Raw genomic sequence first — 136,178 nt, forward strand, 5'->3', positions numbered from 1 at the left:
GCTGGGGGTGCTCCCCGGTCACCCCAACCGCTGCTGCCGGCTCCGAGGGTGACACCCCTGGGGCGGGGTTCGTGTCCCCCTGCAGCATCCCCGGCTGCGGAGGCTCCGGCCCCGGCCCCGCTCCCCCCGCCGCTCCCGGGCGGCCCCCGAGGGGCTCCCGCGGCCGCCGGCCCCGCCCGCCCCCGCCCTTCCGCCGGCCCGGGAGGCGGAGCCGGGGCAGGAGCGGCGGCGGCGGCGAGGAGCAGGTGGGGCCGGAGCCGCGCGGGGCCCCTGGCCGCGCAGGTGAGCGGGGCCGGGCCGGGGGAGCGGGGCCGGGGCTCGGGACCGCCCGGGGACCCGCATGGCGCTGGGGCTGAGCAGGGCCGGCACTTTCCCCCCTGCCCGCCCGGGGATGAGTCCGGAGGGTGAACCCCGACCCGCGACCACCCCCCAACCCGGGAGGTTCCATGTTCACCCGGGGGTGTTGAGCTGCACATCGGCCCGGCTGCGGCTGCGGGGCGTGTTGGGGTCAGGCACCCCAGCTCTGCCAGCCCCTCCGTTCGCGGGGGTGCGGATGCAGGTGGCGAGCGGGGCTGGAGGGGTCTCGGCCGGCAGGGTTGGTGCCAACAGGCCTGTTGTCCCCACAGAGCGGTATCATGTCATCGGCCCGCGGCGACCTCTCGGGGACCCTTTAGCCTCCGAAACAGGTGGATCCAGGGAGCGGGGCTGCACCAAGCAGCATGAGCCCTCTGAGCAGGACCCGTGGTTTGGGATGTGGGGAGGCACGTATCCTGGCGTGGGCAGGGGGGTGGCTGGAAGGGGAGATCATCCCCGAAATCCCAGACTGCCTCATGGATCAGCTGTGAGGCGGCACCTGCAGGTCCCCAGGGCTGCGTCCTCCCGCTGTCCTGGTGACAGGTGCCAGCCAGGGCTGGTCCCCGGGCACTGGGTGTGTTTCCTGACCTGGCCAGGGATGTCCACGTCCTCGCTGGAGCTGCTCTGCGCTTCCTGCTGCACAGCTCAGCGCTGCACCTGGGCTTTCCCTGGGGACGCAGTGAGGTGCTGAGTGTGGGGAGACGCTGCATCTGGCAGCACGATGGGAGAGGGTCAGGTAGATGTTGAATAAGATGGAGGGGAAGCAGCACAGACACCTCCAGCAGGGCCAGAGCAGCCTGGTTTGGGCTTTAATGCTGCTCTGTTTTAAGAAGACAAGCCTGGGAGATGCTGCCCTGGGGGTCCTGTGGTTTCCCGTCCCACTTGGTGTACGACCTGTGCTCGGTGTCTGGTGTCCTGTGCCACCGCCCTGGGACAGGGACGTGCTCCGGTGCTGAGCCCCACACTGGCTGAGGAGTGGGAGACACCTTGAATGTGCCCTGGTGGCTTTCCACCCTGTCCTCGCCACCAGCCACCTCCCTGCAGGAGGGGCCGCTCACCCCTCCCTGCTCTCCGCAGGTCTCGGGCAGGGGTCACCGCTGCGGAGCCCCCGCGCTGCCCAGGGCAGGGCCTGCTGCTGCAGGATGGCGAGATGGCTGCCTCGCTCTGCCGACCTGACCCGCTTCTGCCAGAAACTCAACCGCGTGAAGACTTTGGAGGATGACATGATGGAGACATCCTTCAACAGATGCCTTTCCACCATCGACTTGACACTGCTGGGCATCGGGGGCATGGTGGGCTCCGGGCTGTATGTCCTCACAGGCACCGTGGCCAAGGAGATCGCTGGCCCCGCTGTCATCGTCTCCTTCATCATTGCCGGCTTTGCCTCGCTCCTGGCTGCTCTCTGCTATGCTGAGTTTGGAGCCCGGGTACCCAAGACAGGCTCTGCCTACATGTTCACCTACGTGTCCGTGGGTGAGATCTGGGCCTTCCTCATCGGCTGGAACGTGCTGCTGGAGTACATGATCGGGGGAGCCGCGGTGGCCAGGGCCTGGAGTGGCTACCTGGACTCCATCTTCAACCACAAGATAAAGAACTTCACCGAGACCCACGTGGGCACCTGGCAGGTGCCGTTCCTGGCCCGCTACCCCGACTTTCTGGCAGCCGCCATCCTGCTGGTAGCCACTGCCTTCATCTCCTTCGGCGCCAAAGTGTCCTCCTGGCTCAACCACGTCTTCTCAGCCATCAGCATGGGTGTCATCCTCTTCATTCTCATCATGGGCTTCGTCCTCGCGCAGCCCAAGAACTGGAGCTCCCAGGAGGGTGGCTTTGCCCCGTACGGGCTGTCAGGCATCATGGCCGGCACAGCCACCTGCTTCTACGCCTTCGTGGGCTTCGACGTCATCGCGGCCTCCAGTGAAGAGGCCAGGAACCCGCAGCAGGCTGTCCCCAGGGCCATCGCTTTCTCCCTGGGGCTGGCCACCGGGGCCTACATCCTGGTGTCGGTGGTGCTGACGCTGATGGTGCCCTGGCACACGCTGGACCCCGACTCCGCCCTGGCAGATGCATTTTACAGGAGGGGCTACGCCTGGGCAGGGTTCCTGGTGGCCGCTGGCTCCATCTGCGGTGAGTACAGGCAGCAGCGGTGGGAGCTGCCCACCTTGCTTGTGATGGGGGCTGGGAACAGGGGTGGTTTGGGTCTGACATGGTCCACCTTCTTCTGCTCGTCCCCCAGCGATGAACACCGTCCTGCTGAGCAACCTCTTCTCCCTGCCGCGCATCGTCTACGCCATGGCTGAGGACGGGCTCTTCTTCCAAGTCTTCTCCCGAGTGCATCCTCGCACGCAGGTGCCCGTTGTTGGCATCGTGGTCTTCGGGCTGCTCATGGCCCTGTTGGCTCTTGTCTTTGACCTGGAGGCCCTAGTGCAGTTCCTGTCCATTGGCACGCTGCTGGCCTACACCTTTGTGGCTGCCAGCATCATCGTCCTGCGCTTCCAGCAGCAGAAGGCGGATGCCCCTGCGCCAGCGGCCGGTGGCCGTCCCAGCCCCGAGCCCCGCGAGGGTCCGTCTGCTGGTGAGCTGAAGGAGTACGAGTCCTTCTCCGACAAGCTGCAGCTGGTGGACAGGGACAAGAGCAAGGAGCACCGGGAGCCAGGGCAGCTGAAGGCAGCTTTCGAGCCCTACCTGGAGTTCCTCAGTGACTTCTACCCAGGCGAGGTGGTCACGGTGGCCGTGGTGACCCTGATGGTATCTGCCATCTGCCTCTGCTCCATCTTGGTGTTTGGCAACACGCACCTCCACCTGCCTACCTGGAGCTACTCCCTGCTGTTGGTCCTTTTCAGCCTGGGCTTCCTGCTCAGCCTCCTGCTCATCTGGGCGCACGAGCAGCAGCGTGGCACACGGACCTTCCAGGTATGCTGGGGGGCCCAGGCAGGATCAGTCCCTCTGTGGGATCGGTGGGGTGGGAGCAGCTGCGATGGACCCATGGGAGGTCCCGATCACCCTGCTCTGGTGAAGGCACCGCATCTGCTGAAGGAGGAGGAGGATGGTGTCAGCAAGCACGGGGTGCAGGGAGGCGTTGGCGCCTGTGGTGTCACTCTGCACCATCACTAGTCCCTGGGAGGGGACATGGCCAGCAGCTCCGTGTCCATCCCATGGGATTGCTCGGGCCCATCTTGGGCTCCCTCCTCTGCATCCCCACAGCCCCCGCTCCCCTCCTGCCTTCAGTCCCCCCTCGAGCTGTGCAGGGGAGCTCTTTTCTTCAGCCTCCAAATCACTTTGGTGCATCTCGTGCTCCCCCTCTCCAGTTTCCAGCCTGTCTGCCCAGTGCAGTGCAGGCACGTGGACACTGACACCAGCGGTGACACCACCTCCCCTCTGCCCCACTTCTCCAGCAAGGACTCCGGATTGCACTGGGGGCTTGTTTGGTCCTTGTGACGGTGCCTCTGGGCTGTTTCCGGCGCCTGTGCCCACCCCACCAGCCCAGCACGCAGCCTGGTTCCCAACTCCTGCTTCCCCATCCAGCCCTTGTTCCTTTTCACTGCCTTCTTCCTGGAAAAAAAAAATCATTTTCAGAAAGCCCGGAGTGAAAATCACTTTGTCCCGCACGTTTACCAGTTCTGGCTTTTGTCCGTGCGGTTTTAAGGATGGTCTCACCACCCCCGGCTCTCTTTCTCCCGCAGATCCCCCTGGTGCCTCTCTCCCCAGCACTGAGTATCATCCTCAATATCTATCTGATGCTGAAGCTCAGCTACATGACGTGGCTCCGTTTCGCCGTCTGGCTGCTCTTGGGTGAGTGCTCCCGCGGTGGCTGCTTCGGGGCAGAGGGGAGCTGGGCTTGTCTGGGCACCAGCCGGTGGCTTCAGGATGTCTTTTCCCTCAGTGATGGGTTTATAAAGCTCATCGTGCCCCTTTTGGCTTCCAGTTCCCCTTCAGAGGCACAAGCCGAGGTCTCCCAGTGTTTTCCTGACCCTCTCTGGTTCCCATAGTGTTAACAGCTTGTTCTGTTAAGGTTTGGATCCTCCTCCAAGCTCTGGCCCAGAACCACCCCCAGCTCGCTGGGGCTGGGGGAGCCTTTCCCAGCAAGGGGCTGCCCCTCCTGGGGTCTCAACATGCCTCAGAGTCCTTTCCCACCTGCAAGCAGCTGGTTGAACCGCCCCCTGGTGCCGTGGCTTGTACTGCTCCAATGGGGTGCCGACTGCATCCCTGCCAGCCACCAACCTCTGCCCAAACCACCGCTCTCCTGTCCTCCGTTGCAGGTTTGCTCGTCTACTTTGGCTACGGCATCTGGCACAGCAAGGAGAACCTGCGGGAGCCGCAGCCCCAGCGCGTCACCGCCCGGTACGTGGTGTTCCCCAGCGGCAGCCTGGAGGAGAGGGTGCAGGCGGTGCAGCCCAGCCCCCAGCCCCCCGCCGGGCTGCCGGACACCGACACCGAGGACTGCAAGAGATGATACCCAGGGAACGGGGGCGCCTGGTGATGGGAGCATCTGACCCCGCCGCATGGCGAGGCCAGAGACCCCCTCTCCTCCACCCGCTCCTTCAGCAGCAGAGCCACCGGGGCTGCCCTGGGCTTGTGGCTCCATCCAGAGATGTCGAGGGTGCTTGTCCTTCCCACCAGCTCCCCGCAGAGCGCGGGGAAGGCTGGCTTGCCCCCTCCCCATCCCCAGCACTCAGGAACTGAGGCTCAGCCCACTGCCTGCCCTGCTCACCAGGAGCCGCATCCTTCCCCTGTGCACACCCAGGCGCCAGGCAGCAGATCTCTCTGCTGGCCCATCTGCACAGCTGGGGATGCAGAGCTGTGCAGAGGGATGCAGAGGGTACTCTGGGACCGGGGCAGGTAGCCCAGCGCTGCCCATCCTGGGTCTCATCCTGGCTGCAGTGTGGGATCTCATGGAGCCCCCTGCCTCCTGCTGAGCCCTTCCTGCGGGAGGAGGCAGGGGCAAATGCACTTCCCCACCAGGGCCGCTCTCCTAAAATGCTGGGAATGAGGGGGCCGAGGAGCAGCTGGGGACATGATGTGGAGAAAGGACACAGCCAGAGCGAGCGGCTGGGCAGGGACCTCGGGAACACTGGTGTGGCTGGCACAGCAGAAGCCCAACTGCACCTTCCCAGCCGCTGGCGTTGGCTGTTTCAGGGTGGCTGTGGTCCTGCCTGGGCCAGGCTCTTGCCCCAGCCCTGTGCTGGGTGTGGGTGCTCAGGAGCCCAGGTTTGTTGCGTTGTCCCCGAGGTCCCCAGCAGCATCCCTGGGCTGGGTTGCCTGGAGCTGGCTCCCCCTTCCCCAGCAGCACAGCCCGCACTGCCGCCCAGCCATCGTGGGAGCTCGGCCCCCGTGCTGCCCCTCGCAGACTCAGTGGCTCAGGACAGGCTCTGCAGGTGCTTTTCAGTGTTGCTCCCTCCCCAGCAACCATCTCTGGAGCTCGCCCTGGCTGCCGTGCTGTCCTGGGGGTCCCCAGCAGCACTGCTGCAGCCACCCCAGGCTGGTTTGCCGATGAGCAGCCTAAAGTGGAAGGGAAGGGGGTTTTAGCACATTTTGGAAAAAATATGTGAAGGCAAGAGTTGAGCACAAGGTTGCCAAGCTGCGAGGCCTCGCAGCGTGGACACTGTGCTCCCTGCAGCCATCATGGACGTGCAACCTCATCTGCATCCTGCGAGGAGCGAGCTGGTCCCATTGCTTCTCACTGGCCAGTTCCTGGGGGGGCATGGGGGTCTCTGTACAATGTATCGGCTCCCTGGTGAACCCTCGTGTCTGCCCACTCTGCTCCACGTCCCGTCCCCACGCTGCCGCTGCTGCCAGCGGAGCTGCCTGTCCCCACCGTGCTGTGGCCCCGCTTGGCACCTCTGTGTAGTGGCTTCTGAGCAACGGGCTGATGCATTCACCCTCATAAATGCTGGTTCTGTGATGGCTTTGTTTTTTTGTGCTGTGTGTCCCCATACAAGAGCCCACGTGGGGAAACTGCTCGGGAAAGCCCCTGAAAGCTTGGGGACAGTTGTGCCACCCGCTGTCACCTGGGAGCTCTGCACCCCTGGCACAGGTGTCGCAAACACAGGGATGGGCTCCAGCCAAACCCATGGACCCCCAAGGGCTGGGGCAGCCGTGCAAGGACAGCGTGGAACCTGTGATTTACAGATCCATAAATATAACTGTGTTCAACCAGATGGGCCTGAACCCCTTTGTCAGCAGCGAGGCTGATGCTGAGCAGCATGGGGATGGGATCGCTGGAGCTGCCAAGGGTTACAAGGTGAGTGGGTGGGAGAACTTGTGAACCAGTGCAAGTGATGGGAATTACAGTGTGAGTCACTGGAGATAACCCACAGACACCCCGTCCTCACTGCTGGCGCTCACCAGGGGAGTTTCCTTCCTGTGACAATAAAGTCTTTATTAAAAAAATAAAGTATTCAGCAGGTATCCAGGGAGGCACATAGACTTAACTCTCGTTATCAATTGTTGACTTTTAATCTCTGCTATGAATCCATTGTCAGCAGGATAAAGGCAAGTAGTAAGAACTGTAGTGATGAACCGGGAGCAAAGGAGCCCAGGGCAGGGTTGGGAGGAGCAGTGAAGTCCGAACAGAGAGAGCAGGCTGAGGTTCACACCGCTCTTCTGTTCTCTTTTGGAGGAAAGGCCATGGGAGCCCCATTGCAGAACGGTGTCGGCTGTCAGCAGGGCCGGGCTCACCCGGAACAGCGCGGCTCTCTGTTGGCCTTTAAACTGGCCAAGATCGCAGGGTTGTCAAATGAGCCTCCTGACCATTGATAACCTATTTTAAAAGGCTCATTTGTAAAAATGCAGAGAAATTACTGCTAGGCTGCACCATAAAGAGCACACATGGATTCAGGGTACCCCCTGCACAGCCTGGAGAGGGAATTAAAGGATTGAGACATAATTAAGGGCAGCCTGGGAGGCAAGCATGCCCTCCCGAGAACGCTTGTGGGGGTTTTTTAAATGGGATTACAAAACTGTTTGGTTCATCTGTGCCATACACTATGTTATTGCAGTAATGTGCCCCGCACAGGCGTATAACGTTGATTTTAAATTGTTTACCTGTTAATGTCCATAAAAAAAAGGGGGGTTGTCAGCATCTATTGCCCCCAAGGGAGCCCTCCTACAATGGAAATTGTCTCAGCGGGATAAAAACAAAGTCCAAACAGCGCGCTGTGAGCAGTGCTGTAAGATGGCAGCCTGTCACTGTAGGAGGAAGAACGCCCGTTCCCCCGCCTGTACCCCGTGTGTGTGATCCAGCCGCATTTGGAAGCAAACCACCCCCGTGCAGCTCACAAACCCCGTTCCACAGCGCACGAGGGGACAGCCGGGCTGTTCCACTGCGGCTCGTTTCACACCGATTTGCCACAGGGGTATCTGTCTGTCTCCAAATTAGTTTTGACAAAATCGTATTTCCTGGGCCTCGTGGAAATGGCCTCATCGGCCTAGCTGGTCTGGACAGAAATCGATGTGATTGAAAAGCACCAGTGCAGGATGTGGGTCAGCAGTGTCATGGCTGATGCTGCGGCTCTGAGGACCTGGGGGGGCTCTGGGAACTGGGGGGGGGCTCTAGGGACTGAGTGGGGTCTGGGGACCAGGGGGGTCTGTCGACCTGGGGTGGGCTCTGGGGACCGCGGGCAGGAGCAGCCCCAGCACACGAGCTGGGTAAGAGGGTTATCGTGATCCTGGGCTGATAATCCCTGCATGGCGTGGGAGAGCTGGTGGAGGAGCAGCTGGTTTGCCGGCTCCTCACAAAGCGGGTGCAAGGGGACAAGAGCAACAAAAATTCAGAGGGGGAATAATGTGGGGGTTGTACTAGGGAGAAAATGGATGCCGGGGATGCTGCCCACCAGCGTTTAAATGTCAGTGACACTGACCCAGCCTGTCCCTGCTCCCCCAGCCCTGAACTGCAGCTTGGGGGGGTGTCCTCAGCCCAGCTCCAGAGGGGATAGAGCTGGTGATGCCCTCGGGGCCGCAGGGGTCTGGGGGTCCCACGGGGTCACCGGGCTTTGATTTGACAGGGGGTGACAGCTGCAGGTGCACCCAGCGCTGGTTCGGGGACAGTTTAACCACAGAGGCTCTGCTGAAACCAGCAGGAACCGACCCGGCCGAGCCCTGTCCGTGGTTAAAAGAGGACAAGGGCAGCCCTGAGCACTGGAAGAGGCTGCTGGGCTGGTACCCGGGAGAGAGCAGCTCAGTGTCCTAATTAAATCCCTCCCCAGCCTTGTGTTTCTGGATTATCCCTCCCCCCCGGCCCAGCTCTGAAAGCAGCGCAGCCGGGCTGGGAAAGCTGTAAGTAATCCTCTCCTTATCCCCCTCCTCCCTCCTCCTCCTGCGGATCCAGCCAGGGATGAGGTAACACCCGCGTCAGCCGAGATGCCACAGCGGCAGATCTACTCCTAACGCCGGTGCGGAGCGGAGGGGCCTTAAAAGATGCCACAGCCCCTTGTCCCTTTGTGCCGCCGGGGTGGGGAGCTCGGGGTCCCTGAGCATTCCGAGAGCGTTTGTGCTGGTGTTCCCGCGGCTTCTCAGCCCCGTTGGGCCACAGCTCTGCCCTGGCTCGCCACACGGCGCTGACGTTCTCTAAGGAGCCGTGTGAGCGGATGCACAAAGGACGTGGTCTCACCCCCGCAGCAAAAGCCTCTTGCTGACGGCAGACACGGCCATCTCCAACCACAGCGCCGCGGAAGGAAGGCGAGCAAGCGTTCACCGCATGCACCGCAGACAAGGCAAGGAGCAATGGACTTAAACTGTGTCACGGAGGCACCCAAAGTCAGTTTTAGGCAGATAAGTTCCAGAACAGACTTTATTCTAGCTGGGAAAGTGTAGCAAATAAACCGACTAGAAACAGGGTTTATACAATTATTTAGCACTCCAACAACAGAAAATACAGGTTCAGTTATCAGTTGAGGAGATTATTGGGGTACAACAACATATGTATGAGGGTCCACAATGTGCATGCACACACAAAAAACAAAACCAAAGCCCTCTGACTCCAGCGTACCCACAAGAAATAATCACTCGCCTGAGCTAGACAAGGACTCATTAAAGGATATACCCAGTAAATAACCACTCACCCAAACGAGGAGGTGAGGCGCTCTCAATCCTGGGAGGTCTCCTTAGACAGCATCCCAGTCCCAGAGGAGGGCTCTGGTTCACAGACCCGCTGCTCCAAAAAGACCACTCCAAGCAGGCCTTCGGCAGGGGCCCCGTTTTGTAGTCTGGTCAGATCTGGCTGTGGACATTACAACACGGCCCAGAAGCTTTGCAGCTACTCTGGGCACCTTCTCTGCTAATGACCCTGTCAACTGACTGAGGGTCCCACCCCTCCTGCCCCCCCAGCTGGCGGAGGTGAAGTCACCCTGCCCGGGGTAGGGGAGGATGTGACTGTCAGCACCTTGGTGCCACCCTGGGTGTGTCTGCCGAGACAGGCACAGTGGGGCACAAAAGGTGCTACAGAGCCATCAGCTGCCCCATTGAAGGCTTCACATCTCAGGGGGCAGTGCAACTGCCACAAGTTGTCACCAGGGAGATTTAGGCTGGGGCTCTGGATCTGGAGGAGACTGAGGGGTGACTCATTCATGAGAATCAATAGGGAAAGGGGGAGTGTCAGGAGGATGGAGCCAGGCTCTTCTGGGTGACAACCAGTGACAGGACAAGGGGCAATGGGTGCAAACTGGAACACAGGAGGTTCCACTTAAATATGAGCAGAAACTTGTTCGGGGTGAGGGTGTCAGAGCCTGGCCCAGGCTGCCCAGGGAGGCTGTGGAGTCTCCTTCTCTGCAGACATTCAAACCCGCCTGGACACCTTCCTGTGGAACCTCAGCTGGGTGTTCCTGCTCCATGGGGGATTGCACTGCATGAGCTTTGCAGGGCCCTTCAACCCCTCACATTCTCTGAAATGGCTTTGTTCACCACTGCGGGATGGGAGGGAACAAGCAGCAGGACCAGGGTCCGGCTCACCTGGCACTGAGCTCTTCCTTTGTTGGCTTTAAAAGCTTCGCCCAGGGCAGCTGCTCCTCTGCTGCCAAAGCCACCGCAGGAAACGTCCAGCACTTTGAGGAACACACTTGTGACACAAACACACAACTGAAATCTCCCTGCCACTTGATGCAGCCCTGGAGAAATATCCTGTGCACTACCAGCCATTCTGCTGCCCAAAAAGCACTTGGAGCCTTGCTCCACCACACCTTGGATGGCACGTGTGAGTTGCATGATGCGAGAGGTCAAACTAAATTACTTCAGCGGCCCCTTTCAGCCCAAGAGGCTGGGAGAACTGTTTCTTATTTTAATGAGAGGCTGTTTCTCTTATAGTAGATTATAAACTGTATATAAACGACAAAACAGTTTGGGTATTGATTTATGAATCACAAGTGAAATGAAACAATTAAAATTATTCATTATAGTCATTTTTACTCTAAAAAGGGAAAGAACTAGAAATAAAGAAAATAAAGCATATGCAGTGTGTCAACAGACAATGGATGATTTCACTCTCTTAGTTCCAAGGTCTACATGATCTCAGCGATCTCAGATGGCTGTGGGACAAGCAAGGGCACAAGGCAAGCAGCACAGCACGGCATTCACGCTTGTTTAAACAGATAAAGTTTCATGTGAGTTCTCAGAATTTAAAAACAGGAGTGAAAACATTTCCTACCCTGAAGCCTTTGGCCAAGGCAGCTGCCCCTTCGCTATGGAAATGACTCCAGCTGATTTTAAATTCCTTTAATTCGATGTTTTCTGCTATTGCCATTCCAAGAATTTCAACTAAGAAAAAAATCCACAAAGCCAAACAGCTTAAGAGTTAAAAGGACTAAGTTTAAGAGTTAAAAGGAAGCTCATGGTAGTTCAGGTATTTCTCTGCAACCATCTGTATTACCTCTAGGTTGGCAATTAAAAATACAACATATTATTTTCTTTTATACCTTGTTTAACATAAACACAAAGCAGAAGCTGCCAGGCAATAGATCAGGTTGCAAATGCAACAAAGAGGGAGAGAGAACCCAGTCTCCGTACCACAAAGCGGGGGTCTGCTGCTCAGGCGTGAGACCCGACCGCCCAGCCCATCCTCCGGCCTGGCTGAGACCCGACCGCCCGGCTCAACCCCGGCCTGGTGTGAGACCCGACCGCCCGGCTCAACCCCGGCCTGGCTGAGACCCGACCGCCCGGCTCAACCCCGGCCTGGCTGAGACCCGACCGCCCGGCTCAACCCCGGCCTGGCTGAGACCCGACTGCCCGGGTCAACCCCGGCCTGGCTGAGACCCGACCGCCCGGCTCAACCCCGGCCTGGTGTGAGACCCGACCGCCCGGCTCAACCCCGGCCTGGCTGAGACCCGACCGCCCGGCTCAACCCCGGCCTGGCTGAGACCCGACCGCCTGGCTCAACCCCGGCCTGGTGTGAGACCCGACCGCCCGGCTCAACCCCGGCCTGGCTGAGACCCGACCGCCCGGTTCAACCCCGGCCTGGTGTGAGACCCGACCGCCCGGCTCAACCCCGGCCTGGTGTGAGACCCGACCGCCCGGCTCAACCCCGGCCTGGCTGAGACCCGACCGCCCGGCTCACCCCCCAGCCTGGCTGAGACCCGACCGCCCGGCTCAACCCCGGCCTGGTGTGAGACCCGACCGCCCGGCTCAACCCCGGCCTGGCTGAGACCCGACCGCCCGGCTCAACCCCGGCCTGGTGTGAGACCCGACCGCCCGGCTCAACCCCGGCCTGGCTGAGACCCGACCGCCCGGTTCAACCCCGGCCTGGTGTGAGACCCGACCGCCCGGCTCAACCCCGGCCTGGTGTGAGACCCGACCGCCCGGCTCAACCCCGGCCTGGCTGAGACCCGACCGCCCGGCTCACCCCCCAGCCTGGCTGAGACCCGACCGCCCGGCTCAACCCCGGCCTGGTGTGAGACCCGACCGCCCGGCTCAACCCCGGCCTGGTGTGAGCCTGGGAGCCGAGCCCGAGCCAGCGTGTCCCTTCCACCGCTCTGCTGCAGAGAACAACCCCTCCCAAGCTCCTGGGCCGTTATAAAACCTGAACGGGTTTCCTCAGCAGGTGTTCTGCGAGTTTCCAGCGGGGCAGGAAGGAAACGAGGCTGTCGATGGGCACAGAAGAAAAGGAAGGCATTGCCATGGCTGGAGACCAGAAGACAGGAGAGCTGTTGGGCTGTGAGCAGGACACGGTGGAGAGAAAAGCAGCCATCACAGCCTTCTGAAGTAAAAACGAGGGAAAATGCAGAACGGAACTGGGAAGGAACCACGTGCATGGCTGGCGTGTTCCTGGTGCCAGGAGAGAGGAGGATTACGGTTGTTTGCTCTCATGTGAGCCAGAGAAGCCCAGTGAAGAGGTCCTCAAGGAGGGGGCCACAGCAGGTGAGGTGTGTGATGATTTAGTATTGTAAAGCAGGGGATAGACAGAAGATGGTGAATTTTTCATGGCAGACACAACCCAGGGAGAATGTGGATCTGACAGATGGCATGGGAGAGAAAAAATGCAGTGTGTCCCTTTCTGAGTGTGCACCTGTCACAGAGTGCGGGGGCAGAGCGGTTTGGAGCACCGCTGTGGGGAGACCGGGAGCGGGGAGATTTGTGACTCTTCCTCCTGCAGAAGGCAGCAGGACACATGGCGGGGTTACCGAGGACAGACGGACAGAGAAGACAAAGCATCTGCCAGTAAGGTGCAAAAAGGAGATGAGCATAAAGTCAGGGATTAGCAACGGCATCACAAGAGTGTAGGGATTGTGAGGATTAAATAACAGTGCACTTAAAAACCAGGGGCCAAAGGAAAAGAGCGATATGTGTTAACAAGGTGCAGACCAGCATGAAAAGAAGTGGCCAATGTCACCAGCAAAGGAAGACCCCAAACCACAGGCTGTCAGGTGTGGCCGGGTATCAGGGAAGCACAAGTGCCAGTTTGTTCCACCCTCACCCCCCCGGCCCCTGCGGTCACCCCCCGGGGACGCGGAGACAGACAGGAGGACTGGTGGCAAACACCGTTCTGCTGGGCTTTTTCTGCTCTCATTTAGCATTTTACACACCTGTGAAAACTGAAATTATGATTGAGAAAAAAGCCAATGATGTTCTGTGAAAGAAAGACCATCAGAACTTGGGAAATAGGAAGAACAGGGGAAGAAACAGAAGAGGTAAAGCTCACAAAGCTGTAAGAAAAGGCAGAGATGAAGATGCACGAATGATGATAGCTTGGCACTGGTTGTGCCAACAAACAGCCCAAAATACTTTTCAGGAAACTGAAAATATTAACCAGCCCTGCTCCCCAAAGGGGTGAGGCAGGCGAGTTCACGGAGCCGCGCTGTACCTGCCACAGCACCTCCTGCTCCGTCACCAAACGTGTGGTGACTCAGACCCAGAACGTCCGCTTGGCTGGGATGGCATCAGCAAAATACATCACTGCACGATCCCCAAATTCATTTCCTGAGAGCTGCGGGGACGCAACTGTAGTATTTTCTAGAAACACAGCGGAAAAGGCCTTAGCTCCTTCAACTCCTAATATAGATCAACAGCTGGGGAGAGACAAAACATCATCAGATCACCAAACCATGTCGATATCAGGGAGGTGCCTGACCTCTGCAACGGCAGAAGCAGTGCCACGCTTGCCAAATATGATTGCTGAACCTGTTCTAACACAATATTTTAGTCAGGACAGCAGAATTTCACTTTTGAATTCACAGCCTGACCCTAAGATGGGCTCATTCCAGTTTTTCCACACAACTATGGGCCATGAGACACGAGTGCTTCTCGTACATCTGTGCTTCCCATACGTCTGTGCTTCCCACTCCACGCTCAGCCTGCACTCAGCAAACTTCTAGTGCGTTTTCTGGTTCCTCATCATGGCTTGGCAAAAATAATGTAGGCTGGGAGAGACAGCGAAGCTAAAGAAGAACAGCAACGGGTGTGAAGACAGGCACTGAGACCCAAATATGAAAGCCTGAACTTCTCCACCTACCCACACACAGAATGAATTTTCTATGCACAGAAGAGAAGCCTGACCCTCTAACACTGAATGCAACCACCAGAAAACAAAACTAAGGAAATGCCACGTTAACAGGGATTTTCACAGCACAGAGCCTGTCCCCTTCATCCACGCTGACCTCCTGACAAAGCAGATCAGCATTGCCTTAGTTATAGGAGAGGTGTGTTCTCAGCTGTCTAAACCGCCCTTCTTTGCAAATAAAATATATCCCCCGGTGCAGCAACCAGCATGACTTATTGTGAAGTTCTGCCTGCACCATGGCAGGGGCCTGGAGATTCAGACACTGAAACAAGATATTCAGTTAAGTGCTGAAAGATGTGACACGGAGACACGGCGGGGGCTCCACACGGACCCCTCCTGGGTTGGTCACACAGCCCAGCACGGGGACCCTGGACTGGCTCTGCACGGCACAGCCTCGGGTTTGGTAGCGGCTTCTGGGTACACGCGGCACAACCACCCGCATCCCCTGAGCTGCCGTCGCTGCCCCTCGGCCACGTGTCGCCCACAGCACCCGTCACTGGCATGTGTGAACGGGACTCGCTTCTTAAATAATGAAGGGCAGGAATATCGATGCTGGAAAAGCAGAGGCTAAAACCACGATCTCTAGACACACACTGCCTGGCTGAGACCTGAATCCAGAAAGCGCCGCTGCGCTGCTGCTCCCCGGACCTGCAGTGTCTGTAATCTAATACTGCAGAGGTGTCAGACACATGAAACGTCCCTGGGCAGAGCAGACATGGGCTGCTGGCAGATGCGCTTTAGATGGGCTTCTTTTCCACCTCTCGCTGCTTAGAAGCCCCGTTTTCTTAGATGCCGCTTGTGCAAATTCAATTTACAAAGCCTTAACAATTATTAAGCACATCATCTGAATAATCTGAGTTTCAGGTGGATGTTTCTGATCCACAGTTAAAACAGAAATGGCTCTTTCTCTTGGCTTTCCAGCAGCTTCGCAGGAATAACAGCACAGGGCTGACTCCAGTTAGCAGCATCCTAACCTCACAAAAGTAACTGCTGTGAAAACAGGTGGGGAAAGGTGACACAGCAGCACTCAAACAGCACCCAGTTCTGGTGTCCTTGTCACACACACAGGGTCACTGCCAGCAGGACTGGTTAAATCCACAAAGATGCCAGCACCATTTCCTCCTCCGCAGCAACGTGTCTGCTGGAGAACGGCAGATCAGCGAACACAAACCCGAAATGCAGCGGTTTTCTTCCAGTGTCTCCGCAATTGCAGCCACCGCACCTCCCTGCAGCCGACTGTCACCCAGGTCTGACGTGAGAACTAGAGCCTTGGCACCCTGCAGCAACAACAAAAGAAACCCCCCAAAAACAAAAGCAAAAAAACCCTACAACGGGTCATTTGCTGTTTCACTGGGTTCACAAAGCTCTCCTGGATGTTTCTGTTTCAGCTCCCCTTGGCCTTTGCAGAATCATGCAAAAAGATTCCCCTTCCAACATCATTTAAAGCCAGGCCAGGAAAGCAAACACTGAAGATGGTTGAAGTTCAAAATATTTCATTTTGCTTATGTTATTAAAAAACAAGTTATCCTTCCGTAAAAACAATGAAAAATATTTCTGCTGTCAATACTGACGACGTAGAGGAGAAGGTTCTGGCCCACTGTGCCTGATGATGGGCCTCTCCAGACACCGCTCCTACCTGGCACCTGTGAGTAGGGCCACAGTAAGCGCCCTTTAGTTTTCTTACGGCTGCCCTGAACATACTTTGACATTTAAGACACTTCTATTGTGCCAGGGTCCTGCTCTGTCTCACTGGGAATTCTGAATTCCAAAACTATTTAGAATTAAACAGAAGTATGGCAATGACCTTGTGATTGCCCAACAGATGCTGCAAAATCAAATCATTTTCCTCAGCCTTGGACACCAGACACGGGAAACCGAACTGAAACAGATCTCAGAGAACTATTCCAGATAAGATAAACTTAACAGAACAAAAAGGTTTAGCACCAAAAATTAGTATCAAAGGCTGCACTCTTTTCGTGGTCCAAACTATACCTTTCCACAACGCCATGCCCAATGGTAACAGCTTTCATGGTGGGACTACCTGACACAAACCAATGTGTGAACATACAAAAGGTTTATGATTTATTAATAAAAATATGAATTAAAAAATGCGGAGTACCCCAGGGTAGACAACAGACTCGGGCAAAACTCTCACCCCGAGGGGAAGGGAGCAATGGCACAGCTGCACCTCCCACCCCGCATTCCCCAGCTCCACAGGACCCACTGGCACATCCCAAACACCAAATCTTGCTGGCCCTGAGCTGCCAGGCAGGAAAGACGCGTCCTCGACATGTTCTTAATGTGAAATTTGGGTTTCTCTGACACCCAGAGGAGTCACAACAGGATTTGCCTTCGTGGGAAGAACAGAACGGGCAGTCCTGGGCTCGGGGTGTTCGCACTGAGGGGATTCACTGGGACTGAGAACCCCCTCACCTTCTCCCTGATACTGAATGAGTGCTCAGAACCAAGGCCACGGCAGCTACTGAGAAACCTCGTGATATTGGGGCAATCCCCAAAGACCGAGTGTATATGAAGTTTGTTCCAATGGCATCTTTCCTTACACAACTATCAGTGACAGATTTCACTAACTGAAATGTGCTGATGACTACTCTCATCTACCCATTTGAAGCTGAACTTGGAGACATGAGTGCATCCAGGTAATGTCTCCTTGCTGAGGTCTGGGAAACTTCTGATGCAGAAAAACTGCTGAGTGCTCACTTTGATTAGGCTTCCATGTAAATCTGATGAAGACGACCAGGGAAATCTGGGCGCTGATGCTGTCCTGTACTCTCCACAATACCTACTGGAGGTGTATTTCAGCCAGGAAGGCCAATGGTACCTGGGGTGGGTTAGAAGGGGGTGGTCAGTAGGTCAGAGAGGTTCTCCTGCCCCTCTGCTCTGCCCTGGGGAGACCACACCTGGAATGTTGTGTCCAGTTGTGGCCCCTCAGCTCCAGAAGGACAGGGAACTGCTGGAGAGAGTCCAGCGCAGCCACCAAGATGCTGAAGGGAGTGGAGCATCTCCCGTGTGAGGAAAGGCTGAGGGAGCTGGGGCTCTGGAGCTGGAGAAGAGGAGACTGAGGGGGGACTCATTCATGGGGATCAATATGGAAAGGGGCAGTGTCAGGAGGATGGAGCCAGGCTCTTCTCGGTGACAACCAGTGACAGGACAAGGGGCAATGGGTGCAAACTGAAACACAGGAGGTTCCACTTAAATTAGAGCAGAAACTTGTTCCTGGTGAGGGTGTCAGAGCCTGGCCCAGGCTGCCCAGGGAGGCTGTGGAGTCTCCTTCTCTGCAGACATTCAAACCCGCCTGGACACCTTCCTGTGGAACCTCAGCTGGGTGTTCCTGCTCCATGGGGGGATTGCACTGGATGAGCTTTCCAGGGCCCTTCCAACCCTTCACATTCTGGGATACTGTGACTGTCACCTGTTTGTCATCAATGAGCCATGAGAATGCACATTAAAGCACGGGTTCTGGTGCGGATCGCAGCTCGGCTCGGCAGGTGACAGGGTTTGCAGCCCCTGTCGCCCCAGGGCCCCGTGTCCCTCTCTGGGGTGACGGGGCTGCCCATCGCGCCGCAGGGGCTGGAGCTCAGGGCCGCGCTGCAGACCGGCACACGGCCCGGTACCGGCTCCGTGCTGCGGGGAGGGGGCGTTGGCGAAGGTTTCGCCGAGCGCTGCCACGAAGCCCCAGCGCCCACTGCGCCCCGGCTGCTCCCGCACCAGCCCCGCGGGGGCGCGGCCCAGGCCCGGGACCAAGCCAGGCCACTGCCTCCCGGGGCTGGCGGGACAAGCCCGGCGTTCCCCTGCACCCACCCGGGGACACCGGAACCAACCCCAGCCTGGGGTCCCCGAACGGCCGCCATACCCGACCCGGCCCCGCCGCGCTGCTGCCATGGCGACGGGGCGGGGCGGGGCCGAGGGGGGCGCGGCGGTGCCGTGGAGGGGCGGAGCTCTGAGGGGCGGGGCTGGGCTGCGAGGGGCGGGGCTGCGAGAAGGCGGGGCGGGGCGCGCGCGGTCACGCCATGGCGGGCGCGGGGCCGGGGTTGGCGGTCGGCGGGCTGCTGGACTACAAGACGGCGAAGTTCGCGCTGACGCGGAACCGGCGGGTCGGGCTGCTGCACCGCCTGCTCCAGCTGGGCGTGCTGGGCTACCTGCTCGGGTAGGGAGGTCCCCTCCTGCCTCGGCGCCCCCAGGGCCCGACGCTCCCGTAGGTGGCGGGTGTCCCTGGGGTCCCCTCAGCGCCTTCGCCCGTGCCCCTCCGCAGGTGGGTGCTGCTGGTGCGGAAGGGCTACCAGGACACCGACCGCGCCCCCCACGCTGCCGTGGTCACCAAGCTGAAGGGGGCGGCGGTGGCGGGCACGTCTCGGCGGCTGTGGGACGCGGCAGACTATGCCCGGCCCCCGCAGGTACGGCCGGGACCCCGGGCAGGGCGGGGTGGCAAAAGCTTCGGGAAAACCCTTTGGGAAAAGAACAGGCGATGTTAACGCTGTACGTTACAAAGCCAAAAAAAGGACGTTTGTAGTTCATGCTGCTGAGTGTGAGGGTGTGAGTCCCCCGCTGAAGCTGCTTCCTTGCCTCCTAGGGAGAAGATGTGATTTTTCTGGTGACCAATTTCATTGCCACAGCACAGCAAGCCCAGGGCACCTGTCCCGAGGTACGTGAGCTGTGCTGGTCCTTACCCAGTGCTGCGGGGCTGGATCTACTGCTCTGCAGCTGGACCTGAGCTCAGCAAAACCCAGGGCAAGGCCAGACAGAAGTGAAACATGGATTTTCATTGTAAACAGCTGATTTCCATAATTCTCATTGTTCCTGTAGGTCTTGCTCGCTCTTTCACGCTTGCTCTGTCATACCTGCATGAAGCATGATGTGTACCTAACAGGTCTGGCCAGGGTCACTTGTGCTGACCAGCAGGACAAGGGACACGGTCCGTGGGGTCCTTGCCAGCTCTCTGTGCTGCTCGGGGGCTGGTGGCACTGGGTGATCTGTGCAGGGTTTCTGCCCCAGGGACACCGAGCCATGTCGCCCCATTGCTGTTCCGTCTGCAGCTGGCATTGGCAGCTGACCCCGACAAAGACCTCTCTTACCTGCACTCCTTCTGGAGTCTCACATGTGTTGTGGTTTCTTGGCTTGCTGCTCTGTTCTCTCACCTCTGCTCTGCTGTTTTTCATGGTACTTTTACATGTGTGCACTCCATGGACACCTGTTTCTCGTTTCTTTTGTAACCCCCTGCTGCAGGACCAGCATCCTTCCCATCCCATCGCAGGGTCGTGTTTTTAGGAGGAGCAGAGCACAAGGTTTCCCAGGCAGCCCACACTTAATGGAATATGTTCTCAGAGACAAACCTTCCCTTCAAGGCTGGACTTGGCCAGCTCCTCTGCTGAACTCCAGAGCTGAACCCTGCTTGGCAGACGGGAGCAAGTGGCTTTTAAGCTGAGCCGCTGCTGGCACCTTGTGCCTGAGCCAAGCACTGTTTGTCCTGCTTGGTCCCTTTGTCTTTTGCTGTGTCTGCTGTGCTGTGCCCGGCCCGATCCTGCCTCCCAGCTCACCCCGTGCTGCCAGGCTGGGCTGCTCTGCAAATGCTGCAGAAGAGGAGTAACAACCTGGGTTTTTGGGTCAGGGCCAATGGTACTAATGATCCCTCTTTAAAACGCTGAGAGCTCCTGAAGCATTGGGAGCTGCAGGAGTGTCCCCAGGGGAAGACGTGTGCCAGAGAGCGTTGCAGGGCTCTCTCGCAGGCAGTCACTGGTGTCTCTGGATGCCTGGTTTGCGGTGTGCAAGCCAAGGCTGCAGAGAGCAGAACATCTCATCCCGTTGCAGTGCCGCAGTGTGTCTGGGTGCCTGTTGCAGCCTTCACCTCGTGCTGTTCTCCCGGAGTTTCCTGTAGCTGACATTCATGTTTGGAGAGCTGTGAAAATGTAGCAGTGACAGCATTTGACTTTGCAGGAGTTTCTGAATGTTTTCAATTACCAAAGTATTCTGTGCAGGGGAAAGTCTGGCTGGAGCCCGGGCAGCACCTGAGTACAGGACGAGCTGTTTCAGTGGCTGATGTCTGTGTTGTGCCTGAGCTCTGACAGAGCTACTGGGGAGACCTTTCAATATTGATCTCCAATACTTTGAGTGGTTGGAAACCTTCTACCTCTATTTGCAAGGCACTATGAAGGTTAATGAAGATGATTCAAATAGACTCAGAGCCAGAAGGTGTCAGTCAGCACATCCGCTCTGTCCAGGTGCCAGCTCTGGGGCTAAGGGACCATTTCACATCCAGCTGTGCTCAGCTCTTACCGCTCCAGATGCTGCTGATGGATGTGCATGTGAGTGGCGCTGGTCCCAGCCCCAAGTGTCCTAAGGGCATGAGGCGAACGTTAGATTTTGGGAGAAGCTTCATCCTTCTTTGCTCACCCCTGGTGCTACTGGTGGTTTGCTCGCCAAGATTTGCTTTGCGTCCTGGCCACCAGTACGTTGCTGCATAGCTGTGCAGGGCTGGGAATCAGCAATCGTTTCTGATAAGATCAAGGATAAATAATACATATTTGTAACTAGGGAAAGTCAATAGAAACCTTTCAGCTCTGAGGTTCCAAGAGCTGATGCACAGATTTCTGCTGTCAACACAAGCGTGTCTCTGCTGCTCCTGTCCTGGCAACACAAATGCAATGAATTCTGAGGAGCATCTGAGCTCCTAAGTGTCTGGGACGTGCTTGGAGAAGCAGGAGCAGCAGCACAAGCCGTGGGGGGTGACCTGGGGCCTGGGGTGGCCGCGCGGTCACCGCGGCTCTCTCTGTCTCCCGCAGAGCGCCGCCGTCCTCGATGCTGTGTGCACAGAAGATGCAGACTGTCCCATGGGAAACCCAGTGGCTCGTGGCAATGGTATTGGGTGTTTTGCTAGAACAAACATACAGTCATTTAATTCATCATGCTTAGTAACAAACAGGTCCACAGAGGTGCCTGATTGCCCAAGTTCAGTGCTTTTTGTGTGGGGAAGTGCTCTCCAGGCATTTATTCTTGGCAAAGCCTTACAGCGACCTGTTGTGGCTGGAGGAGATGGTGCCGCGGGCACAGGACGCTGTCACAGCGAGTACAGGGCTGCTCGGTTCTGATGTTCACTGCTGGAACTGAAGCCACTATGCCATGTGATTGGCAGGTTTTCCTTCTGTAATAAAGCCTGGCTTTTAATCCACGCTGATTAATATTAGCAGCCCGTGTGAGTTCCGCTGGAAAGGATGTTTCGGCTCTAGGAGGTCGGTGTGCAGAATTGCCCCGGGTTGTTGTGTTCCCGCGGGGCAGGAGAGGCGGCAGCAAGCGGCTGCTGGCCCTGGTCAAACAGCCAACGCGGTTCAACCTCAGGGGAGGGTTCACAGGGAGGCTGTTGTGTGGGGAAAACACTGAGGGGTCAGCTTTGAGGTTCAGATTGTGAGAACAAAGTGGCCAGGACATCACCCCGGGAGGGGAGCTGCACAGAAAACGTTTCAAAATGGAATAGTCAATTATATATGTTTTCTCATTTCTAGGGATAAAAACTGGGAAATGCGTGATGTTCAACACCACCCATTCCACCTGTGAGATCTACGGCTGGTGTCCTGTGGAAAACAGCACCCTGCCCAGGTATGGCACAGGGGCAGGGGACAGGCAGCGAGAGCTTTGGTTGCCTCTCTGTGTAACCAGGGCCCTGAACACGCTTGCCTGGGGGCAGCCAGGCCCCCGAGGCCTTTGCCATTCACCTACCAGTCAGTTAAGCCCAGAGAACTTCACACAAGAGCATTTCTTGCAATATTCTGTTGTAGCCGAAGTCCTAGGGTCTGTGGGGGAGGCGGCAGAGCGAGGGAAATGGGGACATGCCAGGGCCACTGTGCAAAATCTGAGCGTGGTGGTGGCTGTTTTCCAGGAAACCTCTTCTGGCTGAGGCGGAGAATTTCACTCTTTTTATAAAGAATACCGTCCACTTCACCAAATTTAATTTCTCCAAGTAAGTTCAATGCTCCTTGGCCACCCCGCGTGTGCAGCTCGGTGCGGCCTCTGCTGAGCGCGCTGCCGTGGGGCCGAGCAGCCCTGTGCGGTGCGGGGCAGGCGAGGCTCGGGCGGTTACGGTTGCGGATGGTGCGTTCAGGAGAACGCCGGTGGCTTTGGCAGCACATGTTTGCACGTGTAAGAGTGATGGGATGGGGTAGGGGCACGGCTGTGCTCCCAGCCCTCCAGAGCACCGCGGGCAGAGCAGGACAAGGCCGGTTGTTCCCAAGGTCTTGTCTGAGCTCATACTTTTGCAAAGGGCTGCCCTGGGCTCACAGCCCCGGCAGGCTGGTGGCCGCCTGGCTCCGCTGGGACACGTGGGCTGGGGCAGCGGAACGGCCCTGCCAGCCCCCGGCACACAGGGTTTCCTATGGCAGTGGCGGGAGCGAGTGCCATGGGGGGAAGGAGCAGCAGAGGTGGGGAGGGGCTGGGAGGGGAAGGATATGGCAGGTGCTGTGAAGGGTGGTAACTCCACGTGTGATCCCGCAGGGTCGGTTTCCCTCCAGCGGAGGCTTTAGAGAGGCGATGACTGTGTCACTGCTGCAGGGGCGCTGGGGTCCCGCTGCAGGGGAGGGTCTCCCTTTGTGTCCTGCTGCAGGGCTCCCTGTCCTCCCACATCCCCTGCACCCGGGACATCTCCCTCTCTCTCCTCTCACAGGTGCAATACTTTGCAAACCAATGACCCCACCTATTTCAAGACCTGCTTGTACGATTCGTTCTTCAGCCCCTCCTGCCCTGTCTTCCGTGTCCGTGACATGGTGGAGGCAGCAGGAGAGACCTTTGGGGACCTCGCACTGCTGGTATTTGCCTTTCCTTTTAAAGTATGGACCGTGACTGCAAATTCCCCAAGGGTGTGGGCATGAGCAGAGGAAACAGGACTGATGCCTGAAGTGCTAAAGGAATGATGTGATCTCTGTGTGATTCAGAACAACTGGACAGTAAAGAACTCAGCAAATCTCTCATCCTGTGCCACTCCTGGAGTAAAATGTGTTTTGCAGGGGGGGAGCATCGGAGTTCGCATTGAGTGGGACTGCGACCTGGACCAGCCCGCGGCCCGGTGCCAGCCGCAGTACTCCTTCAGCCTGCAGGACAGGAGCTACAACTTCAGGTGGGGATGCTGGGGCTGTGGGACGAGCACACGGCCGTTGTTCTACACCTGCATTTCCCTGAGTGATGCTCGGAAAGGAGCAGCAGGGACAAGGGGACGTGGTAGCCCAGCGCCGGGCCTGTCAGTACTGGGGTGCTGTGATAGTTCCCACTCATTGGAGCTGTGGAGGGCAACACCTGCCTGGGCGCAGGGACGTGTGGCTGTCAGCACCAGTGCTGACCCTGAGCTGTGCGCACTGGGAGCTGCGTGGTCCTGGTGACCCGGGCTGGGTGCCGGGCAGATGCTGATGCGCCACTGCTGAAGCCAAGCAAGTGACAGCAGCACTTGCATTGCCCACGTCCCAGCCTGCCAGGGGACACGAGGTGTGCACCGGCACATGGCAGCCCCCAGAGTTGCGTTACACAGGCAGCCCTCCCCTCTGCTGCTGTTGCTTTCTCAGCCGCATCCAGTGTCTCCCACAGAACTGCCTCCTACTACTGGGACTCCCAGCGACAGCTCCACCGAAACCTGCTGAAGCTCTATGGCATCCGCTTCGACATCTCCGTGCACGGCCAGGTACCGTCTCCTCTGCAGACCCTGCAAGCACGGTCCCGGCTGCTTTGTCACTGCGCCTTGCTGCTCTCTGCTGCCGCCAGCCCCACGGCTTCCTGCTGGCATCGCTCCTCCTCACCCTGGTGAGCTCTTCACCTCTTTCTGGTTTTCCAAGCAGAGCAGGGAAAATCAGTCCCTCCCATTAGGAGAGAACCTTCTTGGTAATGGCTTGAGCAGGGAGGCTTCTCTTGTTGAGGATCTGACGTGGGTGTTGTGAGATGTTGGGCCCTGTAGGCGAGGTGGGTCTGGTCAAAGGGGCTGTTGGCATCTCTGAGGGTCCCGTGGTGGGAACACCCTGGCAAAGAACTCTTCTGAACCTGGACAATTAATCTTTTCTTGATTAACTGTCCCCTTGTGGAGAAAGGCACAGGCATGGTCATGGCTGATGCTTCTCTGTGTGCACTATCACTGACAAACTCTGTACTCACCTGTGCAAGATGAAGCCTGCACTGAGAGGACTGGTCACCCCAGGTGACATCCACAGCTGATCGGTTGTTCTTGGCACTGGCTTTTCCACCTGAAAAGGGCCAAGCATGCAGTGCAGGACAGGTTGCACCACTTTGGGGTGGTGAGATCAGGTCTGGGAGGTGTGGAGCAAGAGAGAATAGCCAGGAGAGAGGTGGGAACCCAAAAATCTCTTTCCTCAGCGATGCCACACTCCTTTGAGCGGGGGGACACGTCACATCAGGGCCCTGTTTGCTGGGATGTCATTGGTGGGTGCAGCTCCTGCTGTGCCTGCAGCAGGTCCGTCACAGTGACCTCTGCTGCCACCAAGTCACGAGCTGCCTCAGTCCTGTCTTTGAAAGTCAAAGGGGTTTTGGGTCCAGGTAACAGCAGCCCGGTTCCTGCAGCTGGGCACGGAGAAATGACCGAGGTTTCCCCCAGCACCTCCCTGGCTTTAAGCTCACTGTCCAGGGGCTCATCCTGCAGCCCTCACCCCTATGCCTGCTGTCTTCCCCCTCCATTTCTCACCAGGCTGGGAAGTTCAGCATCGTTCCTGCTGCTGTGAGCATCGGCACCGGCATCGCGTTCTTTGGAGCTGTGAGTACTCAACGCCCAGTCTTTTCCTCTGATCCATGGGTTGGGATTTGACACTTGTCTGTTGTTTCCCCTGCCTGTGGCGTGGAGCTTCTGGGTGCTGGCAGCCCGGGAGCAGAGCTCGCCTGGTGGGGTGTGAGCTCCTGTTGTCCTGTTCGTCACTGTTCGCAGTAATGACGCTGCTGGGTCGAGGTCCTGAGCACTGTCAGGGGCACGTCTCATGGCGCTGGGTGTCTGTTGACCCTGGAAGGTGCATTGCTGGGGCACCGCTCGCTGCCCCGCGCCGGCTGTGAGAGCAGCAGCTCCGCTTGGTGCTCGTGTGACAGGAGCCGCTGTCCCACTGCAGCACGGATGGGGAGTGGTGGTCTTTGTGATGGGGCAGCCCCTTGTAGAGCACCCCTGTGGCTTTTCAGCTGAGTGATGGGGGCCCTGGGCTCCCCTGCCAGCCCTCTCGTTCCTACCCAATATTCTCATCCCGGTCCCTTTTGTGGCAGTGGCAGCGGCTCCCTGCCGGACCGGCCCCCGCCCTCGGTCCACACGGTGCAGCTCAGATGATCCTGTCTGACCCGCGCGGCTCCGGGCAGCGGGTGGGGGCGGAGGGACCTGCTGGAGCTGCCTGGGTGGCCTGGGCTCCCGCAGGAACCATCACTGCCGACCCTGCTGCGGTTGTGTCCCTGCAGGCCACGGTGCTCTGTGACCTGGTTCTACTCTACCTGGATGCAAAGGCCGAGTTCTATTGGAAAGAGAAGTTCGAGGAGGTAAGGACAGGGCTGCTTGGGAGAGCTAAGGCTGGAGTTTGAGTGGGCAGATTTGGGGGCACTCAAATCTGGGACTCACTGAAGTCTGAATGAGCAGATTTGGGGGGCCTTCCCTGTACAAACCTTACCCAGCCCCACATTTATTCACCCTCATCTGGACTGAATCTTGCCAAGCTCCACGTGTGAGGGTCTGAGCGCAGCCTGGCGCTGTGTCGGTGCGGACACTGTGGGTCAGTGGCAGGTTCTGCCACGTGTGTTTCCCGCTCTGGCGCTGCCCAGCAGGAATGTTCCTTTGGAACTGTCCCGGGCTGCCCGGTCCTGTTGGAGGAAAAAACGTTGTTCTAGTGCCTGATCTCAAACTGCAAGTGGGGTGGGGATCTCAAACAATGAACGGGGTCGCGTGGAGCTGAGCAGAGCAGCACAGGACAGACCTGCCTGAGCTGGCCCCTTGTTTCTGGTACACTAAGATGTCCCTGTTCATTTTTCAGGCAAAACCCCCTAAATGTAAGACTGAGGCTGCAGCTTAGGGATGTCGGGACTGCTCCGTCCCAAGCATCGTTCACTCCAGAGTGACCCCCGCGTAGGTGTGATGGGGCATGGCTGTGGCTTGGGTGGAGGTGGCCCAGTTCTCCTAGTCCATTGTGTGCTGCTGGGGTTAGGATCTGCCTTTCCTGGAGAAACATTTGCATCAGCAGAAGCTCTTGGTGACCGAGCAGAGCCATACTGCAGAGCTGCTGCAGGGGCTAGAGCTTGCTGGGAAGAAACTGGCCCATGATCAGCACAAGAGGCTTAAAGTATTTTGTGTTTTTCACATTACAGATGGCCGTGGGCCTTGATTTCCCATGGAAAACAGGGATGCAATGCAATAAAGCTCTTCAGAAAGCGGGTGGTGGCTGAGCTCTGTCTGTAGCCCAGGGGGGCTGGAAGGTGTTGGGCTGCTGCTCCTGCCCCTTGTGGTGCCCTGTGTGCTTCCCGCTGCGATGGCCCCGCTGAGCCCCCACACCCTGGAGGGCTGCCCCCTCCCAGCTCAGCTGTGCTCAGGGAGGGGTGGCAGCACTGGCTGGTACTGGCTTGCAGACGGGTGCGGTGGCTCCTGTGTCCACCAGTTCCTGCCAGGGTTGATGCTCACTGAAGCCAAGCGCAGCCCTGGGGGGAACCTCAGCATCTTGGGCACTGAGCCCCCTTTCCCACTTGCCCTGGGCTCAAAAACACTGTGTGGAGGCACAGTGGGGTCTGAACAGCGTTTATTGGAGGGATCCCGCAGCATTACCCCTGCCCCAGCCTCCCCTGTGCTCCTCGAACTGCCGCAGGTGGAACTGTGCCGCCAGCTGCCTGGTCATGGTCCTCAGCGCCAGGAACGCGGCTGCGATCTCGGCGAGGAGGAAGGCCAGGAGCAGGCTGTGCACAGCCGTCTCCAGCGGCAGGCGGAGGACATGGCCGTCCGTCAGCAGGAAGAGCAGGAGGGGGAGCTGGATCAGGAAGGAGAGGAGGAGGAATCCGGCCAGCTCGGGCACCTGTGGGAGCAGAGGCCACCGGTGGGGTGGGGAGGACCCTCTCTGCCCCAGGGCTTCCCTGCGTTGGCCACTGCTGCCATCGGCACTTGGATACCGGGGATGTCGCTCCTGTGCCTGGATGTGGTCAGATGCTGTCGAGCTCAGTGCTGGAGCATCATACCCACAGCGCAGGGACACAGCAGGACAGCGAGTGACTTCCCCTTGTCCTCTGCCCCCAAGTTCTACCTTGCACCTGTGATTTCCCCCTCCCTGGCAGGGCTTCATGAACAGGGTGACAGGCACTCAGGCCCTGGGCAAGGGGACATCCGGCACAGCCACCGCTCCCCCGCAGGGCCGTCCCACACTGAGCCCTGGGGACTTGAGGCCGTGGCAGAGAGATGGTGCTTACCTTCTCCTGCAGGTTCCCCACGTAGCCCAGGTAGAGGCGGGAACCTTCAGCCAGCGAGAGGATGAGGAAGGCAGCGACCACCAGGAACTGGTAGTGCCAGGGCAGCAGGTGGTACTGTGACAGGGGCACAGCCTTGTCCCAGCACCCTGTGCCCCGGGCCCTGTGCCCTCCTCCCCATGCTCTGCCAGCTCCTGCCCAGCTCTGCCCGCCTCGTTTAACCTGCCCTGTTTGGAAAGTTCCATTTCTGGGAGCTGGAGATGAGCCCTCTTGTAGGGGATGGGGCATTTTGCTTGTGTGTGTGTGGGCCCGTTAATTTTGAAGAGGCTCGCCTCTCCCCTGCTCTGTGGCCTCTGCATGCCCATGGACGCTGGGCAGGAGCCGGTTTTCCCCACCACCTGCCCCACGGGACGGTACCTTCAGCTGCAGCATCAGCCCCTCGGCCAGGCACCACGCCGGGAAGTAGCAGGCGTTGAAGTAGAGCATCATCTGGAGGGGCAGGCTGGCCAGCGCCGCGGGGGCTGCGCAGGGCAGGCAGGGCTGGGCCGGGCTGCACACAGGGACCCCCGGCCTCGCGCAGAGGGGACAGCGGTGGCCCTGCCGTGCCTGGGGGCACAGCTCCGCTGTTTGCAGCTAATGCCTTTATTTTTGTCCCCTCTCGGTGGGCGAGTGCAGGGACCCTTTGGGTGTTCCCACCTCAGACGTGCCCAGTTGCATCGGTGCTGTGCCGAGCAGCAACCCCCTTCCCCGAGCCCCCCGGCTGCACTGCCCGTACCTGGGGGGTAGGTGGGGGCAGCGCCGCTGTCCCGGGTCTTGTTGTTGATGAAGAGGGAGCCGCTGAAGGCCGCCAAGCCCCGGCGGAGGTTGGGGGGCAGAGGGGTGTGCGCAGCCATGGCCGAGCTCTGATCGCCCGGCTCAGCTGGGATTAGCCAGAAGGTCGTTAACGACAGGCTCGGCTAATGTGCAGGACACCCGGCCATTGGCTCCCTGGGGACGGGGCTGCGGAGCCAGGAGGTGGATGTGGGAGAGGGGAATTCCCCTGAGACACCAACCCTACATGGGACCCACAAGGACACAGAGCATCTCCTCTCTGTGGAAGTTGGAGGGGGGGGGGGCAGCAAGTTGCCTCTATCACCATGTCGGGGATGGGCTGGTGTCCCCAGCACCAGCTGTGGGCAGCACTCAGCCCTGCTGCACCTTCTCCCAGCTGTGTCCTATGAGCACAATTATCGCTCAGAGCTCCCTGGCAGGCCAGGATGCCCAGGGAGGGGATGCTGCTCTTCGCCAGAAATGCTTCTCCAAAGCCTCCAGACTCACAGAGCATTTTACCCCTCCCTGTGAGCTTCCCTGCTAACATGCCACCTCCGTGGGTCTCTGCGCTGCTCAGTGTCCCCAGACGCCTTTTGGGACCTAAAATGAGACTTGCAAGTTCATGTCCCTTAGTGGATCCAGCAGACACATAACGACTCAGGAAGGGGACCCTGTTCATGGCTGTGTGCCGGAGCATGCATGTCACTGTCTATTGTCCCCTCTGGTCATGCTGCCTGGGAAAAGCCTTGCAGTGAAACCAGAAGAGCCCACCTGGGATGAGACAGGTACCTGGTGGTGTTACTACCTAGCAAAGATCAGAAAATATGGAAAAAATAGAGGTGAGCTAGACACAGGTGGGAAGCCGCTACGAAATAGGCGCTTGCACCACCACACAGCCAGCCTGCAGAGGTGACCCAGCGCCCCGGAAGGAATCAGAGATGATCCAGATCCCAAGAATAGTATTGGTTTAATTCATATGGGGTGAATCAAATGAAAAATATAAATCCTCTTGCTTTGGGCTCAGGGTAAAACAGTGACTGCTGGGGAAAAACCTCGCTCAGGACAGAGCACTGGGGGCTCTCCAAAGGGGTTCTCGCCCCAGCTCTGCTGAGCTGATAGAGAGGGGGCTGTGGGCTGGCCAGGGCCACTCCGGAGCTGGGGACAAGGCTCTTCTTCCAGCAAGGGGCAGAAAACATGACAGCAGAGCACCGACATGGAAAGCTGAGATGAGAAACGCAGCCTTGTCACTAGGTGACAGGAGGAATGAGTGATGAAGGCTGGAAGACAGCCAGAAATACTCCTCCAGCTACTTTTCCTTGAGTGACATCTCAGCAGCAGCGCTAATCCGGCGGGCTGGCTGTCACAGCCCTGCAGGGTCACCCCCGAGGGGCGATCGAGAGCTGCCAGTGCTCAAGCCCAAACCAAGCCCCCAGAGACAGGGAGCAGCACTCCAGCCTTTGTCTGCTCCAGGATGCGGAGATGCTGTGGGTGCTGGGACCGAGGAGCTCCAGGGCGCTCGGCTTGTGCCAGGGCTCACCTCTGCCGGGGCGCTGGGGAGGGCGGCCAGCCTGGAGAAGGGAGGACATGAAACACAAACACAGGCTGTCTAGAGACCACCCAGCGTGACCCCACGTCCCCGGCCCCCTCAGGTGCTCCCCGGGGTGGGTGGGCACAGGAGAGCCGTGGCAAGCGCTGCAGCCATGCGGACAAGGAGCGATGTTGGGCTCTGCGGGGTTGTGCATCGGAGCTCAGCTGGGAGCGAAGGGGATTTGTGAAGGGGCAACGTGCTCGAGAGCACAGGGAGCGACGAAAGGCACTCGCACTGTCCATGGGGGCAAGGGCTGTGCTTGGGGCAGAGCCGCCTGGGGACCCCACAGCCCATCTGCAGCCCCTGTGCCCCGCTCCCCCGGGGCCGTTCTCCCAGCGTCCCCAGGGAACTGCAGGCACAGAGCCCCAGCCCAGCTGGAACCGGGGCAAAGGAGCCATGGCTGAGCAGGTAAGTCTGCAGTGACAGGTGTCGGGCTCATCCAGGTCTCAGAGGGAAATGACTCAGCTGCAGTGTTCCCGCGTGTCGCGGTGCTGCCATCCGCGCTCCCCACGGAGCACAGGGTCAGGAGGGTGCAGACGTGGCCAGCGTTAGGAGCCTTTCCCTGTTAGCCAGGACATATCTCCAGTTCTGACAAAAAGAGAAAAAAACAGCAGTGCTACGAGGTGTTTCCCAGCATGTGTGAGCAAATCCGCGCGGGGTGCCTGGGCGCAGAGGCACAGCCAGCCTGTCCTCACACACCTGTCGCTACAACTCTCCACAAAAATCACATGCAGAGCCTCAATTCCGTGTAAAACTGAGTTCAAACAGTACTTTTCTAAGTTAAGACGAGCCCCTCTGGCGTTCAGATGAAAACTCTCGGAAAGGCACCGAATGGCAGGCATCTCCCTGGCTGAGCAGGGTCCCGCTGAAAGGCAGCTGCCTGTTCTGTTCCTGGCAGATCTGTGCACAGCACCCTGCGCAGGGGACACAGCTCCTGCCACCCCCAGCCCCCCCCAGCACACCGTCACCACCCCGGGGGCGTGGGGGCTGCAAAACCAGTGCACAGGTGTGACCAGTGTCCCCATGCAGGGATTGGGGACATGGCCCAAGCAGGGGTCCAGCTGTCCCTCCCACCAGCCCTTCACACCCAGCACACCCGGGACCACAAACTGAACGTACTTGCCGTGACGGACAAACAGCCTAAAAGGTGTGAAAGCAGCAGGAGACAGAGAGAGAAAAGACACTTGGGGTTAGGTGGTTTGGCTTCCTTTGGGTTCACCGAGCCCTGCCGTGTGGCCAGCAGCTCCCCACACTGCTGGGCTGCCCATGAGATGCCACCTCCCTCCCAGCTGCAAACTGGGAGCCCAGCAACCATTTCCCAATGCGCTGGAGGCGACGGGTGCAGCCCAGCCCCAGTCACTGGTGACCACGTGGACCCTCAATGTGCTCCCCGTCCCAGGGGAGCCCGGGGGCTGGGAGTGCTCCTCTCCCCCAGCTCTTGAAAACATCTGCTTCTAGTCCAGATGTGAAACAGAAATATTTGTGACTCGTGGAAACATCGCAGGGACAGGGACCCACATTCTCCCCTCAGCTCTGATTCCCACTCTAAAGGCTCCTTCCGATCTGTTACAACCTCCTGGTGTGTGTCTTCCAGCAGGACACATTCAGCACCCACCCTCTGCACGCAGGGCTGCGCTCTTTCCTGTGCAAATACTTAAAACCCAGGTGGAGAAAAAAGCACTTTTGCTATGAGCTACACCCCAATGAACCAGAGGCTGAGACACCAAGGGCCGGTGCCCTGGCACTGAGAGCTCTCTGTGTTTTGCTGTTTCAGAGGTTTGTGCACAGGCAGCACAGCCAGCCGCTCGCTGCAGTCCCCTCTCTGTGGTCCCCTCTCTGCGGTCCCTTCTCTGCAGTCCCCTCTCTGCGAATCCCTCTCTGCGCTCCCATCTCTGCGGTCCCTTTCTGCAGTCCCCTCTCTGCGGTCCCTTCTCTGCAGTCCCTCTCTGCGGTTCCCTCTCTGTGGTCCCTTCTTTGCAGTCCCCTCTCTGCGGGTCCCTTTCTGCGGTCCCGTCTCTGCGGTCCCTTCTCTGCGGGTCCCTCTCTGCGGTCCCGTCTCTGCGGTCCCCTCTCTGCAGGTCCCCCTGCTGGCTGCTGCCCAGGGTCACCCCAGCATCAGGCAGCGCTGCCTTGGTGATGTGCTAGTGCAGGGTGGCAGTGAGCACCGCTGTGCCATTGACTCTGTTCAAGGATTTGCATCCTAGTGTTCAAGACAAATCCCCTGCGTGTGGGACACCAGACCTGGAGGTGTCTGGGAGGCAGTGCCTGGGGGGATGGAGTGAGCGGGGCGGGAGGGGAATGCAAGAAGGGTACAGAGTGGGGAGCAGTGGGAAGGAGCTGCCCGTTGGGTCTGGCTTTGGGATTCTCAGCCCTGCCCTGCTCCCCGTGTCTCTGCTTGGCCCCTGCCCCCGAATCGCCGTCTCCTGCAGGGCATCTACTTACTCCACATCGCGCTTTCGGATGGTCCTGCCGGCAGCCAGGACCTCAGCCACCTTGGACACAATAGGGTCGTAGTTCATGCTGGCCACAGCCACCACCTCGTCACTCCTAGGGCCGGGCAGAGCAGAGCGGTTAGGGCAGCCCCGGGTGGCCACGGCTCCATCACCCAAAAAGCAACATGCTGGAGAGAAGCAGGAAGCAAAGAGAAACACCTGCTGCTCCAGGGCCAGGACCCATCCCCAGTGTGAGCACTGTGGGGACTGTGCTGGTGGTGTGGGACAAGGGACAGGCGAGGGCTCAGAGCTGGTGCTCCAGGGTGGCCGCGCTGTGGTGTCACCGACACTCACACGCTGCTGTGGTGACCATCACCAGAGAGCCCAGGAGATCCAGACAGCTCTGGACACCCCGGCACCTGTTTGAAAATGCCACCAAAGGTGGCTTTCATGGTGAATAAAACCCAAGACATCAGCAAGGATGCCAGTGTTGCTGCCATCTGGGCAGGTGATCCCTGGTCTGCTGCCCTGTGCCGAGGAAGCGGAGAAGAGGGTGGTCAGGATTTCCCTGTGGGACGGTTGTGCTGCTCCACATCCCCATCCTGCTCCCCACCTCCCCGTGGGCAGAGCGGCCCCTCTGAGCTGCACCACAGGCACGTTCCTCCCAGAGCCCTGCGACAGCCGGGGCGGCCAGCAGCAGGGTCTAAACCCCTGCCAGCAGCAGGGTCTAAACCCCTGCCAGCAGCATGTCCCAGCCCAGGGGACCAGCATCCACCAGGATGCCTGTGCTGACAGCACGACACAGCCTCAGGGGCTGAATGGGAAACAAATGAAGCCAAAGGGAAGAGATGTAAAAAAGCTGAAGGAACTCTGGCTAAAGGTCAGAAGGCAAACAAGAAGGACTTTTCTGCTTTGAGGTTTGCAGAGGTCAACCTGAGCATAAATCTCCAAAGACTGAATTCAGGAGATGACTCATAAATAGATAACTTAATAAACAAACAAGGTAAAGATCAGAGAAGGTGTGTGGGTAAGACATGAAACACTGGTGATATACTCGAGTAAGCTGAAGAATGGAAGCACCCAACAAATTAAGATCTGCTCTTCAATCTGCTACCAAAGAGCTCTGTAACAAACAGAGCAAAGAGCAGCTGGGGGGAAACATGTGCCTGCTTGCCAGGAGGAGGAGAGCAGAAGGGATGCTACGGAGGAAACTTCACCTTCACGGAGCCATGGCAGTTGAAATCACCTCTCACAGCTGCCCCACAAAGCCATGGGGTAGCTCCATCACAGACAACTATCTATCACAGAATGCTGTGATTCCTAAGCTCGCTCACTGCTAATACGTGAAAGCAAGACAGAAACAGAGCAGCAGTCTGGCTTCCCCATCCATGGGTGAGCACAGGAGGGCAGAGCGGACCAGGAGCCCAGAATCTTCTCCAGAACCACTGGAGCTTGTCCTCAGCTTAGTCCACACCACCTAGACCCAGAGATGGACCGACACTGGCCAGGCCGGCATGGGTTGCTGCTCCACAGGAATGGCAGCAGGAAGGGGCAGCCACAAGGCTGCAAGGAGCTCTACAGCAGGACTTGGATGTCATTGCAAATCCCATCCTGAGCCTCCTCCGCTCCGTGCAGACGTGCGTACTTACAACAGAGGGCATTTCTGATAGCCTGCAGATCTTCCACCCAGAAGGCAATGTGAGAAAAAGGAGTCGTGGACAGACATTGACGAGGAATAAATTCACACCAGAAAACAGGCATCTGTGGCAGGCAGCATGGATAATTAACCATCCGAGAAGATTACAACGGTGCATGTGTCCAGCTGAACTGCCTGCTGGGCTGTCACATTCAAAGGCTGCTGCTGTGATTTACAAGAGCTCTTTGCTTCCTGAGCCTGCCTCTGCTGTGGTGCTTGATGTCCTGCCGGATGTAAATGGGGACCTGCGCCCTCCCCAGGACAGGACAGCCTTTCCCAGGATGTAACTCCAATGATATGTGTAGGGACTGAAGAGTTTTCTTCACAGGAGACAGACAGTCTGCTTCCAAGACACTTACAGCAGTACCTGATGGTACTGCAGTGCAGATTTTGTCTTCTCCTGTTGGTCTAAGTTCAGAAATGCAAACTGCCCCATGCCACTACGAACCACAGCCTGGGGAGACCCTACAGGCAGTTCTTGACGTCACACAGCGCCTTGGCCTTGGATACTTCATCATTGCCTGATGCCGCTGGTGCTCAGCACACAACGGGGACTGGGGCTGCAGGACTCCTGGGAGGTTCTGCAACCCCTTCACAACACACGGACTTGAAGCTTCAGTGGTTTCCTGTCAGTTCCCAGCCAGGAAACACAAAGCGGTTGGGGACCTATCCATCAAAACCAGGGGAACGTGTGCCATTCAAAGGGAAGAAATAACCAAGGTGTGCAAGGGAAGTAAAAGGAATATGTAATCCCATCAGACACCCACTGACTGAGCCTCAAGCCCAACCACCGCCTGACATAACCAGCCAGGAAGGAGATGCAGCCCAGCCATTTCCATCAGCAAGACACGGGGCAGCTGGTCCTTGTGTGAAATAACTCACAGGGTGCTGGTGAGCTGGAGCATCCCACATCAGCAGTAGGTTTTAAACATCTTGTCCCACAGATGAGGGATCCTTCTTTTTCAAAAGCTCTTCAGGGGCAACAAAAGTGCCCTTCCTAAACATGGGATCTGAAGCAATCAGAAGTCTTGGCATACGGGCTGGGGGAAGATGGAGCACTGTGGATGAGCACTGTGTCTGCATGGTCTTCCCTTCTTCTGCAGGGTTCAGTGCAACAGAAGTGGGGAACCGTGAAGAAGACAACCACAGCAATTCCCTGGATATCCCAAGATCCCCAAGGGTTGGGATGACATTGGGCTGTTCCGGCTGAGGTGCTCCAGGGAGCACAGTGTCCCATGGGGACACCTGCAGGTCACTGTCCCACACACTTCCTGGCACAGGGCCTCACGCCGAGTCCTCCACAGCTCACACAGCTCTGGACAGGGATAAGCGAAAAGCTTTAATCTTCACATTCTGGGGACAAAAAGAGCCTTATTGTGACAGTCAGTGCTAAGGACAGGCCCAGGAGTAAGAACCACCATTCGCGCAGCAACCAAGACAGCACGTGACAGGAGAAGAGTCCAAACCTTTGGGTGGGCACAGCAGAAGGAAGCAGGAGGGAATGGCTGAGTTGGGACAGTTTCCTCAGTCCAAAAGCATTAGCACCAACCAGCAGAACTATCACCAAACAAGAAAAAGAGGAAGAAACACTCCCGGTGGCCTCTCACAGAAGCGGAGACGGGAACCTGATTAGAGCCGAGCAAAGCAGCGGGAGCTGCTCCCCGCCAGCCCGCACTGCCCAGTACCTCCAGCTCTCGGCGCAGGATGCTGTCCTGGTGCCCAAAAGCCACCTCCAGGAGCTCCTCCTGGGTGGCAGAACAACACAGAGCTTAGCGGGGACCCCCACGGAGCCCGGCGCTCCCGCAGCTCTGCCCCGGCACCGCCGGCCCCACGCTGAGCGCCGGATGCACCGAGCAGGGATTGTGCACCCTGCTCAGGGCTTTCCTTTTGAAGAGGCCCTACAGATGTTTAATTAAAGCAATCTGACATTTCCTTTCTAATTAGGATTGGGACAAAAAGCTAAATGCTATGATATGGAAAGGAGGAATAGACATTTCAAAGATTATATGCTGTAAATAAATGTGTGCCAGTGCGGCTCATGGATGCCTGACCCCATACAGCTGCATTTGCTGCGGGCGGGGGACTGCCAGTGAGGCCAGGGGACCCGAGACGGGACAACACGACGGCTGTGGAGTGGCTTTACAGGGGATGCAGCACCAAAAGTACCACCCAACTCTGCAAACCACTGCAGCAAAACTGCCAAAAAGGGGTTTTAACGTTCCCCTAGCTTACACTCACTGAGCAGACTGTGTTTTAAAATGCTGCGTTAGCAGTTATGTGATTTCAATGCATGTCAGAATGTCGGGGGTGGAGGCTGACAGCCCCGTGGCTGTGGCTGTGCAATGTCCCCTTGGCAGAAACCTGCCCTTTTAGGCAATCCAGCCAGAGAGCTCAGAGGTGTCTGTCTGCCGAAGGCCCCTGGGTGCTGGTGTGTGCTGGAGCCCACCGTGTCCAGCAGCTTTTCATCCGAGGTCCACAGGCACCAGAAGAAGGAGGGTGCGTGCTGGGGACCTGGTGGCTCATGCCATGGGGTGACAAGGTGAGCCCTGTGCCCCTGCAAGCCCCATGGACACATCCAAGTGCCAGGCTTCACCCGCAGTGATGGGGGCAAGCGGCCACCCCTGGGGAGGGGGAGGTGGAGCAGGGACGGTGAGGGACATCAGGCGGGGGACAGAGCCCCGGTGACATGATCTCTGCAAAGCACCTGAAGAAATCCCCTCCATCTCCATGGCCATTGAGTTCATATCGGGATAGGACAAAGGCAACAAAAGAATAAACAGCAGCAAATATTTTGGGGATAAATTAATGATGCACAGTCTTGCCAGTCTAAACAGCCAGCAGGGCTGAAGAACAGCCAAGGCAACACATGCTGACTGTCAGTGCATCTCAGGAAAGTGCTCCCAGACAGGCTCCTAGCCTGGGGAGAGCTGGGCTTCACTACGGGTGTAACAAAGGCTCCTGAGCTCTTACTAATCTTCGCAGTTTCTAATAGACGGAGAGTTTTTTGAGCTTAATTTGTTAAACCAGAAGCAGAAACAGTGATGCTTGAGCTTCCAATCCAGCCCTGGTCACAGATCATTAACACAGTGATAAGACGGGAAGGAAATCCTTGATAGGAATTGCCAGCAACAAATTGATCGAAGCCATTATCTACTCCCAGATATTCTGTGAACAGATAAAGTGCTTACACCTGGCAGAGACATTAGGTCTAAAGACCAGGTTAACTTACTTTATGCTTAGCACATTCTTTCTCTAGGGCCTTTCATTAATGTCCTTCAGCCTTTGTGTCCAGAGAGGAACAAAACTAACTGGTAGAAACTCTGGCAAAAATATTTTACAGCCTAGAAGAACATGCTTAGACAAATGCCTATGTAGGGATGTGGAGAAGAAAAACTTACTTGGTATAAAATGCCACAAACTTCAGTTCATCTAAATCTCCCTGAATGACAACGTCATCGAACCCTTCCCCATGGCCTGGAATGTAGAGAAGAAGTGGATTCAGCAATAATTTCTCTGGATCCAGCTCTAGCCCCTAAGACAGAGCGTTTCAGTCCAGAACCACACAAAGAGCATCCTGCAGTCACTGAGAGATCAGCACTGGAAGATGGGGTACTGAGAAGCACCCCTTCTTTCAGAGAGGTGCAAGTGCAGAGAGAGCGGTCGTACTGGACCCTCTGGCCCTGCACCCCATGCCCTGAGCAGACGGGTTTCGGAATCGATACCGGACCCCTCAGGAGCCAGGCAGGGCAGCGGGCGGGGGGCAGGGGCTGGTGCGGAGGGTCCGCAGCAAGGGAGGCGGCTGTGCCTTCCCCTCCGCCAGCACAAACTGCAGCAGCCGTGGGGAGCCCCATACCTGCGTATCGGATGCTCTTCCCGAACATAGCAGTCCACAGATAAGGGACTGTGCTGATCTCCACGCCATGGGCCAGCATGTTCAGCGCGGCTACACGGCCTGGAAGAGAGAAGTGGCAGATTAAGTGAGGAAGCTCCACGCCAGAGCAAGCGTTGAGCTTTGCCCTCTGGTCACAGCATGGCATTGACATCGCTCGTCCCAAAGGGAAGCCAAGGCCTCCTGTGCAGGCTGACAAAAAGCCCATACTACAAGAAGCACCAACGAGGCAACGCATCACATCCCCCAAGGCTGGGCTGGGCTGCTCCCAGCAGCGCAGCTCCCGCTGACTCCGTCACCTCCGCTGGCAGGACTGATGTTCCCGCTCAGCTTCTGCGGGGTGACAGGGCTGAGAGTTTGATGAGCTGCCACCTCAAGTGGGGAAGGGATGGATAAATCCCTGAGGGCATGGAGACTGTGACGGCACGGTCCCAGCCACGGGGGCATGGCTGGATCAGAACGATCCAGAGGCTGTCCCCAAAAGTGAATGGGTGTGGGTCCAGAACCTCCCACCCAGGGCACCCACCCACCTGGAGGTCAACCTCCCCACTGGGTTGTGGCCTCAGAAAGCTCCAGAGAAGCTTGTCACACCAGGGTTTCCGGGCTTGCTGGTGTGAAGGGAAGAAAGGTCTCAGCTCTGCAGCACAGTCCTGGGCCAGCCCGGCAGCACGGGCAGCCCAGCCGGGGACGTGAGCCGGAGCCGACATCAGGAGGTGAGCTCCTCAGAGCCCAGGGCAAGGAGACGATCAGGCTCCTGCAGCGACTGCAGGTGCCTGGGAGCACATGGTGTTTGGGAAAGCCCATCCCTGGGCACCTGGTTTTGTAATGAGGCATCATTAGGCAATGCACATGGAGAATGCTGATGAATAAAAGCATGTCAGACAGGGTAAAATACACGTGCATCAAAAGGTTTAGCACAACTGCCCAGTTTCCCTATTGGCTGTTGTCTCATTCTCTCACTAGAGGTTTGGAAATTTCCCAGGAATTTGGAAAAAGATTAAGCAATTTGCTGTTGCAAAGTGAAGCACCTACCATGCATATGGGCCATCTGCCAGTGAGGGACGTTCACCTTCTTATTATTCCTCAAGGCCAGTGGGAACGTGACAGCATCACCAGCTGCGAACACTCCAGGGATGTTGGTTTGCATCATCTGCAGGGGGGAAGCAGAAGTGCGCGTGGATGGGGTTTGCACCCTACAGCAAACAGGGACCTGCCTGAGAGCCGTCACGGTCCCTAGGGCACGGGGACAACCTCTGCTCGGCTGTGGGACCCCCAGGCGGATGTGATATAACATTCTTCACTTTCAAAGTGGACCATGCAGGCGGGGACCTGGAGCATCCTTCTGACAGTGGGTTACCCAGTAAAGCAAGACACAGACCAGTGTGCTGGAGACCCCCTTAGAAGCTGGCATCTGCTGGTGTTTGCAAACAGAGCCTGGCTCATTGCACACATGAGCAATAAGCACAGCGGCAGGTGGGAATGAGCCCCCAGAGCAGAGGCAGCCCCCCAACACGCTCCTTGTTCATGGCACACACCACCCAGCAGCACCAGCACTGCGCCCACCCGAGTCACTGGTGGTGGAAGGGAAAACTGAGATCTTTTGTGATCCTTGAAAAGATGGATCTTTCTCCATTTCTTTCCCCCCAGATATCCCCACCATTCTGGGATGGATCTGAGACGGACCCAAGCCCCAGCACCCAGGGCTGCGATTTGCAAACCCTTCACTTGCAGGCAGCCCCAGGCACCCCACCGCGGGGCTCCCAGCGTCCCGGCAGATGAACCGTCCCTGCCACAGCAGTTCGGAGCCCTGGGGAAACTTGGCTTGGCGGAGCCCCTGGAACAGCCCCAGCTCCTCCTGCTCTCCCGCTGGCAGGGGCTGCCCCACGCTCACCTTGTTGACCACGATGAAACCTTTGGAGTCGATGTTGATGCCGCTCTGCTTGAGAAAGCCTGTCGCCGGGACCGCGCCTGTGGGAGAAGGCAAGGGCTGCTGGCACGGTAGTCAGTAGTCGGGCGTCCTCGCAGCCCTGGGGCCAGCAGGTCCCCCCACAGCCAGGACAACCCATCTGCCCCACGGCAAAGGCAGCGGCCGCTCCGGGAGCCCCCAGTCCTCCCACCCCCTCGCCCTCCTCAGCCCTGGGGTCCCTCCCGCTGTCCCAGCCACCAGTGCACTGCTGGAATCTGCCCATGCCCTTTTCTAGCGCTTGAAGATAATTTTCAATCCACTTCTCTTTTACAGATATTTGGAAAGAATATATTTAAAAGGGAGTCCCCAGGCTTCCAAAGGCAGAGCTCCTCTGCCTCCCTTACAGCGTGTACTTTTCCTTCAGCCTTCTTTTTCCTTTCTTTATCTTTTTTTTCTCTCTAGCCTTTGCAAATCAGAGTACTCCGCAACTTTTGAAAAGCTACAGTGTGAGAAAGTGTTTGTTTTTCCTTCCTAAAGTGTAAAGGAGACAAATAGCCCCTTCTATGGCAGGGACAGGAACGAAAAAGCCAGAGGAAAAATAAATCAGTTTGGAGAGGTTTTTAACAAAAAACAACTTCAGAGGATGAAATTGGTTTCAATTTACTAAAACCTTTACTACTTTCCAAATATATTTTCAGTAGCATTTTGGGGCGGAGGCTCTAGAGCTGCCGCGCCCCCACCAGCTCCAGCTCTCCAAGCAAAGCCCGCAGCGCAGCGCCGGCCCCTTACCCACGCCGACCACGCAGACGTCGGCACGCAGGACCTTCCCGCTCTTCAGCACAACCTCCTTCAGCTGCACGGCACACAGGGGGACACCGCAGTTACTTTGGGGACACAAAACCCTGCAGCAATAGCAAGCCAAGCTGGCAGCTCGCTTTATTTTTGACACGTGAGTTGACCATAATTCCCTATAACGGCAACAGGAGGAGGGTGGGAGCAATGAAACTGCCCCACACGCTGTGTCTGGAGTGTGTTTGCTCCTGGGAGCTAAATCCAGGGACAGGAATTTCGGGGGGTAGGAAAGGGTAGAGGGCAAAACCCCAGAGGCGAAGTGAACGTCAGCCTTGGGGGGTTGCTGGGGCCCCTGCCCGCACCCTACCTTGCCCTCCTGCTCCCGCAGCTCCGACACCTCGGTCTGCATGTAGAACTTCACCCTGTTGTTCTCAAACATCTGGAGGGGTGACACAGGACAGAGAAGGGACATCAGGACCCCCAAACCGCCTCCTCTCCTGGTGTCCCCGAGCCCTCAGGGCTCCCCCCAGTCCACCCGGCAAAGGGAGTTGGCACCACCTCCATCCCCCACACATGCCCAGAAGACGGTGCTCTACAGAGTATGGACCATGAGAGGGAAGACACTGCCCATTTGTTCACTCTAGTGACTGCTGTCACCACAGATTCATCAATTAACATCAAACAACAATAAGTGAAATAAGGGAAATGAGCAGAACCCACTCTCCCACCAAAACCAGCACTCCCCAGACAGGAAAGCAAGGTCACCTTCATGACAGCACGGCCAACCCTCTCCCCGAAGAACTTCTTGAAAGGGACTTCCTCCAGCTCCACCACGGACACCGAGTGGGCCCTCTCCGTGAGGTAGGCGGCCACCTCCATCCCTGGGGAGCAGGAGCAGCTTCAAGCAGCCGTGAGACCACCCCAGCGCTGCCCGTGCCCCCTCGTCCGCTCCGGGCTGGGAAGCTTGGAGCCACTCTACTGGGAGATCTGGGGTGCCCCCACGGCTGGCCATCACAAGGGACCACACCTGGGATTCATGATTTATGGTGTTTGGTTCTCAGACACAGGAGGTTTCAAAGACCAACGCACGAACTGGCTGTATCAAAGCCCCACAGTGCCCTGGGAAGCCGCAGCGCCCGGAGGAGCAGACCTCGGATGGGGGAACCTCCCCTCTCGCTGGGACTGTCTCAGCAGGGGCATGAGCTGCAGGCTGGAAACAGCCCTGTGACTTCAGCTCTTCTCTCCAGTAAGAATGGGACAATTTTCATGCTGGCAAATTCATGGGAACTTTCACCAAGACAATTTCTACCTATGGGGTTTTTTTTGGAAACTGATCTTTTTGATGACCTGCAGTTTACAACTGGCACCACAATCTACATTTTTCTGCAGATAGGATTGATTGAAACTTTAAAACAGGATGAAAAACAAATGCCAAACACTTTATAATAAATTCCCTGACTAATAACCATTTATGTTGAAGGCCTGCAGGACCCACAATAATTTTGTTATAACCATATTGAACAAAAAAAAGAGAGCTATCAAAGAAATTATAAGGTTTTTGCAATGTATTTGAAAAATTCACCACCCTGACGAAAAGAGAAACAAACACACAGGTTTTCACCTACCAACACAACTCTCCCGATTGAAGCCAAACCTGCACTGACACATCAGATTTGAAACCACCCAAGCGCCAGTACTGGACTCGCCGTATGCTTTTTGGCCTGAAACAGCAACACCTGTGTCCAGGCAATGCGAACGGCACAGCCTCTGCAGTAAAATCCCGCTCTCCAGGAAGGACACGTCCTTACCACCCCCCTGCAGCTGGAGGCTGGGCAGCCCAAGGTCCAGTTTAGTGGGGGGTTACCTATAACTGGGCAGCAACAAACAGGGAAAGGGGCCGGGACCGTCTGCAGGAGGCCAGGGACAGGTGAGACCGGACACCGCAGGGCGAGCGCTCACCCAGGAAAGATGCTCCCACGACAACCACATTCTTGCTCGTGGCCAGCTTCACCACACGGTTGGCATCTTCGGGCGTCCGGATGTTGAAAACATTTTCCACCTCCTTGCCTTTGCAGCTGAGAGCTTTGGGCCTGAAAAACACACACTGAGGGTGACACAGGCGTGTTCCCTGACTTTGTGGTGGTAACTGGGACTGCAGATTTCCTTTCCCGGCTCCTGCAGCATCTCAGCCTTTCCTTCTTTTATCTTTCTCTGGGCTGGAGATGTAACATGGAAAAAAAACACTGTCGGACAGCATCCGGATCACAACCGCAATCACTGGCATAGCAGGGCCTGCTTTGTGCCCACCCCCGGCCCCATTGCTGGCCGGGGACCAGCTCCCTCCTGGGGTGGGTTCTGCTTTGCAGCTTGTGCTCAGCTGCTGGCACGTGGTAAAATTTTCAGAAGCTTAATAGGACACCGAAAACTCACTCGGTCCTCCAGCAGCCGCTGTGGAGCCAGATATTGACAGTTTCCTAAGCCCCTGCAGATGCAGGTTCCCCTGTCCGCTCCTCGGGGCGCGCTGCTGACACTGCAGCAGTTCATTCTTGTCCTCCCCACGCACTTACGGGAGCCTATGTTTTTTTAAATATCTGGCCCCTGCACGCCTGACTCCCATCTGGAAATGGGACAGACGATCTTAAATAATTTAGATACCTTAAAAACATTTACCAAGTGTACCCAGAGCTTGTGCATAAGGATTTTGAAATTATTGCCAAAGGCTTAATCCTCTTTTGAACCTAATTACTCGGCTGGTGCAGACAGCATTTTGGCTGGGGTGCCGCACACCTGGCACCAGCCGCTGGTGCTCGGTGGGGCTGTGGCTTTATCAGCGCAGGGGGCTGCAGCCCCGCTCCGCGTGCCCTTCTCACACGATAAATTTTGCAAAGGCTGCGTTTCTCCTACTCTATTTTGTCCCTTGGCATTAGGAGCACAAGGACAGGGAGCCAGGAGGCCTCATTTTCATCTTAAAGCGCCCGTTTTGATAAATCCCCTATTGAAAACAAACCAGGGCGCCACTGGCAAGGCGCCGGGGCCGGTGCTGGTCCCAGGCGATGCTCGGCGCCCAGCAGCAGCTGCGCGGAGCAGGGCGGGCGCTGCGCCTCTGCCCTTCCTGCGGCTGGAGCAGGTGCCAGCCTGGAAAACCTCCTCCTGGGGACAAGTCCCACAGAGGGGTCTGTCAGGCTGGGGCAACAGCAGCACCTGTTCGAAGCTGCAACAGAGAAGCATCAAGCTTTCGTTGTCAAGAAAGATCTTAAAGGTGGGCAACAAATGGAAGACAGAAATTCAGATGGATGAACTACCTGATGGACAGGGTTGAGTAGTATTGAGGGGTGACAAGAAGAGCAACATGGCAAAAATTACCTCCCAAAAAAACCAAACTTCAGGATAATTCAATTTCGGAGGTTTTTGTTAAAGAAAATATGTTCAAGGCATTAATTTTAATATTCTAAGATTATTAACTCAGTGGGAATTCCATGAGTCTCTCCTAAACACTTCTTGCTCTTCCCCCAGGGAACAGCACAGCCTTAGGGTGCTGCTGGCAAATTCCTCCACCTTTTCAAGTCTTTGGTTTCTACCAGTTTTTTTAACATAGCCAGTAGGTGCTCCTTCTCTTGCAGACAAATTCAGTGCCTGAATTCAACCACTGTGTTTGACCCCTTATCCCCAGGCACAAGCTCCTCACATTCTCAGATAATACAGTTTTCCCGATCTTTAAAATGTTTGTTCGTAGCTTACGTGTTTCCAGTTGCTATCAGCAGCTTGTTGTATTCCATCTTAAATCCATCCTTGAACACAGCTGTCTTGTTCTTGATATCCATGGCTGCAACCTGAAATCATTCCTAAATACTGTTAAGGGATGAAATCCCAGATGTTCTCTAAGACTCCAGCCCAGCCAACTTCTCTGTCAGATCTTAGTTGCCTGAGCTCCTGTCCACAGCTTAGTCCACCCAGACCTTAAATATGCCTAGCTGCCTTTTCACAAATCCTTAAAGATTTCCCAGGATAAATAAAACAATGGGGAGAAATGCTGAAACCATCATTGTCTGTGCCACTCGCAGGCTGATTATACTGATCAGAGGCCAGCTGGTCATCCCAGATCCACATGAGGATGCTTGCAAATGGCAGCTAAGAAATTCTGGTTACCATGGAGTTTGCACAGGGTGTCCTTCCCACCACGGGAAAACCGCATTAATTGTGGTTTTGAGCAACCACAGGCAACCTGTGCCCTGAGGCATAAAACTGGGCATCTGGGAGAGACACAGCATTGCTGCAACGGCATCCAGCGAGCCGAGAACAGAGACAGCGGCCACATTTCCCAAACACAGCCTTTGTGTCCCAGCACACAGCAGACACCACGCAGGCACACGTAGGACTCTCCTTACCTGCATTTCGGTCAGGACTTCGATGTCATACGTGCGGAAGAACTCCTTGGGGCGCAGGGTGATCTGCTCCGGATGGGAATCCATCGACTGTAAAAAAAGCCATTTTTCTGTCAACTGCTGTGTGTTGAACAGGCAAATGGAGAAATGCCTGTTACCAACAAAAGTCAGCAGTTGTCTGAAGTCAGTCCTCATGGTATGGGCTGAGTTGCTCTATAGGGGCTGGAATCAAAGCCTATTCAAGTAAAAGCTGTCACAGGATGCTGGACTGGGCTCTGGTTCCCTCTCTGCCTGCTCAGCACGGTGGTGGCATCAACAGGACTGCAGTGAGTGCTTCTGGGTGTCTGCAAAGTGGCTCTGAATGCAGCTCCTCGTAACACACAAGTTCAGAGAGGCAAAAGAAAAGTCCCGTTACTTGGAAACCAACCAGCTGCTTCGGGAAATGGAAGAAAAAAGAGCAGTAAGAACTATCAGGATTATCACAGCAAGGGCAACGCTTCCAAAAAGACCTGAGTTAATACAAGCTCCCTCGAAAGCCATAGCAGGGGTGTGTGGCACATATCTGCTTAACTGCCATGTGCAGGTTCGTGCCCTTCTCAGCTTTCCTTGGTCGCTCGCGTGAGACCTACACACAGGGTTGAGCTCACGTTCGAGCCTGAGCTCCTCTGTCCTAACTCTGTGGCCACAAGCCCACACACAGGCTGGGGCCAAGCCGAGGCAAGTGACCCGTGTGCAGGCCTCTCCGTGCTCCAGCGCATCCCTCCTGCCTGCGGCACCGTGGGGACAGGCATGGCCACACACGCCATGGTCAAGCCCTGCAACGTATCACACAGCACCGAGCAGCAGCATTGCCTGCCTGCACCGCACAGGCACAACGTTTGAGCTTGACCTGAGAGGGACAGGGGATGCAGAACCACGGGCTTTACTGTCTGCCCCCAGGGATGGATGTGCAAGGTTCTTCTCCCTGGAGGTGGTTTGGTCAGGGGCTGGGACGAGCCCTGCAGGACACTCCCTCACTGTGACTTCCGATAACCCTGTACTCAGAAGAGACCTGTATCTTAGGACCTGAGGCAGGTGCAGGCTCATACAGGTTTTACTGCAAATTCTTTAAACAGCCAGCGTTTACAGAGAGGAATATCTGAGCCCATGGCTCGGGAGCCGCGGCCCCCATGCCGGTGCACAGGGCGGGCAGCACAGAGCTGTGCACAACCACCACGGGTTTTGCTGCTGCTCAGTGCTCCGGAGACAATAACGAGGACTTTGCAGCACACCAGGGAGCAGGTCATTGTCCAAAGGGGACAAAGAGGAACAGTCCGGTGGGACCTCAGGACAGGTTGATAACGGGTGTTCAGCAAGGCAGAGGAAGGGCAAGGCAGCAGGCTGGGGAGGCAAGAAGTCTGCTGCTTACAGCTCCACGTGTTCCTCCTCTAATGACTCTTTCCAGGGTCAGTCCCACTCACAGTACGATTACAAAAAATCTCCTTTTTTCCTAGTCTGGTCCAGAATATTCTGCCTTGTCTTCCATGGGCTTTGTGCACCTTCCAAAAGCACCTACAGCGAGAGGTGTTCAGTGAAGACTTTAACAAACCAAGCATAACATCTCTGCTGTGTGAGAAGTTCTTGCTATTTAACGGGAAGTGGAAAAGGAGGTTTAAGACTCCATGGTGGGGATCAGTGTTTCTGAGAGCTGCCTGGCTGGGACTGGGAGCTTCTCCAGGCTCCCCAGCATAACCTCTGTGGCTCTTGGATGCAGGTTTCAGCCAGATGCTCCTCAACCAAGCAGGTCTTGTCCAAGCACAGAAATGGCTTGAATGCTCTCAAAAGCCACATGCGTATTTGCCTGCCTTTGAAAATCAGTGTGCCTTGCAGCTGGAAATGGAGTTAAATGCTGTCATTACAGAGTACCAGTTCCCACTGATAAGCATCCCTGACATAAAGGGGAATACATATACTGCCTGTTCTTATGTTAACTCTAAGCTTCAAGACCAAAGGCTGCCATCCAACCTGAGTTGCTGTCTGATAGCAAATAAGGCCCAAGTATCAGTAATAAAAAGTTGGATTAGAAGATCATCCTGTGTCTACAAATTGGAATGCAAATCGGGATGTATGCCAGAAAAAGCGACCTTTGCACTGCGATCAAGTTACCAGGTTGTGATGGTGACTGATAATCATCATAATTACGGCACGGTAAGAACCATGCATCAGTAAAAAAACTGGTAGACAACACAATTTTTTCACATGCCCCGTCTCATTGCCCTAAAGATTTTGGTCCAGAAACGTAATAAGAAGATCCGCCCAGGCATAAGCTGGCCAAGACAGCTACTGCTAGACCCACGAAGAATGCCTTTGTTTCTGTGCTGGAGTATTCTTAGTTCAGAGTTTGTACAACTTTTGTGTTTCACCTTTCAGTCACCAACAGAAAAGAAAATTGAAGGGAAAAGAGAGACAGGATGAATAAGGAAGAAGAAACACACTGCTGCAACAAATAATGGTGGAGAAGGGTCTTAGGGCAAATTTTAAAACTGGGGAGGAATATGACATGCCCAAGGTGATACAAACCTTACTGAGCTTTGGTCTGTCGTAGGGCAAGTGTCTGTCCATCGTGCACATCACAATCCTGTCCGAGAAGCCCTCCTGGCGCAAGGTCTCTGCACAGACCAGTCCAGCGGCCCCTAAGGGAGAAGGAAGATGGGGGCAGCCACGTGTATAAAGCATTTGAAGGTCCAAACCCTTTGCCCCTGAGCCCCATCAGGGCTGACCCCAGAAGCACCATCTCCACTAGCCCTGGCCTTACTGCACAGCCCTTTCCAAGTCCAACAGCAGACGCCACCTGCACGGGCAGCTGGCTGAGGTGGACGCAGCAGGCAGGGGGAGGGACCCTCTGTCTGGAGCATGACATTAATCCTCTGGGGACTTGCCTGTCCCTACACTCTCACACACTCACCAAGAGCACAGGTGAGGAGCGCTGCCAACACCCGCACACCTCTCACAGGCACTGCCCTGCTCAGGGAAGGCTCTTGCAGCTTCTCCCCTGCACATTCAGCTCCTGGGGAATTTACAGCTGAACACGGAGGGCACGGAGCCCTCCCTTCTTCATGGCTGAAGTAGCGGTTTCACGCTCCACTGTAGAGGATGTTGCATGCAATTTCTTTGAGTTTTTTATTTGGTTGTTTTTAAACATAGAAAAAAAACTTAATCAAACGAAAAGCTGCCTTGGAGTGTGCTGTTCCCCTGCAGCCAGGCAGCCTGATGGGCTCGCTCCTTCTTCCCTGGCCAAACTGGCGATACTTGAGAGTTCAAGTAAGTGCTGAATCTCTTCTCAACCAATGAAGCCTCACTCAATGAGCATTGTAAGGACCATGGTTTCTGTAATACCAATGAAAGACGGTTGACCAGGACAGAATCATGGTTTGGTCCATCCGCAAAAGGCTCCTGTTGATGGAGGCAAGGGACAGTGGACAAAGGGACGGGTGGGTGGCCACGCTGTGCATGCTGCCTGGAGCACACTGAGCCAGGACTGATGCCAGGGCGACCCTCACGTGCGCGAGAGGCCGCAGTCTCTTGCCCTCAGCTCTGCCGGGCATGGCTGGATCTCAGTCCTCGATGCAGCTCTGGATGAGTGGTCTCTTCCCAACACTGCTTCCTCACAACCCCAGCTTTGAAATCTCCTTTCCCATCCACCAGAACAGACCTTGGTCTTTAACAGACCTCTAAATTCAGATGTTCAAGCCTGAGAAAGTTCCTTCAGCAATGTCTAACATTGCCTGTTGAGTGACCTTGCTGAGGATTTCGATGACTGCCCAGCCCCGCTGCACCCCAGGACACCCAGCTGACCTCGCGGAGCAGCAGTGTCACAGCCCAGCTTTAGACAACAAACAGCAGGGACACAGGCAAGGGAAAAATGTGGCCCAGCAGTGAGGGAAAAGCCGGCCAGGCTGGTTTTCCCCTCTGCACAGGCTGTGAGCTGCAACTCAGATGGCAGGAGCAGGAGATTGCTGGTGACCTGGGAGCTGTGATCAAGTGAGAACAACCCCTGCTCTCCCCCAGCCTCAGCTCCAACACCGGGCAGCTGGTGTCCTCCTACCACCATCTGTTTCCCCACAACATGGCCCAGGGTAGCATCCAACCCATCACAGAAACAGGCAAACTCAGAAGGTGGGATCCACTCCACGAGGCTTTCTACAAAAACCGCATTATACAATGGGAGCTGGCACAAGAGATAAGAAAAGCTAGCTTGGCAGCTTTGCTATTCCATGCAGGGATCTGATATTTTCTGAGAAGATGGAAGAAGTTATCCTAAGAGAAGCACTTTGAGGTGAGAGCTTTGCAGCTGCAATGGGATGAGACAGAGATGTGCAGGGTCCAAGAGGAAAAGGTGTATCCACATAACGGGAACATCTGAGAGGACTTCACACATATTGGTTGTGGAAATCAGGGACTACTGATGATGTATCTAGGGAGGGTACAGAGGAAAGAGGGTTCAGGGCACCCACTGCAGAGGACCGTGACAGGGAACAGCAAAGCTCTACAGACCAGAAGCACAGGGCACCTTTGGACCATTAGTATGTAGGACAAAAAGGACCATGAAGAACCTCTGGACACAGGAGGGGTGCCAGAAGATGCATGGTACACAGACACCTTGCTCTCTGCACACCCACCCGGGAGAGGACACACATGGCGGTCCCAGCACGTGCCACCCGATACCTGCACCGATGATCAGCACGTTGGTACTGCTCAGGTTATAGTTACTCAAGGAGATGCACTTTGCCATCATCTTTGTCCTCCTCTGTATCTGAAGAGCCTATGCCACCAATGACAAGAAGAAAAGTCATTATCTTTTCTCAGCTTTAACCTGGGTAGCCAGGCAGGAATAGGTTCCTTTCCAAACACAGCGGATGTCTGGGCTCAAGACGGAGCACAGATGACCTCTGTCCTCGCCGTGCCACACTCAGACCCAGCAGACAAGGCCAAAAGGCTGGTGGAAGGGGCCTGTTCCCATGGGCAAATTAAATTAAAAGTTGCTTAAGGAAACAGGACAAGTTCAGACAAACACTTGGTAAGACCTCCTGAATCCATGGACACCCCAGCTGAGGTGTCCGGCAGCTGCAGGAGGCTAGGGGAGCACAGGCAGGATGAGGGAGGGGACACTGCACCTCTGCCCTGCTCCACTCGTGCCTCTGTACAACTTCAGGCTGTGCTTGAGACAGGACTGGGACAGGTGGACCTGTGTTTTACCCATGTTGGATGCTCATGTACCCTGCTGCTCAGGTCCTGCTTCTGCCAGAGAACCCACGGAAAAGCATTCCCCCCACCCCACGCCCACAGAGCAAAAAGCAAAAGCACAGGTGTTGATTTGGGGATGTCAGTGGCTCCTCACCTGCTTGCTTGCTCGGATGTACACCTTCTCCTTCTCGATCTTCACCTGAGGGTGACAGAACAGCAGTGGTTTGCAGGACAGTGAGCACCTCCAGCACGAAGAGAGTGATTACTGCCTCTGTGCAACAACCAGAGAACAGGGCAGCGATCTCACCAGGTCTCCTGCAAGAGCCTCTCACGCCATGGCAGGGCTCATGCCAGCTCACGACTCTGAGATGTCTCCTGCCTCGTGTCAACTACGCACTGGCGGTCAGTGTAAAACCTGATTTCCACCTCAGGCTTACGGCTGGTTTCTCAGTCCCACTGCATTCCTGCCCAAGAGACCTCCCAGAGTGTGCACCTCCACCCCAGGTGACCAGGAGGTGTCTGATGCCCATGGGTGGATGCAATGAGAGCTGCAGAGAGGAAGGAGAGCTGGCTGAGGTGCTGCTCTCCACAGGCCACCCAGTATGTGCATGGAAATTGTTTGCTCCACGCCTTCAAAGAGCATGTTTATCCCCCTGCAAACAGCCATTTTGTGGATGACACCAAGCTGAATGCTGCGGTTGACATGCTTGGGGGACAGGATGCCACCCAGAGGGACCAGGACAGGCCCATGCGAACCTCCTGAAGTTCAACAAGGCCAAGTGCAAGGTCCTGTACCTGGCTCAAGTCAACCCCCAGGATCAACACAGGCTGGGGATGAAGGGATGTAGAGCAGCCCCTTGGAGAAGGACTTGGGGTTCTGGGGGGTGAAAGATGAGACATGAGCCAGAAATGTGTGCTTGCAGCCCAGAAGGACAATTTTATCTTGGGCTGCATCCCCAGCCCCACAGGCAGCAGGTTTGGGGGATCCTGCCCCTCTGCCCTGCTCTGGTGAGACCCCCCTGCAGTGCTGGTCCAGCTCTGGGTCCTCAGCACAGGACACACATGGAGCTGCTGGAGAGGGGCCAGAGGAGCCCCAGGAATGACCCGAGGCTGGAACAGCTCTGCTGGGGGACAGGCTGAGAGAGCTGGGGTGTTCAGCTGGAGAAGAGAAGCTCTGGGGAGACCTCAGTGCGGCCTTTCCGGACTTAAAAGGGGCTGATAATGAAAGATGGGGACAGACTTTTGAGCAGAGTCTGTAGTGACAGGACATGGAACAATGGTTTTGAACTTAAAGAGGTAGATTTAGATGGGACATAAGGAAGAAATTTTTTACAATGAGGGTGCTGAGACACTGACACAGGCTGCCCAGAGAAGCTGTGGATGCCCCATCCCTGGAAGGGCTCAGGTTCAGGTTGGATGGGGCTTTGAGCAACGTGATCTGGTAAAAGATGCCCCAGCCCAGCAGCAGCGTTGGACTAAGTGATACTAAGAGGTCCATTCCAATTCAAACCATTCTGTGATTTCCCCAGCTGCTGCAAGAACGAAGGTCTCACCTGGAACCTGGGTAAGCTGTCCAAGCCAGGAAAGTCCTCTATGTCGCCTGTGCTGATGTTGAAGCAAGCTCCATGCCAGGGACAGCGGACTCTTCCTTTGGACAAAACCCCTGCACAGAACATGGCAGAGCAGAGTTGGTGCTGCCCTGCATCTGCCTCCCCCATCCCTTGCTCGTGGGGATCGAGCTGCCATGACCTGGCCAGGGCAGGGGTGGCAGAGGCCAGGCCTCCCTCCTGCTGTCCCAGGGGTGCTGGATCCCTTGGCTTATCCACAACGTGGACACCACTGCTGAGCGAGGCTGACCTCCTGAAGATCAAGGTTGCTGCCCAGGGTCTCCTACAGAGGCAGGAGCTGTGCTGTTCCACACAGAGCAGCTTCCAAGTCCAGACTCTGCAAGCACACCCCTGTGGTACTCCTTCTTTACCCAGAAGTGTCACCTCTCCTACTGGACCTACAGCAGATGTTGTGGACCTGGACGGTCACCTGCATGTGGGACTGGTCCAGCCATTTGGGACAGAGGGCGAACACAGTTACCAACCGGGATCCAGCATGAGGGATGCCATCTAAAACACCCTCGCTGACAGTGCCCTTGCAGCGCCTGTGAGCGCAGGTCCAAAGCTGCTGGCTCTGGACCAACCTCGCTCTGCAGCAGGGCCTGGGGCTGCAGTCTCCAGGAATCACCTCCGCAAGCCTTGGCAGCACCTGGAGCAGGCAGTGCCCCAAACAGAGCACCACTTACTTGGAACAAGTACATTCAGAACAGATCCTGACACAGCAAGGAGTCTGCGTACCACCAGGAAAGCATGGGGCATGCCCAAAGCCACGAGCAGACTCCTCGCAAGCGCTTGCTCAGAGGCTGTTGCCTTGAACTTTGTCTTTCCCTGCTCCAAAGAGCTGGCTCACAATGCTGGAGCAGAGCAAACGGCTACAATTTGGCCACACCAAACTGGTCCTGAGCTTGCATCTTCGCTTGCCAGGGCACAGCCGTGCCACGTCTCATCACCCACCACCTGTGGGGACACAGAGGCAGCCCCTGCACTTCTGCAGCAAATCCTGTCTTCCCCAAGGAGAGCCCTGTGCAAGCGGCCAGTCCCTGGGAGGCACCCGCAGGTCTCTGGGAGGCTGGCAGGCTCTCACCCCACTGGCCCCTGGAGCAGCGTGGCGGCCCCTGGAGCAGCGTGGCGCTCTTTGCGCTGCCCAGCGAGACACAGGGCCCAGGCGAGGGGCCGAGACCGCGGCTGTGGCTCCCGGCCCTGTGGTGCCTGGCCCTGCAGCTCCCGGCCCTGCGGCTCCCAGGTTGCTGTGGCTGCCCAGCACTGCCCTGAGGGTTCTCCTCAGGATGCTCTGATGTCTTCCCCAGGATCCCACCTCCGGTAAGCTGCCCCTGCCCCAGTCCGGGTGACACATCTCTCCCGCATGCAGCTGGGCCAGCACTGCCTGCTGGGTCACTCAGACCCTGGCTGGGGTCCTGCCTGAAGCCCACGCTGAGAAAAGGACAGGATGTGTATTTTTAAATGACAAGATGGGAGACCACTGTACGTCATCCCACGCCATTCAATAACACCAGCAACATTTCTTTTTGCTACTGAAAGGACCCCATCAGCTTGAAGAGCTTCCCCTTCTCCCACAAACTAAATTTGATTTACAGGGAGCTGTGGTTTTGTGGGGATTTTTAAGGCTGAGTAGCCTGGAAAATTAAAAGGTGATTTTTTTTTTTTTCTCTTTAAGATTTTTTTTTTTAACTCTTCAGTGCCTAGGAGGTGATAAATAGAACTATATGAGAAGCCTTATGCAATTGGGCTTTGTGTGGGGACAGTGCTGCAGCTGTTTCATACCATCCAAGAGATCTTCAGCTCCAGCAAAAGAATGAAGCAAAGCCGAATTTAATGGTACCTGTGCTGGTCTGTTCTTCAGAGTCATGCAAAGAAGCCCCATCCCTGTGACCAGCAGTGACAAGCTGGGGTCACCAGCAAACCAGACCTGCAGCAAAGTGCTCCCAGAAGTTTTGTGCAACCCCAGCTTTCTGCTCATGCCTCCCTCGGTGGGAAGGCACTGAGATGATGCTGAGCGTGTGGTGTGGCAATGCCTCACGCCTGTGCAGCGCAGCTGCATGACCACCGAACTCTCTTTTGCCAACACTATGATGCCCTTGGTTAGTCTCCTAGGATGCGATGCAGACTGACCTTTGACCAATGGGGCCCCATAGTGGGGGCACTTATGTCCCACGGCGTGGAACTCGCCACCCTCCTTGATCAGCAGAGCCTTCCCGCAGCCCAGGTCCACTTCCCGCATCCTGGGGAGGAGCAGCACAGAAAGCACATGGCAGAGCGTCTGCCTGGCAGAGGATGCCACCTCCTCGCCCTGCACCCCAGCCCTGGTCCCACCAGCCTCCCCCCACCTCCAGCTTGCTCACCACCGGCTCCAGGTGACTTAGAATAGGTCACTTCTGTCACCGAGCCAGCTTTGGAGGTGGCTCTGCTGCTTCCAGCCTGGGGCACATCCAAGCTGGGCCATTGAGCAGCAGCTTCTTCATCCATCACTATTCCAAGAGGTGGCCAAAAGCACCTGTCCAGCTGCCCAGGAAGTGCCTGGTGGTCTCCACCCAAGTCCAGGGGTTCAGAATAAAGCTTTTCAGCAGTATGGAAGCAAGAAACAAAACTGCTTTTACTGTGACATCACCTCCCCCCGGCCCCAGTGGTTCAGCAGGTCCCTGCCAGGCTTGTGTTCGTTCCATCAAACACAACATTTCTGAGACTTGAAAATCAGGAGAGGCGATTCGGATCCTTTGGGGTCTGTCTGGCCTTGGGGTCTGTGTCCCTGAACCTCAGGGTTTGTGCTCTGGTCCTGCACACATCCCAGGGTCAACAATGTGGGTCACCTTTTCCTGATCAAACCGCCACGACAGGATACACCTACACGTAACCTCCTTGTTGTTACCCTCAGCTATTTCTGCAGAGTAAAGCTCACACAGCGACCCGCCTGTCTGCTCTGGGCCGCTGGCCCCAGCTCTGTATCACAGAGGGGCTTTGCCTCCCCGCGCTGCTGGCACGCAGCCCCCTGCTCGCACAGGACCAAACCCAGCCCTCGAGCCGCTCCTCCAGAGAGACTCAGGTGCTCTTTGAAACACCATAGTTGCTTGGGTGGCATCCTGGACCAAAGCATGATTAGCACAGCGGGAATCCTTTATACACAAAGCTTTGCAGTTTTTAGGCTCTCTGGGTCACACGTCCCCACCTGCAGAGTTCTGGAGCATCTCCATCTGCTGAATGAGTGATTAATGATGCCATTAGTGCTGAATAGAAGCATTTTAGAAAATTCTTTATAGCTCCTTTGGCTTGATCCAGAGCTGATTTGCAGCAGCCACAGCATCCCCCGGTGCCCAGCATCGCCCAGGCGGTGCCCATTGCTCTGCTCCACAGGCTGCCCAGGCACTGGTTTTGCAATGCAGCTGCAACTTGTGCTCTTATTTGCAAGTTTCCAAGCCCTGCAGACCATATACAGAGCCAGGCTGCATATAGGCAGTTACATTACACTGGGCAGCTACGCTGCCGTTGAAACATGAGTCTTTCACCAGGAGGCCACCCATTGCTCCTCTCTGCAGAGTCCTCTCCAGCACCGAGACCCAACTCCTCCACCTGCTCACATCTTTGCCAAGGGGATGTCTGCAGCTTTCCAGCTACAAGGGCAGCACAGGCTGCCCAAGCATCATTGGGTGAGACCGACATTGCCCCGCATTGAGCAGACATTTACCCTCTGGTTTCTCACTATGTCTCCAACAGACCTTTAATACTAACATGTCCTGTCCTCGCCTCCTTTTCTCACTGCTCAGGTGTTCCCTTTCCAACCACAGCCCTGACATGCCCTGTGCAATCCATGCCCTGTGGGAGGCACTGAACCTCTTCCCAATGCAGTTATCAGCAGCTGCCTCCCTACAGCAGAGCCCTCCAGCTAACCATGGAGGCGAGCAGAGCCCAGAAGCAAACCCTAACTTTGCAGGGAGCTGAGTGCAGAGCTAGCACAGAGCTGCTGTTCCCTGGACACGTGCTCTCTTGCAGCCAGAAACTTGATGTTTATCTAGAAGTCCTGGTTGTTCCCATTGTACTAAGTGGACCATCTCTACAGCAAGTCTGGCACATTCAGGTTGTATTTGGTGTACTTTATACAGCACTTGGTGTGCACAGAGCAAACCCCATGTGCTCAGAAAAGCTACTGGCCATGTGTGATCCACCAATGTGGTGCATCCACGATAGGTCTCAGACAAATGGGAGACATTCTGCATGCTCATTCCTCTTTGGGTAACTTCTCAACTCTATATAGTCACTTGCACCCAGGCTACAGAGACACTTGCCCAATTCTCTGCATCACAGTCATCGTGATGAGACCAGGGTTCAGTCCACCAGCACACCTGTAACACCTTCAGATTCACCTTGGACAAGTCTCCATGCATGAGCCTGCTCCACCTGCATCAACTGTCCCAACAGAGTAACAGCAGATGCTTTATTTCCTTGCCACCTTGGGCAAAACCAGGAGCATAGCTCATCACACCTGCCCTGGGAATCACTCTGTCCCGTTAGACTGGCAGCTCCGCTCGCCAGCGATGCAGCTCTGTTCCCTCCCTGGGTAGGACACTGGGCACTTGCAGGTCCTTTGTCAGCACAAGGGGAACGGAGCAGTGCAAGTCCTGCTGCATTCCTCAGCTGTGCAGGACTTCAGATAAAACCTGCCATTTGTTAAATGACAACCATAACTCTACGGGAAGATAAGATAAGTGAAAGAGTTTACAGCTTACTCAAGGAACTGTGTGATCTGAGAGAGTCAAAAACAAGACCTGGTGTCTTCAAGGCAGCACACAGCCACCTGCAAGGCTTCCAATCCCACACTCACTCCAGAGCAAGCAAGAGGGTGATTTAGGCTGAACTGTTCCCAGCTGAGCTATTTACTCAGTTGGGAATTTGTCCTGTTGCCCCACTCCACCCCCCACTTGGGAAGCACCAGTTAAAACTCAGGTCTCACCTGCAAAGGACCTTTGCTCAGGAGCTGAGGGAGCACTGGGGGCCTGTTTACTGTCTGCAGCTCATTGACCCCTCCCAGTTAACCCGCTAGGAGTTCATCCTCCAGTATCTTTTACTGGTTCTGCTCAGACCATCCTGGTGCCAGAAAGGGTGAGCAGGAGTGCCTTGTGCTTGCAGACTCCACTAACACAACTGAGAGGTGCCCGAACCCCCGTGCCAGTGCCCCGCACTAAGTCTGTGCCCGTGCACACCCTGCCCAGTGTCCCAGAAAATCCCTCCAGATATCAGAGCAGGATGCAGCTCCTTTGGTCTGACCTGTTCCTTACGTGAGCTGCAGAACCTTCTCGCAGCACTTCTCTTTTGAGCTAGACTCAGTTTGCTAGAAAAAGCCCCGTGAATGCGTGTCCACTGCCATGGCTGATAGCGTGTTTCAGTAGCTTCATGCACACACAGTTGAAGTGTGATCCCAGCTTCCAGACCGATGCCAGTTTCTAGGCCTGGCTTTAGCTGAGGAGCTGCCTGCAGCCAGGTGTGTTCTCACAGACTGCAGCCAGCTCCTGTGACCGGCAGAGCTCTTCACATCTTTTCATCTTCCACACTGCATGCTTTCCAGTCAATGTATCTATCAAAGCCCTAATTTTCTAACTTCCTTCTTGCACTGGGGCACCAAAGCTGAGCACACTCCTTTAGTAATGCCCTAGACATTAAGTTAGCAGAAGCTGTCTCCATGAACACTTGCTGTTCAGTCATCAGGCTACGTCTTGACACTGGAACAGGACCCTCCCTGTGCAACCAGTATTTCCTGGGATAGTCTCCCCTTTCTGCTATGCTCCAGCTTCAAGGCAATCCCAGTGCCCACCTGCGCTCTGCCCCAGGTCTCCCATGCCCCAGCCTGGCTGTTGTCCTCACCTGCACGGGGACAGGGGTGTCCCCTCAGCCCCTGGACAGCCAGCGCTGCACCCGCTGTGCCTGCCGTCCGGTCCGGGCATCTCTATTGACTCCTCACCCCCACATCTCAAGGGATATGGCCATTCGCCTCCAGCTCCTGAGGGCCCTCCAGCACTTCCCCGAGCTGCAGCAGAGCTTGCAGCTGCACACCGCACCACACATAGATTTAATCCAACAGAGACCTGTGCATCCCTTTGTAGAACGGTCTAATATGTAAATTCCCATCACAATGAAAAGGTTCCTGGATGAACTTACCTAATGAGAAGAATTTATAGCCTGTGAAGCCCCTTATGTTCAGCACAAAGTAGCTTGTAGTACATGGATTCCTTTAGAACATTATCACAAACAACAGCTCAATTTAAAGCAAATAGTTGCCAGACTCCTGCTGTGTCCCACACACCCGACATCACTCCTTCACTGGAATAAGAGCTATCCTGAACTATGTTTTCTCTCACACAAGGACAGAGCCTGCTGAGATGTTGGTCATCAGACTCACGGAACACGCTGCAGAAAAGAAACACCAGTCACTGTGAGCAGGACCGGCACTCTTCAGACTTGAGAAAGCTCTTAAAATCGGGGGAGTGAAAGTGTACACAGCTGAAGTGTGCTGCCAATAGCGAAAAATTTGGAAAATTGCATCACTGGTGAAACAGCAAATTGAAAGAAAAGAAAGAGCTTGGCTAGAAGAGCAAGGCACTGCAGAAGTGATGGAGCACATGATCTACCCCGTCGGCTCCACCCGTGCACTACTCACGCTGCTCAGTAAAACTACTAAGACTATACATTTATAAAAATTTGTCGGGGTTGTCTAACGCAAGGTGAGCAGAGCCCACTGAGAAATTCCGCTACAAAACAACACATCTTTCTATGACAAGTCCTAGGATGGACTGTGCAGGGAACAGCAGACCTTCTGGTAAAAAACACTTGTCACTTGTACATGGTGTCATTGTTTAAGAAGAGAAGAAATAACTGAGTTAAATTATCATCTCCAGAACCACTAAAGAACAAGATAGAGGGTTTGGTTTGGGTTATAAGGTCTCTCAAGTTTTACCTACAAAACCTTTAGGCACTTACTGTCCATTCTCCAGGTCCTTCACATGGCACACGGATGCTTCCACCACATCCTTTGGGTTGTGGTAGGGATTGCTGGCAATGGGATGCTCCTCAAGGTGGTAATGCCGGGCAGTCCCGTTGACTTTGTAGATCAGGGGGCTGGCTTTCCCATTGGGGGACATCTCCTCCTTGCTTCTCTCCTTCTCAGGTATCACAACTTCGATTTTCACTTCAACTGCAGGAACAAAGGAAATTTTCTGCTGTCATTCTGCCTTGCCTTCCTTCCCTGGACTTCAAAAGGGGCTGACAGACATCAGAACAAACATTTTTGGTTGCCTTGCTTGGCAGGATAAAACATTTAATATAAAACTTGGCTTGATTACCTGAGCCCATCATTCCGCTGTTCTTTCTCCATGCATAAAGCACATATTCTTGCAAGCAGGCATTAGTCATCAGTGCAAAACAACCCCTCAGTCACAGTTCCTGTCCTGTTTAGTGGAAAACAACTTCAGGCAGCTAAACATGAAGCAAGCCAAGGCCTCAAGGGCTCAAACAGGCTTCAAAAAACCCTTCAATTCTTTGTAGGTAACATTAACTGAAAGAGAAAGCCAGCACTGCATGGTGTATAAAACTGCTTTGTCCAGGGGGAGCCCAATTAACAAGGAACTAGAAACATCAAAAATCATTTCTGCACGAGGTTTTCAGCGTACAGCGAATCTTCAGCATCAAGTGAGGAAAGCAAGGATTGTCTGTTTTGCTTAGGTTTATGCCATTGAACAGGTTTGAGAATAGAAGCATCCCCAGCCTGGGGACCAGAGGACCAGGACACGTGGGAGCTGCTTGTGCCAGTGCAGCACATTGCCCCCGGCCACGAGAGGGGACACCAGAGCTGTGGGTCCCCTCGTCCCCACCCTGGGTGCCGGCACAGGGCAGTGATGCAGCACGGCACAACTGCGGAGCTGCCCCTGCGCCCCCCTGCTCCCCAGGCAGGGACAGGGGCTGGAGGGGACTCTCCTCACCCCCTGGGGAATGCAGGCGTCCATCGAGCCCCGCAAAGGGCAGCGCTCCCCCAGCCTCACCACCCAGCCCCAGCCCATCCCCAGGGGGAGAACCAGGGGAAGCTGGTGATGAGATCTTGTACCATAAAGTGAAAAACATCACTTTAGCTCCTAGGGACCTTATAAAACTAAAGCCATTGATATTTATAAGGCCCAGAGGAGTTCTACAGGGAGTCAGAGTGCCAGAGACTGAAGAGGTGTCCCAAGAAAATGGGGGATTGCTGAACTTTCCCCATCTTATAAGTGTCATGAGCAGAAAAAGCTGTGCAGCGGATAAAAGTTAAAGCCCACACATGAAACAGGTTAAGGAAAGGAAAAGAGAGGGTAACAACGTGCCCCAAAAGAGCAACACAAGCCCTGCAGCAAAAAAAAGGGGCAACAAGTCTTCCCAGCTTCATCTGTTGCTCCACATCATTTATTGCAAGTCTGTTGAGAGGGTGATGGGAGAAAAGGTTGGGGAGAAGGTTGTTCATTCGGGAAGGGAGAAAAGCAAGTGGCCATGGCCGTCCAGGCACCGGAATCAGGCGCTGTGTCAGGCGTCGTATGAGTTTCTGCTCCTTGTGCCAGCTCAGCAGGGCAGGGGACGGGGCGGCTTTCCCCAAAGTCAGGGGCAGGATTCAACAGGGCTCTGACAGACAGATCCAGTAAAGCCATTTTCTGCCTATCCACACTGAACCAACAGAAAATATTGATTTCTGTTGCATTATTGCAGCTGCCAGAAGCAGCCCAGCTCCCTGCAGGTACCCAGCAAAGAGCCCACTTTCCATAAGCACTGCTCTCCTATGGCGTTTGGAAAGCAGACATGGATTTTCCAGGACAGAGTTAGGAAATACAGTGAACATCCATTGATGCCAGTTCCTGGAAAATGCGATCAGTCAAAGAAACAGGAGGATCACTTCATGTGATCACAGTCAATCAGTCATTTATCTGGAGGGGTTGCAGTTGCCCATCCCGGTGGCCCAGGCAGCGTGCAGCTGTCAATGAGACCGGGCCAGCGCAGCGAGGCCGGTGGCTCCAAGCCCTGAGGGTGACATTGATGCCGGTGACTTCACCCTGTGGGGAACAACCCCCATCTCTCACTCAGCCCAGCACCCCAAAGCTGACAAACTTGGTTTGTGTGAGGCGAGCACCCGGAGTGCCCACTGACCCACGGGCCTATGAACCTGTGTGCATGAAGACGGAGATTTAACTCTGAGCTCTTCACTTATTTCTCAGCTAGAAAAACAGATGCAAAAAGCAGCAGGTCTTTGGAACCAGCATGTGACAGCGTCCCCAGCTGTCCCTGCTCAGCACTCGCCAACACTGCTGGAAAAACAATCCAAGGAAAAAGATGTTTAAAGCCTCTCTCCCTCCTATTTCAGAGTACACACTCCACTTTCCTCCATGGGCAGTAACTCTCGCTCACCTCTCCCTGACCCTTTATCCCCCTTCTCCTCCTTGTTCTCGGCCTCGTTCCCCCAGCCCCGTGGGGTGTCCTCTGGCTGGAGACCTGCATTCCCGAGGGATGATCCCTCCAGGAATCCGGGCTCGGCAGCACCTGAGCTGATCCAGCAAACTGCTTCAATTTCCACCAGGGAAAATGACATTTACATGAAATATTTATAAACCCAAGTTTAATTCTGAAGTGCGATTGGCACAGCGTGGCTGGGGCCAGCGCACTCCATTCCCTTGACAGTGTTTTTCTGCAAGGTTCCCGACCGTAGAGCAAACTGTCTGGGAAGTCTGAGGCACACACCCACAAACCTGCGCGGTGGCCAACTCCTCAGGGACCAGCCAAGGCCACCATTGTCACACAGCAGGACTGCCATGGCAGCTGGCAACAACGGCAACCGTATGCATCTAGATATACAGATATAGGCAGAGGTATAGATACATAGATATGCTTGCTTGCTCTGTGGCATCAACATCACTTGTGTACATGTATATTTGTGTATATACATGTTTTGTGTGTTCACGTACATATATGTGTATTTTTAATCTGTATATGCACACACAGACATATATATATCTATGAAGGACAATGGTAGCAGGCCAGGGCTTATAAGAACATACAAAAGGCAGATGAAACCATCTGAGCATTAGCAGGGCCTAATACCGCACATCCACATACACCTCAGCACAGCCAGCTCTTAGTATGCAAAAATCCTTAGTCAGTTCTCCAAAAATCATATAATTGCTTAACATATGGACTCTTGTCAAGCCCATATATTTTGACTCCATTTTTTCTTTCGGACAGGTTTTCAGCCTTTACGTGGGAGCACAGCTGGAAGCGCGGTGCACATGCCCAGGAACTGCGCCCCAGCCCCGTTTGTCATGGTTTTGGTTGTGTTTTTCACACTGTGGACGTGATGCTCTTGTGCTTTCCTTTGTCATTAACACCTAACAGTCCGTCATTAATACCCCCACCATTACATCTCCCATAAATGTATTCCTTCTCCATCACTATTCACATCCTCATGGAACAAGTCAAAGCCCCTGACTGCTTTCAGGTAGGTACCTGAGACACGAGGCTGCAAATATTGGCAGGCAAAGGGTGGCTGGGCTGCAGTGCAGGGCCACAGTCATTGTTTTAAAAGATATGGGCAACTAAATGACCCAAGACTTCTTTACCACAGGATTAGCTTTGCAGCATAAGTAAATTTAAACTACGAGTATTAGGCCATTTAAAGTATCCTACTTAAAATGGTAGAAATGAGGAAAATACTAAGTTAATATGGCAGTGCAGGTGAAGAGAGAACTGTCATGAGCCAGGAGTTGTCTTGAGTCTGGGGGTTCTCGGTAAGATGAAGATGCCTGGCCAAAGGGACGGTGGAGCCAGGCTGGTGGAGGGGAGAGCTGTGCGCCCGCCTTCCCCAGCCGCAAAACCCTGTGACGCCTCAGGGTTTGCTGCTCGCGGGCACAGAGTAAAGGAGCACTGAGGGCAGGAAACAGCTTTGCACCGGCTCTATGGTGCTGACAGCTCCGAGAGCCCTGGAAACCAGGAAAACATCGAGGGTGGTGATGGTAGAGGGACCCACAGGGTACAGTGGGCACAGCCAGAAAGCCCAGTTTACCCCAGCAGGGCTTATTTTCCAGCAGCCAGCACAGAGTAAATCCATCACCGCGGGACGTGTCTTGGGTCTCGCTCGGCTGCGCTCATCCCCAGGGCTCACCTGCACTGCCTCTTAACTGCAAACCTCAACAACTGCTTCAGGTGGTCTCCAAAACCATTGGTGCACTCCAAACCACTGGTGGACTCCAAACCATTTCCATTAAAAATGACAGAGCTAACAACAAAACCACCATGTCAAACATCCGTCTCCAGACAGCCTGTTCAGCAAATGCCACGCTCCCAAAAACCAGGAGGTAGGACCTGCCGGCCAAGCCTGGGAGCACGCTGAGAGCCGAGCTCGGAAGGACACGGAGCCCGCGGCACCTCCTCCAGCAGCGTGCAGCACCGCGGCAGTGGGGACGTGTTCCCTGCGCAGAGCTAAGCGCGCCCTCTGTGCAAGGGCAAAGCTGACCCGCAGACACACTGTGCTGTGCCGGCATCGCTGCCCTGCCCCACCATCAAGCACTGAGCAAAGCAGAGAGTGCCAAGAAAAATAACCACAACTTCTTAGGTTTTACAAGCCACTCTCACACGCCTGGTGCAGAGATGGTGCTGCTGCAGCTCACACCGAGCAGTCGCTGGCTCTCGATGGTTCCCGTTACTCGTCATCCTGACCTGGCTGCCTCTCCTAGAGCGGGTGCTGGGATCCCACGCGAGCTGCCAGCTGGCAGCTCATCACGTATGCACCACGCACCCAGAGCGAAAAAATATGCAGAGATCGAGAACTGGGCCTTCAGAAGAGGATCGGGCATCACGGGACTGCAGCACTAGAGATAATGGAAGATTACATTGCTGCTTGAACATAAGCTCTTAATTAAACTCTTAAAAAGCAGGATGGGGTCGGGCACTGCAGCAGCAGTCAGACTTCAGGGCTGGCCTCCAGTACAGCCTGCATAGTTATTTGCTGTTGCAGGACTCCACTGCCCAAAGCTCTCGTACTGGCAGCCCGCTCATCTAAAGGTCTTCCTGGCAAACAGCAACTTGTGTGCAATGTCAAGGTTAACTTGAGAAACCCTGAGGGTGCTCAGGGGGACTGAGGTTCCTGCTTGGATATAAGAAGCTGGAGCAGATAAGAACCTTGCACACATCTTTCAAAAATGTCTAAATAAATTCTGTGGACTTCAGGCTTCATCTGAAATATTCCCTTCATGTCAGAACGGCACTGATTGAGAAAATAGCTCTGTTCTGTCCCTGCATGATTTCCTCCTCATTTTTACACAGGATACACACATTTTTAGAAATAAGAAAGTCCAGCACTTAGCTCTGAGGGTGCTGTAAGAAACAGGAACGACAAAACCACAGAAAAAGCCTGTGAAATCTCTTTGCCAGAACAATCGGTAGCTGCAAATGCATCTGTTTACCTCACTGCTTTTGCAGGTTTTGTAACCACTGAGATGAAGAACCAGGGGCTTGTCAAAACCCTTTGAAGACTGCTAATCAAAACCAGAGTTGCAGAGACCATTACATCACAGACAGCATTTTCAGTCATTTGGCCCTGCTATGCAAATACAGTGCTACACGAAAATCTGCAGTTCAGGAAATACACCTGCAGAGCTCTTTCTGTCCTGCGCCGGTCCAAGATTAAACACAATTTTGCTGATGGTATAAAATAAAGTGGAACTGCCAGCAGAGTTTGTTACAAGTTTAGTCAACGAAGCCATTTATTCCTGGATGCATTTACACCCCTTAAACATTTCAAGGAAGGATACAGTGTGGGTTTCCATTAAAGAAAACTTACAGTTTGCAGTGTCCAATGCCATGTTACCTTGGCACTGCAATGACCTGTAAAATAATCACAGTACAGGTCAAGGGCAGAAAAACCACCCTTATTCTTTCCTTGTGCCTTGCAAAGCAAAGGCAGAGGACCTCACTCAGTGGATCCTCAGTGGGTCACAAGCAGTTTGTATTGCCCCTCTGTTGGAGTCCTTCAACCTGAAGTCCTCACTGCCCGAGGCAATGGAGACACACTGCCAACAGAAGGTGTCCAAATGATATTTTTCCACCCACAAAGGCTACCTGTGGATGCCACTGATCTGATAGATCAGTGCAACTATCTGATTCCCCTTGCCCTTGGGCAGAAGCAGGTAACAAAGACAGGGTCATTCTTCAGCTCTCTCTTAGGTGGCCAAAACAAGTTGCAGGACGGGAGCTCCCCTTGACGGCAGCTTTGGACACGCCAGCTGCACCAGCCCCCACGCACCAGCACTGCTCCTCGGGGACCCGCGCTGCGGCGACGCGGGTGCTGCCACGTATGATGAGCCCGGGTGACCACGCGGTGCCTGCTTGCGCCCACGGTGCTGGCAGGGGCTCGGGACAAGGCTTCACGTTGACACTTCCACACCAGACCTCCCCCCACCCGCCAGTTTCCCCCCACGGGCTGCACCGCAGTCCCTTCCCCTCCTCTGTACGCCACCTTCGACGAACCACCAAGACCGGGGAGCCCATTCGGCACAGGTATGGCAGGAACACGCAGAGCAAGGGGAACATCCTCCTTGTCCAGGTGCCTACAGCTGCTTTCCCCACTGGAGGCAGCACACACTGACAAGCTTCATCAAGAAAATCCAGAAAGCAGAGCAGCCCCAGCACCTGCCGTGGGTGGTGGGACTGAGAAAGCACGGAGAACTCGAGCGGTAGGTGGTCTTGCTCCTTCCCTGATCGTTCCCTTCCAGCACGGACAACACAAGGTTTGGTCAGCGAGTGGCAAAGCGGTGGCAGCAAGGAAAGTGCTGGAGCCACACGAACCAGCTGGGGCTGCAGGGGCAGCTCCGCCCAGGCACTGCGGGGGGTACGGGAGGTGTTGGGGTGGGATTGCGGGGTGTGGGCTGAGCTCAGCCCCTGCCCCTGCAGCGCCACAGCCCCCGCACGGCCCCCTGCCTGGGAGAGAGAGTGCCCAGGAATTTGGGGGGATTAATGAGCCGGTAATCCTCCCTGCGGGAGCCGAGAATTAACATTCCCCCAGCCACCGCTGACCTACTTCTCCCACCAGGGACACTGTGACAGGGCATGGAGCTGGAGGGCGGTCACCTGGTTTGGGCTTTGAGAAGCATCCTCCCATGGCGGCGGGCGGGTCAGCGAGGGCATGGGCACATCCTCACCGACCAACCGCCGGCTCCACCGTCCGGGTCCGGGGCTCCAGGTGTCGTTCACAACCTGCGTTGGGTAGAAAAGCGCGGTGAGAAGCGGTGCCGGCGGGGAGGGGAAGGCGGGGAGCGCTGCTGCCCGCACGGACAGCCCGGACGGGACCGAGCACCGGGCTGCACGGAGCACGGGGACAAGTCACACCGAGCCCCACACACCCCCAGTGACCTGAGTGACACGGGGAAAGTGTGACACTGGGGTCACCGGCCTGGGAGGTGACAGTAAATTCAGTTATGAAGTTTATAAATTCAGTCATCCTTTCCAAGTTTAAAATTACGAAAGCCCTTGTATCATTTATGTTCAGACTTTAATAACTTTCCAAGACCTATGTTTGGTAATTAAATCTCTAAGCACATAGGTCACCGCCCAAATACAGTAATTTTACCATAAATACATTTCAGTCAGGTTTTTTTGCTTTTATTATTTGGTGATGGAAAAAAGAAATCTACTTCATTGCTGGTCCTGCAAGGTTCCCCTTCCCAGTAACGCTCATTCCTGCAGAAACCCCATTCACTTTGGAACAATTATTTATTTGAGACAGAGTTTTCAATATCAGGCCATTCTGCACCAACCCCCCTCTATTTTTTTTTATACTATCAAGACAACATTTTTCACATATAAATGGGCCTGGCAAGCAGTCTACTTCAAGTTGTGTTTATCTCATTAGCCTTGACTGATAGTGCTCTCAGATTTGGTACAGACTAAGAATTAGGATAAATCTTTTTGGTTATATGCCTTGACTGAAACCCGGAAAGATTCATACAACACAACTGGCAATAAATAGAACATTTAATTAATTTTACCCATTTGTACCTCTACTTGAACAGCTTTACCATGGTTTTGCCATTTTTCACAAAAACTCCCGATGTGGGTAGGAAGTTAAAAGTGTTTCCAAAGGATATTTTAACACAGGCAAAGCAGTCTTTGTGCAGCTTAGAAAGTGCCTCCAGATCTTTCCGATGAAAAGAAAATACACAAGTGCCAGGAAACAGATGCCAAGCACTGAAATTTCTCCCCTTAAACACCAACTCATAATATCTGGACGTATCCCCCTGTTTTCAGCTATGCTCCTCCGAAACACACACACTCCTTCCCGCACACCTTCCAGCTCCCACTCTGCTGTGCGTGGCGTGACCTCCGCCAAGTCCCAGGTGCGTTGCAGGAGCACCTTCAAAGCCTGGAGCATGTTCACAGTATCACAGTATGTTTGGGATTGGAAGGGACCTCAAAAGCTCCTCCAGTCCAATCCCCCTGCTGGAGCAGGAACCCCTAGGTGAGGTCGCACAGGAAGGGGTCCAGGCGGGTTTGAATGTCTGCAGGGAAGGAGACTCCACAACCTCCCTGGGCAGCCTGGGCCAGTGCTCTGACACCCTCACTGAGAAGAAGTTCTTTCTCAAATTTAAGTGGAACCTCTTGTGTTCCAGCTTGATCCCATTACCCCTTGTCCTATCATTGTCTGCCACTGAGAAGAGCCTGGCTCCATCCTCGTGGCACTCACCCTTTATATATTTATAAACATTAATAAGGTCACCCCTCAGTCTCCTCTTCTCCAAACTAAAGAGACTCAGCTCCCGCAGCCTTTCCTCATAAGGGAGTTGAATGAGTAAGCCAGACCATAGAGGAACAAGAGACCAGTGCAAAGTGAACACATGCCATTTGATAATGGCTACTGAGGGGTACCCATTTGGGACAGACTATGAACAGGACAAAAACCACACAAGCTTGCCTGCAGACTGCAAAGAGTGATGAGATACATGGGGAGCTGCCGAACAAGCTCATTTGCAAAGGGGAACCTCAAATGGAGCAGGAAGAGCAAGGAGCTCTCTCACAAGAGCATTCAAAGAAATCAGCAAGCCAATATTTATGCAAGAGCAAATGCAAAAAAAAAGCCATGCAAGATGGTGCACAGAGAGGAAGATTTGGGAGCACTGGGGAAAAACGCAGCAGAGAAGCCACACACAGTAACTGCTGTGTGACCCTTTGCCGAAACTGGCAGGAAGAAAGGGAAAAGGGATTTGTATCAAAGAAACAGAGTCTCAAGACATCAATATATCAGTGATACAGGACAATAATTTAGTGTAAAACACATAATAAAATACCACGCAAAAGGAGGCAAGAGGTGAGTGATGAGGAGGAGCAGGCGATGGAGGACGAGCTGGGAGGAACATCCAGGACATCCTCAGCATCAAACCAGAAGGGAAATACAACTGCACATAAGTGGGTTCATACCAAAACGAGGTGCTGTGGTGAGCAGAACATGCCAATGAGACAATGTGAGCCACGCAAAGGAGAGCGAGGAGAAAGCTGGAACAAAGATACTGCCACCTACACAGAGGCTGGGCTGTGTTCTGGAAGGCACCCAGCCTGCTCGGGGTCCGCCACCACGACTGCCACAGCCGACTCAGGAGCAAACCAAAGCCCTGCTAACCCGGAGCAGCCATGAGCCGTGGCGGGTTTCCTGCGGCTGAACGCGGCCGCGGCGCCGGCAGGGGCTGCGCTCCAGGCAGGCAGGGAGGCCTTGGGGTGCTGCACCCCTGGGGGAGCACAGCGGGACCCCCGGCCAGCAGACGGATGGCAGAAGGGTGGCTCCCAAATGTGCCGCACCAGAGGACACCTCCAGCTTCTCCAAGCCCCCAAAGATGCTGAGGCACAGTCCAAAGGACTGGTTTCTAGCTGGTCTGTCTGGTTTTACCAGGGACTTTGGGGGGTTGTCAGAGCTCCTGTCCCTGAGTATCAACCATTTGTCTGAGATGTCTTGGCTTTGTTTGGACCTTAACGACGGCAATTGGAAGCCATCCCCTCAGGTCTGCTTCCCGTCTCCTAATTTCCCCACTGATATCCCCTTGGGACTTTGGGAGGCACAGGCTGTGCTAGGCTGACCAAGCCACCCAAAATCTCCAGGCTGTGCGGGTCGGAGCAGAGGACAGTGCACATTTCTGGGTGTCCTTCCTGCATTCCTGGAGTTAACCAGGTAGAAGCAAAATGGTTCTTGGTACAATTTCAGCTGACACTACAGGAGAAGAAACCATCTGGCTGCCCACGGCCTCATTCCCAGCAAGCCCATAGAGGTGTTTCAAAAAGTCACCTGAGACCCAGCTGGTTACAGAAAGGCACAGAAAGTTACAGAAAGTTACAGAAACACACCCAGGCCAGCTCCTGAGACACAAAGGGACCGTGTCACTGCCAGCAGCATCCAGAGGTACCGATCTGGAGCTGGATCCTGCAGGAGTCATGGCCAAAATCTCCGCTCTGTTAGGAAAGTGAAATAAGCTCATGTACAAAACAGTGTAACTGAACCCAGGATTACCCATAAAACCTTGCTGGCTGTTGAGGTGCAATGCACTGACCTATATGAGGTCAGGCAGCTGACATCCATCTCTCAGTAAACCAGTTCATAATCAGTTCCCTGAACAAAACAACACTCGGTGCTCCACAACTGTACAGGAACACCTCCACCATCTGCTCAAAGACAGCAACAAGGAGTGCACTATCAAAATATGAGGCAACTGTCGTGGCGCTGAGGAACACACTACCCCATCGCTAAGAATGCAGTGTGAATGGGGAATCAGCCCTGCAACAGACAGACTGTCTGCAAAAGAGGACTCCAGCACCACCCAAAGAGAGCACTGCCCAGGAGCACACCCCCCGAGAAACCACCCTGCTCCCACACAGAAGAAACATGGAAAATAATGTAGAAAATAATCCAGTGCTACTAACCCCCAGAACTTCCACTGTACAGCCGCACAACTGCAATAGTGCAACATCACGATGTCACTGCAGGCAAGGGATCTAAAACCAGAAGGATCATGCAGCTCAGCCCAGACGTCTACGTCTCTACGTCTCTGACAGCGCCCACCAGCGCTTGCGTGTCCTGAGCAGGCAAGAACAAGGCAGGCATACGGTGACACTTCAGCCCACGTCTCCTGCCGGGTTCAGGCAACCCATGCACAGATCAGGATCCAGAGCTTGCACCATTTCTGAGATGTGGCGCAGTATGATGGAGCTATTATTAGCACTGTATTTCCCTCTCACTGCTGAGCCCCAGGCTCCTACGTTAAGTGAATGCTCTGCTGTGACTTCAAATTATTTTCCAAGTGGTAATGCGGTAAGTATATAAGTATATATTATGTTGCAGGTACAGTTAGTATTTTCCCCCTGACCATTATTTTGTGTTTATTGAAATAGTGTCATTTTATCACCTACCCACCAAGGTCCATCATATCCAGCTGCAATATTTCACATTCAGCATCTGTTTTGCTGCTGTGAATAATTCTGTATTGCCTGCCTAGAAATCTGGCATGTCTGAACACTGAGCCATGCCCCGTGACATGGGCATCTCCCAGACGCACCAGTGTGCAGACCAAGCTAGCTCCAGATGGGGATGTCAGCTGGAGACATCTCCATGTGGAGCACTTTGCACAGACAACTCATGACACAGTTTACGGGGTCCTCTCAGCCATGATTCAGCTGCTGTGGAAGGAGGTCCTGGTGCACATGGACACCAGTTGCCCCTGTGGTCTCCCCTGGCTCCTCCAGATCCCCTTGCTGAGCTTCTGGCTCTGCCCTCACCTTTTTACAGACATCATCCTGACCCAAGTTGCCCCTTGCCTGCTGACCTGGCCAAGTGCCACCAAAGGGAGAAGCGGGGAGAGAGGGCTGCTTTTCATCCCCTTCCCATTTGTCCAGAACAAGTCCCCACCCCTGGCCCATTGATGTCCACCAGACAGACTCCCAGGGTGGCTCTGTCCCCTTCCCACCCCACTGAACGCCTCCTCTCAGGCCCTGGCTGCACGTCTTGCCTCCCCTCCCCACATCTTCTCCCATCTCAGTGATGTGGGGGTTCCCAGTGTCAGCAAGTAGAAGTGATCTTCTCACACCAGGAGCTGGTGGGTATGAGGCCAGAGAAGGCAGGGGCTGTGGTGCTGACCCACCACTTGCTCCCAGAGAAGGGAGCCTGCATGGGGGGCTGGACCATGGGCCCACAGGGCCTTTGAACGGAGGGGCCAAACATGCTGGAGAAGCTGCCAACTCCTGAGGATCCTGGTTGTGGCTACCAGAACAAGAAATGTCTCAGTCTCTGGGTCTTACGACCCCAGATCCTCAAGGCTTTGCAGGGACATGGCCCTGGTCCTCCCATAGCTGCACCTCCTCCACTGCCCTGTCCTCCTCCTGGGCCAGACTCAAGTCAGCCCTGGGGCTGCCTGGGGACACAGTTCAGTTTCCCAAGGTGTAAGGGCTCAAGAATATGACCATCAGTCCAAGGTAACCAGACAACAATGACACCACCAGCAACCACCCTCCAGTCTCCCCAGCAGTTCAGCATCATGCACTCAGCCAGTCTTCATCCTCTCTTGATTTCCACTGGGGACAGGTTCACCAGGCAGGGGGCTCGCTCCCTCCCACAGCTGGAAATCCCTGCATGATCTCTGCCATAGGTCCAGCAAACCAGGCCGCAGGTCCTGCATGTTGGCAGGGACCAGCAGGCTTGTCCTCTCCACACAGATCTCCACCACAGCTGAACTCTCTTTGTAGTGCTCTGGAGGAGGCTCTGGAGGAAACCTGGGAGAGCACCTGGAAGATCTTTGAAGAGGTTTCTGAGGAGCCACTGGAATTCAAAGTGACCAAATGGGACATCTGGGACCTGCTCTGTTCCCAAGGAGATTACTTCTGTCTCTTCATTGACAGCACCAGTCTGAAGGAAAAGGGCTGCACGCTCACGGAAAGCCATGTCCACGTGAGTGAAGATGAGGAAGATCTCTTCTAGGACAAACACCAGGATCTCAGAGCAGAGATCAGCAGGAGATACCTCCTAAGGAAGCCATTCCTTCAGGATGAAGAAGAGATCTTTCCCAAGGTGGAGAAAGAACTTTTCCATTTGGAAGACGGAAGAAAACCGCAATAGAGAAGGCGGACAGCATGGGTCCCCGAGATACCTGTTTCCCAAGAGCAGGATAAAGGACATACCAAAGAGACGTGTCACCACTCAGCAGCTTTTAGCACAGGGTGGGCAACATGTTAGCCCCAATGCACTTGTGGTCATTACCATGCTGGTCTTCATTTCCCGTCAGGATGGCACCTCTTTCTATGCAGTTTCTGCCCTGTCGGCTCATTGTCACTCCTCTGCCATTGAAAGGTCTCCTCCTCGTCGTGGATGCTGCATGTCCAGCATTCACCCCAAGGGCACCAAGGCTCTTGGGAGGGGTTGGGAAATCGACTGGCAGCCTCACACGCCTGTGGCAGGAGATCCTGCAGCTGTTAACAGGCATCACAGGCTGAATCCCACTTCTGGGAGCGCTGCACTGAAGAGCTGTTGTGTAGCCACAGGATCATGGAATAATGTAGCCTGGAAGAGGTCTCTAGTGTCATCTGATCCAATTCCATCTCTGAGCAGGGTGAGATACAAGCCTGGACCTAACCTTAATCCTGCTTTAAGCTTTAGAAAATGGACCCAAAGCCTTTTCAGATGAGTAGCAGTGGAAAAGGTTGAGACTCACTGGTCTACAAGGAACAAGAAAATCCACTCTTGGCTGTTGGAAACCACTCCACAGCTCCCCATCCACACCTGTTCCACTGCAGGATGCAGCACCCATTAGAAATGCAAAGTAGAGATGTTCAAAGATGTTCACTCTCTCAACACTTTGGAGCACCTAAAGGTTTCCTGGGAATGACGTATTTTCTCCCAGGCCCAGCACTCTGGAGTGCTTTGCCATGAGCCCCTGAGGTGTCCCCAGCGGAGGAGGGGAAGGGATGGGCACTGCTGGTGTGCACTGGAGCCATGGCAGCCCAAGGGGGCCAGGCAGCAGGTCTTGCTCACATGCTCAGGGAACAGCCGATCGCCACTTCTGGGGTCGGGAAGGAATTTTTTTCCCCTGGGCAGATTGGCACTGGTCCCCGGGGGTTTTTCGCCTTCCTCTGCAGCACTGAGCACGGCCCCATGCCAGGGCTCCTCGGGGCCATTTCTGGCCAGAGATCCCCTGCTGCTGCAGAACCAGGAGTCCAGCTGTGCCCTCCCTCCCTCCGCCTCTCTTCCCTGTGGCAGCTTTGTTTTCCCAGTTTTCAGTCATTTGTATCATAGGTCTTCTAAGGCCATGTCCTGCAGTTCCATGCTCAACAGGAGTTGCTGGTTTTTAACTGCCCCTGCATACAATAATTTTTTCTTTTTATTGTATCTCAGTTCTGTTGTCTGCAAACATAAGCCCATTTCTGCCTCAAGAACTTTGTCCTTCAGAAGCATTATCAGTTACTGCAGATAACTTTTGGACTCACAGCAATATCATCACCATTTCAAGAACTCAGCACTCTCGGGACATCCCTGGATGTCTCTGAAGAGTCCGTATCAGATCATGCCGGAGTCATTTCTTTCCTGTTTAGTATAAGGACATTTTAAATGTCTCTCAGCAACAAGCTTATGCCTTGCGTACTTAGATCTTACCAGCTGCCACAAAGCACCTAGATCTGAAAGAAGGTCCTATGGCCAGAAGAAGAAAGTCTGTGGAGGCACCTGTACTCAGGGATAGCATCCAGACACCTGGAATTTTAGGAAGGACCCTGATCTCTATCAATAATGGTTTTTTCCTACCATACTTACTGCTCAGGGGAGAGATTCTGTCTGGTTGTGTTACGTGGCTGGTTTTCTATCTGAACCCTTAATTGTGGTCAAAATCAATCTTCAAAACAAGAAAGCAAAACTTTCCTACCTATCAGCTTGGACACACGCTGCCCTGTGCTCCTCAGCTCCTCACCTACCAGCAGGCAACACCACGGGCTGGGCACGCCAGGGAACAGAGGACACACGACAGCTCCACATCTCCTGGAAGACTTGTGTGTCTGCAAACAGCCTCGCCGGCTCTGCAGAGCACACAGGAACAGGTGTCTTTCCTAGCCAGCCAGATGTGGCTCCGCAGCTGCGCCCCCGAGCAGGGGCACAAGAGGAGGGGCGGCTGGAGGTACCTGCCACACTTGCAGGGAAAAGCTGGCTCTGACTCTGGTCCCTGCTGTGGAAAAAAACAACCCTTGAACTCAAACCATACCCTATCTACCACAGAGCTGCCTCCTTGCCAATTCTCCGTACACGGAAAATATTATCTTTATCACAAGGCCCAGCAGGAACCGTGGAGCAGAACCAGCAGCAGACCCCTTTCAGACACACCCTACAAACAAAGCGAAGCACAGACCCCACCACAGCCTCTCCAGCACATCCCATAAGGCGCAGCCTGTCCTGCAGAACAGCCTGGGCTCTGGTCCTTGAGCTCGAGGCACCTCCACTGCCCACTGAGTCCTGAACGTCACTGTGACCCAGAGCCCCTGTTCCCCAGCCACCTCCTCACCCCATGCGATGGTAGCCAGCAGCGGACCCTGTGTCCCAGCCCCACCACTGCACCACACATCACCCTGTGTGGCTCCACCCCAACCAGGTACTTGCCCACCCTGACCCACCACATGCCCATCACCACAACACCAGCCCCCACACACCAGACTCACACTGCTGGTGTCCTCCTAAGACAAGGGCTTCCCATTTCTCTTACCTTTCTGGGGATTTGCTGTAGTTCAACTCCCACTGTGTTTGCCGGAACTATGAGGTGGGTCACCACCCTTCACCAGGTCCTTCCATGTCTGGCACAGGAATGTTAGAAAGATTTAAGAGTGGTGACTCTACGTCCCCCTGTCCCTGAAGAGTAAATCCAACCTGTCCTCCTTTGTCATCACATGAAGGTCAGCTCCTGTTTCACTCCTGGTCTCCCTGTGCACAGCCTCATGCCCAACTTCTCCTCCATCTCTGCTCAGTGGTGCAACTCCAGCCACTGGCAATGCTTCTCACCTCTGCCTCCTCAGCGTGTTTCAGCAGCATCTGCTGCCTTGTGGGCAGAGACCATTGATAAAAATACACAAGGTGGATCCCAAGAGTCCCAGCACACCTGCCTCTGCCCTAGTACCCTCCTAGCCCCCAGCACCCCTGCCATGACCCCCAGCACCCCTGCCATGCCTCTCCAGCCCTGCCAGGGACAGGTTTCAGCCCAGAGGGCCAACAGCACCCTCCTGCAGCTGACATCCTTCCCTCCCCAAATGCAGCCAGTCTCCACAGGCCACCAGTTTGGAGCAGTCCCGGTCTGACCCAGCACAGCCTGGCAGAGCGGGAGCTGGCACAGACCCGCGGTGCACAGACCGCGCTCCCCACGGCGCAGAGTGGGCGGTGGGGAGACAGCACTTGGGCTGCGGTTGTTGTCTGACCACAGCTGCGCCTGCAGTGTCACACAGCCCACAAACACCTTGCTGCTGCCTTCACTGCCCTGAAGAGAGCGACTCCACCAAAAACCAAGGCAGCTGCTGGCACAAAGTCCTGCTGACACCCCGAGCTGCCCGCAGCCTCCCTCTCTGCCCACGCGGGGTTCCATCCTGCACCCACTGCACCACCCCAGGCACAGCCAAGCTGCCACAGCCCACCAGCACACGGAGAAACCTCCCAGTTTAGTATCAGGAACTCCAGTTCCCTGCAAGGTCTGGCTCAGCAAACTGCCCCATCTCCAGGACGAGCTGGGCTCTGCTGCCAAGGAAAGCAGGTCTTTCCTCTGGACGTGGGACTCTGAGCACAGCTCAGGCATGGCCAGAGCATCAGGGGTCCCAAGGCTCTTCCCCACACCCCCCGAACCACGCCGTGTGCTCTGTGTTATCAAGGCAACCGCGGGCAGCCCTGCTCTGACCCTGGGGAGGGGCACAGGGTTCATCCGCCACAAGAAAATTGTGGAAAGACACAGTGGGAGGTCAACCAAGTCACACAAAAGAGAGCATGACAGAAGACCATGTTTTTAAGGCAGGGAGACTTGCATTTTTAAAATAATTCTGGGGTGAAAATAAATAGCCGGGTCTCCATCCTGAAGTTATCACTTTTTTCAGGAATTGTACTACAGAGGATGAACACAGGCGTCCTGCAGCCTTCCTCCCCACAGCCCCCAGCACTTGCACAGACCAGCCTCCCAGCATGGGGTGCTCGACTGGAGGAAAAACACTCATTAGTGTAACCAAAACCTGTCCCTCCACCTCCAGGATGCTGCACCCATGACACCCTCACAGCCGTGACGCCACCCCCCAGCTCACGCAGCCAAGGAGCCAAACTCAGGGGGGCTGGCACACAGGAACCCCCTTCTCTCCTTTCCCTGACACCCCAACCTCCCCTGCATCTCTCCAGCCACCCGCCCCTTTTCCCGCAGACAGCTCCCCAGCCGGTTCCCGCTGCCCTCTGCCCAACCTGCCTGCTCCCAATTTCCTGACATTCCCGTACCCATCCCCATCCCCACCCTCCTCCCTGGCCCCACTCCAGGGTCCCCCAGCTGCTGGCACCCAGCAGCTCTGACACTGTTAGAGCCCAACCAGTCCCCTCCTGCTCCTTCCACCCCCTCGCCTCCCCAGGAGCCCCCCGCTCCTGCCCGCTCCTCAGCACACCCCTCCCCAGCAAACCTTTGCCTTTCCAGCTGCTTCCTGGCAAAAACTGAGATCTGCTTTGCACCAACCTGGAGCAAACAGCAGATTTGGCTTTGCCAGGTAATTTGCTTTTAGGTGGCCCCAAGAAACACAAACAAAACTCACTGTGCAAAACACCAAAAGCAGTTCACAGCCCCACTGTCTGCATGGCTCTGTCTCACAGAAGACAAAGAGGACGTGTCTTGGTGCACTTCACCTTGTCACCGGGAGTTTGTGTCAGTAGCAGCACAGAGAGCTACAAAGCTGCTGTTCAATGTGCCCCACCAGCTCCCGAAGAAGCCCGGCGGGAACACTATGTCAGACTACAATCAGCCACAATTGTTTTACTGGCTGCTGCTTCAGCAATTTATAGGCTCCAGGTTAAAGGCTCATTCAGCAGCGGTGTCTTTGCCACCCCTCCAAACACATCCTCTGCAAACTGCATAGGAAATATTCTGAAATTAATAATCAAACACGAGACTTTGTTCAGATCTCAAAGGTACACCAATAAAAGTGCAAATGCTGAAAATTCTCCCCAGGCGCAGACTGCTTGATGCAAAAATCAAAACATTTCACAAAGCAAAAGAATTTTAATTCTCAATCTCTCTACTACAGGCAGCCAAGTCCTTCCTCTTGCTGCCTATTGCTGCCAGTTCACGATGGAATAAGTGAAAGCCGTGTTCCCTATAGAAGCTGCAAGCAGTGCAGAAGGAGTGTATTAGGGCGATGTTTTCCAATAGTAACAGCTAAAGCACACCACCACCACCAAACCTCCATCCACCGCACCAGGAGACTGACGTTCCCTCTCAGAGGAGCCCGTGAGGTTACCCACACTTCGCTGATATCATTTCCCCAGGCACCCACGCAGCGGCAGCTTTACACCTGCAAGTATTGCAGAGACCGTCCGCGTTTCGCCAGCCCCCCAGCTGCCGGTCCGGGACACCGGGGCTGTTTGCCCGGGTGGCTTCACAGTCCCCCAAACCAGGGACAAACAAACTTGGAGGACACGTGGAGGGGGCGGGGGGAGACAGGGACCCAAACCTGGAGGTTCAGTAGAAACGCGGCTTCTTCTCCCCGACCACAATCGCTGTCGCTCTGCTTTGATTTTTTAAGCAACTGCTGCATCTCACGCGAGATGAGAAAATAAGCGGCGCTCCCGCAGCGCTGCGGCGGCCACCGGCCACCGGCCACCGCTCGCCCGGCCCGGCCCGGCCCGGCCCTGCCGGCAGCTCCGGCCGCAGAGGAGCCTCCTCGCCCCCGGCTTCCCCGCTCCTGCGGGGCACCGGTGGACCCCCGATCCGCCCGCCCGCCCGATCCCCGGCCCCGTCCCCCGGCGCGGATGTGGCCTCGGCAGCTGCGGCCAGCGGCCCCGCACCAGGAGCGGCCCCGCACCAGGAGCGGCCCCGCTCCACCAGCCCCGGGCCGGGACCCGCCGCCCCCGCGCTTACCTGGGCAGCAGCGGCGATGCCGGCGCGGCGGCGGGAGCGCGGCCGCCCCCGGGCGGGGCGGGGCGGGGCGTCCGCCCGGGACACGGGACCGGCAGCGGGGAGCGGGTGTCCCCGCCGCCCCCATCCCCAACCGCGGGTGGCCACCCTGGCCTCGGGCACGCAAAGAGGCATTTTTGCTCCCTCTCCGTCCAGCGGGGCTGGGCACCACCGCCTGCAGCCGCGGTTACTTCTGCCCTCCTGGAAATGACCCGTCCCGTCCTTTCCCTGGTCACTTAGACATTTCCCGCTGGATTCTCGTCTCTGCTCTCCCCTATGCGGACAGGGATCTACCTCCCGCGCCCTGCCTGGCACGTTCCTCTGCTCCCCACTCCACTCATTTCCTTCTCCATCATACCCTGTTTGGCAGACTTTCAGCATCTCTGTGTGCCTTTTCTTACTGCGTGCCCCAAATACATCTTTTCTTTTCCTTCTATGACTTCTGAGACAACCCTGGATACAGAGGAAGGCTTTTTCTCCCCCACATACAGGTTCTCTTGGGTCGCGGCTGTCTTAGAGACTCTGATTATATGAATCTGCGAGGTTGTCCAGCTGGTTCACTGCCATCTCATACACAGCTTTAGGTCCTTGCTCCCTGCTCCCAATGAGACACGAGGCTTAACTGGGCTGCTCAGCTGCAGATTTCGCTGCTGTTATAGAACTACCCTCAGATGGAGCCTGCAGACGCAGGAGCTCCAGGAAGCCACATCCCTCCACAGCCTTGCAAGAGGGACTGTGGGTCCTGCTGGAGCTGCCTCGGTTTTAGAGCAGGAGAAATGACAGCAGGAGCACTGGGTACATCTGCAGGCAGCGGAGCAGGAGCATCCCCACACATGGTGCTGTACCTGCCTGGGGCTCGGTGCACAGCTCATCCCACGGGACACTGCACCTGGCAGCAGAAACCCATGGCGGCTGACAGCCACTTCCGTTTCCATACCCGGCACGCAGGATTTTGGAACTCTGGTTTGCAAAAGCACTGACACATAGCTGCCAAGCAAACAGCAAGGATTTGGCCTTGGAAGGAATTGAAAAATTGCTTTGCAGGGAGTTCTCCCAACAGCAAGCTCTATCGGCAGGCCACGGACACTCAGGCTCCGCTGAAATGATGAGCGTACAAGAGTTGGGGCTGTTTCACTGCACCCTACAGGGCCGAGCACGTGTCTCCAGGGCAGGGATGTGTCACCAGCAGCACCGTGCGGCTGCTCTGTCCCAGGAACAGCGCTGGACGTGGCTCTGCCTGCAATGGCGTGACTGGGCCAGGGCCAGCACCGGTGAGGACAGGGCACGTCAGCAGCCCAGTCCCGAGAGGTGGCCGTGGGTCCTCCCTTCCCTATGAATACTGCAGAGCTGCTGGTCAGTGTGTGGCTCATCATCATTGCTTGGAGTGCAGCCCTGGGCTCCGGGCACTGAGTCCCTCACCCTGACTCCGCTCCCGCACTGGGCTCTGCGCGGTCTGCAGGGTCAGGCACTGAAATGTCCTTGCTGCCCGTCTGCCAGGGCAGAGGGTGCCCTGAATGTCGCTGGCAGGTCCTGCCCCTCCTGCCTGGCTCCTGGACTGCATGGGCACCCTGGGGTGGGAGACAGGGTGCTCAAGCATCCTAGGACTGTGAGTCTGCCCCAAGGGGGACAGCGCTGTCTCCCTGGGGGTTGACAGGGCCATGCCAGCCGTGCCAGCCACCTGCCCACCGTGCTGCCCACCCTCGGCTCCCTGCAGCCCTGCAGTGGTCAGGGAGCTGGCAACCTGCAGCCCTGCACATCCCACCACCCCCAAACTAACTGCCCCCCCCGCCACTGCAGTGGAGATGGGGACAGGCTGGTCCCCCGCAGCCCGGGGCAGGCAGAGCCGCATCCTCCCCAGCCGGTCAGGGCTGGCACGAAAGGGGGGACAGGGGTGTGCTGGGGAGAGGGGGAACGGCAGGTGCTGCGGTGACCAATGAACCAGCGGGGGACTCTGTGCCAATCCCAGACCTGCTTGCCAGCCTGGATCCAAGACTCTGCTGCCCTGGCCCTTGGCAAAAAGCTCTGCCCTTGGCTGCACAGCCCTGCACAGCCTTCCCCGGAGAAGGAAAGGCTGGAACACGAGCCTGGTGGGGGAGAAGATAACAAGGGACAGAGGTTGTGTGGAAGCAGCAGCCCAGGGCAGAGAGCCCGGTGCAGGCAGGGAGAGAGACCGAGCAGGCAGGGGCTGCGGGCGGGAGGAGAAGCACTGGGCTGAGGCGTGAAGGAGCTTTGGCAGCTGCTCAGCCCTGACGTCACCCGGTGCTTTCGATTTCTGGGGAAGTGACGGAGCCAGAGCCTCGGATCCAGTGTAACGGCTGAAAGAGGCGCCATGGCGGAGCAGCAGCCCACGGCCGACAGCCCTGCAGAGTTCCGCATCTTCGTGAAGACTTTGACTGGCCAAAATCTTGCAGTGCAAGTGTCTCTAGATGACACCGTGCGGGACTTTCAGGTCAAGCTGAGCGCACAGGACTCCTCCCTGGGCCCTGAAACGGCATTTGTGATCTGGAATCAACAATATATGAATCAGGACCTGACTCTGCGATCCTATGAAATCAAACCTGACTGCACGGTGCTCTGTGTAAGAAGATGTAAGTACAGGGGGCTGGAGGGAGGTGCGAGAGGATCTGTCTGGAGGTGGGAGAGGTGCAGCGGGTGCAGATCGGGTGTCTCCCAAGGAGAGGACCTGGCCAGGACTGCGGGCAGGAGGGAAGGGGCAAGGCGGCTGCAGCCGTGTGTGCACCAGGGAGCTGCAGGAGCACGCTGGCACTGCAAGCTGGCAGAAAGGTGAGGGCCCAGGGAGGCACCTGGCAGGAGGGTGAGGAAGCCCTTTGATTCTGGAAGCTGAGCAAGGAATCTGGTCTCTGTACGGCAGACGGGAGGGATTCAGAAGTGTGCACTGGAGCGTGTCCTCAGCCCCGCAGTGCGCTGCCCTCCTGGGTGGGATTCCTGGTGCCCAGCAGCTTGGTGTGAGTGGGCTCAGACCCGCAGGAACAGCTTTCTTAGCAAAGGCATCAAGACTTGGGAGAAGATGGGCAGAGGAAGGGATACTCCTCTGGACACGACCAGGCTCCTGAGCTCTGCTCTGCTTTGTGTTGCTGTTGCAGTGCGAGGTGGCAGTAGCTTACCTGTCGAAAGTCGACTTCCAGGTAAGGCCGGGCCCCGGTACGAATCTCTTGGACCTGTATATTTTCAAGGGATGGACATCAAGCCACGGCATGTTGGTGAGCAAACCCCTGCCATGATTCATGCAGGATAATGTCAAAGGTGCGGTAGATGTAGGAGCCACACAAGGGGACCAGTGTGGCTAATGGGATCAGGAAGGTTGGGTGAAACCTGCTTGCGGATGGCTTCTTTTCCCAAACTTGAGCCAAAAATGACAATGTCTTCCTGTTGTTCCATTCAAAAACTTAGATCCATGGAAGTTGGTGGCAGACCCTCATGAATCTCTGCCAGCTGAGGCCTCGGGGGGCGCAGAGGTGAGTTCTGGCGGGACAGCGTGCCTGAGGCTGTTGTGCCGCGGTGAGGAGCACTGCGGGGCTGGGGAGGAAGGCACGGCTGCAGTGCAGGGGCTCACAGCCGGTCCTGAGCATGGAGGGTCCGGTGCTGCCCATCGCCTCTGCAGAACCGCTGTGGGGGCAGGAGCCGGTGGGTGCTGCCCCTGGTCCCAGGACAGGGCCCTCTCCCTGCGGGCAGGCCAGCCGGGCACAGCGTGCAAGCACGGCTGGAGGGGACAAAGACAGCTTGTCAGCGCTTTCCCCTGTGTTCTGTCTCCAGGCGAGCTTTCTGTCGATGAACCCGGGCTCATCACCGCAGGGAACCTGCAGGAGCTGCATGGGGGAGGTAAGGGCTTTGCCAGGGGAAATGGCACAGCAGGGACTGGCCCTGGCTCTCAGCTGGGAGCCTGAGTCTGCCTTCAAACCTGTGTTGCAGGTACTTCCAGAAGTGACACCAAAGATCACCCGAGCCTCTGGGAAGCACATGTACCAGTAAGAGCTGTTGGGAGTAGCGGGAGCACCTTCCAAAGCCCTGTGCCAGGTGACATGAGCCTGTCATTCCTCCCACCTGCAGAGCACACCTCCCCGGTGAAGGCGTCTTCCAGTGCTCCATCACGGGCCTCGGCTTCGAGGTGAAGTCAGCAGTGACCGTCACCTACAGATACGCCACCTGGACGCGGCACCTAAGCAGGGATGACCAGGAAACGTGGGTGCCCGCCGGACCCCTGTTCCACATCGCGGTGCAGCCCGGCGTCGTGCGGGCGGTGCGTCTCCCCCATTTCATCTGCCTGGCAGGTACAGCAGCCGCAGGGACCCGCGTTTCCAAAGCCACCATCTGCTCAGGGACGTCTCTGGCTCCTTGGAGAGAGATGTCTGTCCAGACAGGGCCAAGTTCTCCCTTCCCTCCAAGGTCCCCTGTACTCCCTCGTATTCCTCTGCTTTGCTTTGGGTCCTTCATCCTTTCCCCACTTTCTCTCAAGCCTTCGCAGTGATCCGTTCCCCAGCTCCTGCTGCACATCACCTGCCCCTCCTCACCCACCTCTCCTCCCAGCTGCCATGATAACCCCTGGGCACTATCCAGCCCAGCTGCAGATCAGCCCCTGGGCTCCCCTGGAGAGTTTCTCAGCCCTTTGCCCCTGTGGCTGCTGTGGATACCAATGGCCACCCCTGCTCTGCTCCAGCGGGACATGAGCCGGCCGGCTGCGCCCACCCATAGGCTGGACCACCCCGTGGTGGGATGGACTAGGTGAGAGCTGGCCTGGGCAGGAGGATAAGTAGATTGAAATTGTCCATTTTCACCCAGGCAGCAGGAGAAGCCACAAGGCCTGGATCTGGGTCCTGTGCCCTGCACTACTCTTAATGAGCCGCTGCTAATGAGCAGAGAAGGTGCTGGGCTGCCGGGCACACAGACGAGTCCCAGTGCCCCGTGCTGGGGGCTCTGACACAGGCCCTGGCTGTGCTGGCCGAGGGACTCTTCCTGCCCATTTCGTGTCCTCTTCCAAAACTGAGCCATTTCTTGTCACTGGGTTCCATGTCCCGCCCAGGGCCTGGCAAGTGCAGCCATGCTGGCCAAAAAGTGGCTCTACGCACTCTTCACTGACACAGCCATGCTATGTAAAATGCTGTAATTGTATTAATCTGTCAGGTTAATAGCAAAGAGTGCTCCAGAGACAATCCCAGTGACTGGGAATCAGCAGAGCTCTCTGACCCGCTGACGCCTCGGGAGGGCACCTTGGGTTGTTCAGGCTGCTCTGGTGATCAAAAGCTAGAGTGACTGGTCACACAGCGACCGTCTGCCTCGCCGGTACGTGTTGGTGTGATGCTCGCACACAGGATGCTGCAGGGGTGCAGTCTGACAATCTTCACAGGCCCAAGCGGCCACCTTCAGATTTGCAGTTTTCTGAGCCCACAGGAGCAATGCCAAAGGCCTGTGACACTCTGCTAAACCCAGGAGACCAGGGCACGCATGGGACCAACAGCAAAGCATGTCATCCTACGTGTGCACTTGTCTTCTTCCTGATGCTAAAGTCTCCAAGAGAAGGAGGCAGACTGATAAGTTGTCAGGGTGAACAAACAGAACCTTGCTACCTTTTCTGTCTCTTGCAGAAGACATAGATACCAACCCGTGCTTCATTGCCCATTTTGAATCTGGGAAGATGACCCTGCAGAGACCAACGAGACTGACTGCCTTCTCTGCTGTCCTGGAGAATCCCAGCTTCTCACTGCTCGGGGTGCTTTGGAGGAGGTTACGTTCAACCTTAAATTCATTCCCTATGCACTCCTTGGTGCTGATCTTCCACCAGCTCAGTGCTGCAGACACAACTCTTCACCTCTACCTCATCCCAGATGACAACTCTGTGAGGCAGGTAAGGCAGAGTGAGCCTGTGTTAAAAATGGATGTTATCTGGGTGGCTGCAGCACCAGGGACTGGGTTTGATAGCCAGAGATGCCTCCACTGTTCTGCCACCACACTCTGGTTTACATACAGTCCTGTGCCCCCATCTCCCACAGGAGGAGCATCCTTGCTCCTGCCTCCCCCACTCTCCTCTTCCTCAGACGCTCCAGGAATCACTCTCCATATTTTCGGCTGGGACAGCCTGTCCTGGCACAGCCGAAGCCGTGGCACAGGGTGCTCTGCAGCACAGAGCAGATGCAGGCATTGCTGGCCGCTGCCAGGCACAGCAATAGGTGGCTGCGTACCAGCCGTTCTGCTGTGCACAAGCCCTTGCCCTCTCTCCCAGAGCCACAGCGCAGCGCCTGCCCACGCTCCTGCCTGCGCCCAGCGGAGCTGCCTGGCCCCTGAAGCACAGCGCTGCCTGCACACGCGCCCCATGGTCTGTTCTCACCGGGTCGCTCTCTTCTCCTCTTGACTTTCCAAGGGCTGCCTGCAGTTCACAGCGCGTTCTTTTTTCCTCTTCTAAAACTGACACTTGATGTTTACAGGCCGTTGAGGAACAAGAACAGAACTGGAATTCAAAGCTTATTCCCAAACCTCCTCCATTTAATCCTCTGTTCTTTGGTTGCTCTTATCGGGTGACCAGTACGAGTTTCGTAGAGATAACACCTAATGTAAGTGCGACTGTTCCTTTTTCGTTTTTCTTCAATGAAGCAGTAAATACAAGACGTGTCTGTCCTCAGCCATGTTCTGCTACCAGAATCTGTGTCACTTGGTCTCAGAGCCAGAGGTGCAGGGAGCTGTACCGGTTACAACTGGCAGAAGTGTCTCATGATACACATCCCCAAAAAGAGCACAGAGCCCACCCCAAAGCCCCAAAGGGGGGTCTCCAGCTTAATTGACAGATAGTCTTAAACACATGAATAACAAGGTAGCGTTTGGTTTTCCCACCTCCCAAATGACCAGGTAGCAGCTGGGGACTCTACCTTGACGAGCGGTTGTAAAGACAACAGAGCCAAGCTCTCGGCAATGTCAGATAAAAGTGCTAAAAGCCGTAAGTTGCAACCTGGGAAGTTCAGGTTCAATCTTATAGAATCTTTCATCACTCAGTGGAGATGCAGCTGTCAGAGAAAGTCAGAAGGGGGTGAATCTCTGCTCTTTGAGCTTCTCCGTACTCAGCTAGACGAACACCCAGCTGAGCACATCCAGACTGGACACTGGCCCATCTTTGAGAGGCAGGTCAGGTAAGACACTCCAGGGGTCCCTTCCAACCACAATTTGTGACATCGGCAGCAGAGCAAAGCCCTGACATGTGCATCTTGCCTTGTCGTTCCTCTTGCTGGTATGGCCAGAAAACACAGGATGATGTATGTGAATTCACTGCAGCTCCCCATGGAGAGACAGACTCAGCTTGCTTCTTACTTTTGCAGACAGAATTGCCATTTTGCTACAAGAGTCCAAAAGAACAGCAGCTCTTTGTTGAGATCTACATCAGGAACATGGTTGAGGAAATGAGTTTCCTTATGACGGACACACGCAATGACACCGAGGTCTGGAGGGCATCACTGAGATCAGGTAGGAACAGCAGGTCCACCTGGGGGCTCTCTCACCTTCTCAAAAGCAGGGGTACCACACCACCCGAGCAGACCTCACACATTGTGTGGTCACGGTTGTCCAGGCATCCTGCAGGGAAAGCAAACCCTGCGTATGCAGCAACTGGCTGCTGCAGAGCAGGGACCTGAAAGGACACCCCAGTGTCAGCAGTCCAGAGCTTCAGGTTTAACGTGGAGTTTCAGATGTTGCAGATGAAGAGAGCATGACAGTGCTAGCAGGGTCGCTCTGTTCTCTTGGCTATGGTTTGCACAGAAATCTGACCTATTCTTTGAAGTCCATTAACATAACAGACACCCACAGCCTTACCTGTGCAACCACTGTGCAATGCAGAGGAGGGATGGAGAATACCAAAATTGTGGTGAATATCAGGGTCTTAAAAAATAGTTTTCCAGGCAGCACTTGTCTCCCACATTTTCCTGGGTGTGACTCCAGTGTGTAAAACAACACCCAGAGCTCACAGGTCAGGGCAAGGCCAGATGGACCACTGTCTGCCTTCAAGTCGCATCTCTGCTCCCAGCTGCGTCAGGATTGCGGCTCGCAGGGATCCTGCTGGTGGAGCGGGCACTGCTCTCTTGTGGCACCCAGAGGCCATTGCTTGCAGCTACTCTGCTCTAGGGCTGACTGTACTGACCTGGGTCTCATGCAGAACTTCGGTCAGGACAGCCGATGCTCACAGAATCATAGAATCATTTTGAAGAGACCCTCAAGATCATCGAGTCCAATCGTAACCTAAATGTGGTACTAAACCATGTCCCCAGGAACCTCTTCTAAACACCTTTTACACCCCTCCAGGGACGGTGACTCCACCACTGCCCTGAGCAGCCTGTTCCAATGCCCAACAGCCCTTTCTAGGAAGAATTTTTTCCTAATATCCAATCTAAACCTCCCTCAGCGCAACTTGAAACCATTTCCTCTTGTCCTGTCACTTGAAGGAGGCAGAAGCAGCAGCGTTAGTGAGGGCAGGTGCCAAGCCTTGTCTTCTTGTGTCTCCTGGGGGGTCAGAGGTGCACCCAGCTCCAGAGCAGCACGTTCCTAATCTCCACATCTCTCTGCTCAGCTGCTGCCTGCTTGGCTCAGCAGACACCACACATGCCATTAACTTCACGTGGCCCCAAGCCTGACAGTGTTCAAGCAGCTATTGGACAATGTCCTCAGACACACAGTATGAACTGTGGGCTTGTCCTGTGCAGGGACACGAGATGGACTCGATGATCGGTCTGGGTCCCTGCCAACTCAGGACATTCTATGATTCCATGATTCTATGATCTCAGTGACGGGACATGCAGTGATCTCTCTCTTTTCTTTCAGGTGACATTAAGCTTCTTGCCCGTGCCTCCAAGACCATTTCAGGTCAGTACAGTGTTTGAGAGTCTGAATCAATTTTTTGGAGCTCAACATCCTCTGGTTTTAAGCAGATATCAGTCTCTTTGCCCATCCTTTTGATAGTTTCTAGGCAAAAAGCCTTGAAAGCTGCAACCCCAGTCTTTTATCCCCACGTTGCTGGCTGCATGCTCCGTGCCATGTGGTGGGCGAAGTGGCATAGTGCAGGTGACCCTTAAAACTGGTTTGCCAACTTTGGCGACAGGCAAGCTGTTCTTACAGAGAACGAGCTGCAGCTGCCACAGTCCACAGTCCATAAACAATAGTTTTTTGTATTTCTGCTAAGTGGTAGAGCTGCTGCATCCCGTACAGGCAGCTCGGGGCCTTTCAGCCCCTGTGCCGAGCGGGAGGGTTCTCCACAGGAGAGACGCCCCAGCGCAGGAGCCTGCAGCCGGGCCTTGGCAGAGGGGACTGCAGCTCCAGGAGTTTCTGACCAAGGAGCTTTGCTTTCCACTTGCTTCAACAACATGCTGCCCAGCAGTTCGGCAGCTGTTATCCCAGCCTAATTTCTCCAGGACCACAGCACTTCATCATTACCTCTTGCATCTCATCTTACTAATGAAAGGTCCGATCCAAAACGACAGCCAGGCACCCAAGATGCAGGTCGAGGCAGACAGGACTGGCTCAGATCCATGCAAACTTGGACATCTTAGCCTTAGTCTTCTTTCTTGCCATGCATGTGGAGTCACCACACTGGCCTACAACCTGCTCAAGATCATCAGGAGAGTTGGGTGGCAGACAAGGGCAAGGACAGGACAAGGGGCAATGCCTTTAAATTGAAAGAGGGCAAGTTTGGATGGGACAAACGAAGAAATTTGTTATACTGAGGATGCTGAGACACTGGAACAGGCTCCACAAAGAAATTGTGGAGGCCCCATCATTGGAAGCGTTCCGGGTCAGGCTGGATGGAGCTCTGAGCTACCTCATCTGATGAAAGATGACCCTGTCCATGGTGGGGCGTTGGACTGGGTGATCTTTGAAGGTCCTTTCAACCCAAACCATCCTGTCATTCTACAGGGAGTTGCCCTCTGGGTGCCCACTCCAGCCTCATGTAGGAGGACTGGGTGGGGGCTTGGCAGGAGAGGACGGGCACCCACTGCGCCAACCCACGGCTTGCTCGGCACCCGCTGCCATCGCCTGCCTTTCCAGGCTCTGTTTCTTTACAAGCTGCTTGCAGTCCTGTGAGATTTCAGAGCTTTGAGCGACCTGTGCTCTGAGTTAGCAGCTTCACACCTTGCAGGGCAGTGGCCCCAACTTCACACCCAGACACTGTAGGAATCCCAGAGGGGACAGTTTCTGGCAGCTGAATGGGGCTGCCACCCACCTCACCTCCCCCAGCTCTGACTTCACGCTCCTACCCCCTTCCTTGCTTTCCCTCCAGCGCTCCCACTGCTGCTGCAGCCGGTGCCCATCCGTTCTGGTGGAGGGATGCAGACATGTGGCTGTGGGACAGGGTGCACAGCCATGGTGTCTGCTGGCTTAGGGTTCCACGTACCGCAGTGTGGCACTGACCTGCGGCTGCCTGGCCGCATGCAGCACAGTAACTTGGGCTTGGTGTCTGCTAGGTGCAGCCTTTGTGAAGAAGCACCAGACTGAGCTTTGCTCGAGGATGAGGCAGCTCCCCATCATTCTGCAATACTTACGGGATGCAAACGTCATCAACAGCGATGAAGAAGAGGAGTTGCAAGGTCTAGATACAAATAAGAGGAAGAACCGAGTTTTGCTGGACCTAGTTAAGAAGAAAGGGCCGAAGGCCCAGGAGCAGCTCTATCAGATCCTCCAGATAAAAGACCCCTACCTCGTCGCAGACCTGGAGAAGTCCACCTAGGCCAAGGACAGCAGACTGCTTTTGTTGCCATTGTTCAGCTTGGAGGAGCAACGGAAGGGCAGTCAGGTTTACCAGCACATGAATCCTGATCTTTCAAGGGAAAATCCATGGTGCAAAGCAACAAGAAGCCTTCTGGTTGCCAGCGGTGGACAACCAGCGTCACGCCAACCACTGGTGAGAAGCTGCTGGAACAAGAGACCTTGGTTCCTAAGCCAGTGCCAATACCTCAGACCTGTCTGCTCCCTGAGACAGGGCTCGGCCTCTCCAGAAGCTGCAGGCAGCTGCCAGCACAGGAGCTTCCATCACAATGGCGACCTCCAGCTCAGCCTCCCCATCCTCAGTGTCCAGGGACACCCCTGGCAGCTGGAAGAGGGGAGCTGCATTTCCACGCACAGCTGTCGGCACAGCCTTGTTCTCATGCGCAAGACACAGCAAGCCACGGGTGCTGATGTGAACCAATGGTGTTGTTGAGTGGAAAGGACACTTGAGTATTGCTTTATATTTGTTCCTTCTCTTGCACACCTGGAGAGCACATCGCTGCAGAAACATGCTACAAGAGTCTGTCTCTGTTCCCTTAAGGGTCGAGGACCAGGGATAATACGAAAAGAAGGAAGCTGGGAATATGCACGGACACAGACCTGACTGCCAGCTGACAAGGGGGCAGTGAAGGGGACCAAATATCACTGCTCACACTAATTGATGGGCTATCCAGAAAGCACACTGGGACTGGCCCTTCCAGGTGGATCAGCCTGGGCTTTGCAACTGCTGAGTGTGTGAACCAGGGAGACCCTGGAGGGGTATGGGTATGGACCTGTGGGAACACGTCACTGGGGCACCCCAAAAAACAACTTAGGCCAGGAACAAGCTCTGAATAGACTTTATTCTAACCAGAGCTGCTTAGCAGAAATCAACTACAAACGGGGTCTCTCCAAAATTATTCAGCACTCTGATAACACTCTACAGCACAGGTTCACATACCAGTCAGGAGTTCAAATACTATACAACCGACTCAAACTCAAGGGGATCAGATCCCAAAACTCTAGAGGAACAATTCAAATTGCACATCTTCCCATTCTGTGTCACAGTGAGGACTCTCAGGGGCACCCAGATGATCGCTTACCAGGTGGCTGAGGTGTCTCAATCCCCAGGGGACATTCCTTAGACGGCCAGTCCAAGGAGGAGAGTCTTCAACCGCATCCCCACTGCACAGCAACTCAAAGGGGGTTCAGCAGCTCCATTTACACCCTAGTGGAATCTGAGCTGTGGCCAATGATGGGAGTTGTCCCGAAGCTTCTCTCAACCAAGGTGCCTCATTGGTCAAAGGCCTTGTCTGTCGACCGAGGGGCGTGTGCATGGCCATAAGGGTCCATCAGCATGGAGGCTTCTGTTGCTCTCGGGTGGGGTGGGAGCGCATCTGCCAGGGAACCAGGAGGAACAAAGTGGGGGCGGGCAGGAAGGTGAAGAACAGGGGCCACTCAGGTAGAAACCGGGCCCGGTCTGGCTGAGCCCTGTGCCTGGTCACCACAGTCAGTCCTATATTTATATTTCTCATTAAATGTTTTCTTAACTATTTCTCTGCGTCACCATCCTCTCTGCCCCTTGTGCTTCAAGGACCACGTGCCGGTAACTGGTGAGACCCGCGTGTGTGTCAGGGGCTCAGGTGTCACCTACGAGAGGGAGTGGGGGTCTTTGGGGAATGGTGTCCCCAAAACTAGCTACTGGGGGACTGGAGTGAGGCGAATGAGGGCTCCATGCAGCTGGAGCTGGACTGTCTGGCACTGCCTGTGCGTCTGGTGGGGGCGAGAGTATCCCCCAAAACCAGGTGTGCAGGAGCTGCTCCTGTGCATTCACCAGCAAAATTCAAGCTGGAGCAGCTGGTGACTCAAGGGCCCGTGGGGTGGGTCTGAGGGCTGGGGTCCAGGTCAGGGAGCTGGCGGGACAGAGGGGCCACATCGGTGCCTGGGGAAACCTCAAGTGCGTCTGTGCCGCGCTAGTGACCTCCCACCTCTGCCACCACGAGAGGAGGGGACAGGGCTGGGGTGTGATGTGGGTCCTGCGTGGGGGTGCTGATGATGGCAGCGCCTTGCCCGTGGCCGTCTGTGTGTTCTGTGCCTGTGTGTCCTGTGTCTGTGTGTACACGTGTGTGTCTGGGACATGTGCTCGGCTTCGCTGCTGGCTGAACCCACAAGGGGAAAGCAGCAGCCATATCCCCACCCTGCGCAGGGTCTCTGGCTCCCTGCGTCCAAGTGCCCAGGCAGGGGGGTCCCAGTGAGGGGTATGGGAGGTGGCCATGCCCTTACGGCTCTGCACACACGCACAGTGCCCTGTACCGCTCTTCCACCGAGGGGCTGTCAGGTTTGCAGCCCGGAGTGGCAGCAGCTGCCGCCACCGCAGACCTGGAGCGGCGGGAACGCCTCTCCCGCTCGGCCCGGGCGCTTCCGCAACCGGCAAAGCCGCGACCGCTGCCGGGCCCGGCCTGGCGGGGGCGTGGCCACCGGCTGAGAGGCGGGGCGCTTCTCTCCACCATTGGCTGGAGGTGCCGCGGGGGAGGTTGGATTGTTCTCTGATTGGTTCTCTCATCGGGGGGGGCGGGGTTCCCTCTCGCGGGAACCGGGTGAAGCGCGGGATATTCCTTCCGCGGCGGCGGGACGTGCTGAGCTGAGCTGAGCTGAGCTGAGCCGAGCCGAGCCGAGCCGGGCCGGACCGGACCGGACCGGGGATGGCGCTGCGGGGCGGCGGTGGCGGAGACCCCGAGGCAGCGCGACGGGGCCGGCGGGCGGGCGGGCCCCGGGAGCCGGCGGCGGGGCCTGACGGCCCGGCGTCTGGCAGGGACGATGGCCCCGCACTGTCCGCTCTCAACCGCCTAGAACGATCGCAGCGCACGGACCGGCTGGACGCGCTGTTCGGCTTCGAGCGGCCAGCGGAGCCCGGCGAGCGGACGGGCTGGCTCATCAACATGCACCCGGTACGGACCGGCCGGGGTGGGGGACGAGCAGCCAACCGTCGGGGCACGGGAGAGTAGCTCGGGGAGGCCCCCGGTAGGGAGATCCTATAGAGGGACCCTGGTAGGGCCCGGGGGGGGTCTCATGGAGGGATCCTGCTGAGTCCGTGTTGTCCGTGGGCAGACGGAGGTGCTGGACGAGGACCGGCGGTCGGTGAGCGCCGTGGATTACTACTTCATCCAGGAGGACGGGAACCGTTTCAAGGTGGGTCCCTGGGGGGGCTGGATGAGGTGCAGGGTCCCACAAGGGGGCCCGCTGCTGTGACCCATCTGCTCTCTCCTAGGTGGCCCTGCCCTACAAGCCCTACTTCTACATCGCCACTCAGAAGGTGAGAAGGGGACCCTGAGGGGGCTGAGGTCCCCAGGGAAGGGCACAGCAGGTCCCTGGGGACCTCAAGGCCTCCTGGGCATTCTGCTTTGGAACCGCCTTCTCCCAAGGGACAGAGCTGCACTGCTCAGCCCCGGGGTCTCTTGGCAGGGCTGCGAGCGAGAAGTGTCCTCATTCCTCTCCAAGAAGTTCCAAGGGAAGATTGCAAAGCTGGAAACTGTCCCTAAAGAAGACTTAGACCTGGTCTGTATTCTTCTGCCCTCTGTGCTCTCGAGTAGCATTTTTTTTTTTGATCTTGCACAATGCTAGTGAATTAGGAAGCGACTGGGTAGTGAAGGGAAAGAGCGTGCTTGACTTCAGTCTCCCAGGGCTGCTTGTGGTGCTTAGCAGCAGCAGGTTAGTTATGGCTAATTGCTTATTGGTAGGAAGTACATTCCTCTCCTTGAGCACATCAGCTGACTCACAGCATGTTCAAAATGTTTAACTGCAGGAATTAAAGAATGATTGGAAGAGGAGAGGGTACCACAGGAGGGGGTGCTGCTCATCCTTGGCCTGCTTTTCCTCCTCTTTCTCGGTGAATCCTGCTCATGGTCCTGCCTGCATGGGCAGCAGGGCTGCCTGGGCCCTTGCTGTGCAGCTCTTATGCTCTTCCCTGATGTGCCCACATCTTAGTGCTTGACTCTCCTGCCCGTTGGCATGTTGGTCTTGGCCAATTTTGCCACCTTCATCAGTCTAGTCTGCCTTCCCCTCCCACTCTTATGGTGTCCATCACTCACTGCTCATCCCCTCTGAGCTGGCGTTGTCTTGCTGCTTTGCAGCCAAACCACTTGGTGGGCCTGAAGAGGAACTACATCAAGCTGTCCTTCAACACGGTGGAGGACTTGGTGAAGGTGCGGAAGGAGATCTCTCCTGCTGTGAGGAAAAACAAAGAGCGAGACCAGGCGAGCGATGTCTACACGTCCATGCTGTCGAGGTGGGAGCTCTCCTTAGGGCAGCCAATTGGTCCCTCGTGTTAATAGGGTCCCTTGATTATTTCTTAACTGTGCTCAGAGAGGTGCTGCCCTGCCTGGGATCTGACCCCAGCTATTCCTCTCTGCCACCCATCTCCGAGATGGTTCTTCCAGCTCAGTGCTGCTCACCAAGAGGCCCCAGAGCCTCAGGGATGTGCTGTGCTGTGGTGGTACCTCTGTCTGCCGGTCAGAGAGTCCCTGTCCCCCGAGAAAGGATGCTGAGAGGTACTGTGCAACCTTACTTCTAGCAGTGGCTAAAGGGGAAAAAAGCCCAACAAATACTTTCTATTGGAATAAAAAAACAGGTACTTGTTTACAAGATTGGAAGCAGGCAGAAAAAAATAAGAAACTTTGTTTTTAAAGTCAACCAGAATATACACATTAAAAATTCACTCCTCTCTTTGGTTTCCTGACCCAGAAGTCTGATTTCAGCTGAAATTTGAGGAAGAATCAAGCCAGATGAGTGCTCCCTGCTCACCTGGAAGGCATACCATCCCTGTTCAGAGTGCTTCCCAGGTTGCCCTCATTATGTTTAGACTCGTTACCATATGTATGAATCCAATGGTGTAAGAACCTTCATTACGCAGGCAGGTGTGTGTTTTGTCTGCGTGTACCGCTGAGCAGACACAGCTCAGAACAGAAGAGGTGAACTCCCAGGCAGCGGAAGGGCCGTGCGTGCCGCCTGTCCAGCGAGAAGCGTTTCTCCTTGTCGTGCGGCCGCTGACTCCTGCTGCCCGGTGTCACCGGTGCTGCGGGGCTGTCCCTCGCAGCCGAGCCCGCAGACGTGCGCTCCAATAAGGCGGCTGCTTCGCTCTGTGCCTTGCAGTGCTCTGAGCGGAGGCAGCCTGAGCACGGACGAGGAAGGGGCCTCCAGAAAGGTTGCCAACCAGATGGACAACATCGTGGATATGCGGGAGTACGACGTTCCCTACCATGTTCGCGTCTCCATTGACCTGAAGATCCACGTGGTGAGTAACGAGTGGGGAAGCTGGGAGAGCTGCTCTTTCCTGCTGCCCTGCTCTTCAAGTACAGGCAGGGCAGAAACGCTTTTTCTCCAGGACCTTTGCAAAGGTGTCAGTGACTGTGAGTTCATGTGCAAAGCTTAGTCCCACACTGCTGGGCCTTCTCCTTAGTTAGTGACATGCAGAAAAGTTAAATGATTGCTATACAGCTGCAGTTTGAGCCTTTCTTCTGGGCTGCATTTAATTGGCGCAGCTCTGTCCCCAGCAGCCGAATAGAAGGGGTGCAGAGAGCTGGCCCCCCCCAAGGCACTGCCCACCCCCTCTCTCCACAGGCCCACTGGTACAACGTGCGATACCGGGGCAGCACCTACCCCCCCGAAATCACCCGGCGAGACGACCTGGTGGAGCGGCCGGTGAGTGTCTGCCCGGGACAGGGCTCGTGTGCCCGCCCCGAGGAGCTGGTTTCTGATGCACTGTTGGTGTCACACTGGGGCTCAAGGGAAAAGCTTTTTTCTGGGCTTGGGTAGTGATTTTTGAGTTGATAAAGCAGTAAAATTATTACCGGGGAGGATCTGGTTTGCTTGCTGGGGTAGCACTGGCCTCAGTGGGAATCCTTCTTTAACTTCACATCAGCTTTAGAATATTTTCTAATGGATTTGGTCCTGCTCAGGATCCTGTCGTTCTCGCCTTTGACATTGAAACTACCAAACTCCCTTTGAAGTTTCCTGATGCTGAGACAGACCAGATCATGATGATCTCCTACATGATTGACGGGCAGGTAAGGGACAGCAGGGTGGTTTTCTCCACGCCCTGGCAGCGGAGCTGGGGGGCAGAGCAGCGCTTCACCTCGCTCCGGGTTGCCTTGCTTTGGGCTGCTTGGTGTGGACTCGGCTGTGGAAATGAACCTGAAGTCTGAGTGATGCAGGAAGCAATCGGACAATGCCTTCAGACACATGGTATGAATTTTGGGGTTGTTCTATGCAGGGGTAGGAGTTGGATTTGATGATCCTTGTGGGTGCCTTACAACTCAGGGCATTCTGTGATATGTGGTTTTGTGGTACTCAGCTCAGGTTGCCGATGCTCCTCAGAGAGGAGCCCAGCACTCTGCTGTCCCATGTTGTCTCCCCATGGCCTCCTTAACCGATGGCCAGTGGTGGTTCAGCAGATGACTCCCAAAGAGTGTTCCCGCTTGACAGAAGCTCTGGCTTTCAAGAGGAGAACATCCTATCGTTTGGATAGCATTTTGGGGTTGCCTGCAAGCCAAGTCCTCCTGACTGCCTCTTTGTTGCCTCCCTAGGGCTACCTGATCACAAACAGGGAGATCGTCTCTGAGGATATTGAAGACTTTGAGTTTACGCCCAAGCCAGAATATGAGGGTCCATTTTGTGTCTTTAATGAACCAGATGAAGTAAGTCACTTCTGCCCAGCAGACTTTTTACCTGCCTGGGGCTCTTCTTGGCCAAGCAGATAATCACTTGGTAGGCTGCCTGTCTGGGGAACGTGGTGGGTCTGGCAGGACTGGTCGCGCTTTGATTGCTTGGTAATGAGGGTCAGAGACATCAGGTTTGGGCTAGATGTGGAGGAGAGGGGAAAGGTGGAGTAAACCTATGGTATTCACCACCATGCTGCAGAGTTGATGAAACTACTTTATATATGTATCTTTTTTGCTCTTTCTTCTAGGCTCATTTAATCCAGAGGTGGTTTGAACATGTCCAGGAAACCAAACCCACTGTCATTGTCACGTACAACGGAGACTTTTTTGACTGGTAAAATCAGGAATTAAAATTAATCTGGCAAGATTAATGTTACCTGAGCTGCGGGGCAGCATCAGGTACCAGCCTCGTCATCCTTGTGATGCTGTGTGGTCCGTGCCAAACTGCCAGCCTGAGCACCTCACCAAACCCTGTGGTCATTGGCATGGAAGTATGAGCTTCTGTAGAGTCCTGTCTGCTTGGCTGAGCTGCTTTAAACCCTTGTCAATGTGCCAGTGTGGGTGTATGGAGGAGCCCAGTCTTGGGAGAGCAAGGAGGGGGTCAAAAGAGACCCAGAGGATCTGGGGAGAGGGGCTCAGGCAAACCTTGGGGAGGCAGAGGGAGAGGGACCATGTGTCTCCACCTTCTGGTGCAGCGTGGAAGCACGAAGCTTTGTCCCTTGGGTCATGCTGCAGTTCCGTCCTGCACGAAGTTTTCCCCATGGCCAGATATGGATAAATGGCAAGAAAAATTCTTTGGGTGGCTTGCGACAAAGCAGTTGTGAAACCGTTGTTGGAGATGAAGAGAAATGGCTGTTTGTGCTGGTTTTGGCTGGGGTAGAGATAATTTTCTTCATAGCAGTGAGTATGGGGCTGTGTTTTGGCTTTGTGTTGGAAACAGTGTTGATAGCACAGGGGTGTTCAGTGACTGCTGAGCAGAGCTCACACAGCATCAAGGCCCTTCCTGCTCCTCACACCGACCCACCAGTGAGTGGGCTGGGGGTGCACAAGGAGCTGGGAGGGGACAAGGCTGGGACAGGTGACCCCAACTGACACAAGGGATGTTCCAGACCGTAGGATGTCACAGTCATGTATGAAACTGGGTGAAAAAGGAGAAAAAGGGGGACATTCAGGGTTATGGTGTTTGTCTTCCCAAGTAACCATTAAGCATGACAGAGCCTGGCTTTCCTGGAGATGCCGAAACACCTGCCTGCTAATGGGATGTGGTGGATGAATCCCTTGTTCTGCTTTGCTTGCACGCACAGCTTTTGCTTCGTTAGACTGTCTTCATCTCCACCCACGAGTTTTCCGATTCCCTGGTCCCACTGCGGGGCAGTGAGTGAGCGGCTGTGCGGGGCCCAGCTGCCGGCCGGGGTTGAACCACCACATGGTTCTGTTCTTTCTCTTTCTGTTACCTCTATTCCCAGGCCCTTTGTGGAAGCAAGAGCAGCAGCTCATGGAATTAATATGTATCAGGAAATTGGGTTTCAGAAGGACAGCCAGGGAGAGTACAAAGCAACCCAGTGCATCCATATGGACTGTCTAAGGTACCAAATGCTGCCCCGCTACCCTATAACTGCGTCTTTATCTCTTGAATTTATACAAAATACCTACAGTTGTATTTGAGTACTGTCTGTTGGAAGCTTTCCTGTGTCGCGCCTCCCTAGGCTGGAAATGCAGCCCGTTTCTTTGACCATGCTGCTTCCCGTCGCCGCTCCGCGTACCGCGGAAGCTGCCAGGCCTTTCCCTGAAGGGCTGTCGGGGCTGCCGCTCGCCCTGGCGGGGGCGGTCCTGGGGTGTTGGCGCTCTGATCTGGGGGAGCAGAGAGAGGTTGGGATACGATCAGGCCATTGGAAGGGACCGTATCCTAACCCAACAGCCTCCCGGCACAGCCAGAAGAGGAAAGGACATGTTGTATGTGCAGGGGAGAGAGAAGCTGGAGTTTATATCTGGGTTTCCTCCGCTGGAGCAGCGTCTGGGCTGGGGAGAGTGGCTGGCTGTCCTGCCCTGGTGGTGTCTCCTCCAGTGGTTAAATGCGTATCTTAAAGCCCCTGAGGGAGTTGGAAGGTGGTAATTCTGAGCAGTGGTGATGGTATGGATAGTGGGGCTTGCCCTGGTTGGGATTTGAGTGCCTTGGTAGAGATGCAGGATGCCTAAAGCTGGGCAGCCTCTTACTCCACTGCGCTTGGATGCTCGGCTCTCGGCTGTCCTCGGTGCGAGTTCCCCTTTTGCGATCGAGGTCCTGTTTGCAAACCTGAGCCCCTTTTTGAAGGGCAAGGCTGGCTTCTCCACCCAAACTGCTATCTTTGTGATTCTGCCCAGGTGGGTGAAGAGAGACAGTTACCTCCCCGTGGGCAGTCACAACCTGAAAGCAGCGGCTAAAGCAAAACTGGGTTACGACCCAGTGGAGCTGGACCCTGAAGAGATGTGCCGGATGGCTACGGAGGAGCCTCAGGTATTCCCTCCCTGCGCTGTATCTCCTCCGAGCATTTGGAAGAAAGCCTAGAGCAGCTGCAATATGATGCAATCCTTAAGTTCAGGTGTTATAAAATGATTTTGCTTAATAGTTTTTGAGAAAGTAACTCAATTTGTTTCCGCAAATTGCCAATGCCATAGAAGCACTTGCGCTTGGGGGGAGAAAGAACAGGATTTCTTTGAAGTGGTTTTAGCACTGGCAGTGCACTGTGTATTTTCTGTATTTATTTACACCAATGTGGGATGGCAGGCACCACCTGAATCAGAAACACCACAGAGTCATGACTTGCTGGAGGGACGAGAAACAGGCTTATTGCTCCAAGCATTTCTTCTCTTTCAAAGCTGACGTGTTGCTGTGTAATTAGAGCTAGAGCAGGATGTCCTCAGAAGCAAACAGATAGTTCTTTACGTCCTAGAACATGGACAAATAGACTTTTCCTTTCTTCTCGCTGATACAAGTGTGTCTGGCAGGAAGCAGTGAGAAATTATTGCAATTGAGCTACTCTGTCACGTGTGATTTGGATTAATTTGCCTCTCACCCTTCCCTGACAGACCCTGGCCACCTATTCAGTGTCGGACGCAGTTGCTACCTATTACATGTATATGAAGTACGTGCATCCTTTCATTTTCGCCTTGTGCACCATCATTCCCATGGAGCCTGATGAGGTGGGTGCACTCCTGAAATGGTGATTTCTTTGCCGGGTGGGCAGCCGCGTCTCCCGTGCTGCGGGACGCTCTGGCCACAGACCTGATTTCCACTGCCTGGGCACTTCCCCATTCGTACCAAGGAGAGAGGGTGGATTTGGAGGCTACTCCTCTCTCTCCACAGCCCTGGGGTGTTCTGAGAGAGATGCCTAAGAACAAGGGACCTGAGGGCTGGCAGCACAGGGGCTGGAACAAGAAAGTATGGCGGCTGCTCCGTGCTCAGCCAAGTTTACTTGCAGCTGTGGTCGTGTAAAGCTGGGTCTCCTGATGGCTGCTGTCAGCTGAAGGGAGGATGGTTAGGAAGCTGTGTGAAGCATGTAGGAAGTGTCAGTCCGTCCCCACTTGTTTTATCTTACAAAGGTGTTTGACAGTAGTGTCAGGAGATGATGGCAGCAGAGTCTGGAGGTCTTTGTGCCATCCATAGCCTGCTCTCCTCCTGGCCAACACAAAGGAGTCAGTTCCTCACTTGTTCCCATCATCCTTGCCATGGGCTGCAGCACTGCCCACTGTGCGGTCACCTGTGTGTCACCTGCTGAAGATGTCCAGGTCGCTGATGTGGCTGTAAGGCCGGTCTGGTTCCACCAGTGCTGGTACAGCACCTCTTGCTGAATCACAGGATGGTTGGGGTTGGAAGGGACCTTCAAAGGTCATCTAGTCCAACCCCCTTGCCACGAACAGGGCCATCTTCACCCATTCACCCAGATCAGGCTGGTCAAAGTTGCATCCAGCCTGACCATGAACTTTTCCAGGGATGGGGCATCCACAGCTTCTCTGGGCAGCCTGTTCCAGTGTCTCACCACCCTCGTAGTAAATCATTTCTTCCTTATATCTAATCTAAATCTACTCTTTTTGAGTTTAAAACCAGCTTTGATGTCTCTCCTGCAGGTGTTAAGAAAAGGATCTGGGACGCTCTGTGAGGCACTGCTGATGGTTCAGGCCTATCATGCCAACATCATCTTCCCCAACAAGCAGGAGCAGGAATTCAATAAACTTACAGAAGATGGCCACGTACTGGACTCGGAGACGTATGTGGGAGGCCACGTGGAAGCACTGGAATCCGGGGTTTTCCGCAGTGACATCCCCTGCCGCTTCAAAATGGTAAGGGACCGTGCAGCTGCTCCATCCTCATGAACGTGGTGGTGAGGAATGACCCTCCTCTGTGTCACCGTCTCCTGTGTGTCCCTGCTGGGCTTGGGCTGTCCCTGGCATATGTCAGGAGACCTTGAGCACCTGAGCTGCGTGGGAAGGGACGGGAGGAGGCCGAGCGGCCACCTGCGCTTCGCTGGGAGAACAAGTGTCACTGGTACTGCAGGTGAAGCAGGGCACACCCGGACCTTGCTGACAGCGAGGGAGAGCGGCCAAGTGTGGGTTTGGGTTTGATTTTGAGCCAGTGGTTCTTGGAAGACATGTCTCTGTCCCTTGGGGTCCCGTCCTCCCTCTGTCCTTCTCATACCCAAACTAAGCTTCTTCAGAACCCTTCCTGGGCTTTTTTCCCCTATTTCTGGTCTACGCTGCTGTCTCTATGCCCTGCCCCTTGCCTGTACACCTGCGTTGTGCTCATGGACCCTTAAGTTTTCAGAGGCGGGTTCACTCTCTGCCGTGCTATGCGTCACACTTAGTGTGGGACATTTTGGTGGATATTGTCTAGTGAATGATCATGGGGGGCATGCACTGGGTGTATTAAAGGACTGGGAGTAAGTGTGAATGTTTGGACCCTTGCAGCAGCCAGGAGGTGCTGTACCACCAAACACAAAGGCAACCAGCTGCCCTTGTCTGTTCCCTTCGTGGCTTTTATTTTCTCGAGCTGGTGGCAGTGGTCTAGACCCTGCCCGTGCCTCAAGGGCCGTGCTTGGAGCTGCCAGGTCAGGCAGGGACACGGGCAGTGGGGCGGGAGCCGGCAGCCGGGACAGCTGCCCGCGGCGCCAGCGCTGTCCCACGCCCCCGCAGAATCCTGCGGCCTTCGACTTCCTGGTGCAGCGCGTGGAGAAGACGCTGCGGCACGCCATCGAGGAGGAGGAGGGTTTGCCGCTGGATCAAGTCACCAACTTCCAGGAGGTACGTTGCCCACGGCACAGCTGGGCTTGGCAGGGGGGGCTGAGCTGCCAGGCTGGGGCTGCAGCTTTAAATTGCCCCTTCAGGTTTATTTTATGCTCTGTGGAGAGAGACCAAGAAGCCCATCTATAGGCACCTGCAGGGCAGATGGTGTTGAGGGATGTTACAAGCAGCCACTGCCTCCAGCAGCCCCAGCCAGGACCAGCCCAGCCCAGAGTCTCTGCCCCGGCTGAGGGACACGGTTCCTGCTTTCCCCTTTGCTGGTTCAACCAGGAGCAAAGCTCAGAGTGCTGGGAAGGGATTTAGTGAGAAGGCAGACTCCTCAGATACCCCACATGCTCATGTTCCTCTTGTTCCCTGCTTATCAAAGTGCAGGTCGCCCCTCTCCAGAGGCGAGTCTGGAGTTTCTCAGAGGGCGTCATCAGTTACTGACTGGGGACTTCTGGTCCTTGCTGTTGTCTCCATTAACCTATTGACACTGAAAAGGTCCTCAATTGAGTAACCTTTAGGAAATAGCTGCTCTCACCTTCTATGTACCCCTACAGATAATGCCTACCTTGAACATCGAAAACAAAAAACCCAAAGTACTGGTGGCTGAGGAGTCCCTGATGCTGCTCCTTTGGTCCTTTAAATTCTTCCCCAGTCGGTGGCAGATGTTCCTGTGCAGGAGTAAAGGACCGAACTCACAAGTATTTGACTCATTAACTCCTTCCTGCCTGAGTTCCCCATCTTTTTGTCTTGACACAGGTTTGTGATGAAATCAAGGTCAAACTGAACTCCCTGAAGGATGTTCCAAACAGAATTGAGTGTCCCCTTATCTACCATCTAGACGTGGGGGCCATGTACCCCAACATCATCCTGACCAACAGGTTGCAGGTGTGTAACACCAACCTGGCCTCTCCTAAGTTTATCTCTCAGATGACCTTGGTGGTCCCTCTGTTTGGATCCCTTTAACAGCAAGGGCTGAAGTTTCAGCTCAGGGCAGGGCGATCGGGTGAGACTGGGTGTGAAATTCAGTCCAGCTGCTGTGCATGCCAGGTGTGCAGAGGCTGAGCTACAGCTTAATTAAGCGAGGAGGGCGGGCTGTGGTCCATCCTGGGCTGTACCAGATGTTCCTGGGATGCTCCTTTGGATTCCTCTCTCCTTTGGATTTTTTCTTACTCCTTTATTGACAGAAACAAGTCTCAGTGTATCTCCTGGGGATGGATGTTCCTAAACATTGTCTTTTGAGGACACTAAATCCCAGTCTTCAAAACCAAATCAAAACCAAACCTAGTAAAGCTTCAGATATTTTATATATATATATGTATATTTATATATATATATATATATATATTAAGTTGGGATCCTCTAGGAGCTGTATAGATTGGCTGCAAACACAAACTTGTAATTCTAAATGTACATTCTGACATTAGTTTACCAGAAGAATTGAGAATGATTGGTATTGTAGGAAGCCTGTTTTATGGCAAGTTTCATGATCATGATTTATTACTTAAGGGGAAAGATGAGCTCTGGAAATTGAGGGGTTTTTGATTAACTGAGTCATTGCAGGGTTGGTTGTTAAAATCATACCAACCTAATTATTAAGCTAAGACTCTTCCCCAAAACCAGCTATTGTTTCTGTGGGTTGTGTGTTCCGGGAAGGCTCCATCTCCGGTGGTCACACCTGTGCTGTTGTGCCACCCAGCACCGGCTCTGGCACGAGCTGCAGAGCTGTCCCCTCTAACCCCTCGTGTCTCCTGTCGTGTCCAGCCCTCAGCCATGGTGGACGAGGCCACGTGCGCGGCCTGCGACTTCAACAAGCCGGGTACCAACTGTCAGCGCCGGATGACTTGGCAGTGGAGGGGAGAGTTCAGTAAGTGCAGTAAGGACCGTGCTGTCCAACCCACAGAGATGGAAGCAAACTCCCGGTTCTCCCCCGGAAACTGACGGCCGCTCTCCGCAGTGCCTGCCAGCCGCAGCGAGTATCACCGCATCCAGCAGCAGCTGGAGTCGGAGAAGTTCCCTCCGCTGTCCCCCGAGGGAGCACCCCGAGCCTTCCACGAGCTCTCCAGGGAAGAACAGGCCAAGTATGAGAAAAAGCGGCTGGCAGGTAAAAAAAAGTCATGATCTGGAGAAGTGTTTTGCAACCTAGACTGTGAGCGGAACACACCATTAATTACCGCTCTTTGGCTGAGGGGTTAGTTCAGGCTGGGCCTGGTCTCAGACCAGGCTTTGGCAAACCCTCCTCAGGGTTCCAATGAGCTCCTGTGTGCTTCCCAAAGAGGGGCCGGGCGCTGGTGCCGCTATCAGTGCTTGCCTTTTTGTCTGTTGAGAGCCATGGATTTGAACTGAAACATGAATGGCTCCATTTTTTGGAAGGCTGCTAATTAAAGCCTGTTAACAAATGAGAAGCATCATGTTATCCTGAAGCGATGCAGTTCAGAAGAACCATCCAGCTGGCTGGGCACGGAACCTGGTTTTGTGGATGGGCCATACATGCATCACAGAGAGTTTATTTCCCCCACCTACCCCTGTACCTCCATAACAAGGTGCTGCTTTCTCTGTGCTGCTTCCTTCCTTCCCTTTGCAGCTGGACTGTCTCCCCACTCACCCGTGCCTGACGCTTAGATGTCTCCCTGTCCATACTGTGCCCATCCCTCTGTCCATAGCACAGCACCTGTCGCTGTGAAGCTCTCTCTGCTTCTTCCCTTGACTAGATTACTGCCGCAAGGCGTACAAGAAGATCCACGTCACCAAGGTGGAGGAGCGAGTCACCACCATCTGCCAGCGAGAGAACTCTTTCTATGTGGACACAGTGCGAGCTTTCAGGGACCGCCGCTATGAGTTCAAGGGGCTGCACAAGGTACCCAGCTCAAATTCTCGTTTAAGTTGTCTTGCCAAGGCTCAGGACTTCTCATCTCTCTGAAAACCTAAGCCCTGATGTATTGCGCTATTCAGCCATTGTGTTTGGGAAGGATGTGGTGCAGCTCCGGGCAGCTGTAGCTTCTCACTGCCAAATTGTCGACAGCTGCTGACACAACATTTGCTGCTGCTGTAGCGGCGTCAGAAACAAACCTGCATCTCCATTTCTCACTGGGTTTAGCAAATCCTCATCTATTCAGTTCTGAGGTCTGGCCGGGTTCCATCTGGGATGTTCTTCCTACATGGAGAAAAGAGTCAAGCTGAGAAGCAAGGTCTAGAGCTTGGGTAAAGGAACGATCGCTTGCAGGAGAACATTCTAGTTCTCTGCTGCTTGAGGTTCATGCTAGAGGACACCAGGGCACGTTGTTCTTGGAGTGTGTTGAAGGCAATGACGAAGCCCTGGGATTCTACCTCTGGCAGAGTTAATTAACGAGCTGTTTGCTTTCCTGTTACTTGCTACCTGTTCTGCTGTGAATCACAGAGCTGACCAAGAAGCTTTTTCTACACCGGCAGTTCTGCAGTTTAGCCAGACGCCATGGACGGCCGCAGGCAGCGTTCGGTTCTCGCCTGCGCACACACGGTGCAGCACAGCTTGAATTCTGATCATCACCATCAGAGTTATGGCTGGTGCTGCTGGTCCCTCCGACCATGTGGCAAAGCACCTCTGGCCAACTCCTCCTATGCTGCAAAAGAACAAGGAATGTTTAGCTCATGCTATTGATCTTTGGCAAAGATGCTGTTCTAGAGTTGCAATCCTGTACTGGGACTGTGAGAGAACCAGCTGGATACCACCAGCAGTGATGCGGGGGATCGTCCTGACTCTGCCTGTGGCTTGCAGGTGTGGAAGAAGAAGTTATCTGCAGCGGTGGAGACAGGAGATGCCTCTGAAGTGAAGCGCTGTAAGAACATGGAAATCCTGTATGACTCCCTGCAGCTGGCCCACAAGTGCATCCTCAACTCTTTCTATGGCTACGTCATGCGGAAAGGGTGAGTGTCCCCTCCGGGTGGTGCTGGGGTCCTCCAGAGAGGACCCTTGGAAACGGGGATTGTCCTAGGGAGGCTGTCACTTGCTTCGCCTGCCCCTGAAGCACCAGGTTGGCGGTGGCTGCTGCCTGTAACAGTCTCCTCTTGCTTCTACCAATGACTTCTTATCCTGGAGACCCCTGCCAGACATCCAGTGTTGGGCACAAGTGACAGGAATCTTTACTGCTAGTGGGTTTCCAGCTTTTACGAAGCATCATAGCTAGGGCAAGGAGAACAATCTACCAAGGGCCAGTGTTGATGCATTTCTTGCCATTCTTCCTCTGGAGGTCCTCCTGTCCTTTCCGTAGCTGGGCTTGTGGGGGGGAGCACTTCATGCTCTTCACTTTGACTCCTCTGCTCACAGAGCTCGCTGGTACTCCATGGAGATGGCTGGCATCGTCTGCTTCACGGGAGCAAATATCATCACCCAGGCCAGGGAACTGATCGAACAGATTGGGTGAGTGTGTGCTGAGCTGGGAAAGAAAGGTCGTCTGCATCTGGGACAGATGTGGGAGCATGTTAAACACCTGAGCTTTCAGCAGTTAATGTTGAACATTCAGGGGGTTTGCTTTGCAGAAGAGACCAGAGAGTGGATGCAACAGGCTGCCTGTGCCTTCATGGGGGACACAGAGCTGACCCTCACCTGTCCTCCACTCTTCTCCTGACAGTGACCTTCCTTCCTTCCTTAGGAGACCTCTGGAACTGGATACCGATGGGATTTGGTGTGTCCTCCCCAACAGCTTCCCGGAGAACTTTGTCATCAAGTCAACCAATGCCAAGAAGCCAAAGGTGACAATCTCCTACCCAGGTGCCATGCTCAACATCCTGGTGAAGGTGAGTCTTGCACCCTCCCAGGCCAGCTCTGCAGCCTGGGACGAAGGAGCAGGGCTGACCAGGGAGGACATTCAGTGAGCGGGACATGGGGCCTGATGGCCCAGAGAGCACCTGAGCAGAGGGAGAGGCTCCGATGTCCCCGCAGCAGAGGGTGCTGGTCATTGGCCAGGGTTGATGGATGCTCACCTGTGTAGGCTGGCAGTCCAGACTAGAGAAAGGTCCAATCCCATCTCCTGCTTGCTGCAGATTCTGTAAGACAAAAGAATATAATTTTAGGGTCCAAAGCATTTTCCTTTTCAACAGGCAGCTCAGATGTTTTGACTTTTGAGTGGTAAATTGTGCTGTAGCTTTCAGAGGAGCGCTCAGTGATCCCTTTGGGCAGGGTGTGCGTGAGGGCACCTCCTGCTGTAACCAGCCCAGCTGCTGAGTGAAGCTGTTCTCCTGGGCCGTGCCCATAGGAAGGCTTCACGAATGACCAGTACCAGGAACTGCAGGACCCAGCCTCTCTCACCTATGTCACACGCTCGGAGAACAGCATCTTTTTTGAGGTGGATGGACCATACCTGGCCATGATCCTCCCAGCTTCCAAGGAGGAGGGCAAAAAGCTGAAGAAAAGGTGAGATTTCCAAGCTTGCAATATTATCCCTTCCCCTGGGTAACAGATTGAGGGTCTCCTTCCCTTCGTGCATGTGGGGCCCGTTGTTCCTTGCTCCTGGGGCTGGCAGCACGCTAGATTCACTGGCTTTAAGTTGCAAATTCCTTACACCAGATTGTGTTTGAATCCAGCTATGCACTTGCCTCCAGTGCCATACTATGGCAATAAATGTTAGAAGATAACAGCAAAACAACTTTTCTTCAGCTTGGTGACCAGACATGATCTCCCTGTTTGGCCCTGAGGTGTGTGGGAGAACTTCAGCTTTCCCTGTGAGGATTTCTAATACTGCTGATATTCAACCTAATCTGTTCAGACTTGCCTTCCCATCTCCAGTTCACAGATCTCCAGTAACCCTAGATGTTTCCCCTTCCTTCTCCATATGGAGAGATAAACATGTCCTGCCATTACTGTCACCTTACAGGACAGTTGTACTCAAAGTTCACTGATTTCTCTGCAGCCTCCCAAACAGGAACGTGAGTCAGAGCAGTAGCAACCACCAGCTAGAGGGGTGCCCGGAGACCTGGGTCTGGCTCCAGGAAGTGTTGTCGCTGCCCTTTCTCACTCTGTCTGTACAGCCCTGTGCCTCTTTGTGCTTAATGCCCCATGGGGCGAGCTGCAACATCTACCGTCTCCGGTCAGTGCCTTTCTGCAAGCAGCGAGTCGAGGCGATGCCAAGCACTGAACAGGCTCCGCTCATAGGACCCTTATCTTGGGGCCTCTTGGTTTCTTGTCATTTGGGGATGTTAGCGAGTGTGCTCATATCTTGGTCACTCTCCAACCGAAACAACCTGGAGCTGGCGGGCAGGCACCACCGTTGGCGGTGGAAGAGAAGGCTGTGGCCATGTGGGAGAAGTGCTGGCCAAGTGACGTAGGTTTGAGTATCCCCACTCATAGCTGATGTTCCCATAAGGTTTTATTGAGATACACAAATAATTGGCAGGGATGTGTAATGCAAAAAAAAATGCAAGAGAAAAGGAGTGGGGGAGGACATTTTCTGTAGTCATGTCATGGCTACATCCAGTTTCCTCCGAACCCCTTTGCCAGCATCTGAGCTGATGACATTTTCTTCTCTCTAATCCTCTTCCCAATATCTTACTCCATTTCCCTACCTGGGCTCTCACTTCCCACCCTTTACTTGTGTGCAATTAAGATGATTCTCCCAATCAGTGTGGATGAGCTGGGCATGAGCTGACGTGCTTTCGCAGACCAAGTTTAAACAGTTGGTTGAGCAGCTGTAGATGTTCTGAGATCATCCTCGTGCCATGCACTGTGTCTCTGTTGAATGCACTGGATGGTGGATGGGGAGAAGTGCCCTGGCAGGAGGGACACCAATGGGATCCTGGAGGCCATGTCCCTTGGCACAGGCCACGTTGTGCCCACGCCGTGTCTCCTAGGTACGCGGTGTTCAACGAGGACGGGTCTCTGGCCGAGCTGAAGGGATTTGAGGTGAAGCGCCGGGGAGAGCTGCAGCTCGTGAAGATATTCCAGTCCTCGGTGTTTGAAGCCTTTCTGAAAGGCAGCACCCTGGAGGAGGTCTACGCTTCTGTGGCCAAAGTGGCCGATTACTGGCTGGATGTGCTCTACAGCAAGGTAGGCACAGCTCAGCATGTCTGTGCGCCCAAGGTGGAGCCAGAGAAGTGTCAGAGCTGGCTGGGCAGTGTGGGGAGGATGGACTTTGCTTGCACAGAGTAGATGGTCTGCTCTGCCTCCGATCGCTTCCGTCTTATTTCTGCTGCTTTGGTTCTCTGGGGCTGCTGTTTAGTGTCTTTAGTGCAAGGGCTCCTCGTTCAGCTGTAACTGTGCATGAGCGGTGTCCTTCTGCAGCCATCTCCTTCATGGAGCTGGCCTGGTGGCCTCATCCCCCAAGGACACTGGCTAAAGGATTTGCTGAGGAAGAGACCGACAGAGCCGCTTGCCTGTGGCGTGTTTTGTGAGGAGCACGGAGACATCAGCCATACAATAACAGGAGAAAACTGCAAGAAACTGGGTGGTGAGAGGGTCTGAGAGCCTGGCTGTGTCCTTCCATTTTGCAGTGACCTTGTTGGTGACCCCAACTCCTTTGTGTGTACAACACAGGCCAGCCATGGCACAAAGCGATGCAAGCCTCAAACCCACACCCTCTCTTTTCAATAGGTCACGTTGGCAGCTGAAACGGAGCAATTCCCAGGCTCCCGTGAAGAGCCACACCAACGGGGTGTAGGCGCTGCCTGTATCTGACAGCAGCAAGGTTTGATCATTAGGTTCTTGCTATTATTGTTTTGGGTTTTTTGCTTCCTTCCAGGCTGCCAACATGCCTGATTCAGAGCTGTTTGAGCTGATCTCGGAGAACCGGTCCATGTCGCGCAAGTTGGAGGACTACGGGGAGCAGAAGTCCACCTCCATCAGCACTGCCAAGCGCCTGGCAGAGTTTCTGGGGGACCAGATGGTGAAGGATGCAGGGCTGAGCTGCCGGTTCATCATATCCAAGAAACCAGAGGGATCTCCAGTCACAGAGAGGTAACCCCGTCTTGAGGGGCCAGGGCTTTTGGCAGTATGAGGGCAACCAAGAGGAGAAGGGCAGGGTAGCAGGAGGGGAGTGAGCTGGTGTGATGTGGCCAAGCGGTCACCTGTGTGCTGGCTCAAAACAGGAGCAGGGCTAGCAATAGGCAAAACCGCACAACCACTGCTTGAGCTGGGAGAGTGGATCATGTGCTGCCGAGGCTGTGCTCCGGGAGGGTAAGAGCTTCCCTGCCGTCCCCAGGGCCATCCCCCTCGCCATCTTCCAAGCCGAGCCCAGTGTGCGCAAACACTACCTTCGAAAATGGCTGAAGAGCCCCTCTCTACAGGACTTCAACATCCGCGCGGTGAGTGGGGCATCCCCGCGGGTGATCCCGGCTCCGGGGCAGGGGCTCGGCCCTTTGGAGGTGCGACCTGGGCAGCAGCCGCTTGCATTAGCAGAGCGGGGTGCTGGGGGTGGAGGACCCAGGGAGATGCTTGATCCTGAGTCTGGTGGCCTTCTGCTCAGCTTTCCTTACGACCCGCTGCTCTGACCTCTTCACAGATCCTGGACTGGGACTACTACATTGAGAGACTGGGCAGCACCATCCAGAAAATCATCACCATTCCCGCAGCCCTGCAGCAGGTATGGGATGGTGGGAAGGGTGGGCAAAGGGCTTCAGTCAGGGGACTTGGTGTGATTTGGAGATGCTCTCCAGGTAAAGAACCCAGTGCCGCGGGTCCGGCACCCAGACTGGCTCCACAAGAAACTCCTTGAGAAGAATGATGTGTACAAACAGAAAAAAATCAATGAGCTCTTCACTTCAGAAGGCAAGAGACAGGTAAAAAGGGTGATGGAAAGGTGCTGGCTGTGCTGCTGGGACTCGTCTGCAACCCACAACCTCCTGCTGTCCTTGCTCCCTCAGGTCCTCGCTAACCAGCCCCGAGAGGGCACACCCAGCTCACACATTGGTGACATAGAGGACTTTGGGGCTGCCAAAACCCTTCAGCCACCAGTTCCCATCACAAATAAGCGGAAGCGAGTCCCTGCAGCAGAGGAAAGCCAACAGATGTCCCAGTACCTGGAGCTATCCCAATCCTGGCGAGAGATCCTGGGTCCACCTCCGCCCTTGGGCACCACCAAGGTGGGTGAAGCAGACTGGACAAGACATGACCTGGGGCTGTGCTTGTCCACCCAAGCAGCTTGGGTGCTGCCAGGAGGAAGCTGTGGGTCTCCTGAAACCCTCTGCACAGCCATGGCTCAGGGCTACAAGGAGAAATATAACCAGGAGATGGAGAAATGTAATCACTGATGGAGGAAAGGGAAACTGGGACAGGAACATGATGTGGGTCTGGGAGGTGGAGGGCTGGGCTTAATGGTGTGGTGTTGTAGTGCTGGGAAGCTTGTGCTGTTTTCTGGCTCCGCTCATACGTGCTGCCACCCCACTCAGGAAGAGCGGCTGGTCTGGCTGCGCTACCACCAGAAGAAGTGGGAGCTGCAGGCTCGGCAGCGGCGGGAGCGGCAGAAGCGGCGGCGTCTGGAGGACGGTGGAGTGGCAGCGGGTGGAGGAGTGGTCCGCGATGCCCTCTCCAAAGGGCTGAGCAGCTACCTGCGCAGGACAGCGCGCAGCATCCTGGACTTGCCCTGGCAGATTGTGCAGGTACCAGGGAGTGGACCTGCCATGGGGGGCAGCCCGGGGCACAAGCATCGCATTGACACTGGCTGTGCTCAAATGGTGAAGCTCAGGGAATGCTCGCCCCAGCACCACTCTGGTGTTAACCCTGGGGAGGCCAAGTGGGGCTGCAAACCCCCAGGTTCAGACACATCTGTATGGAAACAGAATCCCACAAGGTCATTCTTGGTGGTGAATCTGTTGCATGTTGATCTGCCAGTGGGTCAGCTCCAGCTCAGCCCGTGGGCAGCTCTGTGCAGTAGTCACAGAACCACAGAAATACCAGTTGAGGCTGGAGGCAGCTTTGGGGTCCATCGGGTCCAAGCCCCTGCCCAGGCAGGGCCTCTCAGAGCCAGCTGCCTGTGACTGTGTCCAGTCGAGTGCTGAGTATCCCCAAGAACAGAGATTCCATAACCTCCCTGGCAACCTGTGCCAGGGCTCAGTCACCCTCAGAGGGAAAAAGTGTTTCCTGATGTTCAGAGGGACCCTCCTGTGTTCAGTTTGTGCCCGTGGCCTCTGGTCCTGCCACTGGGCACCTCTGGGAAGAGCCGGGCTCTGTCCTCTGCACTTCCCTTCAGATATTGTATACATTGATGAGATCCTCCTGACCTCTGCTCCGGGATGGACAGTCCCAGCTCTCCCAGCCTCTCCTCTTATGAAAAATGCTCCAGTCCCTTCTTAATCCTTGTGGGCTTTCGTTGGACACTCTCCAGTATGTTTACATCTCTCCTGTACTGGGAAGCACAGCACTGGGCATAGTGTGCCTGTGGTGGACACAGGATTCCAGTGATGCCTGAAAGCAGCCAACATACAAGTGCAGAGGTGGGGTGGTGCCATCCAGGCATTTTCACAAACCCCTGTCATGTGTGGCCATCTGACCCCCTCGTCACCCACTTTATCTCCCAGAAAGGCCCGCAGAACTGTGGGCAGCCCTTGTGCAAGCACGAGCTCCAGATGGGGCACCTGGTCCAGGACATCTGAGTGACTTCACTGGCATCGAGAGTCAGCTTGTGTTGGTTGTCCAGCCTCAACCAGGGAGTTTTCTCCATGGTGCCCTGGGACAGTAGCAGGACGTGGGGACTCCAGCACTGGGAGTGACAACTCTTTAAGTCTCCTGCTCTCCTTTTGGCCACCAGCTGGCCATATAGATCTCTGCAGCTTAGCAGGGAGATCCAACACGTTACCAGTGCTTATATCTAACGCTAACTTTGCACCCCCATGTCCTGCAGATCACCGAGACCAGCCAGCCCGGGCTGTTCAGGCTGTGGGCAGTGATTGGGAGCGACCTGCACTGCATCAAGCTGAGCATCCGCCGGGTCTTCTATGTCAACCAGCGCATCCCGAAGCCGGAGGAGGGAGCAGCCTACAGGAAGGTGAGGACCTGCCCCTTCTGGAAGGGGAAGCGGCCATTTGTGTTGAGATAAGGCATTTCACTTCCGCTGCAAGCAGATATTACAAGCATCTGCCTCACAGGGCCTCACTCTGCCATTCCATGGATACTCCTCAGCCAGTCCACCGTCCCTCTGCTAATCCCAGCCTGCCCAAAAAGCAGGTTCTCTCTTGCGGGAATTTGTAAAGTGCATGAGCACAAACCACTGATTTCCTTAGCAGAGAGGGGCACCAGGAGCTGGGCTGGCTCAGGCCCCAGCTGCTGGCAGCCGTGCCACGGGGTGTGATGAGCCCCGCTAACCGTGTCCCTGGCCTCGGCAGGTCAACAGGATCCTGCCCCGCTCGAACTTGGTTTACAACCTGTATGAATACTCGGTCCCTGAAGACATGTACCAAGAGCACATCAATGAAATCAACGCAGACCTCTCTGCTCCAGACATCGAGGGAGTGTATGAGACGCAGGTAACTCCTCCAGGTGCTCGTTTTTTAGGGTTGCTGAGTGGTAGGTCATTAATCTGAGTGCCAGTGGCACAGGAGGATGCCTGGCACTTAAAAGTTCAACAGCTTGGTGCGACAACAACAATCAAAGACCTCGCATAGCAGAGTGCTAGGGAATGTACCCATGTTCATGTGGGCAGAGTATCAACACAGGGTTTGAGGCATGTCGGGAAGAGGGAGTTGCGTTTATTTGGAGTCAGGAAACTTCAGGGAAATAGGGCATTTAAGCTTCTTTGAAACCAAACCAGAACCAGCTTGCTGGTGTTTGTACCAGAAAAGATAAGGGATATTTGGAGTAAAGATGGGGGAAAACCCAACACATATGAAGGTGTACACATGTCTGGGTGCCTTGCCCTCTAAAACGAGGTAATAAAGGCTGTTATAAAAGATGAATAACATACAACTTGAAAGTTTGGGAAGAGCAAGAACGACCTAAATGAAGTTCAGTACAAAGCAATCAAGCCAAAATTAAATTTGCCAATGTTTTTAGTGCTGAAAGCCTGAAAATGAAGATGGGAAACTAGGATACCCACTTCTATTGGACACTGATTTGTTCAGCAGCTCAGAACGAGGTGACCCAAATTTAATCAAGAAGACATTGTAGTGTCAGGACTTGACCTATGTGGAAGTGGCAGAGTAGTTTGCACCGTTGTAAGCGTGCAGCTATATGTCAAAGAAAGTATAAAGGCAAGAGAGTTTGCTACTAAAATAAAAATTAGAATTATTATGGATCAAAAGTCTTTGCTGAAGTAGGACAAGCCTGATGTGAGCAGTGGTGCCATTAGCTACAAACGCTTTGTGAGATGCAAGAGGTCGCAAGGGCAAAAAGAGCATCATAAAGTTGGGAGAGTTCAGCTACTGAAGTTATTGGTACAGCCTGGAAGGTGTTGCAGTGGGGCATGACAAAAGAAATCGGTTTTAGTCACCTTGGATTTCTGCTTTTAGAAAATCTGGATAAAGGTCTCTCAAGACAAGGCACAACTCTTAGCTTAGTAAGCAGTGCCTAGAACTTACTTCAAATCACTCTGCCAAAGGGACTGGCATGTACACAAATTCATCATACCTGTAGAAGATCTTCTGGTAGCAAACCTGAGTCCTCTCCACTACCATAGTGTTATTGTAATAAGTGGGACTAGGTAAATTCAAGAAACAGCTGGCTAAGAGGAAATTAAACTTAGCAACTGAGGTACAACAAGGGGCATGAAGATGTTTTAGAGACATAAAGGAAGCGAGATGATCAAGGGTTTGCATCGTGTGTCATGCAAGGGGAGGCTGAGTGAGCTGGGACTGTTCAGCCTGGAGAGGCGGCTCTGGGGACCCTCGATGGGAGGAGTGAAGGAGGGGAGCCGGGCGCTTCCCGGGGGCCCAGGGAGAGAACGGGAGGCAGTGGGCACAAACCGGGGAAATTCTGTGTAAACATCAGAGGAAACTTCTCCTGCGAGGGTGGTTGAGTGGATTGCCCAGAGGTTTGCGGAGTTTGTGTCCTTGGGGATGCAGAGAAACCCACCTGGACACGGTCCCGGGCAAGGAAAGATCTGTCTTGATCTTTAAACACCTGCAGTGCAGTTCTGAGCATGGTCACCAAAAATGTATTGAGACTAACATAGGAGAATGACAACGAGGATGCGAGGGAGGGAACGGCTTCCTTGCAGGAGTGGGACTCGGGGACACAGGAAGGCTTCGGCTTGCTAAAGAGATCTGAAAGCGTGATGCAGTACGGGTCTGTGAAATCAAAACTGACACGAAGGAGGTGTGATTAGGCAAGGAATACTTATTGCTTCTCAGTGCTTTGGGAGTAAGTCCCACAGCAAGTCTGGAGTAGTCTTATGCAGTGGTCGAGTTTACAGCTGTAAGGTTAATAAAACAGGGGAAATCAGTGATGGATCTTCCACTGTGCCATTATCTGCTGGTTCAGATCAAGCCTTTGGGTCGAGGGAGTGCCAGAGCCGCAAGATTGCCCAGATATCCCTCCACGCATCCTCCAAAGTACCTGCTGCTGCCCTTGATGGTGGGATCGGAGGCCAGATAGGAACACACGTGACTTAAGAATTACAATACCTGTTCTGTATCTCCAGCACCGTCAAGGGTGATAATACAAACTCGTGCTGGAGACACCTCAGGTGTGTCCTACCTGTGGTTTTAACCCAGGTTGTTCTAGGTGTGAAACCCCCGAGAGGAGCTTGGTGGCTGAACATTGTTCCACCACATCTCTCCCCATCATTACAGGTGCCGCTGCTTCTCCGTGCCCTGATCCACCTGGGCTGCGTCTGCATGGTCAGCAGACAGCTTGTCAGGCACCTGGCAGGGCGAGAGGCCGAAACCTTTGACATTGAGCACCTGGAGATGCGCTCGCTGGCCCAGTTCACTTACCTGGAGCCAGGTGAGGCACCCTGGGAGAGGGGCTTGTGGGAAACCTGAGACCTGGCATCTGTGGGTACCACTGATGCTCACTGCTCTGTCCTTAGGAAGCATTCGCCACATCTACCTCTACCACAGCTCCCAGGGCAGCAAGGCACTCTTGGGCCTCTTCATCCCATCACAGCGCAAAGCTGCTGTCTTTGTGCTGGACAAGGTAAGGTGGGACTTTGGAGGCTGGGGGACTGGAGACATTGGTGGATGAAAAGCTGGACCTGAACCGGCATAGTGCACCCGCAGCCCAGAAAGCCAACAATGTCCTGGGCTGCATCCCCAGCCCCGTGAGCAGTAGCAGTGGGGGGGATCCTGCCCCTCTGCCCTGCTCTGGTGAGATCCCCCTGCAGTGCTGGTCCAGCTCTGGGTCCTCAGCACAGGACACACATGGAGCTGCTGGAGAGGGGCCAGAGGAGCCCCAGGAATGACCCGAGGCTGGAACAGCTCTGCTGGGAGGACAGGCTGAGAGAGCTGGGGTGTTCAGCTGGAGAAGAGAAGCTCTGGGGAGACCTTAGTGCGGCCTTTCTGGACTTAAAAGGGGACTGATAATGAAAGATGGGGACTGTTGCAATAGGATGAGGTCTGATAGTTTTAAGCTGAAAGAGGAGAGATTCAGGCTAGATAAACGTTTTATGATGAGGGTAGGGACACACTGGCCCAGGTTGCCCAGAGAGGTGGTGGATGCCCGATCCCTGGAGACATCCCAGGCCAGGCTGGACGGGACTCTGAGCAAACTGAGCTGGTGAAGATGTCCCTGCTCATGGCACTGTGTGACCTTTGAAGGTGCCTTCCAGTCCAAACCATTCTGTGATTTTTCCATGGGGGTCAGGCAGCAGGATGTTTCTGCACACCTTGCACATCCCTGCCACATTCCAGCAGGGCTCGGAAGGCATCTGGTGATGCGCGGAGGGGACAGAGCCCCCCAGGACTGCGTAGCCCAGGGTCCCTCTCCCTCTGGCTCTGACCTGATTCCCCTTGGGCACAGGTACGCAGCAACCAAATGCCAAATCTCACCACCCTCTTCTCGGCGGAGCGCAGCACACTGCTGGAAAAGGCAGGTGAAGAGCTGCTGCCTCCAGACAAGCACACATTCGAGGTGCGCACTGAGACTGACCCCAAGGCCATCTACAGAGCCATCCAGCGCCTGCTGCTGGGCTACAAGGTGAGATGAAGGTGCAAGGAAGGTCTCCACAGGATGTTGTCTGTGCAGGCACGTGGGAAGGGGAGGGTGCTGTGGAAGGCACTGGTGCACCAGTTCCAACAGTGCCTGCATGTAGCTGCTTGCCTGAAGATCAAGGGTGGAAGCAGATGTTGTTCAAAGTCTTTGTCTTGCTTGGGGTGGCTCACCTAGGGCAGTGCCAGCAGTGAGGTCCCCTCTGTATGTCCCTCCCATCCCTGTGCTCAGCTGCAGAGCCGGCTGCATGGAGCTGGGCGCTTCAGGAGTGCCGGGGTGTGCTGTCCCCACCATGGGGACCTGCTGCGGTGATGCGGCATCCAGCAGTGCTGGTGTCCTGCTGAGCAGAGGCGCTCGCTGGAGAGGTGCACCAGGACGTGTCCTCTTCTCCCTCACGCAGGACGAGCGCCGCGGCCCCACGCTGGTCGCTGTGCAGTCTAACTGGGACGTGAAACGGCTGGCAAGCGGGATCCCCATCATCGAGGAGTTCCCCTTGGTCCCCATCCGGCTGGTGGATGACGTCAGTTACTTGGTGCTGGACTGGCAGCGCCATGCCGCCCGCCGCATGATCCGCCACTACCTCAACCTGGACACCTGCCTCTCCCAGGCGTTCGAGATGAGCAGGTGCCCAGGGCGGCCGCGTTCCCCTGCGGCTGCCTCGTCCCTTGAGGGCATGGGCAGGGGTCCCTGTCTTCTCTGCAGCTGTGCCCACTTCAGTGACTGTTCCCCTCTCTGTGCCCCAGGTACTACCACATCCCCGTTGGGAACCTCCCCGAGGACATCTCCACCTTTGGCTCTGACCTGTTCTTCTCGCGCCACCTCCGTCGTCACAACCACTTGCTGTGGCTCTCACCCACAGCCCGCCCAGACCTGGGGGGTAAGGAGGCTGATGACAACCGCCTGGTCATGGAGTTTGATGAGAGGGCCTCTGTGGAGATAAACAACCCCGGCTGCTACTCCACAGGTGAGGAGAGAGTAGGGTGGTAGTGCTGAGCAAGGTCATCCCTGGTGCCCCTGGGACAGGTCTTTCCCAGAGACGGAAGCAGCTTGAGTGGCAGTCAGTTCTGAGCTCCTCTGCTGCAGCTTCCAGGAAAAAATGGTGGTCCCCAGAGGGTTAAGTGGGTCCAAATCTTGTTGGAAGACAAGTACCAGTCAAGACCTGTGAAAGCATCTCCCTCCTCGGTGTGGCAACACCTATGGATCATAACTGTTGACAAGCATTTGTAGCAGAGAGACGAGGGAGGGTGTCCTTGTTGGTCCTTGCCTGCCTGCTGAGAGTTGTGTTTGCTGTTAGTGTGTCTGGAGCTGGACATCCAGAGCCTGGCTGTAAACACCGTGTTGCAGTCCCACCACATAAACGACATGGAAGGATGTTCCAGCATGAGCATCAGCTTTGACGTGATTCAGCAGGCGTCTCTAGAAGACATGGTGACAGGGAACCAAGCTGCCAACATCCCGGCCAGCTACGATGAAACTGCCCTCTGCTCCAACACTTTCAGGTATGGTTATAGGAACCAGCAGGAGGTGGAGCATCTGGTCTTCATCCTGGCAGGTCCCCTCAAGGGTCCTGCTTCTCATTCTCTCCTGGCTTTAGCCTTTTTCAGATTTCTGCCAGTAATGGGGCTTATGGGTGGTCTAGATATAAATTCAGGTCTCAAGGGCAGGTCAGGCGTCTTCTCCAACAGACTTTTGAAGACCCTGGACTTAGAACTGCCTGGTGGCTCAGCCAACAGATGTGTGGGGATGTTGGAGAAGACTTTGCCCTTTCCTGTTTCTCCTTTCTTAGTGTTCCACTAGGTTATACTGTCTCCTGTGCTGAGGACTCACATGTCTCTGCTCTGGCAGAGTTCCTGCTCCGAGTCTTCCAGTGCATTGGAAAACATGTCACTGGTGGCTGGTGGGGTGATGCTGATCTCTGCTCCCTGGCAGGATCCTGAAGAGCATGGTGGTGAGCTGGGTGAAGGAAATCACGCAGTATCGCAATGTCTACGCAGACAACCAGGTCATTCACTTTTACCGCTGGCTCCGCTCTCCTTCCTCCCTGCTCTATGACCCGGCACTGCACCGCACGCTCCACAACATGATGAAGAAGCTTTTCCTGCAGTAAGTGAGACCTGGAGTGTGCCAGGCTGGTCACTCCTCTTTGCCACAGCCTCCAGAAGCGGGTGGTAGGTTAAACCTCCCGTACTGTTTGGGTGCTCCCTTGCGTGGCATTGCCAACATGCTCAACGCCTGACTGTGCTGGATCAGCATGTCCTCCACGGGTTGGATCTGCTTGGGCTTTGCCTTCCTGCCCGCTGACCCGCTCCTGTGCCTTGCCTGCAGGCTGGTGGCTGAGTTCAAGCGCCTAGGCTCTTCGGTGGTTTATGCCAACTTCAACCGGATCATTCTGTGCACCAAGAAGCGGCGCATTGAGGACGCTATCAGCTACATGGAGTACATCATCAACAGGTGGGTGGGCTTGCCAAGCCAGGCCTGGAGGTGAGCTCTCAGATGATGGAGCCAGGGCAGAGCTTGGGACCGGGAAGGAGGATGCTGATATTTTTGCCTTTTGGTGGGCCTCAGCACCCTTTTTTTTGCAAAGCTACTGAAGGGACAAGACTGCCCAGTTCTCTTGCTGTCATGCCTGGAGTAGGGATCTGTCCCTTAGCTGTCCACTGTAGGCAATATTCCAACAATACTCATAGGATTCAGTCCAGAAGGGACCTTCAGGGCAACTTGAGGTGCCCAACACTTCCTCCCCTGGCTGGCTCTCAGCACACCAGCCGTGGCACAGGCACCTCCACACAAGCACAAGGAGCCAAGACTCCCTGGGCATGGCTTCCCCTGGGTCCTCGCCAGTGGTTGGATGGGAGAGGGGAACCTTCTCCCTGCAGTGTCCCATGGAGAAGGCTCTGAACTAGGGACAGTGCCAACACTATGGGTGACTGCAGTCTCTTCCCTCCAGCATCCATTCCAAGGAGATATTCCACTCTCTGACCATCTCCTTCTCCCGCTGCTGGGAGTTCCTGCTCTGGATGGATCCAGCAAATTATGGAGGTATCAAGGGAAAAGTGGATTCACGTGTCCACTATGGGGAGGTAAGAGACGGGAAGCGCTCGTTCCCCAGGGGCAGGGTGCTGGGGGTTGAGCTGAGCGGGGAGGCATTGCCTGGGCAAGAGGAACTGCTGTGATATCTCTGGCTCCTCCAGAAGGACACCAGCAAGAGGCAAGTGTCAGAGGAGGAGGACAGCGAGGAAGAGGAGGAGGAGGAGGAGGAGGCAGTGGGGGAAGAAGAGGAGGAAGGGGAGCTGAACGTGGAGGAGCTGCTGGAGAACAACTGGAACATTGCGCAGTTCCTGCCCCAGGCCGCGTCCTGCCAGAGCTACTTCTTGATGATAGTGTCAGGTGAGCTGTCCCATGGAGGGGATAAGGTTGCTTGTGCCTGCTCAGTGCCAGGGAGAGCCTGCACTGGGGCAGTTGCTGGAGCCTTGCCCATGTCTCCCCAGCCTATATCGTGGCTGTGTACCACAGCATGAAGGAGGAGCTGCGGCGCAACGCCCCCGGGAACACCCCCATCAAGAGGAGATGCACCAGCCAGGTGTCCCAGGAGGCGCTGGGGGAGCGGGGTGCCATGCCCGGTGAGTGCCGAGCCATGGGGCAGCCCTGGTGCAGGTGGAGATCCCCCCACCTTGCTCTCCCTGTATGCCACCATATGGCTCGAGTGCTCTCTGCTCTGTCTCTCGAGGCATGATCACCTTCTCCCAGGATTACGTGGCCAATGAGCTCACCCAGAGCTTCTTCACCATCACCCAGAAGATCCAAAAGAAGATGGCTGGTTCTCGTAATGCCACTGAGCCTTCAGACATGTTCCCAGTGCTCCCTGGCTCCTACTTGCCACTCAACAACCCGGCTTTGGAGTTCATCAAATACGTTTGCAAGGTCAGCAGGATGGGCCAGGCCTCTTTTCTGAAGGTTTGCAGTCAGGGCTCAAATTCTGGTCCTTGTTGATGGCTCAGATTTGCTGCAGATTTTCTCCAGGAGTGCCCTACAGCCAGTTTGTTTTGCCCTGCATCCATATGAGGTCGTGAGGACGCTCTTCTCTTCTGGTAGGCTTACCTGCCTCCTGTTCCTGTAGGTTCTGTCTCTGGATGCCAACATAACCAACCAGGTGAACAAACTGCGTCGGGACCTGCTGCGCCTCATTGAGGTGGGCGAGTTCTCGGAAGAAGCTCAGTTTCGGGACCCTTGCCGTTCCTACGTGCTCCCTGAAGTCATCTGCAGGAACTGCAACTTCTGCAGGGACCTGGACCTCTGCAAGGACCCTGCCCTCTCCCAGGTACAGCCTCTATCCTGGGGCCACCAGAGGCCCCAGTATGGCCACGCTGCAGGCCGGTCAGTCACGTTGCTCATCTTTTCTCTTTAACCCCTTTGCTTTGCAGTTTTGCTTACTGCTCGTGAGCAACCTCACCTAAACGCCATTTTCTATTTGCCTCCTTTTCTAGCTGCTTATAACAGGTCTGAGCACCCTTGGGCTTTGGCTGATGCTCTGTCCTTTTGAGAAACCGGTTACACTGTCCCAGTGCTTGGGACTCGTGGTGCTCATCTCCCTCTTTGCCCCTAGGACGGATCGGTGCTGCCCAGCTGGGTCTGCTCCAACTGCCAAGCACAGTATGACTCCGATGCCATTGAAGCAGCTCTAGTGGAAGCCCTGCAGAAGAAGCTGATGGCCTTTGTGCTGCAGGACCTGGTGAGTGCAGGGCTTCCCCCTCTGCCTCTCCCCCTGGCTGGCTGAGGCTGGACACATTCACCCTGCCCCTGCCAGGGGGGCTTGGCCTCATCTTCTGGCCCACCTAAAACTCCTTGTCCTCCAGGTGTGCAAGAAGTGTCATGGTGTGAAGGAGACGCACATGCCCGTGTACTGCAGCTGTGCTGGAGACTTTGCCCTCACCATCTCCTCCCAGGTATACCTGCACCCTCCTGCCTCACCCAGCCCCATGCCAGCAGCTCCTGCGGGACAGCAAGGAGCCCTGTGGTGCCATTTCTTTGCCTCTTCTCTAACTGCTTGGTCCCCGGGCGCTGCTGTGCCACCGTCTGCCCCACCGGCCATGACTGCCCCCTCGGAGCCGCCCTGCCGCCCAGGGGTGCTGGGCAGCCTCCTTCCCTCCCTGTTCCCTTCTCCCCAGACGTTCATGGAGCACATCAACGTCTTCCAGAACATTGCCCGGCACTACAGCATGTCGTACCTGCTGGAAACCATTGAGTGGCTGCTGCACACCAACCCGCAGCTCCGGCAGTGAGGCCGTGGGCTGCTCCCCCTGCCTGCACCCTGCTGGTCGGGGCACTGGGGCCGTGCTCTCGTGTCCTCGGGAGAGCAGCCGTGGAGCCCAGAGAAGCTGCATGTTCCTCCTGCGATGGGGGAGGGAAGGCAGGAGCTGGGCAGGGACAGGGCTCTCCTGCCCCCAGCTGCCTGGGGCACAGGGGCTGGAACTGTGCCCTACAGGTCTATACTGGCATCTGTGTGTGGTTTTAATGTTAAATTTCTATAAATAAATGGACTGTAGAAGGCAGGTGTAGTTTTGGGGGAAGCAGGGGCTGCCTACAGCTGGAGTAATCGAGCTTTGACCAAGTACCTGTCCCCTGGCTCTCCCCTCCAGCTCACAGGGGCAGCACTGGGCCCTAATGTGACAGCAGCTCCCTGCCAGCCGGTGTGTTGGGCTGCAGCCTGTCCTTCGGTACATGGCTCTGGCCTGGCCCTGCCTCCTGCTCACCCTGGGGAAAGAGGCCCCAGGGCTGCAGCATCCCGGTGGGCACAGCACCACCACGGGTATGGCATCCTCGTGGGCATGGACCCCAGTGACCATGGCCTCCCTGCAGGCATTACAGCAAAGTGAGCACGGCAGCGCTGCGGGCACAGCAATCGCACAGGCACAGCACCTGAGTGGGCACTGCAACCCCCGCGGACACGCTTTCCCTGGGGATACAGCAATCGCACAGGCACAGCTCCCCCCACCCACCCTGCTCTCACCCGGCCACAAGCACAGCTCCATACTCAGCCCACCAGCAGGACACGGCTGCGTTGTCATTAGACCTGGGCCACAGGCCCTTACCAGGGATGCTGTCGGCAGTGCCTGCTTGCCCAGGGGCACTTTGCCCCAGGAACAGGCTGAGCACCAAGGAGCAGCTCTGGAGGACTGGAAGATGCTGGGGCTGGGCAAGGAGTGCTGATACCAGAGGCAGGATGGAGCAGCAGCAGATTCCAGGGTGGGGTTTGTGTGTTCCCACATGCGCAGATGGCAGACGGGAGAAGCTTTGCTCCTTGGCCACCCATTGTCAAGGTTTAACTCCAGTTGGCAGCGAAGCACCACACAGCTGCTCACCCACTGACCACCCCCACCCCGACCCGGAGAGATGGGGGAGAGAATCAAAAGAGAGAAAACTCCTGCACCGAGATAAAGGTAGTTTAATAGGTGTAACAAAAGTTGTGCACACAAGCAAAGCGGAACAAGGGATTCATTCACTCCTTCCCATGCGCAGGCATGTGTTCAGCCACCTCCAGGAATGCTGGGCTGCAGTGTGTGCGATGGTTACTTGGGAAGACATTGCTCCAAATGGCCTCCCCTTCCTTTTTCTTCCCCCAGATTTATATGCTGAACATGGAATGTCCCACCGTGGGTAAGCTGGGGTCAACCGTCCCAGCTGTGTCTCCTCCCAGCCTTTTGTACACTCTTGTCTTGTTCACAGACCAGTATGAGAAACTGAGAAGTCCTTGACTGCTTAGCAACAACTAAAACATCAGTGTTATCAACATTATTCTCATACTAAATACAAATCACAGCACTCTACCAGCTGCTACTAAGAAAATGAACCCTATCCCAGCTGAAACGAGGACACCCATCCCCTGCAGATACAGGAGGGGTCCCTGGAGGGGACTCCAGCTGCACCTGACACCAGGCTGTGCTGGGGAGGCCTGTGGAGCAACGGGCGGGTCTGGGCATGGAGGGGTAGGAGGGGTCCCGGTGGGCGCCAGACGGGCTGGGGTGCGGGCAAGGGCTGCAAAGGAGGGCAGGGGCTATGGGAAGGGTCCAGGGCTGCAGGCAGGGAGCGTGCGGGACTTGCTCCACGGGAGGCTGTGGAGGCACCAGGAGGGCCCGAGGGGCAGAAAGGCCCGTCCAGCAGGTGTGTCAGGAGGTCCCTGGGGGAACAGGCGCAGGCCTCGGGCATGGCCAGGCCGAGCCAGCGGGTGCCCCTGGGTGCTGGGCCCGGCTCCAGCGCTCTCCGGGAGAGCAGCTCCTCCTGCTGCCGCCAGCACTGACTCTGGGCTGGGTGTCAGCACGGCCATGGCAGACCCTGCAGCTCCCGGGAGGAGAGGCCTGGGTGCTGGCCGGGGGGGGCACAGAGCTGTTCCCCCCTTGCCTCCCTCTGGAGTCCCTGGGCATGTCCCTGCTCCTGCCCGCTGGGGACGGGATCTGGCAGGGTGGCAGACACTGGGCTTCCCACTGTGAACTGGGGATCCAGAGTAGGACCAGGCTCTGGTAACAGGTTCCTGTCCCATCCCGTCCCATGGGAACAGGCCCAGGGACACCCAGGTAGGGCAGAGGCCGCCAGATGGGGCAACGCAGGGCCCGAGGAACAGGATCAGGCCCAGGTAGAGAAGATGCTCTCAGGGTGCAACCAGGACAAAGACAATACAATCAGCAACTTTGGCAGAGGAGACCAACGCTCCACTTTTATTGCATGCACAGCCAGGTGGCAAGTGGCAGCATCTTCCTGATGGAGCAACACTCCTGCAGCTTTTCCAAGCAGGCCATGGTTTGAACAGGGCAGAAGACCCCAAGTGACCTCATGCCTGGAGGTCCTTGAGGTTCCCCTGCCAACCTGCCACAGGGAAGAGAGGCGGAGGGAGGGAGGGCACAGCTGGACTCCTGGTTCTGCAGCAGCAGGGGATCTCTGGCCAGAAATGGCCCCAAGGAGCCCTGGCATGGGGCCGTGCTCAGTGCTGCAGAGGAAGGCGAAAAACCCCCGGGGACCAGTGCCAATCTGCCCAGGGGAAAAAAATTCCTTCCTGACCCCAGAAGTGGCGATCGGCTGTTCCCTGAGCATGTGAGCAAGACCTGCTGCCTGGCCCCCTTGGGCTGCCATGGCTCCAGTGCACACCAGCAGTGCCCACCCCTTCCCCTCCTCCGCTGGGGACACCTCAAGGCCTTTTCAGCATGGACACTAGAGAAGGTTTTCTTCCTCTGGCAGGTCACTATCACACCAGGCATCCACCAAGTGTTCCTCCCAGCTCCGCCTGGGCAGTCAACCTCTCTGTTGGAGGAGCTCTCTCTTCTTCGGGATCCTCAAGAGTTTCCTCCCAATATTTTCACCTTTGCTTTGGAGATCTGACATCCCAAGTAACAGCTCCACGTGCAGCTCAGGAAGCTACCCAAGATGATGTTTTTGTTTGAAGAAAGCTCTCGACTCCAGGATGGACTCGACATTCCTCCCAGCACAGCCCAAAGTGTTTGACCTCTGCTTTAGACACCTGACATTCCAGGTTGCAGCTTCAAACTCCTCCAAATAAGATTCCAGAGGTGGTTTTTTTTCCTCTGGAGGAAGCTCTGTCTTCCAGGATACACCTGAGATTCCCCCCAGGTATCTCCTGAAGTCTTTTGACCACTGCTTTATGGAACTGATTTCCCAGGTAGCAGCCCCAGACTCCTCCAGGGAAGGTACCTGAGATATTTTATCTCCTTTAGAGGAAGTTCTCTCCTCCAGGATCCACCCCAGATATCTCCCAGTCCCGTGCTAGACTCTTCCCAGACATTTCAAACCCTATTCCCATCTGTGTTTTACAGAGTGAAGATCCTGGGCAGCAACCTCCATTTCTCCTAAGGAAGGTACCTTGGCTGCTTCTTCCTCCTTTAGAGGAAGCTCTCTGCTCCGGGATCCACCCAAGACTCCTCCCATGCATCTCCCAGAGACTCTTCACCTCTGCACTGGGGACAAGGGATCCCAAGTAGCAACCCCAGACTCCTCTAAGGAAGCGACCCGAGGTTATTGTTCTCAGTTGCTACAAGTTCTCTCCTCTGGGATGCACACGAGACTCCTCCCAGGTGTATCCCAGAGTCTTCTGACCTCTGCTTTAGGGATCTGAGATCATGGGTAGCAGCCCCAGACTCCTCCAGGGAAGATACCCAAGATGATGTTTCCCTTTTGGAAGAAGCTCTCAGTTGCACGATCCACCTGAGACTCCTCCCAGGCATCACCCAGGGCCTTTTGAACTTTGCTTTATGGACCTGAGATCCCAGGTAGCAGCCCCAGACTCCTCCAGAGAAGCTACCCAGGAGGTTTTCTTCTCTTTGGGGGAAGCTCTGTCCCAAGGTATTCCCCTGAGACTCCTCCCAGGCAACCCCCGGAGTCTCTACACCTCCTCCAATACAGACCTGAGATCCCAGGTAGCAGCCCCAGACTCCTCCAAAGCAGCTATCCAAGAGGTTTTTCCTCTTTCAAAGGATGCTCTCGGCTTAGGGTCGACCCGAGAATCCTCCCAGGTATTACCCTGGGCCTTTTGACCTCTTCTTTATGGACCTGAAATCCCGGGTAGCAGCCCCAGACTCCTCCAGGGAAGGTACCTGAGATATTTCATCTCCTTTAGAGCAAGTTCTCTCGTCCAGGATCCATCCCAGATGTCTCCCAGTCCCCTGCTAGAGTCCTTTGGATTGTTCTTTAATGACCAGAGATCCCAGGTAGCAGCCCCAGACTCCTCCAGAGAAGCTACCCAAGAGGTTTTTTCTCTTTCAAAGGATGCTCTCGCCTTGGGATCCACCTGAGACTCCTCCCAGGCATCACCCAGGGCCTTTTGACCTCTGCTTTACGGACCTGAGAGCCCGGGTAGCAGCCCCAGACTCCTCCAAGGAAGATACCCAAGATTTTTCTCCTCGTTTCTAGGGTGCTCTTCGCTCTGTAACACATACGAGACTCTTTCCAGGCATTTCCCACAGTCTTCTCACCTCTGTTGTAGGGAAGGAAGGTCCCGGGTAGCGGCCCCAGACTCCTCTAAGGAAGCGACCCGAGATGATTTTTCACTTTCACTACAAGTTCTCTCCTCCGGGATCCACCCAAGACTCCTCCCACGTGTATCCCAGAGTCTTTCAAATTCTTCTTCTAATGACCAGAAATTCCAGGTAGCAGCCCCAGACTCCTCCAGAGAAGCTACCCAGGAGTTTTTCTTCTCTTTGGGGGAAGCTCTGTCCCAAGGTATTCCCCTGAGACTCCTCCCAGGCATCACCCAGGGTATTTTGACCTCTGCTTTAGGTCCCTGAGAGCCCGGGTAGCAGCCCCAGACTCCTCCAAGAAAGATACCCGAGATTTTTTTTCCTCGCTTCTAGGATACTCTTCACTCTGGAACCCATAGGAGACTCTTCCCAGGCATTTCAGACCCTATTCCCATCTGTATTTTATGGAGCGAAGATCCTGGGCAGCAACCTCCATTTCTCCTAAGGAAGGTACCTTGGCTGCTTCTTCCTCCTTTAGAGGAAGCTCTCTGCTCCAGGATCCACCCAAGACTCCTCCCAAGCATCTCCCAGAGACTCTTCACCTCTGCACTGGGGACAAGGGATCCCAAGTAGCAACCCCAGACTCCTCTAAGGAAGCGACCCGAGGTTATTGTTCTCATTTGCTACAAGTTCTCTCCTCTGGGATGCACACGAGACTCCTCCCAGGTGTATCCCAGAGTCTTTTGACCTCTGCTTTAGGGATCTGAGATCATGGGTAGCAGCCCCAGACACCTCCAGGGAAGATACCCAAGATGATGTTTCCCTTTTGGAAGAAGCTCTCAGTTGCACGATCCACCTGAGACTCCTCCCAGGCATCACCCAGGGCCTTTTGACCTCTGCTTTCTGGACCTGAGATCCCAGGTAGCAGCTCCAGACTCCTCCAGAGAAGCTACCCAGGAGTTTTTCTTCTCTTTGGAGGAAGCTCTGTCCCAAGGTATTCCCCTGAGACTCCTCCCAGGCAACCCCCGGAGTCTCTACACCTCCTCCAATACAGACCTGAGATCCCAGGTTGCAGCCCCAGATTCCTACAAAGCAGCTACCCAAGAGGTTTTTCCTCTTTCAAAGGATGCTCTCAACTTAGGATCCACCCGAGACTCCTCCCAGGCATCACCCAGGGCCTTTTGACCTCTACTTTAGGTCCCTGAGAGTCCGGGTAGCAACCCCAGACTCCTCCAAGGAAGATACCCGAGATTTTTTTTCCTCGTTTCTAGGATACTCTTCACTCTAGAACACATGTAGGACTCTTCCCAGGCATTTCAAACCCTATTCCCATCTGTATTTTATGGAGTGAAGATCCTGGGCAGCAACCTCCATTTCTCCTAAGGAAGGTACCTTAGCTGCTTCTTCCTCCTTTAGAGGAAGCTCTCTGCTCCGGGATCCACCCAAGACTCCTCCCAAGCATCTCCCAGAGACTCTTCACCTCTGCACTGGGGACAAGGGATCCCAAGTAGCAACCCCAGACTCCTCTAAGGAAGCGACCCGAGGTTATTGTTCTCATTTGCTACAAGTTCTCTCCTCTGGGATGCACACGAGACTCCTCCCAGGTGTATCCCAGAGTCTTTTGACCTCTACTTTAGGGATCTGAGATCATGGGTAGCAGCCCCAGACTCCTCCAGGGAAGATACCCAAGATGATGTTTCCCTTTTGGAAGAAGCTCTCAGTTGCACGATCCATCTGAGACTCCTCCCAGGCATCACCCAGGGCCTTTTGACCTTTGCTTTATGGACCTGAGATCCCAGGTAGCAGCTCCAGATTCCTCTGAAGCAGCTACCCAAGAGCTTTATTTCTCTTTCATAGAATGCTCTCGCCTTAGGATCCACGTGAGACTCCTCCCAGGCATCACCCAGGGCATTTTGACCTCTGCTTTCTGGACCTGAGATCCCAGGTAGCAGCCCCAGACTCCTCCAGAGAAGCTACCCAGGAGTTTTTCTTCTCTTTGGAGGAAGCTCTGTCCCAAGGTATTCCCCTGAGACTCCTCCCAGGCAACCCCCGGAGTCTCTACACCTCCTCCAATACAGACCTGAGATCCCAGGTTGCAGCCCCAGACTCCTCCAAAGCAGCTACCCAAGAGGTTTTTCCTCTTTCAAAGGATGCTCTCGCCTTAGGATCCACCTGAGACTCCTCCCAGGCATTACCCTGGGCCTTTTGACCTCTTCTTTATGGACCTGAGATCCCGGGTAGCAGCCCCAGACTCCTCCAGGGAAGGTACCTGAGGTATTTTATCTCCGTTAGAGCAAGTTCTCTCCTCCGGGATCCACCCAAGACTCCTCCCACGTGTATCCCAGAGTCTTTCAAATTCTTCTTCTAATGAGCAGAAATTCCAGGTAGCAGCCCCAGATTCTTCCAGAGAAGCTACCCAGGAGTTTTTCTTCTCTTTGGGGGAAGCTCTGTCCCAAGGTATTCCCCTGAGACTCCTCCCAGGCATCACCCAGGGCATTTTGACCTCTACTTTAGGTCCCTGAGAGCCCGGGTAGCAGCCCCAGACTCCTCCAAGAAAGATACCCGAGATTTTTTTTTCCTTGTTTCTAGGATACTCTTCACTCTGGAACCCATACGAGACTCTTCCCAGGCATTTCAAACCCTATTCCCATCTGTATTTTATGGAGTGAAGATCCTGGGCAGCAACCTCCATTTCTCCTAAGGAAGGTACCTTAGCTGCTTCTTCCTCCTTTAGAGGAAGCTCTCTGCTCCAGGATCCACCCAAGACTCCTCCCAAGCATCTCCCAGAGACTCTTCACCTCTGCACTGGGGACAAGGGATCCCAAGTAGCAACCCCAGACTCCTCTAAGGAAGCGACCCGAGGTTATTGTTCTCATTTGCTACAAGTTCTCTCCTCTGGGATGCACACGAGACTCCTCCCAGGTGTATCCCAGAGTCTTTTGACCTCTGCTTTAGGGATCTGAGATCATGGGTAGCAGCCCCAGACTCCTCCAGGGAAGATACCCAAGATGATGTTTCCCTTTTGGAAGAAGCTCTCAGTTGCACGATCCACCTGAGACTCCTCCCAGGCATCACCCAGGGCCTTTTGACCTCTGCTTTCTGGACCTGAGATCCCAGGTAGCAGCCCCAGACTCCTCCAGAGAAGCTACCCAGGAGTTTTTCTTCTCTTTGGAGGAAGCTCTGTCCCAAGGTATTCCCCTGAGACTCCTCCCAGGATCCATCCCCGGAGTCTCTACACCTCCTCCAATACAGACCTGAGATCCCAGGTTGCAGCCCCAGATTCCTCCAAAGCAGCTACCCAAGAGGTTTTTCCTCTTTCAAAGGATGCTCTCAACTTAGGATCCACGTGAGACCCCTCCCAGGCATCACCCAGGGCATTTTGACCTCTGCTTTATGGACCTGAGATCCCAGGTAGCAGCCCCAGACTCCTCCAGAGAAGCTACCCAGGAGTTTTTCTTCTCTTTGGAGGAAGCTCTGTCCCAAGGTATTCCCCTGAGACTCCTCCCAGGCATCACCCAGGGCATTTTGACCTCTACTTTAGGTCCCTGAGAGCCCGGGTAGCAGCCCCAGACTCCTCCAAGAAAGATACCCGAGACTGTTTTTTCCTTGCTTCTAGGATACTCTTCACTCTGGAACCCATACGAGACTCTTCCCAGGCATTTCAAACCCTATTCCCATCTGTATTTTATGGAGTGAAGATCCTGGGCAGCAACCTCCATTTCTCCTAAGGAAGGTACCTTAGCTGCTTCTTCCTCCTTTAGAGGAAGCTCTCTGCTCCGGGATCCACCCAAGACTCCTCCCAAGCATCTCCCAGAGACTCTTCACCTCTGCACTGGGGACAAGGGATCCCAAGTAGCAACCCCAGACTCCTCTAAGGAAGCGACCCGAGGTTATTGTTCTCATTTGCTACAAGTTCTCTCCTCTGGGATGCACACGAGACTCCTCCCAGGTGTATCCCAGAGTCTTTTGACCTCTGCTTTAGGGATCTGAGATCATGGGTAGCAGCCCCAGACTCCTCCAGGGAAGATACCCAAGATGATGTTTCCCTTTTGGAAGAAGCTCTCAGTTGCACGATCCACCTGAGACTCCTCCCAGGCATCACCAAGGGCCTTTTGACCTCTGCTTTCTGGACCTGAGATCCCAGGTAGCAGCCCCAGACTCCTCCAGAGAAGCTACCCAGGAGTTTTTCTTCTCTTTGGGGGAAGCTCTGTCCCAAGGTATTCCCCTGAGACTCCTCCCAGGCAATCCCCGGAGTCTCTACACCTCCTCCAATACAGACCTGAGATCCCAGGTTGCAGCCCCAGATTCCTCCAAAGCAGCTACCCAAGAGGTTTTTCCTCTTTCAAAGGATGCTCTCAACTTAGGATCCACGTGAGACCCCTCCCAGGCATCACCCAGGGCATTTTGACCTCTGCTTTATGGACCTGAGATCCCAGGTAGCAGCCCCAGACTCCTCCAGAGAAGCTACCCAGGAGTTTTTCTTCTCTTTGGAGGAAGCTCTGTCCCAAGGTATTCCCCTGAGACTCCTCCCAGGCAATCCCCGGAGTCTCTACACCTCCTCCAATACAGACCTGAGATCCCAGGTTGCAGCCCCAGATTCCTCCAAAGCAGCTACCCAAGAGGTTTTTCCTCTTTCAAAGGATGCTCTCAACTTAGGATCCACCCGAGACTCCTCCCAGGCATCACCCAGGGCCTTTTGACCTCTACTTTAGGTCCCTGAGAGTCCGGGTAGCAACCCCAGACTCCTCCAAGGAAGATACCCGAGATTTTTTTTCCTTGTTTCTAGGATACTCTTCACTCTAGAACACATGTAGGACTCTTCCCAGGCATTTCAAACCCTATTCCCATCTGTATTTTATGGAGTGAAGATCCTGGGCAGCAACCTCCATTTCTCCTAAGGAAGGTACCTTAGCTGCTTCTTCCTCCTTTAGAGGAAGCTCTCTGCTCCGGGATCCACCCAAGACTCCTCCCAAGCATCTCCCAGAGACTCTTCACCTCTGCACTGGGGACAAGGGATCCCAAGTAGCAACCCCAGACTCCTCTAAGGAAGCGACCCGAGGTTATTGTTCTCATTTGCTACAAGTTCTCTCCTCTGGCATGCACACGAGACTCCTCCCAGGTGTATCCCAGAGTCTTTTGACCTCTACTTTAGGGATCTGAGATCATGGGTAGCAGCCCCAGACTCCTCCAGGGAAGATACCCAAGATGATGTTTCCCTTTTGGAAGAAGCTCTCAGTTGCACGATCCACCTGAGACTCCTCCCAGGCATCACCCAGGGCCTTTTGACCTTTGCTTTATGGACCTGAGATCCCAGGTAGCAGCTCCAGATTCCTCTGAAGCAGCTACCCAAGAGCTTTATTTCTCTTTCATAGAATGCTCTCGCCTTAGGATCCACGTGAGACCCCTCCCAGGCATCACCCAGGGCATTTTGACCTCTGCTTTATGGACCTGAGATCCCAGGTAGCAGCCCCAGACTCCTCCAGAGAAGCTACCCAGGAGTTTTTCTTCTCTTTGGAGGAAGCTCTGTCCCAAGGTATTCCCCTGAGACTCCTCCCAGGCAACCCCCGGAGTCTCTACACCTCCTCCAATACAGACCTGAGATCCCAGGTTGCAGCCCCAGACTCCTCCAAAGCAGCTACCCAAGAGGTTTTTCCTCTTTCAAAGGATGCTCTCGCCTTAGGATCCACCTGAGACTCCTCCCAGGCATCACCCAGGGCCTTTTGACCTTTGCTTTATGGACCTGAGATCCCAGGTAGCAGCCCCAGACTCCTCCAGAGAAGCTACCCAGGAGTTTTTCTTCTCTTTGGAGGAAGCTCTGTCCCAAGGTATTCCCCTGAGACTCCTCCCAGGCAACCCCCGGAGTCTCTACACCTCCTCCAATACAGACCTGAGATCCCAGGTTGCAGCCCCAGACTCCTCCAAAGCAGCTACCCAAGAGGTTTTTCCTCTTTCAAAGGATGCTCTCGCCTTAGGATCCACCTGAGACTCCTCCCAGGCATTACCCTGGGCCTTTTGACCTCTTCTTTATGGACCTGAGAGCCCGGGTAGCAGCCCCAGACTCCTCCAGGGAAGGTACCTGAGGTATTTTATCTCCGTTAGAGCAAGTTCTCTCCTCCGGGATCCACCCAAGACTCCTCCCACGTGTATCCCAGAGTCTTTCAAATTCTTCTTCTAATGACCAGAAATTCCAGGTAGCAGCCCCAGACTCCTCCAGAGAATCTACCCAGGAGTTTTTCTTCTCTTTGGGGGAAGCTCTGTCCCAAGGTATTCCCCTGAGATTCCTCCCAGGCATCACCCAGGGCATTTTGACCTCTGCTTTAGGTCCCTGAGAGCCCGGGTAGCAGCCCCAGACTCCTCCAAGAAAGATACCCGAGACTTTTTTTTCCTTGCTTCTAGGATACTCTTCACTCTGGAACCCATACGAGACTCTTCCCAGGCATTTCAAACCCTATTCCCATCTGTATTTTATGGAGTGAAGATCCTGGGCAGCAACCTCCATTTCTCCTAAGGAAGGTACCTTAGCTGCTTCTTCCTCCTTTAGAGGAAGCTCTCTGCTCCGGGATCCACCCAAGACTCCTCCCAAGCATCTCCCAGAGACTCTTCACCTCTGCACTGGGGACAAGGGATCCCAAGTAGCAACCCCAGACTCTTCTAAGGAAGCGACCCGAGGTTATTGTTCTCATTTGCTACAAGTTCTCTCCTCTGGGATGCACACGAGACTCCTCCCAGGTGTATCCCAGAGTCTTTTGACCTCTGCTTTAGGGATCTGAGATCATGGGTAGCAGCCCCAGACTCCTCCAGGGAAGATACCCAAGATGATGTTTCCCTTTTGGAAGAAGCTCTCAGTTGCACGATCCACCTGAGACTCCTCCCAGGCATCACCCAGGGCCTTTTGACCTCTGCTTTATGGACCTGAGATCCCAGGTAGCAGCCCCAGACTCCTCCAGAGAAGCTACCCAGGAGTTTTTCTTCTCTTTGGAGGAAGCTCTGTCTCAAGGTATTCCCCTGAGACTCCTCCCAGGCAACCCCCGGAGTCTCTACACCTCCTCCAATACAGACCTGAGATCCCAGGTTGCAGCCCCAGATTCCTCCAAAGCAGCTACCCAAGAGGTTTTTCCTCTTTCAAAGGATGCTCTCACCTTAGGATCCACCCGAGACTCCTCCCAGGCATCACCCAGGGCATTTTGACCTCTACTTTAGGTCCCTGAGAGCCCGGGTAGCAGCCCCAGACTCCTCCAAGGAAGATACCATAGATTTTTTTTCCTCGTTTCTAGGATACTCTTCACTCTAGAACACATGTAGGATTCTTTCCAGGCATTTCAGACCCTATTCCCATCTGTATTTTATGGAGTGAAGATCCTGGGCAGCAACCTCCATTTCTCCTAAGGAAGGTACCTTAGCTGCTTCTTCCTCCTTTAGAGGAAGCTCTCTGCTCCGGGATCCACCCAAGACTCCTCCCAAGCATCTCCCAGAGACTCTTCACCTCTGCACTGGGGACAAGGGATCCCAAGTAGCAACCCCAGACTCCTCTAAGGAAGCGACCCGAGGTTATTGTTCTCATTTGCTACAAGTTCTCTCCTCTGGGATGCACACGAGACTCCTCCCAGGTGTATCCCAGAGTCTTTTGACCTCTGCTTTAGGGAGCTGAGATCATGGGGCCTGATTTCTTTTTGTAATGTCCATAGATCCCAGGAAGCAACCTCAGACTCCTTCAAGGAAGCTACCCGTGATGATTTTTCTCTTTTGGAAGACGCTCTCAGTTGCAAAATCCACCTGAGGCTCCTCCCAGGCATTACCCAGAGTCTGACTTCTGCTTTAGTAACCTGAGTTTGACAGTAGCAGCTCCAGAAGCCTCCAAGGAAGGTTCCTGAAGTGATTTTTCTCTCTGGAGAAAGATCTCTGCTCCAGGATCCACCCAAGACTCCTCCCAGGCATTTCCCAGAGTCTTTTACGCTGTGCTTTAGCAATCTGGGATCCCAGGGAGCAGACCCTGCTCCTCCAAGGAAGCTACTAAGAGGATTTAAATGGTTTCTGTAAAGCTCTCTTCTCTGAGATCCACCCAAGACTCTTCACAGTCATGTTCCTGCGTCTTTTGACCTTTGCTTTAAGGACTGGAGATCCCACATAGCAGCCCAAGATGGAAGATGTCTTTTCTCTTTGAGGGAACACGCTCCTACTGGAATGCATGGGAGACTCCTTCTGCCCTTCTCCCAGAGTCTTTGGACTGCTCCTCTGTGACCTGAGCTGCAGAGTAGCAGGCCAAGACTCCTCTGAGAAAGCTGCTTGAGGTGTTTTTTTCCCCCTTGGAGGAAGCTCTGTCCTCCAGGATGCACCCAATTTTCAACCCAGATATGTCCATGACTCATCTGACCACTGTTTTCGAGCCCTGCAGTCCTCAGTAGCAGCTCCAGAGTACTCCGAGACAACTAGTTGAGACATTTTTTCTCTTTTGGAGGAAGTTCTCTCCCAAGCTATCCCCCTGAGCCTTCTCCAAGGCATCTCCCAGAGTCTTTTGACCTCTGCTTTATGGACCTGACACCCCAAGTGGCATCCTCAGATGCAGTCTAGTAAGCTATCCGAGATGATGTTTCTCTTTTGGAGAAAGCTCTCTACTCCAGGATGGACTCCACACTCCCCTCAGTCATGGCTCAAAGTGTTTGACTTCTGCTTTAGGCTGCTGACATCCCAGGTGGCAGCTCCAGACTCCTCCAAATAAGCTGCCAGAGGTGTTTTTTCTCCTCTAAAGGAAGCTCTATCGTCCGGGATGCACCTGAGATTTCTCCCAGGTATCTCCTGGAGTCTTTCGACCTCTGCTTTAGGGACAGGAGACCCCAGGCAGCAGCTCCAGACTGCTCCAAGGAAGACTCCTGGGATGATTTTTCTCTTTTGGAAGAAGCTCTCTGTTCCTCAGTCCACCTGAGACTCCTCCCTGGTATCTTCCCAAGTTCTGTGACCTCCTCATATATAAATCAAACAGCCTGATTAGCAGCTCCAAATTCTCCTGAGGAAGAGAAATTATCTCCCAAATTATCTCCCAGATAATTTTCTCTTCTGGAGGAGTCTCTCTTCTCCAGGATCTACACAAGACCCCTCCCAGGTATCTCCCAGAGTCTTTTGCCCTCTTTTGAGCTCTGTTGCCCGCAACTGGAAAGATAGACAAAAAATAACCTGTGGTTCAGACTCCCCCACCACCCAACCCAAGGCCCTGAGGTCTCTGTTGATCAGCCCTTGTACTACACATTGTAGCATCATTGCCATCTACATGGAAGACCAGTAATGGTCCAAGGCCATACTAGGCTAGGACATTTCCTGGTGAGCTCCTTAACCCAGGCCCCAGGGAGGCAGCAGATTTCCCTAAGAGGAGGGTCTGTCCAGCATATTGGACCCTCTATTCCCCTCAGGAGGGAGTCACCTACAACTTTTCTTCCTCATGGAGGTGCTTGTGACACAGGGGTAGGCCTTTGTGAGGTTGGCAACCGTCATTCACATCATCCATTGCCTGGCCTTCCACAGCCAGAGCCTCATACCTGTTGTAGAGGGACTTGGGCAGGCAAGGTGGACAAGGAAGGGGCTCGGCTGCTGTCTTGAGCATTGGACTTGTCTCTCTTTGCTCCTTTCCTTTATACTACTGCCTTCAGCCTGGCAGGAGAAGGATACAGGGTCCCCTTGACCCTGAGTTTTTCCTGGTGGCTGTTCTTGTCTCTGCCTCAGGGAGAGCAGAGCATGGTCCCACCAGCCTCTCCCAGACTCCCTGATGCTCCTGAACCTTTGGCTTCCCCCAGGCTGAGCAACTGTTCCATGGCTCATCCTTGGCACAGCTGTTCTCACCACGGCCGCCCGCTCCCAGAGAAAGCATCTGGCACAGATGGCTGCAGGTTTTCCTGGGAGCTCTGTCTGGGCTGCCACAGCCACTCTGGCGAGTGCAGAGGATGTGCCTTTCTACCAGGCGGACACCAGCGCCCAGCTCCTTCTGAGCGGGCAGTGACACCAACCGAACTCACCTCTGGAGCCGGGTGGGTGCCGAGGCCCTTCCACACCAACCGCCGCACAAACGGCCCCTCCCGGCGCTCCCGGCGCTGCCGCTCCCCGGCTGTTTCGTACAGGTGTGGGGTGAGAGGTGTGGGGTGAGAGGTGTGGGGTGAGGGGTGAGGGGTGGCGCGGCCCCCACGCCGGGACCTGCGGCTGCGCTGCGCGCCGGGCCGGCTCCGGAGCGGCTTCCCCGGCGA

The 136,178-nt window shown here is 55.2% G+C and overlaps 6 protein-coding genes across 17 annotated transcripts; 4 read left to right on the top strand and 2 right to left on the bottom strand.

The window, feature by feature from the left end:
• The first annotated feature begins 206 nt into the window (after nt 1-206).
• On the top strand, nt 207-6,782 carry SLC7A4 (solute carrier family 7 member 4). 2 transcript variants are annotated; one of them, XM_065851845.2, is made up of 5 exons: nt 207-282; nt 1,432-2,478; nt 2,588-3,264; nt 4,035-4,143; nt 4,611-6,782. In XM_065851845.2, exons 2-5 carry the CDS (start codon nt 1,497-1,499, stop codon nt 4,802-4,804), a joined length of 1,962 nt encoding a protein of 653 aa, XP_065707917.1. In that variant the 5' UTR covers nt 207-282; nt 1,432-1,496; the 3' UTR covers nt 4,805-6,782. The 2 variants fall into 2 exon arrangements, with proteins under 2 accessions (XP_065707917.1, XP_071672081.1); XM_071815980.1 differs by having other exon boundaries at nt 222-282; nt 1,399-2,478.
• Nucleotides 6,783-18,354: 11,572 nt separating this feature from the next.
• On the top strand, nt 18,355-26,719 carry P2RX6 (purinergic receptor P2X 6). Of its 2 annotated transcripts, none has more exons than XR_010652455.1 (12): nt 18,355-18,497; nt 18,603-18,744; nt 18,921-18,992; nt 21,127-21,202; nt 21,844-21,937; nt 22,218-22,298; nt 22,998-23,139; nt 23,338-23,447; nt 23,909-24,121; nt 25,014-25,079; nt 25,757-25,834; nt 26,323-26,350. XR_010652455.1 is itself a non-coding variant. In XM_065851493.2 (12 exons), the coding sequence occupies exons 1-12, from the start codon at nt 18,361-18,363 to the stop codon at nt 26,359-26,361; spliced, it is 1,131 nt and encodes a 376-aa protein (XP_065707565.1). In that variant the 5' UTR covers nt 18,355-18,360; the 3' UTR covers nt 26,362-26,719. The 2 variants fall into 2 exon arrangements, 1 of the variants encoding a protein (XP_065707565.1); XM_065851493.2 differs by having other exon boundaries at nt 23,909-24,002; nt 26,323-26,719.
• A 352-nt stretch (nt 26,720-27,071) lies between these two features.
• LOC136109000 (transmembrane protein 17A-like) lies at nt 27,072-29,411 on the bottom strand. Of its 2 annotated transcripts, XM_065851272.2 has the most exons (4): nt 28,509-29,411; nt 28,151-28,254; nt 27,737-27,850; nt 27,072-27,348 (listed from the first exon to the last, which is right to left on the bottom strand). In XM_065851272.2, the coding sequence occupies exons 1-4, from the start codon at nt 28,624-28,626 to the stop codon at nt 27,079-27,081; spliced, it is 606 nt and encodes a 201-aa protein (XP_065707344.2). In that variant the 5' UTR covers nt 28,627-29,411; the 3' UTR covers nt 27,072-27,078. The 2 variants fall into 2 exon arrangements, with proteins under 2 accessions (XP_065707344.2, XP_071672066.1); XM_071815965.1 differs by lacking the exon at nt 27,737-27,850.
• Nucleotides 29,412-29,491: 80 nt separating this feature from the next.
• AIFM3 (AIF family member 3) lies at nt 29,492-78,277 on the bottom strand. Of its 4 annotated transcripts, none has more exons than XM_065851487.1 (21): nt 78,209-78,277; nt 66,192-66,317; nt 59,040-59,253; nt 54,189-54,298; nt 52,005-52,114; nt 50,606-50,650; nt 49,933-50,029; nt 47,788-47,900; nt 45,232-45,318; nt 44,585-44,676; nt 42,806-42,936; nt 41,612-41,727; nt 41,214-41,285; nt 40,844-40,907; nt 40,040-40,116; nt 39,181-39,298; nt 38,113-38,211; nt 37,658-37,733; nt 32,574-32,678; nt 31,251-31,271; nt 29,492-30,719 (listed from the first exon to the last, which is right to left on the bottom strand). In XM_065851487.1, exons 2-21 carry the CDS (start codon nt 66,220-66,222, stop codon nt 30,680-30,682), a joined length of 1,818 nt encoding a protein of 605 aa, XP_065707559.1. In that variant the 5' UTR covers nt 66,223-66,317; nt 78,209-78,277; the 3' UTR covers nt 29,492-30,679. The 4 variants fall into 4 exon arrangements, with proteins under 4 accessions (XP_065707559.1, XP_065707560.1, XP_065707561.1 ...); XM_065851488.2 differs by lacking the exon at nt 78,209-78,277 and adding an exon at nt 77,802-77,949; XM_065851489.1 differs by lacking the exon at nt 31,251-31,271.
• Nucleotides 78,278-80,531: 2,254 nt separating this feature from the next.
• LOC136109290 (caspase recruitment domain-containing protein 8-like) lies at nt 80,532-90,527 on the top strand. 4 transcript variants are annotated; one of them, XM_065851841.2, is made up of 11 exons: nt 80,532-80,832; nt 81,349-81,465; nt 81,656-81,720; nt 82,019-82,084; nt 82,175-82,230; nt 82,313-82,533; nt 83,845-84,104; nt 84,682-84,807; nt 85,564-85,708; nt 87,056-87,097; nt 88,693-90,527. In XM_065851841.2, exons 1-11 carry the CDS (start codon nt 80,574-80,576, stop codon nt 88,953-88,955), a joined length of 1,620 nt encoding a protein of 539 aa, XP_065707913.1. In that variant the 5' UTR covers nt 80,532-80,573; the 3' UTR covers nt 88,956-90,527. The 4 variants fall into 4 exon arrangements, with proteins under 4 accessions (XP_065707913.1, XP_071672060.1, XP_071672059.1 ...); XM_071815959.1 differs by having other exon boundaries at nt 81,349-81,390; XM_071815958.1 differs by lacking the exon at nt 87,056-87,097.
• A 1,068-nt stretch (nt 90,528-91,595) lies between these two features.
• On the top strand, nt 91,596-121,542 carry POLE (DNA polymerase epsilon, catalytic subunit). 3 transcript variants are annotated; one of them, XM_065851559.2, is made up of 48 exons: nt 91,596-91,920; nt 92,081-92,161; nt 92,241-92,285; nt 92,435-92,527; nt 93,103-93,257; nt 94,121-94,262; nt 94,589-94,669; nt 94,927-95,034; nt 95,554-95,664; nt 95,937-96,022; nt 97,155-97,274; nt 98,050-98,182; nt 98,755-98,868; nt 99,793-100,005; nt 100,855-100,962; nt 101,707-101,835; nt 102,712-102,814; nt 102,905-103,051; nt 103,659-103,804; nt 104,702-104,850; nt 105,251-105,343; nt 105,576-105,720; nt 106,179-106,336; nt 107,770-107,965; nt 108,657-108,871; nt 109,116-109,218; nt 109,416-109,496; nt 109,570-109,692; nt 109,777-109,995; nt 110,302-110,511; nt 111,753-111,896; nt 112,234-112,374; nt 114,637-114,790; nt 114,876-114,982; nt 115,805-115,981; nt 116,394-116,617; nt 116,737-116,957; nt 117,288-117,492; nt 117,923-118,096; nt 118,319-118,444; nt 118,941-119,073; nt 119,188-119,380; nt 119,482-119,613; nt 119,721-119,914; nt 120,111-120,311; nt 120,597-120,722; nt 120,847-120,936; nt 121,159-121,542. In XM_065851559.2, exons 1-48 carry the CDS (start codon nt 91,675-91,677, stop codon nt 121,270-121,272), a joined length of 6,909 nt encoding a protein of 2,302 aa, XP_065707631.1. In that variant the 5' UTR covers nt 91,596-91,674; the 3' UTR covers nt 121,273-121,542. The 3 variants fall into 3 exon arrangements, with proteins under 3 accessions (XP_065707631.1, XP_065707632.1, XP_065707630.1); XM_065851558.2 differs by having other exon boundaries at nt 91,599-91,920; nt 119,185-119,380; XM_065851560.2 differs by lacking the exons at nt 120,111-120,311; nt 120,597-120,722; nt 120,847-120,936; nt 121,159-121,542 and having other exon boundaries at nt 119,185-119,380; nt 119,741-119,881.
• The last annotated feature ends 14,636 nt before the right edge of the window (nt 121,543-136,178 follow it).

The sequence above is a fragment of the Patagioenas fasciata genome, chromosome 17, assembly GCF_037038585.1.
Source record: "Patagioenas fasciata isolate bPatFas1 chromosome 17, bPatFas1.hap1, whole genome shotgun sequence".
In the NCBI taxonomy this organism is placed as follows: domain Eukaryota; kingdom Metazoa; phylum Chordata; class Aves; order Columbiformes; family Columbidae; genus Patagioenas; species Patagioenas fasciata.

Coding starts and splice junctions, on each gene's coding strand:
- SLC7A4 (XM_065851845.2), top strand. CDS start 1,497: ATGGCGAGATGGCTGCCTCGCTCTGCCGACCTGACCCGCTTCTGCCAG. Junction 2,479..2,587: donor GGCCGCTGGCTCCATCTGCG/GTGAGTACAGGC, acceptor CTCGTCCCCCAG/CGATGAACACCGTCCTGCTG. Junction 4,144..4,610: donor CGCCGTCTGGCTGCTCTTGG/GTGAGTGCTCCC, acceptor CCTCCGTTGCAG/GTTTGCTCGTCTACTTTGGC.
- P2RX6 (XM_065851493.2), top strand. CDS start 18,361: ATGGCGGGCGCGGGGCCGGGGTTGGCGGTCGGCGGGCTGCTGGACTAC. Junction 18,498..18,602: donor GTGCTGGGCTACCTGCTCGG/GTAGGGAGGTCC, acceptor GCCCCTCCGCAG/GTGGGTGCTGCTGGTGCGGA. Junction 25,835..26,322: donor GGAAAGAGAAGTTCGAGGAG/GTAAGGACAGGG, acceptor TTCATTTTTCAG/GCAAAACCCCCTAAATGTAA.
- LOC136109000 (XM_065851272.2), bottom strand. CDS start 28,626: ATGGCTGCGCACACCCCTCTGCCCCCCAACCTCCGCCGGGGCTTGGCG. Junction 27,851..28,150: donor GGCTGATGCTGCAGCTGAAG/GTACCGTCCCGT, acceptor CCCCTGTCACAG/TACCACCTGCTGCCCTGGCA. Junction 27,349..27,736: donor TGGGGAACCTGCAGGAGAAG/GTAAGCACCATC, acceptor CTGCTCCCACAG/GTGCCCGAGCTGGCCGGATT.
- AIFM3 (XM_065851487.1), bottom strand. CDS start 66,222: ATGGGAGGATGCTTCTCAAAGCCCAAACCAG. Junction 52,115..54,188: donor TGGGGCCCCATTGGTCAAAG/GTCAGTCTGCAT, acceptor TGTTCTGTGCAG/GGGTTTTGTCCAAAGGAAGA. Junction 39,299..40,039: donor GTTTCATCGTGGTCAACAAG/GTGAGCGTGGGG, acceptor TCCCCCCTGCAG/ATGATGCAAACCAACATCCC.
- LOC136109290 (XM_065851841.2), top strand. CDS start 80,574: ATGGCGGAGCAGCAGCCCACGGCCGACAGCCCTGCAGAGTTCCGCATC. Junction 82,231..82,312: donor TCTGGGAAGCACATGTACCA/GTAAGAGCTGTT, acceptor TCCCACCTGCAG/AGCACACCTCCCCGGTGAAG. Junction 82,534..83,844: donor CCATTTCATCTGCCTGGCAG/GTACAGCAGCCG, acceptor TGTCTCTTGCAG/AAGACATAGATACCAACCCG.
- POLE (XM_065851558.2), top strand. CDS start 91,675: ATGGCGCTGCGGGGCGGCGGTGGCGGAGACCCCGAGGCAGCGCGACGG. Junction 111,897..112,233: donor AGGGAGCAGCCTACAGGAAG/GTGAGGACCTGC, acceptor TGGCCTCGGCAG/GTCAACAGGATCCTGCCCCG. Junction 119,614..119,720: donor GGAGCGGGGTGCCATGCCCG/GTGAGTGCCGAG, acceptor CTGTCTCTCGAG/GCATGATCACCTTCTCCCAG.